Below are 141,325 nucleotides of genomic sequence, written 5' to 3'. Positions count from 1 at the left end.
GTATGAATGGCTGCCAAAATCTTAATTCTGGTTCTGCTTATGTTCTTGCATCTGACAGATGCATCATGGCAAACTAACGCTTGCACTATCAATGAAGTCCTATTATTTTAACTCCATTCATTTCCTTTCATTTATGTTTACCCTGTTTTTTGGTAGCTCCCAGACAATAGTCATGTCCACCCAATAATTCTCTGATGAAGTACAGAAATCTTTACTTAGCATCCACCAGTGGTTTACCATACCAGAGGATGCTCATCCCAGTACTCAGGTTGCCCAAGCCTGGGTACAAAAAAAAAAAAAAAAAAAACTTTTTCAACCATTACCCATACTCATGCACGTATCCCCATTTATAGTGGGTGTGCTATACCTGTAGATGGTAAAAAAAAAATTTAAGAGGTATGTTGTAAAATAACCTGTTTTCTTTTTGTGAAAACCTCAAAGCAAAACTGCTGTAATATGTTAAAACTTGTGCTACACATCAAACTGTATTTCGTTACTCACAGAGACAATATTATTCAGTTGCATTCTTATGTTATAATGTTGACATTCTATTAAGACATGATACCAGGTCTCCTCCAATACACATGTACACTTACTATTAATTTGTAAACCTAACTGGCACAATTTGGCATTTAAAGAACCATGACCAGTTATAATAAACGATGTATACATTGTAGGGAAAAAACATCTACTCCTATTTTCCATAAATGCAAATTTTACACTGGAATAAAATGCCTTGTCACAATCCCTGTATCACTATTTTCCCAACAATTTTGCCAGAGAGTATACAATTCATTAAGTATTCATGTTTTTGCATTTTTCCTCCCATTATTCAACCGAGTACTAATTCCCATAAATTGTATCTCATTACCATTCCTTAAATAGTACATACATCCTCTGTATAAAATATATACATCTCCTGCTATTACTTACAGGGAATTTGTAGATACGGTTGTAAGAGGAAGGGGTATCAAAAATTTCGTACCCTTACCTAGAAATAATAACCCTAGAAACTTTAATCCTTTTCTATGTACTCTCCATGTATAGTAACACATTTCTCCCATCTATGGCTCAGTTGTTTAATGCCTTGATCATAGAAGTCTGAATGTTTCTGTTTCTTTCCAGCAAATAGGGCCTAATCCAGAACCCTGGGGGCAACCTCTAAAAATTCCAGATTCATAGCTAAGATGTTGTGCTTTTACAGCCACCACCTTCCTATCTGAAAAGTAGATGCATAAAACTTTATATAGTTTTTTACTACAATTCATTTTGACAAAACAATTAAGGACACTTCCCCATCATAATGCATCAAACGCTCACTCAAAGTTCATGAATACTACCAACACATATGTTGAAGAAGAGGTATTACAGAATGCTATCAGATTTTCTATTGCATCCTTTGCTGATTTACCAGATCTTTGCTGATTTACCAAATTGATTAGTTTCACCTATATTGCTATTAATTGTTTAATTCTTATAGATAATAATAGCCTAAATAAATTTAAGACTGAGCTGGACAGGCACTTGGAACAAATGGAGGAGTGAAATGGGAGGGTTTTTTTTTTTGGCTGATGCTACATAAACTTGCTTTCTTGCATCATATGCCTCTACTAATGCTAATACTAATTTCTTGTATATTTTTCCAAGATTCACTAATAAAGATATTGGTCTATAAGCCTTAGGATCTCAACAGTTTTCCCCAGGTTTAACAATTAGTTTTAAAATTGCATACTTCCAAATATTAGGAAATGTACATTCAATTAGACATTTATTATACATATTTAATAATATGCGGGTACTTTTCATACATTTTAACTATTTCCTTATTCTCAATTAGGTCCCATCCAGGACACTTCTCATTTAATATACTATTACTGATTTAAATTCTAACATATTAAAAAGGTCAGTTTCTACTAACTGATCATAACTACAATCCTCATTTGTTGTTCAGAGTCCTCATCCAAAAGATCAGCTTTATATATACTCTTAACAATTGCAGCAACTGACGATAACCAGTCTGTTGTTTCTATATTATTGTTCACAATTACACTGTTGTAAACTTCACCAGAATGTATTTTGTTCAAGCTCAGTTTATATATTAATCCCCAAGGTTCACTATTCCCCACATCCCTTACTAACATTTGCCAGAATTTTAACTTTTGCTCTATGATTGTCATGATAAGACAATCATGTAATTAAGTGCTCTGTACACGGCATTTTGGATATATAGCAAATATTCCTTCGCATTCAACCTGTAAAGATCAATTCCTTGCTTCCCTTCAAAATCTAAATTCAAGAATTGCTGATTATCCCATCTCATTGTCTCCATAGAGAATCTAGACAGATCCTGAACCCAAGTACTCTCTACCATCTTTGTTGTAATACAAATCTTAAAGTGTATTGATCCATGGTCACTGTGAGCATATTCAGCCATAACTTTCCAGTATGTTATTTTACAGTTCACATTAGCTGATGATAAGGTTAAATCAATGTTAGATTGGCCAATTGTAGAATAAAAAGTGTACAACATTTCCTGAATGTTGTGTATACACAAATTGCAGGCTAATATCAACTCTTCTAATATTCTATCCCTATTATCCACCACTCCATTGTACCACGTATTAGATTTTGCATTTGCATCTAGTAAAATTATAACTTTAGATTATAACTCCTATTAGCCATACTTTGCAGTATGGCCAATAGGAATAGCCATATGAAGCCATACTTCATATCTTGTGCAATTTTTGCGATATTATCGTGAAAGTCGGAAGGAAACTTTCGGCCTACTAAACTAATAAACTAGAGCATACCTGTGGGTATTAGTTCAAAATGTAGGACACTAATTACAGTACACTGCTGCAACAGGATCTAGAAAAGTTGAGCAGATGGGCTGAGAGGTGGCAAATGAAGTTTAACATTGACAAATGTAAAGTACTACATATGGGAAGCAGTAACCCCAGAGTGACGTATCAACTCTGTGGTACTACACTGACAGTGGTAGAGAACAAAAAGGACCTGGGGGTAATTGTGCAGGCAGATATGAAGTTTTCTGAGCAGTGCAGACGGTCTGCAAGAGTAGCTCATGGTGTCTTGTCAATGATATACAAGAATTTTTCTAGCAGGGATAAGGAGGTGATTATTCCCTTGTATAAGGCAATGGTCAGCCCACACCTTGAGTACTGCATACAGGTCTGGAGGCCTGTATATATTTTAAGAAGGATGTAGAGCTGTTGGAACGAGTACAGAGAAGGGCAACAAGATTAGTGAATGGAACAAAGAGTTGCTCTTACAAAGAAAGGCTAAAATTTTGCAAATTACAGTATCTGGAGACTAGGCACCTGAGAGGTGATCTGATTGAGGTGTATAAAGCCTTGAATGGTTTGAGCATGCTCAATGCTGATGGGATTCTTCCTCTTGCTCAGAATAATCACCTGAGAGGGCATAAATTCAAATTGAGGAAAGACAGATGTAGGATAGATGTACGGAAGTTTGCCTTTAGCCAGTGGGTAGTTGGTTGTTGGAACAGACTTCCATCCTTTCTTGTGGAAGTTGATAGCCTAAATAAATTTAAGGCTGAGCTGGACAGGTATTTGGAATGAATGGAGGGGTGAAATGGGAGCGGTTTTTTTTTTTTTTTTTTTGGCTGATGCTACATAAGCTTGCTTTCTTGCATCATATGCCTTTACTAATGCTAATTATATTAACTCCTATTATATTTATAACTACTCCTATATAATTCACTGCATCTCCTACATCTTCGAAGGGAGAACAATACACTGAAATCAAAAAAAATGAAAGCTGCTTTGCAGAAATCATCACACAAATATTATTTTGTGAACTTAGTTCATTCATCACTGTAACATCCTCATCTGGGTTTAAAATGCTATAGCAGATTTAGACTGATTGTTAGTAATAAGTATTAGTGTAGTCTTAACTGGAAAACCCTGCACTTTGAATAGTGTCCCATTCATCTGCTGTGTATAGTAAGGTTCTTGCATACAAATGATGTCATATTGATGTTCACTTGTTATTAATCTTAACTGATCCATGACTGACCTTGAATGTTGGCAATTTATTTGAAGTACCTTTAATTCACTAATATCCAAACATCTGCATACAATTTGATCATTCCAACTAGAAATACAATCCATTATTAATTTTCAATTTTGAAATTTTCATAGCCCCAAGGTATTCAGGACAGTTATAATCTCACACAGAATGATTGAAATCACTCTTCCTTCTTTTGCAATTAATGCATTTACCAGATTGATCCTTATGTAAGCAATCAGCAAACACGTGGCCACTTTCTGCATAGTAATTGCATGAAACAGTTTTATGCATACAGTTCTGAGCTATATGTCCATAACCTAAACATTTAAAACATTTTGTGACTATAGTGGGTTTTTTTATTTTTTTTATTTTTTAGGCTTCCAGGTATGGGCAGCCTGAGAGTAGGGTTGTTGGCACCCACCGGTATTGCACTACCTCTGGTGAGTTCACAGTTTTAGTGAAAACAGTACAGACAGTAAAGTAGACCCTGGCCCAGCTTCACATGTGTAGGCATGGGCACCAGGTAGCAGATATCCAGGTGGTGCCTGCTCCCTGGTAGCAAAAAGTTTTGTTTTTTTTTATAATATATTACATACACTTTAACACACCTTTTATACTGCGGTCCCATTTGTAGAGGTTCCACTTGAAAACAGAATATACAGGTTGAGATGGACATTAGTCTGGGTGCTACCTTAGACAAGTACAGTCAGTCCTCGTATAACACGTGTTTACACTACATGAATTCGACCATACACGATTTATAAATAGGGGAATGATATCATATATAACACAAACTGAATTCGCTTATGCACGATTCACCTTTGTGTTTACAAGAAATGGCAGTCGAACGCGGAATCACCCCCAACTGAACGCAACACGATAGGAATGAAGAGAAGATTCTGAAAATGTATTTATGTTCTTTTATATCAGTGAAGGGGAAACACATTTCACCATAATAAGGTAAAAACCCACACAATTCCAGCTATCGGTATTAACGCAAATGCCATTAGATTGAGTTTACTACCAGTTTATAACAGATTCCACTAACAGAAATGCAACTGGAAATTGTTTTTATTGTTTTATGGTAGTAACCCCCAGAAATGTGCTTTAGTAAAATGTGAGGTGTTAATAGTGTATCTCTACCTTTACGGTGTTGTTTATTCAGTTGCTACACATGCGCAGCTTTGTTTATGTGTATCAAGCATGCCTCCTCATTTTGTAATTGTGCTTTATTCCCTACAAATGAGTAAAATACTTAAAAGGTATGAAAAAGAAGCATCCTAGTGAAGACACTGCAGATTCAGAGAGAAAAAGAAAAGCAATATCGATAAACAGAGGCGGACTTGGGTCAAAAATTCTTACCCAGGAAAATATGTAGTGGCCTCATATTATGGTTTATGGCCAAAATCACACCGGCCTCTGGCCCACTGGGGTTTCCCCAGTAAGGCTTATGGCCAGTCTGCCTCTGTCGATAGAGAAAACATATGAAATTGTGAAATGCTTCAAGCGAAATGAAAGACCATGTGATATTGCACGTGCTACAGGCCTAAATGAGGCAATGCCGAGAATTAGAAAGAAGGCAGAGAAAATAAAAACAACTTTCATAGTGGGAACAACTCAAAGTGTAATTAAAATCCATTAGATCAAGACACAATAATCGGAAGAGATGGAACGGCTGTCATCTGTTTGGATAGAAAATCAAACAAAAAACAAGTTTGCTTACGATAGAAGCAAAAGCATTAGCAATATTTTATTTCGTAATAGTCGTAATAAAATACTTACGTATTTTATTACGATTATTTATTGTGTTTGGTAATGTTTTGGTTACAAAAATGTGTTCAATCTTGAGTGGTCGGTACCTAACTCTATTTTTCCCATAGGGCCTGTTGTTTATATTGCACGATTTTGCATTGCACGAGGGTTTCTAGGAACACAACTATGGTGCTCTACGAGGACTGACTGTACATACATAATGAAATAATAATGAATGTAACTATAGTGAATTTAAGGAATTTGTGTGCAGAGAAACCTAAATATATTTTGTCAAAGGCAAAATATGTCTGTATTATTGCCTTTGACAGAACAAATCTGAAACCCAATTAGTCAAATTAGCCTTTGTTCCTAAATTAAATCTAAAGGCAATCTCATGTAAAGTTTCTTCCTGTTGAAAACCATACTGCTTAAAGTACTTGTAAAATAAATCCACTACTATCTCTTCAGTACATCATATATCAATATGGTAGGGTTACTCAATTTAGGTTGGTCAACTGCCACACCAGCAGAACTTAAATTCTTATAGTTCTCATATTTCTAATTTTAACATCTTTATAACCTTTCTTAATCATTTTAGCTACTGTTTCTTTTACTTCCTGACTACTCTGCAATTCTGTGTTTTCTCCTGCCCAAAATATAACCACATTTTGTTTCCTCAAAACTGGAACTTTAAATTCATCTTGTTTCTTTGTATCTTTACCCCTCACTCTGTCCATCATACCCATAACTTCACCCATATTTCTTAATATAGCCTTTTCAGCATACATAAAATTCTGATTCAAGGATGATTGATTTTTAACAATGTCATCGATTAAATTTGCCTTCACATGTAAATCTTGTATTCTAGCCTTGTATCTATCCAATTGTCTAAAACAAAATAAGTGCTGTCTTTGTCACTTTATTAATCATGTAATCTACCATTTGTTTTTTCAACTTATTTCAATTCGTAAACAGATGACACGTCATCATAGCAGGCTTGCTATTCATGTATGTTGGAAACCAAATTCTCTCTCTCTCTCTCTCTCCAACATTGATCCCTATTCCACGTTTCTCATCATCATCATCGAGTGAGAAATTAACTACCTGACCAACCCTAAATCATCAACAATATCTATTCCACATCCCACGTCACTTGATGACTCACCAGCAGAAAGCATCCATAAGGATGTGCTTTCTAAACTTAACCCTGAGACCTGGCTAGCCAATGTCTCTACAGTATCCTCTACATCAGCTGTTTGAGTATTTGTCCTCAGTCTGTTCTATATTCATTTGATGTGTGTTATGCTCACCTCTTGTAATTGAATATGTTTTGGACACTTCTTCTCAAGGATTTAGTACCAAATTTCTTAATTGATTCTGGCTGTTTAATTATCTTTGCATTTCTTTGAATTGGTATTGGTATGGTTATTTCTGGAGCAAGGGCTACTTAGGCCATATTAGCATTAGTAGAGCCATATGATGCAAGAAAGCAAACTTATACAGCATCAGGCAAAAAAAAAAAAACCTTCCCATTTCAACAACCATTCACTCTAAATGTTTGTCTAGTTCTGCCCTGAATTTATTTAAGCTATCAAGATGGAAGTTTGTTCCAGCAATCAACCACCCGCTGGCTAGAGGCAACTTCCACACATCTATTCTACAACTGTCTTTCCTCAATTTGAATTTATGTCCCTTCAGGCAATTAATCTGGGCAAGAGGAAGAATCCCATCAGCATTGAGCTCAAACCATTCAAATCCTTATACACCTCAATCAGATCACCTCACATGTGCCTAGTCTCCAGACACTGTAATTTTCAAAACTTAAGCCTTTCTTCATAAGAGCAACCCTTTGTTCCATTCACTAATCTTGCTGCCCTTCTCTGTACTTGTTCCAGCAGCTCTACATCTTTCTTAAAATGAGGCCTCCAGACCTGTATACAGTACTCAAGGTGTGGCCTGACCATTGCCTTATACAAGGGGATAATAACCTCCTTTTCTCTGCTTGAAAAATTCCTGGATATCATTGACAAGACACCATGAGTTACTCTTGCAGACCGTCTGCACTGCTCAGAAAACTTCATATCGACTTCACAATTACCCCAGGTCCTTTTCATTGTCTACCACCCTCAGTGTAGTACCACACAGTTGATATATTACTCTTGGGTTACTACTACCCATATGCAGTACTTTACATTTGTCAATGTTAAACTAGTTGCCACCTCTCAACTTTTCTAGATTCTGTTGCAGTAGCGTATTGCCATTAGTGTCATTAACAACACTGCCAACCTTCGTATCATCTGCAAACTTAGACATTAAACATGATATTCCATCATCAATAAATACAGAAAACAACAATGGTCCTAACACTGAACTCTGGGGTACTCCACTAATAACATTAGCCCACGAAGAGCAGTGTCCATTGATTAATACTCTCTGTCTTCTCTCACTCAACCATCCCTTTATCCATAGCAGCGATTTGCCTCCAATGCCACACTCTGTCAATTTGTGCAGCAGTCTTCCATGTGCGACAGTATCAAAAGCCTTCCTAAAATCTAAGGAAGTGCATCCAGTGCACTTCCTTAGATTTTGTGTGTTTCTTATCTAATAGCATAACCCCTCTTCCCTTCTTGTACACATTGTACTCCCCAAATTCCAATTCTGCATTCCTTATATCTGCGTGACACCATGTCTCTGATTGATATTCCAACAATATCTGCCTTTGATGTTTTGACCAACATCTCAAATTCATCAAATTTATTTACCAAACTCCTATCATTGATGTACACACAAGTATACATGCACCTGTTCCTATTCTTAGCTACCCTAACACAGCCCCGTGTATTTACTTTTTCTGACTAGCAGTCTCTGAATTCCCCCACACCTTGTTTTCCAGGATGCTGCTCATTCCAGTAGAAGCAGTGCAAGAATCACTTTCATCTCTGCCAGCAGCTACTGTTAATCTATTAGTCCATGTATCCAAACCCCCAAGCCAGCAGTTTTCCAACCCACCTAGCACTGCCTCAATAGCATCAGCACATCTATTGCACCTATCAATGAGATGGTTGCACGATGTCTGTAAGAACAGTTAGAAACAATTATAACAATTATAGAGATGTATCTGTTTTAAAAAGCAGAAATTTCCTGGAGATTTGCATCATTACCTATGAGCTGGTGAAGTGTCAAAGGTTCTTGAATATTTTGTAAGAAACTGAATGAACTTTTCGGGCCTGAGTGTATAAGGTACATTCTATGAAAATTTTCTTGATTGTGAGAAGAGAGTTACAGTGCATACACTGTGGAGGATCATTTCCTGTAAGAAGAAAAAGATGAGTGAGCTGACTGTGACTGATTCTTGCTCTGGCTAGGATGGTTTCTTCCTTTCTGTTTACATGGAAGCTGGAAGCCCATAAGTGTGATTCATATTTTAATTGAAGGAGCTTGTTATCTAGTTGAGCTTGCCATAGAAGCACCCACTCTTTCTTACATATACTTCTTATATTGGATCTGTAGTTGACATATGGAACATAGTAATCTGGCAATTCTATGTTGGATGGGTGTCTGGCTGCATAATCTGCTTTTTCATTCCCTGATATCCCAGTGTGGCCTGGGAAATGACTAATTGCTGGTGATTATGCACTTCTTTGTGTGGCAGGAGGCAAGGGGGGGGAGAAACCACTAGATTCCAACCCTTCTTTCGCTCCCCTATTTTTTCCTTCTTTCGCTCCCCTATTTTTTCTTCTTTCGCTCCCCTTTTTATTTTCCATAATATCTATTTGAATACTTATTAACTTCTGTGGCTACTGTTAACAATTATACAACCAAGATTACTTACAGTTACTGCAGACAGTGTTAGTTTACCAATATGTTTCTGCCAAAGACGTTGCCGGCCATCAATCATTACCACACGGCCACCATATTGGACCAGCCACTGTAGTAACTGCGCAGCCAGTAAACTTACAATTTCTCCTTGACTAATTAGTATTCAAACTCAAAATTTAATCACAACACCAATATAGGTTCAGGATAAATCCCACACAATTAGTAGTGATGCAGATTAGTAGGACAATCAAACAAGTCGCCGAGAGTACAGTGGAAGTAAAAGTCCAGCATCCGTTGATTTGGAAAGATCATGCAACCAGCACATATTAAAAATCATATGTTAAGAAACGACAGTTGCACCGCCTACCACACTTGCTTAATTAAATAATTAAGCATTACAAAAATGCATTACATAAAAATGTCTATTTAAAATTTGAGGAATTTACATTTAGTTTACTGTTTTATATGGAATTTGATAAACTTATTAGAAATCATTTGATTCTTTCTAAATTCACATAATATATACAGATTTTATAAGGGAAAAATATTCAAAAAGAAGAAAAAATTTGGCAAATAATTTTTTTTTTTTTTTTTGTTAGCTTCTGTGGCCATGATGCACCTCCCAAAGTTTTTGCACCTACTCTGATGCAAGCCCGCGGCGGGATTCAAACCTGCGACCTTTGGGTTGCCAGGCAGGTACTTTACCCACCTGGCTAGCCCGGTCGGCCATTTTTTTCTTTTTAATCTCAACTTTTTTGAGAATAATTTTTCAGTGATAGTAGTCAAGTGATAAGAAATTATAAAAGAAAAGAATCTTAGAGTTCCATTACAGAGACAGTCTTATCTCTTGAAATTGTGATAAGACCCTTGCTGTGGATGAGTGGATAATGATACTATTCTTGAAAGAATTGTTTTTAAATGCTTTTTTATTTATCATTCACATCTGGCTTGAAACTCCATACAGTGGATTGGGAAAAGCTACGGAGAAATGCATAATACTAATTTAATGCAACTATAGCACAACCTTGCTATAACAGACTGTAGGACTAAGCTGTTAGTCCTACAGTTTGTTATAGCAATTGGATTTAACTAACAGGATATAGTCCTACAGCCTGTTAGCTAAATCCAATTGTCTATTAAAGTCAGAAGTGCCACACTAAGGAATTTAAAATAATGTAATACTGTATTTTACTGCACTTATTGTGGAAAGTATAAAAGCTTGGAATATTACTGTGGCATATAATAGTAGTGGAAACTCTGACTAAGGCATACTTGGATTCTGGAGAGCTCTCAAGTTCCCTTGCTAGAGGCTCAGATGCCTTCCTACTGATTTAGCTGACACACTCAACAGGCTGATAGGTGATGGTGAGGAAAATCCTGGCTTCTTGGCACTCTGCTTTATTGTGAAAATATTTTAAGGGATGTCAAATATCATACGAACTGCAGCAATTATGTCACTGGATCCTATAAAAAGGAAAGCCCTGGTTGTGTATACTGTCATTATTTAAGGAATCCATTAACGGGTTTCTGAAATAACTAGATAGGCCCAGCGTAACATATGCCATCATCATCATACTGATGGCGTATGATGCTGGTACTCAAATCCGGGTCTCAACACAAGTCTATAAGCAAAGAATTGTAACTGCATTAATCTAATACATTTTGCGGTTCTCTCTTCTGTGTGTTGTAGTTCCTTGTGCCAACCACCCTCTCCACATGGGAATAGCAACAGATACACCATAGAGTCTCCATTCTTATTTAGCAGTGATATAATTCTATAGCAGTCACCTGTGGGAGACATGCATGTCTCTATTTGCAGGTGGTTCCCCGTCCTCTCCAACAAATATTGCAGCAACCTCTGTTTTGGATGTAGATGCATTATATTGTGTCTTATCTAAGTCTGTATCTTCTATAAATATCATGCACACATTCATTGTTGAATTGGCCTGGGTTATTTGATGCATTTGTTTATATGACTCAGCAAATGGGTTAACTTGTGGCAGCATCTCGTCCAATTGTCGCATTACTTTGGCCATACACCCTTTGTTTGATTGTTTTTCCAAGCTGTTTTTTGTTGCTTCAGCAGAATTGAAAATATAAAGTTGTCCATATTCCGGCTTATTTGCCTCGTCTGTATATAGCGGTGAGACCAAAAGGTAAATCTGGCTACGTATTCTAAAACAGTGGACCATTTCCAGGCTGTGATTTAATCTCTGCACCCATTGATGCGAATGGCATTGCAGAGTTTTACTCTTGTATATGTTCTCTATAGTTATTTGCTTCATGTCTATCCCCTGTAAGCAGCCCTCGTAATAGCGTAAGTGTCTCAGACAGTGGGTCAAGTGAAACCTTTCCATCATGACAGCATTTAGTGTATTTATTCAATGTGTTTAACTCATGTTCCCAATATCTTGCATTGCAATACTCACAGTGGTAACACATATCACATATTTCCTATATCATACTCTTCCACATTAATTACAACTTGTTGATTATTCACATCCAGTACTTCTATTTGATTAGTCCTATGGCATTTCACCCGTCTTCTCATTTCCAATCTTACTTCTCTTTCTTCAATGTTTTCTGTACGTCTTGTAGTCGTAGAGTCTCGTTTCAGTCTTTTAGATCTCTCCTCTAATGTTTCATTAGCATTTCTTCTGCATTTTCTCAAAGTTCTTACACACCGTTCAGCCATTTTTACACTTCTTAAAACTTAGGACAGTTTATTACAATTGAAGACAGATAAAATAAACAGTTAAAATAAGCATACATCGATAGCTTTCAGGCATAGGTTGCCTTTCTTCAGTTGAAAAACATTAGTACAAAAATTAATAAAGAATGCCCAGTATGGTGGTCATGCAAGGTGAACTGCATGAACGGGTGCTGTCAACAATTGGCAGTTGAAAAATTGGAGCAGCATATCTAAGCTTTTTATATACAGGGTGATTCACTACCAGTGCGACAAACTTGCAGGAGGTGTAGGGGGCACAAACACAAATCGGAATCATATAGCATTGCAGGATCCGAAATGCCTTCGTCATGTGGTAGAGGATGTTGAACGGGAAGGTCGCGTGAACAGCGATCCCGCTGGAAGTCAGCATTTGCGAACCGTTTCCGTCGAAGAAACCAAGTAGCAAAAGTCCTCCGGAGTGGATAATCCGCAGGCTCCAATGATTGGACGTGTTGCAGATGGTATGAACTCATTTGGTTTGTTGACAGTATCCTCCATACAGTGGATTGGGAAATACCCAATCGTTGGCCTATCGCTCGAGTACTCTTACTCGGATTGCCTTCTGCAAGACGTAGGACATTCTCCTCATTGTGTGGCATCCTCGTCATTCGCTCTCGATTCATGGTACCTCTCGTGAAACAACCAGTCTCACGTAACCTTCTGTGCACACGTGCGAAAATGATGAGGAGCACACCTGTGCGGGAAACATTCCTGGTACAAGCGCAGAGTGGCACGCCCGTTACAGTCCGCAGCTCCATAGGCAAGGTGCATGTCAGCCAGTTCAACATTTGAATACTCGTCCATCCTACTGCCTCAGGAACCGGTTCGCAAATGCTGACTTCCAGCGGGATCGCTGTTCATGCGACCTCCCGTTCAACGTCCTCTACCGCATGACAAAGGCATTTCGGACCCTGCGATGCTATGTGATTCCGATTCGTTTTGTGCCCCCTACACCTCCTGCAAGTTTGTCGCACTGGTGGTGAATCACCCTGTATATAGATGTTATGTGTAATGTAATTCAAAATTTTAGGTGAATGACATTGAAGATTGATTGATTTTCTGTTAATAGGCAATCATCATTTTGGATCATTTTTTTACAGCCTACCTATTTGTTAATGCTACTGTACAATGTTATACCACAAGATTTAAATTAATCAACTGATTAAGTGTGAATAAACATTACTGTACCTCACAAAGATACAAATGAAGAGATTCCCTGATTATTGAGTGAACTGAATATTACTAAGACTTTATTTCCAAGTTTTCTTCAAAAGATTTATGAAGTACATGACTGTTAATTATTTTACAGTTATTACGTGATTACAGTTATGTACTTACATAACTGTAATCACGTAAATATCGCACTGCTGTACAGAATACTGTTTACATGCTAAATTTAATCTGTTTCCATGCAAGAATAAACAAATGGTGCCCCTGTAGGATGTAACCTTTCCCTTCCTCTCCCCTTTCCAAACACATACTGTAAGAAGCCTCCCTGTAACTGTATTAATTGTATTAACAAGAATTTGATGTTAGTTTACATCACTTAAAAAAACTGGTGCTACACTAATAGCACATTAGAATGGCCATTATGAAATGTGAGTCATTCTACTACAATGCTATATTGTTATACATCATTGAAACATTACACAGCCATAACAAAAGTAAAAATATTTATTGCAGTAATGTAAATAGAAAATGATTTCTTACATTGTGAAGTTTTCCCAATAAAATTCAACTGATATGCAAAATGCAAACATAAATATGTATAATAACCTAAAAACAGAAAAAAAGATTAAAAAGATGGCAAAAAAATAAATACTCACTAAAGTTAAATACAGTGTAACATTTTATATGTAAGAATTTCAAAGGGGGGGGGCGATAAATAGATCTTGTAGAAACAAAACAATCTGTTAAAAAATAAATATTTCAGTTTTAGTATAAGCAGTAGTAGTAGCAGTGATACAAGAAAGCAAGCTATACAGCATTAGTCAAAAATTAAATAAATAAAAAATAACTATTTCCATATTACCTATCATCCCCTCCAAACAGCTTGTCTAGTTCTGCCTTGAATTTATTCAAACTGCCCACTTACAAAACAAATGGAAGTTTGTTCCAACAATCAACCATCTGCTGGCTGAAGGCAAACTTCCACACATCTGTTCTGCAACCATCCTTAGCAGAGGCCAAAACCAAAAAAAAAAGAAAAAAAAACGCTTCCCATTTCACCCATCCAGTCACTCCAAATGTTTGTCTAGTTCAGCCTTAAATTTATTTAAGCTATCAACTTCCGCAATCAACTACCTGCTGGCTAAAGGTAAATTTCTGCACATCTATTCTACAACTGTCTTTCCTCAATTCGAATCTATGCTCCCTTAGGCCCTTAATCTGAGCAAGCGGAAGTATCCTGTCAGCATTGATCCTGCTCAAACCGTTTAAAGTCTTATACACCTCAACCAGACCACCTCGCAAGTACCTAGTCTCCAGATGCTGCAACTTGCAGAACTTAAACCTTTCTTCGTAAGCACACCCTTATGTTCCTCTCACCAATCTTGTTGCCCTTCTCTGTATTCGTTCTAGCAACTCTACATCCTTCCTAAAATGAGGCCTCCAGATCTGTATACAGTACTCAAGGTGTGGCCTGATCATTGCCTTATACAAAGGGATAATCACGTCCTTGTCTCTGCTAGCAAAATTCCTATATATCATTGACAAAATTCCATGACCTGCTCTGGCAGGCTGTCTGCACTGCTCAAAGAACTTCATATCTGATTGTACAATTAACTCCAGGTCTTTTTAATTCTACATCTCCCTGAGTGTAGTACCACACAGTTGGTACATTTCTCTTGGGTTACTGCTACCCATATAGAGTACTTTGTTTGCATTTATCAATGTTAAACTTCAGTTGCCACTTCTCAGCCCATCTGCCTAACTTTTCTAGATCCTGTTGCAGTATCATACTGTCTTTACTGTCATTAACAACCCTGCCAACCTTTGTCTGCAAACTTGGACATTAAGCCTGATATTCCTTCATCGATATCATCGAAAAATACACAAAACAACATGGGGCCCAGCACCGAACCCTGGGGGACTCCACTAATAACATTAGTCCACGTAGAACAGTATCCATTTATTACCACTCTCTGCCGTCTCCCACTCAACCATCCCTTTATCCATTGCAGTAACTTGCCCTTAATGCCATACTGCTCCAATTGGTGCAGCAGTCTTCCATGTGCAACAGTATCAAATGATTTCCTGAAATCCAAGTATATGATATCAAAATTATTTTTTCATCCACTTCCTTTGTGACCACATCGTAGTATCCAATCAAATTGGTCAGACAAGACTTCCCCTTAGCAAACCCATGCTGTGTCTAAACTATTACTCCTGTCTTGTCCAGCTGATCCTGTATCACCCCTTTAACAAGTTACTCCATTATTTCCCCTGGAACGAACAGAAGTTAAACTGTCTATAATTATTTGAACCCTCTTTGTGAATTGGGGATACATTTGCCCTTTGAACCCTCTGTGAATTGGGGATTTCTGGCATTTCCCTCCTTGAATAACTCCTCATGTGTGAATGGAACCAAGGAATTTGTGTGAATGTAGAACCGAAATTCAAACCGAGGAAGGATTCCTCGGTTTGCAAAATTATACCTCCTCATGTGTATAGTCTGAGAAAAAGGAAGAATGCCATCAGCATTGAGCTTGCTCAACCCATTCAGAGCCTTAAACACCCCAATTAGATCACCTTGCAGGTACCTAGTCTCTAGATGCTACAATTTGCAGCACTTTTATATCCAACTAACTCAATTTTATTTTATATTCAATTGAATTTTATATCCAAATAACTCAAACTGGATTACGATAAAGAAACCAAGAAATATAAGTTGTAGAATTTTAAAAGTAGAAATTTAAAGAAATTTAAAGGTAGAAATTGATTTTATTTTATTATTTCTTTAAATTTATACCTTTAAAATTCTACAACTTGTATTTCTTGGTTTCTTTATCATAATCAAGTTTTGGCTAATGCAGACTATTCTTTAACTTCTTACTGTAATACCAGGATCCTTACTAAACGGTCAGGCAGTTATGCTCCTGGTATATTTGAAGTACCTTTATTAGAAGCTATTTTCTTAGCTTTTCACCTTTTGCTTTCTAACTCTAAATTTTATACCTCAAGATATAGCTATTAGAGTAATTTGAGGGAAATTGAGGTGCTAATGCTTTCCTTACTCTTACTTCCTTTCTCCTTATATCAGCTAAGCCTTCTTTTTCACAGGTACATATCAAATACATCACAACTCACATGAAATTTATTATTGGCTCTCATTTTCTATATTATTTGTTTCAAAGCTATCTGTCGGGCTAGCTGTTATTATAAACAGATAGACTTCACCAAATTTTAAATGGTGCTAGCACTTGTAAACGTACAATTCAATGTATACTAATATCAATAATTTGCCTCATTATCATAATTTTATTTTACTTCCATTTATTTTATTATTAATTTGTTTGTTTGTTTGTTTATAGGGTATAACTAAATAAACTAGTTCAGGCTACCTAAATTTTTTGGCCACATGGCTCACTGGGTATACTTTTATAATGTATATTCTAAAATCTTATCTTTCTTTTTGGCATAAAGGCTAACTCTGTATGCATATTAATTTGGCCTTAGGGCTCTATGCTATAGCTTTTATTATACAATATTGTACTTCAAGCACTGTTCAAATTCTTTATCTTAAATCCGTATCTTACATATTATTGTAATTATATGTACATATATTATGCACAGAGAGAGAGAAATGAGGTATTGGGTTTTATATCTTATATCACAAAAGACAATCAATTCCTCAAATGTATCCTAACACAATACATTAATGATTAAATGCAGTCTTCTTCCAGTTTAAAGTCCTTGCATGATGTTTGCCAAATTTAAAATGAAATTTTTTAAAATCTATTTTAGCAATGTGGTGGGAAACATCATCCATATATTAAGGTTCAATAAAATATGACATAACAGAAGGACAAGAAACAGAGCCTGAAATGCATGAATTTCAAATTAAATCAAGTATTCACTACAAATTAAACATAGTTATTCAGCCTATAATGAAGGGGAGTGTACTTTCTAATTGGAGCAGTATAGTATTAAGGATAAGTTGCTAAAATGGATAAAATGGGGGTTCAGTGGGAGAAGACAGTGGCAATCAATGGATGCTGCTCTTTGTGGACTAATGTTATTAGTGAAGTCTCCCAGGGTTTCGTGCTGGGCCCACTGTTGTTTTGTATATTAATGAATGGTATTGATGGAGGTATATCAGGCTTAATGTCCAAGTTTGCAGATGATACAAAGGTTGGCAGGGTTGTTAATGACAGTAATGGCAGTGTACTACTGCATACTGCCATTATTGTTTGAGAAGTGGCAACTGAAGTTTAACATTGACAAATGCAAAGTACTGCATATGGGTAGAAATAACTTCAGAGAAACGTACCAACTGTGTGGTATACACTTAGGGTGGTAGAAAATGAAAAAGACCTGGGAGTGATTATGCAGTCAGACGTGAAGTTTTCTGAGCAATGAAGACAGGCTCCCAGATCAGGTCATTGGGTATTGTCAATGATATACAGGAATTTTGCTAGAAAAGGAAAATGAGGGAATTATCCCTTTGTATAAGGCAATGGTCAGGCCATGCCTTGAGTACTGTGTACAGGTTCTGAAGCATCATTTCAGGAAAGATGTAGAGTTGCTTGAGTGTGTACAGAGAAGAGCAAAAAGATTGGTGAGGAGAACAAAGGGGTCCTCTTACCAAGAGAGGCTTAAGTTCTTCAAATTGCAGTGGCTGGAGACTAGGCACCTGTGAGGTGATATGATTGAGGTGTATAATGCCTTGAATGGGTTGAGCACACTGAATTCTGATGGGATTCTTCAGCTTGCTCAGATTACAAACCTGAGGGGGCATAAATTCAAATTGAGGAAAGACAGTTGTAGAATGGATGTGTGGAAATTTGCCTTTAGCCAGCGGATGGTTAATTGCTGAAACAAACTTCCATCTGTCATTGTGGAAGTTGATAGCTTAAATAAATTCAAGGAGGAACTGGACAAAACATTTAAAGGAATAGATGTGTGAAATTGGGTTTTTTTTTTGGCTGATGCTACATAAGCTCATACACTTGCTTTCTTGCATCACATGCTTCCATTACTACTACTACTACTTTTTAAGGCATAATTTTAATGCAGGTTTAAATCTGCATTAAAATTATGCCTTTCAATGACTATATAAAAGCAGGATAGTTTTTATATAAAATGGTATTAACATAGGTAAAATATTTCTTTATGTCCAAAATGAATCTATCCATTATCTGGAATTTAAATTTTAACAAAAGCGAGGGAAATCAGAAATTAAAAGCCTATCAATTAAAAATTGAGTACTGTTGATTCTATTCAACTATATACAAACTCAATACTGAGAAAAATAATTATATTACCAGTACTGGACTTCCATAGAGCAAAACACAATTTAATGATAAATGTTAAAATCAAGAAAAGGTTTACACTATTTGCACAGCCCTTCAGATGAATCTGCATATTGTGCTTAAAAAAGAACTATACAAGGGAAAAACATTATAGGCAGGAGGAGCACATTCATAATTTCACTGTATTTAATAACAAAGCAGTATTAACCATAAAAAATTGCTGTATCATGAAAAGATTGAAACAATAAATAACTTGACATATAAAAGAAATAATTCAATGTTGATATTTCACTTTCGGCTCAATTATTCCTAGCCTTCGATAAGCATCTTTAGCCTTGAAATACTGAAAGGATGCACAAAACTATATTATACCATGTTTTAGTTTAAATATTTAAAAACAGACAGATGCACACTTCCCCACTTGAGAAGATAATTAACCCTTTCAACAGTGGGGTTGCTATATGGGTGGTTACCCTGTAGTGAATTTTTAATAGTGGCAGGCTCTGTGGAAATTAGTTTTTTTCATGTAATTTAAAAATTTGTAAAACTGACACATTGTACATAAATGCATTAACATTCTCTAGATCTGTTTACTCATATATATATATATATTAATTGATTTAGCTTATGAAATTTTGGAATTGAATTCCACAGAAAAATTTCAGCTTTTGTAAGATAAAATTAATAACTGTGGTTAATGGGTGCAACATTCTCCCCTAATTTTCAAAGCTATTTCCTTATTGCCATTTGTTATAAACTGTGTTTATAATTAGCTGGAAACAGATAAGATTGGACTGAATAAGAAATTAAGAAAATTTGTACATTTATGGACATATTGTTTTGAAGTTATCTTCAAATTTACAGATATACTCTCCAGAGCCTACATTTGGAAAAGTAGATCACATATACTGCCAAAAGGATTAATTCTGTTTAATTAATTAACAATTTAGGAACTGTTTAATTGTTAATTAAACAGTTCCTAAATTATGTTAGGAACTGTTTAATTAACAATTATGTTAATTTATGTACAGGAATAATATATTTTATTAAAACAATCTTTCCAGGAAAGAAATAAGTGAATAAATTAATTCTAATAAATATAGGCATTAATCTCACCTTAACATATGAATTTTAAAAAATATTCTTTTATTTTTAATATCACCAAATGATATTTAAAAAAGAAAAAAATGTTTAGAGGGGTAATGGCACATGAACAATTTAGGAACTTCCTAAACTGTTAATTTAATAAATTAACAGTTTAGGAAGAAAAACAAAGCATTTAGAGCCTTGAATACTGGAAGACAACTAGGCATTTTAAGCTCTATTTTAAGGTTTTCATCAGCAACTGGAAAAGAAAATAGAAATGCCTAGTCTCTTCCAAGTGTTTCATTTTGCTTTGAAAACTATTATGGAATTAAATATCTCCTCATGTAGAGAAAAATGTGCCTCTCTCTACTTTAAAATAATTTAATTTCAGTCCATGTATGTCCTACGGAGCACATATTTTAAGGCATTATATCTATATTAAACTCAATTCTTTATTTTTTAATTACACTTTTATGTCCAAATTTGGATATAATTTGCCTGATAATTATGAATAATGAAAAAGAAATTCAGCATTATTTTAAAACTTTTCAAAACTATACTTTTCCGATTAGTCAGAACTGCAATGATTGATGAAGCAAAGAAGCAGCCACCTCAAGCACAACTATTAGGTAGGCATATTTTTCACAAGAAAGGTTAGAATTGAAGGAAGGTGCCTCATGCATTGCTTCAATCCTGACTAAAAAAATGTACTAAAAAAATAAATATAAAAGGAAAAAAAAACAATACAAAAATAACATTATTCATAACAAATGTATTAAATGATTTTAATTACATAGAAACAGCTTTTTTTTATATAATCATATATTTATAAACATAAACATATAAAATTACAAACTTTATATATGTATTTACAAAATGCATTACTGCTGTGAGGAATGTGACTAGCATAAGTATTCAGCATGTTTAACATTTATGTACAGGAATAATATATTTTATTAAAACAATCTTTCCAGGAAAGAAATAAGTGAATAAATTAATTCTAATAAATATAGGCATTAATCTCACCTTAACATATGAATTTTAAAAAATATTCTTTTATTTTTAATATCACCAAATGATATTTAAAAAAGAAAAAAATTTTTAGAGGGGTAATGGCACATGATCAAATCAGTACAATATCACAAATTAATTTGGCAACATCTAATTTAATATACTATTATGTTTAAAGAGATATTTCTCTTGCTAACATTTGGAATTTGCAGCAAATGCAAGGGATGAATGGTTGAACAAAAATTCAAAAGATGAATTTTGGTTGAACAAAAGGAAGTTGCTTTTTATGCAGGACATTACTTGTGCATAATTTGCAAATTTACATTTGTCTCTTTATTTGCATGTAAATGTTATAGGATGATATATGGGCAGAAGGCTCTGCAGTTGAGAAAGAGAAAATGTTCAACAAGTCTCAGCTAAATTACATGAAGACGACCTCACTTGTTAATGTTTCACAAAAAGTAAAGTTTTTGACTTGTAATTGTGCTTGTTAAGCAGACAAAAATCTCTTAAATGTATAGCATTATTAATACATTTTTTTATCTTAATGGTATAAGAATATTTATTAATTAATATTAGCAGGAAAAAAATTAAGTTAAAAAACCCGAATTATCTACATTAACCATAGTAATGAGAGAATAATAATCAAAATGTTCTTTGATGCTTTCAAAGCATACTGTTTTGGAAATGTAAAACAAGCAATTTAGCCAAAATAGGATGTAGAATTCTAAAAAAACTTCCTCCTGATCATGAGAATTTTTAAAGAGTATAAATATACATAATGATTTTTTTTCTATTGATCCTTTATAGATATTTAAATAAAAATTGGAACAAACCGTTTTTAAGAAAACTGGCTACCAAGTATGTATAGAAATAAATTTAATATGCTAATTACAGCTCATATTTGGATATATACATGTGCATGAGTATATTTTCCATGATTTATGGCTGATTAACTGCAATTTTAAAAATTTTATTATAGGTAACCAATATCTTAATTTACATAAGGCAGCATGTTTACACCAGTAATTGGTAACCTGTGGCATACAGATATTTGGTGACTCATTGCCACAAGTTGACCACTGACCAGCTGACTGAATAACAAAAAGAGGCTTCAAATTAAATTAAAATACAGAATTCCAGTTATTCAAAATTTTTTTTTGAATTTTATCTTGTTTTGCTTGTTATATATAACAAGCAAAACTTTCCCATGAATATAATAAAATTATATTATATTTATGATTTTATAAGTGGTTACCACCAATAAAAAGCATTATGAATGAAGCAAAGAAAAGAAAATTTTATCTATATCACTTCAGTATATAATACCAACCATTGGTTTCACTTAAAAAGAAGGTTAAAATTCATTCATTACATAAATAACTGGAAATAATATTTTTCTGTAGAATTTTTATGCATCACATCAGCTGGTGTTACATAGATGTGGCATGGAAAATCTATTCAGCCTGCTTGCCTCTTTCACATTTCCTAGATTTCTGATATATTTCCCTTGCTTTAACTTTCCATAAACAATGGAATTAAATCAAGAGTGATTTTGTCTGTTCAGTTGAATAAGCTCTGTAATAAATTCTTTGGACATTTATTAGCAATGCACAAAACTAGAGACACAACATGAACTGCACAATGGCTGTGTTATTTTCATAATGATCTAGTTTAACACTTTGAAAGATGAGGAAATTAGTTTCACTATTAATAAATACTAATCCAAGTCAGGCAGAAATTGAAAATGAAGTGAGATGATTATAATAATTATACGCCATAGAGAAAATAGCCAATGAAGCATTTAATGCCCTTCAAATTGCTACTAGATGTGCCAAAATGCACAAAGAATTGAATGTAAACAAACCAATTATGTGTTTCATCAATCGAATGCAGAATACCGCAGACAGAAAAAAGAATGATGCCTTTCAAGAAGAAAAGCATTAGCAATTTTAAAACCATTTAAGCACATACACTCCATAATCATAAATGCTAATTGCTATAATTTTCACTCAGTTTTTTTCTGCTTCCCTTTTGTACTGTAAATAATGCATTTATAATTGATTATTCAAAAACCTCAACTATCCAAAATACTCTGAGTCTGAACTGTTTTGGCTAACCAGGATTCTATCGTATAGTGGAAAATATAAAAAAAATATATTTGATATTGTATTAGTGGAGTCTATTATTAAAGTGTCCACAATGAAATCTGCTTCACATAAAAGAAGGAATTACTTTACACTTTCTTGATGAGAATGCTAAGATTATTGTCAAGTTTATGACAGTAAATAGATCTATTTATTTATGTACTTAGATATGTGTTTAAATCTCTACTTTAAGAAATAGAGATATTGTACATAGCACATTGTGTGTGTGTGAGTGTGTGTGTACACACACACACACACACACACACACACACTGCATTGCTCAGATATATATATATATATCTGAGCAATGCAGATCGCATGCATATACTGATTTTTCAATTTCATTAAAATATTTTAACTAATCATAATATTAAAGGTTTTAACTAACACACTGCTGAAATAGTATATTGGTCTAAAATTGAAAATAAGGATAGCTACCCACTGATTCACACTATCCCTCAACTGCTTTTAAGCACAAAATTAAGTAGCTTAATGTGTGAAATGTCACAAATAAAAAACACAAATCAAAATAATTAAAATATGGCATACTAAACTGTGCCATTAATATTAACAAGTTACAATATATTTCAAACAAAACTATCAAAAGCACTAATCCATCACAACTACAGTTATACTGACATTATAATGACAAATGCTTAAGGTTGAGTATCCAAAAGTGATATATCTCTAAAACAGCCTTTCAGGACATTGACAATTCAAAAGTAACACTATATTGAAATATAAATTAAATCAAAGAAGAACGTATGTGATATTATTGCAAGATGACAAAATTAAAATTACAGTTTCATGTACTAAAAAGTGTTTAATTTGAATTTAATCAACTTGAAATATAAATTGACAAAGTGCAACTTCTATTAAAACACAGGGAAAACTAGAGGAACATGTGGAAAGTATAATTTTAATAAAAATAAAAATAAAATTTCATTAAAGTAATTATTTCGATTTATATGGGATTGAATTTTTCTCTTATAACTAATTCCTCAATTAAAAATTCAATCTACTTGTGAATATAAATTGGCCTGCCGACAGTATTTGGAAAGCACTGTTTACACTTTCACTGTTTTGAAGACTAAATGCTCAAGGCATAATACGTTATGGGTTGAAATTAACTATATAATATCAGCGTAAATACAGCACTGTTTACCCATAAGTTTAACTACATATGTAGTGTAACAGCATCATTTAAATTTTATCTCATATTGTGGCTACCTTCACAACAAGTTACCAGGTATTGCACTACTTCAAATAAATAATGCTTCTCTAGTAGAGGAGGCTACTGTTATTTATTCTCGGTGGGCACCACTGCCCAGACGCATTTCAGAGCTTGTTAACTCACTCATCAGTGGGCGGGCAGGTACCCTGGTAATGCAGACATGCCATCACGGTTGCGAAATTAATTCCACAATATGAGAAATGCCAAATGGAAAAAACTTTCACTGTGTAGAATAGCTTTTCCAACAATAAGATCTTTCATATAGTAAGGCACACTTTGTTAAAATGTCAAGAGCTTAATTAAGCTATACTATTTCTTAACTGTTATAATATTCAGTTGATAATTCATCTTTAATTTATTGCAAGTTGATTAATCTCCAACATCAACACTGATGTTGGAGAGTTATATTTTTAAACATCTAAACAAAATTTACCTTGGTTGCTAGAAGTTGTTTTCCAATTGTTTACTGATAAATATTAGAAGTTAATACCCAGAGAAAGTAATCCCAACTGTATAAATGACTTTCTACATGAGTGAGAAGCTAAATTGGCCTCTATCACTCCCGCTTGTTCTTTTCAGTTTGGTAAACAAAATGTATAGACATAGTTCCCCTTGCAGTATGCATCAGCAATGATTCTCGGCTAAACCACCACCCCTATCCTCTCCTGGATGGTCCAGGAGAGGATAGGGGTGGTGAACCTTTTATTGCAGCATGTCATCTAAGGACAGATCCAGCTGTCATGATCAATACTCCTCCCAACTGGAATCATGTCTAGCACTACTAAATGTTTTTGTAACTTTGTAATTGTAATAAAAAATTAAAACAATTTTAAATTTAATATAGTTTAATGAATAAGCTAATGAATAAGCATTTGTCTTTGCAAAATTGATGTGAAGGGCTCACTAACACCCCACTTGTACTAAATTAAAGCTAAAAAGTTGTGAATACAAACCCTAAGTTCTCATCATGTTGAAACCTGGGTCATAATTTTTTGACAATAAAAATGGAATTTAAACTGTATGTATTTAGCTTCATTTCTGAAATTTCAATCAGTTAAATATTTTTTCCCACTGGGAGTCCTTCCACTAACAAGGGTTGCAGTTACTAGTGGCATGTAGGCTGGACATCTCTGGTCCAGAGATACCAACGTTTTTGCTGCATTTGGCTGAGAAATTTCTAGACCCTTTTTATCCTACAATTCAGATGAAGGCATGTTTCCTTTTTTTTTTTTTCATAAAGCAGAGTTTAGATATGGTCTTCATTCTAATCTTTAATGATATTTGCATAATGCTTCAACTTTATATTTGTTTATCACTTTATGGAAAAATTTATAACCAGAAAAAGTACTAATTTCTTGTAACTTTTTTCAAAACTTTTACAGTAAAACCTCACTAATTTAGGTTTCACTAAGTCAGATACTCTATGATTCAGTTCTGCCTTTTTTTTTTATTATTATATATGTATCATATTTTTACAGAATGAATATTTTTATAAAATTATCATTGTCGAAAAATCTTTACATCTTGATTTTGTTAATAGGATTTTAGCAGTCAAATTAATGCTTCACTATTCCTCCCATTTTAACTTTCTTGTGCAGATGCTATACTCTCACCAGATCTTTATTAAAATTTTTTTTTAGTAATTTAGGTGAATTTATCAGACACACACATTGACCTACATCTACCAGTACCTGGATTTACAAAATTCCACAGGCATTATTATTTACCATCTGTGTGTAGGAAAGGCTTCTCTTTTTGTATTTATGGTACTTCTGATTATGTCCTCAATGACTTTATATTAGTTTTGCCACTTGGCACTAATTTGGAGAAGTCTGGATTCAAGTCCTATTGGAGACTGGAGGAATTCTTAAAGGCTTTTTAAGTGAGGCTGTAATCAGCCTAACAAAACTGGAGGGACCAGGGCTCCCCGTGAGTTATTTTGGATTTTTCTGCCAGCACAACATCCAAATTGCCTATTAACACACATTTGTGCAGACAAATGACCACTTAAATGCTCATTGACCACTATGACTAAAAGTAGTCAATGAGCCCAAACATCTCCAAACAGCTTCTGTTGGCTGTGTACAATAATAAAATTGATGTACATCAATACTTATATATATATTGAAACTTGATTAGCTTCAATTAAACAAACTGTATAAATCAGAGATTACCAAAATGGGGAGTGCACCCTTCCCCCTGGGGAAGAGAGGTACATGCTGTTTTATTCCAGCTTTATTTTTTCCATCATTTCATAAATTTTATTTCATCATTTTATTCCATTAATTTCACAAATATTATTTCAATTTTCAAGATTTAATGTATTGAAGTATACATTAACTTATAAAATGTATACTCATAGCTACATTTTATGTAAAATATGTTTATTTCACTTCTTTTGGAAGGGAATGTAAAATTTATTAAAGGGGTGCAAGGTATAAAAGTTTGGAACTTATGGAATAAATACAATTTGCTTTTAAATTTAAATTTTTAAATTTTTCTGTTTATACTCCGGCACGACCACATTTTTTTCATAACTGTAAAGTATACTAGCTATTGTGATTGCATTCCTGTGAATATTAGCTCAATTGTTCTTCTTTATTTACATTCTACTACTGTATTATTACATGGTGCAATATGCCTTGAGATCTAGACATTATTACATGCCTTGAAAGTTTCACCTACTATTGAATTATTGTAATTTGTTTGGTGCAGAAACACACACACACACACACAAAATGTATCATATTTACAATACCTGTGTACAAGTTTGCACTAAAATTAGAAGTGTGTGGGTATATATATTTCAGGTAAATATTGTAGTATTTTAAGCTGATGCATATCCATTGGGCATTGGGTTCCAATCCCAGTCTGCTACAAGTACCAAACAAAGTAAATTTAACTTTCAGTCCCATATTATCAAAATTAAATGGGATATACCAGAATTGAAAACAGGTAATTAATAATAGTAAAACTATTATTGGGACTACAGAAATGGGTATGCATGAGACATTCATTTTGTATGGCTATCTGTCCATTCAGTCTCCTGACGTAGTAGCAGAGAGATGGCCAAGTGGATCGATGTAATTTTTCCATTTCCTCCCTACGTGGTTCTGTAGCTATAAGATCATACAAATTCAAATTCAGTATTTAGCTAGTGAAATTATGATTTAACATTAATAATGAAAAGTAGGCAAACCAGCTACTGCTAGCACACCAAATTGCTAGTTAGCACCATTAGGCCTTAATGACATCCAAGTTATAAATACACTAGCAAAAATGGATCCAAATATAAACAGGGTAATGCCCCAAGTAGAACAATGTAATATAATGTTTAATTGATAATTATTACAATAGCATTAATGCCACTCACTAAAGCACCAATCTGACAATTGAAAACTCCAATTTGAAAATTAATAGTTTATTCCTTTATAGCACATGAAACATAAAATAAAGTGCATATATATAAATAATAATTTATATATATACATGCATACACTTCTAATTTTAGTGCAAACTGGTAGAAATTTGTGTGAATTGGTAGCTGCTGAATGCTGAATCAATTATATACACCAATTAATTCGGCAGCTACCAGTTCACACAAGAACAGAATTTTTGTTATACCGATCTCTAGTAAATATTTGGACAGCAATGTAGGCATCCACTCACTGATTTGCCATCATGTGACTACTTCTTGTAGAACTATTTGAAGAACAAGGTATTTTCAAGGATGTTGCTCTCACTTATAGATCACGACTAGGCTGTTATTTAAAAGAATAATGGTATACCACAAAAAATATTAGAAAAAGGAAAAGATCACTGAAAACACTGATCTCCATTTTAGGAAACTTAAGAAAACAAATATTGAAAACATTTTAAACACATCTGTCTTTAAAAAAAGATTGAAGCTGTACCACTAAATGGTTTCTCTTTCCTTTGTATACCTTCAATTGTAATAAGGACAATGAATTCCGAAATGTAATCCATTTCTATGACCTACTCTGCATGGTGCCAATAATAATAAATATAAATAAAATAATAAATATATAATAAACACTACAATATATATATATATATATATATATATATATATATATATATATATATATATTAAGTACTCTTCTGGAATCTGGGAAAAAACATTGATAAAAATAAGTAATTTCCTTAAGAAGGATTAAAAAGAAACAAATACCAATAAAACATGCATTCTCTTCACGCACTTTTTGAATTTATAGCAATTAAAAAATCTGAGAAAAGAAACATAGGTAATTTAACTATTGTGAAGTATTCATTTAACAATGCTAAAACTGTCAATTTTGTTAAAACAAAGCAATGGAATTAAAAGTAACTATATAACTTGGTTTTAAAAAATAATTACTATTTATCCATAGCTTCATTCTGACAACAAAATAGGATTTTAAGACAAAAAATAAATTAGAAGGATAACAAAATCCCAGGGTCAAAGCTCATCATGAAGCTTCAAACCCATCCACCATTCATCTATTTGATTAACAGCATGCCAATCAACCAGGAACCACCAATCATGAACATATTTTGGTCTGTGATTACGATGCTTAAGATAATAAGCATGTTCCCATATGTCAATTCCAAGGACTGGCCACAAGCCATCACTGAGTGGCAAATCCTGATTTGCTGTTGAAACAATAACTAGATCTTGTGGATTATCTGGATCTGTACGATTTCTACAAAGCCACACATAGCCTGAAATAAGAAAGCACCAATATATATTTATAAATTAGCATCATAAAACAGAAAGAAAAATGCAGAGATATTTCAACAGAATAAGAAATAGTATCAGTAGTGGCAAATGATGTGAGGAGGCAAATCTATGCAATATCAGCCAAAAAAAAAAAAAAAAAACTACTTACCTCATCCATCCATCCATCCCTTTAATAATTTGCCCAATTCTTCCTTAAATTTATAATTTATTCAAACTACTCACCTCCACAACACCAGATGGTAGTTTGTTCCAACAATAAATTACTCTCTGGTTGAAAGCTTTTCAATTTAAGTTTATGTCCCCCTGTGTGTGTTGTCTGATAAAGAGTAATAATGCCATCAACATTTGGTTTAATCAATCCATTAAAGCCTCAAACACTTCAATCAAGTCCCCTTGCAGGTGCTTAGTTTCCAAACATTGCAATTTACAGAACTGAATAATCTTTCATGGAGAGAGTAGTAAGGCCTTTCATGGTAAAAGTATCCTTTTGTCCTTGACTTCCAGACCTCTATGAAGTACTCAAGATGTGGCTGAACTCTTGTCTTATACAATGGAATAAATACCTCCTAATCCCTGCTGAGAAAATTCCTCTATATCATTGACAGAAAATGGTAATGATCCCACAAATTTATAAATTTTACAGGATTAATCAGATAACTGTATACTGTTAAATAAATTGGCATTCAATGAATCCCTTTCATTCTTTCCACCGTGTGTATATATACACACACACACACAGCAGTGGCCACATAGGTTGCATCACCCTCTTAAAGATTATTATTTACTTAACTCCCTATATAGGTAAAATTATATCATCTCAAGACACTATTACATCATTCTGTAAAACTAGTGTTATATCATGTCATCGTTCTGTAATATTAGAGTGGGATTACATCATCTTGTTTATAAAAGCATCCACCTGCTGCAGTCTGTCTTTGTCTTCACTTTGTATTCAACAGCAGTATGACATGCACTGAGTTAACTCCAAGGAAGAAAAGCATAATTATGTTCTTGATAGGGAGGCTTTTCTAGTTGACATGACTGCAAAAGTTGGCTGTAACCAGTCTACTGAGTCAAGGTTACTTAAAAAGGAATGTGAGACAAGAGATGTCAAAAGAAAATCTATAACCAGGCTGAAAGAAAAATGTACTGCAGCACAGGATAGAGTTTGAAACATCTATGTCTCTGTGATCATCATGCAAGTTCCACAGACCTAAAATCCATGTAGGAAGGAGAACATACTGGAGTAAATGCAAATGATAAAACTGTCGAACAAAGTGGTTTGAAAGCATAAGTCATGTAAGGAGCACTCATTGACAAAATCCACGAGGGAAAAAATGACTAACTTGAACTAAAAAACATGCTAATTGGACAATTACAACTGGAATCTGTAATATTCTCAATATTCTCTGATGAATCCAAATTTAACCTCCATGGGTCAGATGCTAAATGCTATATTTGGCATAGAACTAACAAAGCTCCTCACCCTGACTATAACCAATGAACAGTAAAGTTTCCATTGTGCCAGATGGTTTGGGAATGCATAGCAAAGGAGTGGGCAGAATACATTTTGCAAATGGTACTGTTAAATATCAACTACTACACAAAACTTTTGAGAGACTCTTCTGCCTGTCATCAGAGACCTCTTTCAAGAAAGAGAAAATTGTGTTTTACGACATGACTCTGCCACCTTGCCACACTACACATAAGGTTAGTACAACATTAAATGGCGCCTCTGTAGCCAGGTGGGAAGGAGCAGTGCATAGCACACGCTTCTTGATTAGACTGGGGTTTGAGCCTGTCACCACCAAATACGGAGGATGCGGAAAGGTCAGGGAATGACCACCGTATTTCCCGGAGCAATATGGTCTTAGTTGCTAATGCTCCTAAAAAAAAAAAACCAAACAACAAATAACAACATTAAATAATTAATTAATACTATTTATAGTATGCCAATTTTAACTTGTTTGAAACACTGATATTTGATCATTTTTTTTTTTTTTTTTTTTTTTTTTGTGAAGAAATTCATGCACAGCTATAATATCCGATCCTTATCACGGCCAGGAAACAGTCTAATCTGAACCCAAATGAAAACTGCTGGAGGGCAGAACATTGCTGCTAAAGAGTCATCAAGCAAGATAACACTGCAAGAAATCATTATTTATATGTGGTATCATAAACTAAGCAGTGATTATATGAAGAATCTGATGCACTCTATGAAAGACAAGTGAAGGGTAATTAAAGCTTGCAGTGGGCCAACAAAATACTAATATCTGCTACAGAAGACCTAATGGTATCACAACTGTATTTGTTTGCTGTTGGTACATCTTAGTACATAATTTCAAACACTGGTCACAATGAAAAGGCATTCATATGGCCTGCAATGTATTTCTGTTATTATTTCTAAATAAATGTGTCTAAATAATGTTTTGTTTATTTTCTTATCAATAAAATGCATAATCACTTTACATCAGGTATAATAAATTTGAGGGTATGGGCCAATTATTTCAATTGTAATGCTTGTTTTAAGAGAAAATTTATAGTGATACAATTTATGTGGCTGCCAATGTATATATTTATATGACAGATAAATGATACATCAATAATATATACATAAATCCTATCAAAATGGTTAAAAAAAAAAAAAAAAGGAATATAAAAAGACGAACTGCTCCAAATTTTTTAAAAATGTATATATAAATAACACTGGAATAGGTTAACAGTAATGCAGAAGAATGCCTGTTGCTGTAGTCACTGGTGATAGTAACCACTATCGCAGATAAAATACATTGTAATGCCTTGGTTATGCAAATTAATTTCTGATTTTAATAATTTTTTTAAACATCAAAAATTTTCCTTTTGATATTCTCTTTAGGAAAAGATGATTGCTTGTACCATAACTGTAATTAGTAGTAGTGGTGTATAAAATTGTTTGTTTAATTCTCATTAAATGCATTTTAGTGGTAATAAATCAAAACTTCATAAACAGCAACCAACTTTAAAATTCCTCCTTTAAGAAATCATCAAAATGAACAGTTTTACCTTAATGCTGTTACTAACATCATGTCATGTAAACAAAAACAAAAAAAATCATCAAGAGGGCCCTCAAGTTTTATTAATTTATGTATATCAAAGCATTGCTTGCTTTCTTGCATCATATGCCTCTACTAATACTAATGCTAACTTTTTTAACTTCAAACTCACTCAACTCAACTCAAACTCACATTAAACTTTTATCTCTGGTATATATGATTTTTGAGCAAATGTAAAATTTGGCATTTTTTATATTTTCTGAGAAAACTACAGACAATACTCTGATATTGCCTATAGTTTTATTTCCTTTTCAATTTTATTTTTTGTGTGGCAATAAAGAAACATATATCTTACATGCCCAACCAACCATTACTTCATGCATTGCATCTCCTGCCATATAGTACACTGTCTCTATATAAGAGCACAGCCTGGTATTACAGAATTCAATATACTGGTGGGGGGGGACAGAAGGCAAGTATCTCAGACACAGCTACTCTCTAGTGTTCTTGTACTACAGCCATGTCTTGTGTGTATCAAGGGTGAACCAACTGTGGAAGAACCACAAGCCAGAGGCCCCATAAAGGTTATCCATGTATTGCTAACCAGAGATGAGTGCAAGATATAACATACTGCCCAGAATAGATGTGCCATACATGTTGCTAATACAACATGGGGAGCATGACACATTTTAGCATGGATTATGCATTGGACACTAGTACAATTAGGCTATAATAGTTGACAGGTCACAAAATATACCTGCTGATGGTCTGTCACAAGCAGATGTGCCTATTATTAGTAGTAGATGCAATTAAACAAGCTTATAAAGCCTCAGCAAAAAAAAAAAAAAAAACTGAACAAATTTGATTGGTTATTATGATGTGGTTACAAAGGAACTGGATGCAAAAAATAATTTTGATATCATATACTTGGATTTCAGGAAAGCTTTTGACACTGTTCCACATGGAAGACTACTATACAAATTGGAGCAGAATGGTATTAAGGGTAAGTTGTTACAACGGATAAAAGGATGGTTGAGGGGGAGAAGACAGAGGGTGGTAATCAATGGGTGCTGCTCTTTGTGGACTAATGTTATTAGTGGAGTCCCACAGGGTTCGGTGTTGGGTCCACTGTTGTTTTGTATATTTATCAATGATATTGATGAAGGTATATCAGGCTTAGTATCGAAGACTGCAGATGATACAAAGGTTGGCAGGGTTGTTAATGACAGTAATGGCAGTGTGTTACTGCAACAGGATCTAGAAAATTTGGGCAGATGGGCTGAGAAATGACAACTGAAGTTTAACATTGAAAAATGCAAAGTACTGCATATGGGTAGAAGTAATCCCAGAGAAATGTACAACTGTGTGGTACTACACTTAAGGTGGTAGAAAATGAAAAAGACCTGGGAGTAATTGTGCAGTCAGATATGAAGTTTTCTGAGCAATGCAGACAGGCTGCCAGGGCAGGTCATGGGGTGTTGTCAATGATATACAGGAATTCTGCTAGCAGGGAAAAGGAGGTGATTGTCCTTCTGTATAGGGCAATGGTCAGGCCACACCTTGAGTACTGCTTGCAGATCTGGAGGCCTCATTTTAGGAAGGATGTAGATTTGCTTGAATGTGTATAGAGAAGGGCAACAAGATTAGTGAGGGGAACGAAGGGATCCTCTTATCAGGAGAGGCTTAAGTTCTGCAAATTGCAGCAGCTGGAGACTAGGCACCTGCGAAGTGATCTGATTGAGGTGTATAAGGCTTTGAATGGGTTGCGCACACTGAATTCTGATGGGATTCTTCCACTTGTTCAGATTACGAACCTAAGGGGGCATAAAATGAAATTGAGGAAGGACAGATGTAGAATAGATGTGCGGAAATTTGCCTTTAGCCAGCGGGTAATTAATTGCTGTAACAAACTTCCATCTGTCGTTGTGGAAGTTGATAGGTTAAATAAATTTAAGGAGGAACTGGACAACCATTTAGAGGGGATTGTTTTGTAATTTTTTTTTTTTTTTTTTTGGCTGATGCTGCATAAGCTCATACACTTGCTTTCTTGCATCACATGCCACTACTACTACTAAAGGTGGTACAAGGATTTTTGCCAGTATCATTGAGGATACCTTAAGGTTTAGGGAAACTGCTAGTAGAGAGGAGAAGGGTAATTTAGGTCTGCATTTATCTGATGACATGGGTCAATATAATGCTTGCACTCACCTCAAGAATTCTTGTTTTTGTCACAACAGCCAATGTTGATAAGATGTTCTGAGAGTAGCAGCATTTCAAAGAGGAGGGAAGATAAAGCTTGGGATACAAACCTAAATAACTTCAAGGGGTGTGTCAGAATAGTAAACTAAAGAAGATTACTTAGTCTTAACTAAGTTTACAGTAATGTCAAGAGTGTTTTCAATAAAATGGCTAAATCTGAACTCCTGGTTAGGACAACTAATGCTGATATACTAGGGCTAAAAGAAACATGGAGCCACCCAGAAATTGGGGGATGACGAGTTTCACTACAGTAAATATAATGTATTTAGGAAAAGATAGAGAAGATAGAAGGGGTGAAGGGGTCGTGCTTCATATAAAAAGCAGCCTGAGGCAAAAAGAGCTTTTGCCAAGTCTGAAGTTACATCTGCCAGCATAGAATCTATGTGGTATGAGTTAGTGGGAGTAATCTGCAGATTGAAAGGTTGTGAAGAGTATGACAAGAGTCTCTACATACAGATGGAATGGGCAAGTAAGCAAGAATGCCTTATTATGGGTGACTTTAATCTGCCCCAGATTGATTGGAATAAGTGGGAGGGAAACTCAGGCCCACACTTGTAGGTAGAAGGAATTTGTTTTGTAGAGACGGGATACACTTAAACAAAGGTGGTGCAAAAGTTTTTGCCAGTATTATTGAGGATACCTTAAAGGTTCAGGAAAACTGCTAGTTAGGTGGGATGTGGGTAATACTGACACACATTTATCTGATAATATTGGTCAAAGTAACTCTTACACATACCTCAAGAGTTCTTATCTGTTACCCCAACTGGACATATTATCTAAATGTTCTGGGGGCAGAAATGTTTCAAGTGAGTAGATAGCTAATGCCAGGGAAGCGAGCCTAAAAAACTTCAAGGGTTCTGTTAGGGTTGTTAAATATACAAGAACAGTAATTCTTAATTGTTTATATAGTAATGTTAGAAGTGTCGTCATTAAAATGAGCGAATTCGAACTGCTGGTTAAAACAAGTAATGCGGACATAATAAGGCTTACGGAGACGTGGTGCCACCTAGAAATTGGGGATGATGAGTTTCAGTATGGCTTGTATAATGTATTTAGGAAGGATAGGATAGATAGAAAGGGTGGTGGGGTATGACGAAAGCCTCTATATGCAAATGAAATGGGCAAGTAAGCATCAATGTCTTATTATGGGCGATTTCAATTTGCCTCTAATTGATTGGAGTAAATGGGAAGGAAACTCGACATGGGGAACAAAATTTTTAAATCAACTAGATGACTGTTATTTGTATCAACATGTCAGGGAAAGTACTAGAGAAAAGAATATCCTAGACCTCATCATCACCCATGAATCAGATGACATAACAGGGCTGACAATAGAGGAACCAGTAGCAGGAAGTGATCACAGAGTTCTACGGTGGATGATGATGACAGAGGTAGCAGTAGTAAAAGGCAAAGGAATGGGTTTTAATTTCAGAAAAGGAAATTACGATGCCTTAAGGTGCTACATGGCTCTATTAACTGGGTAGATATCACACAGAGAATGAATACAACTGAACTGTGGTATGCCTTTAAAACATTAATCACAAACACCTTGAATGCGTATTTACCATTAAAAAAAAATACTCCACGAGAAGGGTTCCAAGTTGGATGAATAATGAAGTTGCCACATTACTTGAGCAGAAAAAGGTGACATGGAAAGGTTACAGAGCAATAAAAAGTACTGAAGCCTATAACAGCTACAAGATGATCTGTAATAGAGCCACAGAAAAAGTTCGATAGGCAAAGGCAATTTATGAGAAATCACTAGCAAACAGAGCAAAGAGGGGGGATAAGGAATTCTTCACATATATAAATGCCAAGAAGAGCAGGACAAACCAGATTGGATCTTTAACGTAAGGGAAAGGGGATAGTATTAAATACACCAGCTGCCGTTGCAGATGAACTCAACAGTTATTTTGCATCGATATTTACAAATGAAAAACCTTTTGTGGCAATGGGAAATTGTGGGAGCAAAGGTGAAAAATATGTAATTAATGATATTGAAATTTCGCAAGATTATTTAATGAAAAAACTTTCGAGCCTACAGGCCAGTAAGGCTCCTGGAGTTGATGGAATATACCCTATAATCTTAAGAGTGGTGGCAAGTGAGTGCATTGAACCATTGAGGCTAATTATGCGAGCATCATTAGACTCTGGGGAGATTCCGTTGGATTGGAAAAGTGCCAATGTATCTCCTATGCATAAGGGTGGCTCTAAGAGTGAAGTTGGAAATTATCGACCTGTCAGTCTGACTTCAGTGGTAGGGAAAATCATGGAGGCAATAATCAAGGGTGGAATTCAGGATCATTTGGATAGAACTGAAATTCTCGAGGATACTCAGCATGGTTTTGTAAAGGGAAAATCATGTTTAACAAATATGGTTCGCTATTTTGAAAGGGTCACTCATGAGCTGGATTTAGGGAATAATTTCGACATTTTTTATTTAGATTTCAGCAAAGCTTTTGACTCAGTCCCACATGAGCAGTTGCTTTATAGGCTGAAACAGGCTGGAATCACTGGGAAAATCCTTAGATGGATAGCAGGATGGCTTCAGGGCAGGAGGCAGAGGGTTGTGATAAATGGCTATTCCTCAGATTGGGTTGATGTAAGAAGTGGAGTTGCCCAACGATCAGTATTAGGACCACTGTTGTTTTTAATTTTCATAAACAACATCGATGAAGGGATAGAGGACGTGATGTCTAAATTTGCAGATGATGTTAAAATTGGTAGAGTAGTTAATGATCACTGTCAAGCTGAGCTTCTTCAGAGAGACCTAGATAGACTTCAGGAATGGTCAGAAAAATGGCAGCTATGCTTTAATCCAACAAAGTGTAAGGTATTACACCTGGGAAACAGTAATCCCAAAATAACTTATTCACTTGGTAGAGTTCAACTAAACCCAGTACTGGAGGAAAGGGACTTGGGTGTTACGAAACGGTCAGACATGAAATTCTCTAAGCATTGTAAACAGGTTGCAAGGAAGGCCCATGGTGTCCTATCGATGATCTATCGAACTTTTGCAAGTAGAGATAGAGACGTGATAATCCCATTATATAAGGCTTTTGTTAGACCACACTTGGAATACTGTGTTCAAGTATGGAGACCACACTTAAAGAAAGACATCGAGCTCCTTGAAATGGTGCAAAAACGGGTAACTCGCCTGGCAAGATCGGCAAAAGGGCGTCCTTATGAAGAAAGACTTCGAATATGTAGGTTGCAGAGTTTGGAAACTAGACACATTAGAGGAGATTTGATTGAGGTGTTTAAGGCTCCGAGAGGCATCAATAAAATGAATGAGGACGAAATCTTCAAGATTATAAATGATGCTAGAACTAGGGGACATAAATTTAAGTTACAGGGGAAATGTTTAGATTGGACTGCAGGAAGTTTTATTTTAGCCAGCAAGTTATAAATTACTGGAATAAGTTGCCTACATTGGTGGTAGAGGCTGACAGTTTGAGGAAATTCAAAGGTCATCTGGATAGACCTTCGGGTGAGGGAAGTGCATAGGATAATAGGTTTAATTTCCTTTTCTTTTATTAATTATTATTATTATTTATTATATATTTTTTTTTATCATTGTTTTAATCGGGGTTTTTTTTTTTTTTTTTTTGGCTGGTGCAGCATAAGCCATAGGCTTTCTTGCACCATGCGGCCATTACTAATACTAATACTCACCACTGGGGAAAAAAACTAGATGATTATTATTTGTACCAGCATGTTAGAGAAAGTACTAGGTAGAATATTCTTGACTCATCATTACTAACAAATCAGATGACATCACAGGGATTAAATACAGGAACCCATGTCAGGAAGTGATCACGCAATTGTCAGTTGGAAGATGAAGAAAGATGTTGCAGCAGTTAAAGGTAAAAGCATGGGTTTTAACTTCAGAAGAGGAGACTTTGACAGCTTAAGGTGCGATGAATACATCTGAATTATGGAATACTTTAAAATCAAAAATCACAGAAGCTATGAAAGCATACATACCATTAAGAAAATATTGCAGGAGGAGGATGCGGAAATGGATAACTGTGGAGCTGGGCAGTCAAACAGAGCAAAAAAAGATAGAGTGGAATAGTTACAGAGCAATGAAAAGCACTGAAGCCTGCAACAGGCACAAGTTGATCTTTAATAGTACAACAAATAAGGTTAGGGAGGCCAAGGCTGTGCATGAGAAAGCATTGGCTAAGAGAGCAAAGAATGGGAATAAAGAATTTCTCATATATGTGAATACAATGAAGAAGAAGGCTAATCAGATCGGACCCTTGGAGTGTGGGAAATTCTTAGATAACCCAGCTGATACTGCAGATTAATTGAATAAGTACTTGCATTGGTCTTTACTGAAAAAATACCCTTCATATAAGAAGAGGCTGAGCCATATGAAATTAGTGATGTTGTAATTAGAGATGATTGTTTATCACAAAAACTTTTGAGCATACAGGCAAGTAAGGTTCCTGGACTTGATAGCACATACCCGGTAGTTTTGAGAGAGACCATGAAGGAGTGTATGGAACCACTGAAGTTAATTATGAGGGTATCCCTGGACTCGGAGAATATTCCTTTGGATTGGAGGAGTGCCAATGTATAAAGGCAGTTCTAAGAGTGATGTTGGTAACTACAGACCAATTAAGCTAACTTCAGTGGCAGGAAAAATCTTAGAGGCAATGATTAAGAGTGCAATCAGGGACATTTAGATAGACATGGCATTCTGAAGGACACCAAAACATGGTTTTGTTAAGGGAAAATTGTATTAAACTAACTTAGTAGGCTATTTTGACATAGTTACTCATGATCTGGATGTAGGGAACAATTTTCACAAAGTATTTGGATTTTAGCAAAGCATTTGATTTGGTCTCTCATGAGAAGTTACTGTATAAGATTGAACAGGTTTGAATTAATGATAAGATTCTATGATGGACTGCTGGGTGATTGCAGGGCAGAAGGCAGAGGGTGTGATTAATGCATATTCTTCAGATTGGTGTAATGTCAGCAGTGGGGTCCCTCAAGGATCAGTTCTTGAACCACTGTTGTTTCTCTAGGGAGTTCTCTAGGGAGGTGGAGGCCATAACTGACAAAACTGTGATAACTGAGAAGGGGTAGAGGAGACATTGTTGGAGTTAAACATAAGAAAGGCATGGTGGATGGAATCTATCCAACTGTATTAAGGGAGGCAGTGTGCGCATGCACGCACACACACACATATATATATATAACTATAATTTTATGTTTCAATAAAAAGAAATGAAAGTATGAAAGTAACCGTTTTCGAGATAATGCACATTTTCTGTTAAGATCCGCCACTGACTATGGGAGCACTAGTTTAGCAAGAAGCTGTGAATCCTTTGCTCAGGGAGATTTTATTAAACATAACATAATACATTTTTAATTTTTGGTTTCAACACAACAGGATTTTACAGATGTTACATGCTACAGGATGTTCTTTCTAACACCCTATCCTCAACATCAGGTGTTATGCTTCTGGGTCTACCTGCTCGTACTCCACGTTCTCTAAGGCGTTGATGTACCCTGATGAATGTATGCCTGTTGGGCTGCCTTCGGCGGGGAAATGCTTCTTGGTAAAAACGTGCAGTCTTGAGTGCACTGCCGTTGGCTTTACCATACATGAAGTGCATGTCCGCATACTCTTTATTGCAGTAACCGCTTTCCATGTTGGCTATCCTTTGACAAGTACTAGTATGCCTGCTACATCTCAAAGCATTGAGAGAGGGGAAAGGGAGAGAATGAGCATAACCTAACCTAAACAAACAAGTCAGTGGTGGATCCCAACTAGAAATATGCAATATCTCGAAAACGATTCACTTAAGGACCCATGTTTACTAGGCTATTTCTGCATATTGTAATCTGTACAGTTCACCTTTAAATTATTGACCATCACTTTTGAAACACCCTGTATAATTGTTTCTCCAATAAAAATTTCTTACATTTGCTGAATGTTAACTTAATTTCACAGTACATTGTTTATGTGCTATACGGAGTGCCTCAAAAATCCTGTGACCCAGATACTGTCAAGAGAGAATTTCTTGTTCACTCACAATAATGGCCTTAAGAGTAAGAGAACTGCAGATTTAATTAACAAGTACAGGTCAATGCTGAAAAAAAAAGTCAAGAGTTAGGGTTCAATTTGAAAGTGTCTGCAATTCTGCCCAGACATGATAGGAGAGAGTATATGATGAGAGCCTTGTCAATCAATTTGGTCCTGGAGAGATTTTGCAAGGCTCACGGAGTAGAATTTTTGAAGCATGGTCTGTGCTTGCTAACAGGAGAGACTGCTTCTACAGGGATGGGATACACTTAAATAGAAAGTGTGCAAGAATAATTGCTGATGCTATCAAGGCAGTGTTAGGTGGGTCAGAAAAACTGCTAGCTTTGGGGGTGGATTCACAGACCAAAGGATTACAGTAGCCACAGACAGAAGCGAAAGTGATTCTTGCACTGCTTCTATTGTAATGAGCAGCAACTTAGAGAGCAAGTTGCTGGGGATTTCAAGAGCTGCTGGATGTCATCATGGAACAAGTAAATACATGGACTGTGTTAGAGTAACTAAGAGTAAGAACAGGTGCATGTATACTTGCAAGTACACCAATGCTAGACGTATAGTAAATAAATTTGATGAAATTGAAGTGCTGATCAAGGCATCAAAGACAGATATTGTTGGGATATCAGAGACATAGTGTCACACAGATATAAGCAATGCAGAATTGGAATTTGGGGAGTACAATGTGTACAGAAAGGATAGACAGGGTAGGAAGGGAGGAGAGGTTATGCTGTTAGTTAAGAAACACACAAAATCTAAGGAAGTGCATCCAGTTAACATGGGTGGACAGAATAACGTTGAGTCTGTTTGGTGTGACATAAACACTGGGAAAGGGAAAATGAGAGTAGGAGTGTGTTATAGGCCTAATGACTGATGAGTACAATGAACAGTTGTGCACAGAAACAGAGTGGGCCGGTAAATCAGAATGTCTTATAATGGGGGATTTTAACTTTCCAGATATTGACTGGAACTTGTGGTCGGTCACTCACATGCTAGCAAGACTTATGGGGATTTATTGGATGTTTTTCTACAGTAACATGTTCGAGGGACAACCAGAGAGAGAGAGTAACACTCTTGACCTTACCAATGGTGAATTCTAAATAGGAAGCCTTCAGGGACTTAATATTGGAGGCTATTAGTCTTTTCATACCAACTAAGAAATACCGTTTAAGATTTGGGCCTAAATGGATGTAAGATGAATTAATGAAGCTTGTGGCAGAGAATAAAAATGTATGGGATGCATATAGAGTATCAGGTGACACAGAAGCCTGTGGCAGGTATAAGCTAGTCTGTAATTCAGTCACAAAGGAGATTAGGCAGGCAAAGGAAGATTACGAGAAATCTTTGGCAAAGGATGCAAAGAAAAACAGCAAAGAGTTCTTTATTTATGTAAACTCTAGAAGGAAGGGTGAATCAGATTGATCCACTTAACATAGATGGTTCAACTATTGATGATCCTACTCAAGTAGCCGATAAACTGAATAAGTATTTTGCATCTACATTCACACATGAGAAGTTATTGAAGGAGGGAAATGCCAGAATTTTATCAAATTAACAGGGAGCTAAGTGATTTTGTAATAATTGAGAGCAAAGTGGAGGAGAAATTGTTGAAATTAAACATAAAACAGGCACCTGGGTGGATGGAATCTATCCAGTTATACTGAAGAAGGCAGCAAGGGAAGTTAGCAAATCCTTAGCCATAATTATTAAAGCATCCTTAGATTTAGGGGAGGTTCCCATGGAGATGTGCAAATGTGATCCCAATCCACAAAGGAGGATTGAAAGGAGACACAGAAAATTACAGACCTGTTAGTTTAACTTCTGTTCCAGGGAAAATAATGGAGCACTGGTTAAAGAGGTGATCCAGGATCACCTAGACAAGACTGCAGTAATAGTTCAGACACAGCATGGGTTTGTTAAGGAGAAGTCTTTTCTGACCAATTTGATTGGACTACGATGTGGTCACAAAGGAAAGGAAAGGTCACAATGCAAAAAATAATTTTGATATCATATACTTGGATTTCGGGAAAGCTTTTGATACTGTTGCACAAGGAAGATTGCTGTACAAATTGGAGCAGTACTGCATTAAGGGCAAGTTGCTGCAATGGATAAAGGGATGGTTGAGTGAGAGATGGCAGAGAGTGGTAATAAATGGACACTGCTCTACATGGACTAATGTTATTAGTGGAGTTTCCCAGGGTTCGGTGCTGGGCCGACTGGTGTTTTGTGTATATATCAATGAACGTATATCAGGCTTAATGTCCAAGTTTGCATATGATACAAAGGTTGGCAGGGTTGTTGGCAGGAGGTGATTATCCCTTTGCATAAGGAAATGGTCAGGTCACACCTTGAGTACTGCATACAGGTCTGGAGGCTTCATTTTAGGAAGGATGTAGAGTTGCTAGAATGAGTACAGAGAAGGGCAACAAGATTGGTGAGAGGAACAAAGGGGTGTGCTTATGAAGAAAGGCTTAAATTCTGTAAGTTGCAGCATCTGGAGACTAGGCACCTGCGAGGTGATCTGATTGAGGTGTATAAGGCCTTGAATGATTTGAGCAGGTTCAATGCTGACGGGATACTTCCACTTGCTCAGATTGAGAACCTGAGAGGGGCATAAATTCAAATTGAGGAAAGACAGTTGTAGAATAGATGTGTAGAATTTTGTCTTTAGCCAGCAGATAGTTGATTGCTGGAACAGACTTCCATCTGTTGTTGTGGAAGTTGATAGCTTAACGAAATTTAAGGCTGGACTAGACAAACATTTGAAGTGACCAGATGGGTGAAATGGGAAGGTTTTTTTTTTCTTTTTTTTTTCTTTGACTAATGCTGTATAAGCTTGCTTTCTTGCATCATACGCCTCAACTAATGCTAATGCTAATAAAAACAAAAATTAATAAGTCTCATTTTCATATAATTTAATTTTTTTTTCCTATTGCAGAACAGAAGAAATAAGGGAAAAAATGACCAGGCTCTCTTTTAAGAATAAATTATTAGGTTAAATCCACATGCATCATGGCATGTTCTGGGTGATGCAATAAAAGCCATACACAGGATTTATAATGATACTTTGAATACCCAAGAGTGTCTTCAAAGTTTTAATTTGTTTAGTTCATACCATTCTGTCAACTGAGTGAAAATCAACACCGAAGACCTGCAAGTTTTGTTGTGGACAGATAGATCTATAACAACTTGGGAAATTGTCCAGAGATTCTATATAGTATATGTACAGAACCTCTGAACAGTTTTTTTTGTACTCACTTTGGCAAGCACATAATTAGTTGTTTCACATAACATCTAATTACAACCTATGAGTATCAATGAATCTCTGTTTGTTCATCTTTCAGATTCAGGCCCATTAGCTACTTCTGGAATGAACTGCAAATGGGGATGAGCACTGATACAAATATTCATTGCAAAAGCAGTGACTAAATCCCAAGAAAGATTTATTAATAGTCAAAAGGTTACTCATATACATAAAAAGGTTATATTTTATACACTGTCCAGTTAAAGCAATATGACCATTTACCTAATAGTGGGTGTGTTCTCCTCTTGCTGCCAGTACCCCAGTGGTACTAATAGAGGTATTAATGGGTATCTTGACCAAATGCCTACTCCAGTGTCCCATACAGAGAAATCATGGGTTCATAGAATCAATCACGGCAAAGCATGGATTCTATAAGGCCTCTTGAGCATTGCAGGAAGTATGTTGTACCAGGTTGCCAGGATTGTCTTCCATAAACCTGCAATACAGCCACTCCCCAGCTCACGTAATACTTGGCTTACAGAAATTTGACTTTACATAAGTTTTTGCCAGCCGGTACAAATTGAAAAAAATCATGGAAAAGTATTTTGCATCCCGTAAGAATATATGGAGGTATTGTGAAAATATTGTAATGTGAACCCAATAGAACATTGTTTTTTTTTTTGATAATTCTTTCCAAGACCTCGGAAGTTGAAACATTCGCTATATAACTAAGCTATTTATCTCTCTAAAATGTCATTTTTGTAATGGAAATTGCACTACACTTTCATCGTTATCATAGTTCCATTATAAGAATCAATTTTGAATGCCTGTGTGATATTTTTCTAAAACACATTTCTGGAGGTCACTACCATAAAACAAAAACAATTTGCACTTTCCAGCTTTTCTGTTAGCGCAATCAATATTATTGCATTTGCAATAATCCCAATAACTGAAATTCTGTAGGTTTTTACATTATTATAATGAAATGTGTTCCCCTTCACTGAAATCTTCAATCATATAAAAAACTATAAATAAATTTTCAGAATCTTCTCTTCATTCCTATTTACTTATTACAATGGTGAAGGGAAAGGGACCAATGGAAAGTGCAAGTGCCAGCAGTGCTAGGAAATGAAACAAAATTGATTTAGAAATGAAGATGATTAATTAAGAAGAACGAAGCAGGACAAAGTTTGTCATCTATTGCACGGAATTAGGTCTCGCTGCTTCAACAGTTAATACTATTTTAAGGACAGTGCGCATATAAAAGAACATGTTAAAGGATCAATGCATTTAAGATCAACAGTGATCACAGAATAATATTCAGGTGCTATATCGAAGATGGAAAAGCTATTAATAATATAGATGGAAAACAAAATTCAGAAGCAAGTACCTCTGAGTCCAATGACCATTCAAGCAAAAGCAAGAAGTATTTATGACAATATTAAGGATAAGTACGGTGAACCCCTAGCCAAGTTCGTGGAAAGCAACGGGTGGTTTAATAGGTTCAAGCATCACGCTGGTTTTCAAAACGTCAAAGTATGCAGTGAAGTCGCCAGTGCCAATTCTGCAGCTGCAGAGAAATTTTGTGATGGGTTGGGAAAAAACCCCTTCTAAATTTCCACAGCCCTCAACCTCCGCAGCGGCGTACTTATCAGTTGGAGACGTTGATTCTGGCAACGATGCTTGAAAGGTAAAACTTGCTGACGTTATGCTTGTCTCCTCTCCCTTTTCTAATTTAATAATTTTGATGAAATTTTGTAATTTTTCCTGTGCACAAGATAAAAAAAATTAATAAATAATTCTGTTTACATGTTTGTCGAACATTTCTTTTTTGCTTCAATCAAATTTGCGAGTGCTGCATAAGCATTTAGGGAAATTCCAACTTAGCATTAGCATTAGTAGAGGCATTTGATGCAAGAAAGCAAGCTTATGCAGCATCAGCCAAAAAAAAAAAAAAAAACCACTTCCACTTCACCCCTCCGTTCGTTCAAAATACCTGTCCAGCTGAGCCTTAAACTTATTTAGGCTATCAACCTCCACCACAAGGGATGGAAGTCTGTTCCACCAACCAACCACCCGCTGGCTAAAGGCAAATTTCCGCACGTCTATCCTACATCTGTCTTTCCTCAATTTGAATTTATGCCCTCTCAGGTGATTATTCTGAGCTAGAGGAAGAATCCCATCAGCACTGAGCATGCTTAAACCATTCAAGGCTTTATACACCTCTATCAGATCACCTCGCTGGTGCCTAGTCTCCAGACACTGTAATTTGCAAAACTTAAGCCGTTCTTCGTAAGAGCACCCCTTTGTTCCATTCACTAATCTTGTTGCCCTTCTCTGTACTCATTCCAGCAGCTCTACATCCTTCTTGAAATGAGGCCTCCAGACCTGTATACAGTACTCTAGGTGTGGCCTGACCATCGCCTTATACAATGGAATAATCACCTCCTTATCCCTGCTGGAAAAATTCCTGTATATCATTGACAATACTCCATGAGCTACTCTTGCAGCCCGTCTGCACTGCTCAGAGAACTTCATATCTGCCTGCACAACCACCCCCAAGTCCCTTTCATTCTCTACCACTGTCAGTGTTGTACCACAGAGTTGATACGTTGCTCTGGGGTTGCTGTTTCCCATGTGTAGTACTTTACATTTGTCAATGTTAAACTTCATTTGCCACCTCTCAGCCCATCTGCTCAACCTTTCCAGATCCTGTTGCAGCAGCATAGTGTCAGTAGTGTCCTTGACAACCCTGCCAACCTTTGTATCGTCTGCAAACTTGGACATTAATCCCGATATACCATCATCAATATCATTTATAAATACAGAAAACAATAATGGACCCAACACTGAGCCCTGAGGGACTCCACTAATAACATCAGTCCATGATGAGCAGTGTCCATTGATTACCACTCTCTGTCTTCTCCCCCTCAACCACCCCTTTATCCATAGCAGCAATTTGCCTCCAATGTCACACTGCTCCAATTTGTGTAGCAGTCTTCCATGTGCAACAGTATCAAAAGCCTTTCTAAGATCCAAGTATATAATATCAAAGTTATTCCCTGCATCCAGTTCTTTTGTGACTGCATCATAGTATCCAATCAAGTTGGTCAGGCAAGACTTCCCCTTAACAAAACCATGCTGTGTCTGGGCTATAACTGAAGTCTTGTCTAAATGATCCTGCAGTGCTTCTTTAACCAGTGCCTCCATTAATTTTCCTGGAACAGAAGTTAAGCTCACAGGTCTATAATTACTTGTGTCAGCCTTTGATCCTCCTTTGTGAATTGGGGTCACATTTGCACATTTCCAGTCTATGGGTACCTCCCCTGAGTCCAAGGAAGCTCTCATAATTATGGCTAAGGGTTTGCTTACTTCCTTTGCTGCCTCCTTTAATATAACTGGATAGATCCCATCCACCCCGGGTGCCTTTCTTGTGTTTATCTTCAACAGTTTCTCCTCCACTTTACTCCCAGTTATTTCAAGATTCTGTAACTTACTGCTAGAGTTGAATACACCTCTGGCATACAACTTACATAGAGTTCCACGGAATGCAACCCTTACGTAAGTCGGGGAGTGGATGTAGTCTGTAGTGGAGAACCGTGCAATTCCAGAAATGTTTTATGGGATTCGTATCCAGTGAATTTAGCAGCCAAGGTAGTACTGGAAAGTAATTTTCTTGTTTGGCAGACCACTCTCAAACATTACAAGCAACATATGAAGGGACATTATCCTGCTGGAACACATCTGTGCCATTTGGGAAGACAAGTCACCATGAAGAGGTGTACCTGATCAGATAAAATGGAAAGATAGTTTATAGCATTCAGAATGTGATCTTAGGGAATGTGGGGGTCCAGAGATTACCAGGAAAACATGCCTCATACACTGCCACCACCAACCCATTTTTGTTGGACCAGGACATCAGAATGATTCCTCTGATACAGTTTGTTGCTGTATCCTCCACTACCATTCAGGCAACATAATAGGAAACATGATTCATTGGAAAAAGCAATGGTCCATTGATATGATTCAGATGCATACTTTAGGCATTATTGGTGAAGGGCGGCCATAAGCATGGGTGCTTTGATTGAATGCCTACTTCAGCAGCCCATATAGAGGTGGGTTCAATAGATTGCAGTCTTGGAAACACCACTGACTGGTTGTTCCCTAGTTAAAGTCAATAGTCAGTCATTCCATATTTTGAAATTGCAACCAAATTAGACTGTCAGTCAAACAATACTGTCAAGTTGAATTACTTAAGTCAATCTTTAATTGCAAACAACCCTATGTTGGTGAATCAAAAAGATAAGAATTCTCCTACATGATAAAGGCAAACTCTATTGCACAGATGCAAAGGGAAAAATTTACCCTGCAGCAGGAAGTTCTGTCTCGTCTGCCATACTCTCCTTGCCCTCCTTTATCTATCACTTAGATTCCCAAAATACATATTGTGTGGTAAAAAGAGATACAGCAACCCCAATGCAATGAGAACTGACAGAATTATTTTTTCTTTAAAATTTGCTGAATGTTTACCATTGTGTTATCTAAAATTTTGTGGAAAGATGAAATTTGGCAATGAAGAATGAGGAAAACTAAATTACTGAATGAAAATACTAACTTTTTTTACAGCCTTATATTAAGTGGTTAGTACGAAACTATAAATTAATAAATACTCATTGCCTTCATATAAGATATTTAGGGTGGAAATGAAAAGAAATCTAAGAGGTTATACAAAATAAGTAATGCATATTGCACTTGTGAAGGAGACCGACAGATACAAAACTATTCTCTGGAAAATATGCTGGAAGTTGGATCTCTAGTGAAAAGGTTCTTAGAAGTTTGTTTTGGCTTTGACTGAAATTGAAGTTGAAACTATCGAAAATCAACAAAGGAGTGAGTGCATATTGCACACTTTTTGTACAAACATGAAACTATAAAGAATCTTTTTTACAGCTATACTTCAATTGAAAATTAAATGTCACGTTATTCATATTATTTTAATTCCATTTTTTATAAGCTATGTTTGTTATACCTGAGCCAACTAATCTATTTGCCATATCAGTAAATATCTCCCTGAATTCCTGGAAAGAACGAAATTTTGATGCAATATCTTCGGCTAACTGTCCACGGGGCATACGATCATCTCCTTGTGGATTAGGTGACATCACAGCCCAATAGAGACCATGATTCACAAATCTATAATACAAAAGGTACTGTCAAAATTCCAAGCATTTTAAACTCTAACAGTGAAATTTATTCTTTTCAATATGCATACACAAATGTAGTTAAAGTAAATTAATCACATTGACTCTGTATTAAGATTAATATTTAGTTCTATTTAATTTTGCTAACATAAGTCAATATTTCTACACTTTTTAATATATAATTGTGTAAATTAAAGTAATCACACTTAATAAACATTCTATACAAATAAGTACATACAGAATTCTTAATAAAGATGAATATACATTAATGAGCATGAATAAATTTGATTATTGAAACCTGGCTTTGCATAGGTTGCAATTAGCTACAAGGCAATTAAATATAAGCCCATAATCATCATTGTGTGTAAGCTTATAGTAATTATCTTATCTGTGAGATACAGCTAAACACATTTAAGCATATTAAAAAAGCAAACTGCAAATTAAGTATTTATCATGCAAAATTTTATTAGTGTTGGACATTTTATTAATATACAGGCTTCAGTGTAAGCAATTTTGCACATTTTGTCATTTAGAGAAAAGGTTTTTGCCATTACCAATACAATACTAGCAGTCATCATAGAGTTGGCCATGGAAAAAAAAAAAAAAAACACAGAATTTGCAGGATGAGGCCAACACATTTGAATGGTTGTCCTTGTTGTATGACAATACTTACATGGAGAGAGAGCTGAAGTTCATTAACTTTAAATGGCAAAAAAAAAACAAAAAAAAACAGTTAATTAGAATGAATAGAATGACTGCATACTAGCCTGCTGTACAGCCAGTCATAATGGTGGTTTCGAAAACATGTGGCATGAGTTTGCAGATGGTCAGTCATGAAATTCACTTTATGAGGAGGCAAGTCTAGTAACTACAAGTTGAGAATTCTGTTGGGTTCAACTTCCTCACTGATGTTTGGTACAGTATCCATAGACAGAATTTTGCACATAGCCAGGAAATTAAGAAAGAATTTTATTTTTTAATGGCATTGAATGCATCTTTTTTAGTGGCAAGATGCCTCTTTGGCCCACTTGTAGCCATGGAAGTAATATGCAATATTTGATTGGCTGTTGTTAGGTTTTAGATGTCAGCAACTTAGACAATATTGCACCATTGTATATGTCTGTACAAACATGTATGTTCATGGGCCGATCTGCATATTTTTCAGGTTTAAAAACTCATGGGTTGAGGATCTCTACTCTCTCCACCTGAAATTGGCTAACTACAGCTTCAACTGAAGAGGACAATGTTTAGAAATACTGCTCATATAAGTTTGTAAAGTGTTGCAACTATTTTTTGAATATTTTCCATTGAAAAAGCTCATCCTGATTATCATAATGCAATGATTACATTTCTCAAGTTTGAGCAGGCTTCAGCAAATGCATTGTCTGTTAAGTGCACTCGCACATTTTCCATCAGGCTGAGTTGCTGAATGTCCTTCCAAATGTATGTTTGTTGATTGTCTTTTCACCAAAGCAACTAAAACTATGAAGCATCAATGTATCATGTCTGTAAATTGCATATTCTAAGTCATCTTTATATGAATATGCAGCAGAATCATCAGTATGTAACAGAAGTATGGATAGGCAGAAGTTGTGGCCAATGGCTTTGACAAGAAACCAAAATGCTCAACTATCACTGACTACGAGAGGCAAGTTTCCCACTCTTACACTTTTTCAAAATCAAGTTGGGATTCATTAATAACTTGTTTACAACTTTGGCTTAAGCAAAAAAATGAAGCTGGAGATTTGAATATAAGCAAATTTCAATATGTATTATCCTGAAACAGCCCTGGTGAAGCTGTACCATACCACAGGATGATATGTCATTGGTGGTGGTTGTTTTTTTTTTAGTTTTTGGCGCATCGGCTTCTGTGGCCATATTATACCTCCCAAGGTTTTTTTGCATTTTTCTACTCTGATCCAAGCCCGAGTTGGGATTCGAACCCGCAACCTTTGGGGTTGCCAGGCAGCCACTTTACCCACCCAGCTAGCCCGGTTGGCATGTCACTGGTAATATAGAACCAACATAAGATTCCGATACTATTAGGGTCTTATATTTTGTAATTCTGCCATCAGAGTTATGATTTCTAAAAAGATTAAAAACCTATTCAATACACAGGTGATAAATGTTAAAGGTCAATACAAAAGAGCTTGGCAGTATACAAATGTAAATGGAAGTGGTAAAAGTTCTATATAAGTACAGACAAATATTCCATATAAACTCTATTTGAAGTTACGGAAAATAATACTATTTCAGCAAAACATTATTTACATTCTCTCAACACAACCAAAAGAAATCCATACCTACCCACCACCATTATTTTGAAGAAGTGACCTATATTTTTGTGGTACAAGGGTTGAATTGCGCAGAATATCAATAATAGAAATACGTGAAGCATGTTTTCCCTAAAAAGAAAAATATATATTCTAATCATCCAAACAAGAAGAGATTAAAAAAACAGATAAAGAAAGCAAAATGAATTTAAAAAATCCTGTCATTATATTTAATATAAGCTTATATAAAGTTAGAGATAAAAAAATTATCTTTTCAAAGTAATGTTTTTTCTATCTTAACAACAGTCATGTCATAGCAATGCTTATTAAAATGGGCATAATGCACTGCAAAGTATGTGCCTGCCATAACAACAAATCTACAGTATAAATCAAAATATATATTCATAAACTTTTTCTTGAAGGAAGAGGTGTGAATACTGCTGTCACTAAAGTTTTAGAGAAGTGCTTCCTAACACAAATTGCAGGAAAGCCCCGGAAAAGCTCTAATCTATACATATTTGTAATTATCTGTTTGAATGTGTGTGTGTGTGTGTGTGTGTGTGTGTGTGTGTGTGTGTGTGTGTGTGTGTGTGTGTGTGTGTGTGTGTGTGTGTGTGTGTATTTATCTATTTGTGAGGAGGAGGTGGGTGAATACCAGGACAATCCAAGAGAGCCTTGACCACATGATTGTGGTCACTGTACTCACCAGATCTGAATCCACATGATTATTTCTTATAGTGTACCAGAAATACTTCTACTAAACAACTGAAAGGTAAAATCACAGCTACAATGGAGAGCAACAATAAATAAACTAGCTGCAGTTATGGAAATGTTCACAGATCTCTGTAATTGCTATTAAATCCCATATATTGAAAATGTTTTTGCATGAATAAAATCGCCTGTGCTTCATGAGTGTTGTGATAAAAAAAATACAATGCTGTAAGTGATATACATCATACCTTGAAGGATTATTTGTGGAACTTCCTCAGATAATCCAATAATGCATGGGGAAGTTTAATCTTTATATAAAACCGACCCTCTGAGAGGATCGGTTTTATACAAACAATTATATTTAGTCGGTTTTATATAAAAAGTTCAAATAAGTGCCTTTTTTATGATTACTGTACTAGTCAATGTTTCCTGTTAAACATGCTCTGAAGGTTGGCTTGATTGTAGTGACAATGGTATGACTCTACTAGACACCCACACTAATGAGACCTCATGCTTTCTAAAACAACATATATTTGCATTTTTAATTTCTCACAAAGTTAACTTAAAAATTTTGACTCGTAAGAGGATCGGCACATACTCTACACCAGGCCTTGAAATTTTCCATGTTGACTCTGCATATTATAGTCATTTACTATTTGTAACAACTGCAGATTTTGACTTGGGCACAAAATTGAAAGGGGTACAAGAGTTAAGAAACGAAATTTAATGTTTAAATTTATATGATAACAAATAGTTATGGAGAAGAATATTATGCAACTCTGAGTAGCTGACTTGTGGATAGAAATACCTCATCCCAGCTTTGCATTTACTATTATCAATAGTTTGCCACTACTTGCCAATTTGGCGCCTCCGTAGCCAGGTGGGCAGGAGCAGTAGTGCATAGCACACACTTCTTGATTAGACCGGAGTTCGAGCCCGTGAGCCACCAAATATGGAGGATGCGGGAAGGTCAGGGAATGACCACTGCATATCCCCAGAGCAATATGGCCTTAGTTGCTAATGCTCCTAAAAACCAAATAACAACAACAACAATTTATAAAGAGAATCAGAACTTATTCTCGACTTTAACAGAGATAATCAATTTATTAGCAGCAACTGCAATTAAAGAAAGTTGAATATTCTGCAGCAATAATTATAGGAGTAATAAAATAGAGGGTGCAGAAAAAGTTAGGTTTTCTCTTAATCTCTACTTAATCTACACTATATAGTTATGCACATGTAATATTGCTGGAATAATAGTTCTTTTAAGGATGTTCGCAGAGTTAATATCTGTCAGTTTTCCATTTTAAAATTCTAATCATCTTGACAAAGCTACCTTAAACAAAAACACATATTTAAGAAAAAAATGACTGTTGTAAAATGTTGATATGTGATACTTTGTCACATAAACATTGCTCTCACTTAATAAAATAAATTTCACAAAACAAACTGTGCAGTATCCTAAAGCAGTGCTTCTCAAACTATCTGTGGTAAAGGACCAGTTCCTTTTATTTCCAATCTGTCGCAGACCAGTACTTTTGTAAAATACAATCATCTTGGACTGGTAACAAAAGAACTGTTGCAAGCCAGTAACATGGCGAATTTCCAATTCATTGCAGACTGGCACCACACTTTGGGTAGTACTGTCCTAAAGCAATACTTAAATTTTTAATTAAAGTTTTACATTTTGTACTATACTGATAAATTGTTCTAATTTTTCTGGATATCTGCAATATGCTGCAACATATTTGAAAAATATGCTATATCTATTTGCAATATACAGTAAACCCTCAATTTAACGGACCCCGATATAACGGATTTAACGGACCGGACAAATAATACAGTAATATACATATTAATCTCGACCACATTATTTTTTTTTAGGTTATACAAAACTTCAGTGTTATTATTAATTAAAAATGAATAATAATTACCTATTTCCATTATTGTTTTGATAATTACCTACTTTTATTTTTATAATCAAATTCAGGAAATTGTTTTTTATTCTTTCAGCTATTAGTAAGGAGTACAAATAGCTGTTTTCCCAGCTTATAGATAACAGATAAGCGCAGGTGGTGACTTGCGAGCTGAGTATAACTCGGGACACTAAACTACAGGTCTATCGACTCGCTTTGGTCTCAGTCTGCCTCAAGCTACCATGCGGTCAGGTTGTATACAGTGTTTCTGTGATTTCTGAATTGGGACTTTATTTTTAAATAATTTTTCTTAAGTTCTGCAAATTGCAGTACCTGGAAAGTAGGTACCTGCAAGGTGATCTGATTGAGGTGTAAAAGGCCTTGAATAGGTTGAGCAAGCTGAATGCTGATGGGATTCTTCCTCTCGCTCAGATTAAGAACCTGAGGAGGCAGTTTCAAATTGAGGAAAGACAGTTGTAGAATAGGTGCTTGGAAATTTACCTTTAACCAGCAAGTAGTTGATTGGTAGAACAGACTTCCATCTTTTGTTGTGGAAGTTGATAGCCTAAATAAATTTAAGGCTGAGTTGGACAGGCAATTGGAACGAATGGAGGGGGTGAAATGGGAGGTGTTTTTTTTTTTTTTTGCTGATGCTGCATGAGCTTGCTTTCTTGCATCGTATGCCTCTACTAATGCTAAATCTTGAACAAAATCTCTTAGTGGTATAAAATGCTTAGTGACCTCTTCTAGTGATTACCTATCTAATCATCTCCCATTTGGCATTTACATTTTTTAACAGCATCAGTTGATCCCACTGAAAAGAATTTAAAAACTGTCCGAGCCCATTATAATTATCCTTGCAAAAACAAAATCCCTTCCCTTACAGTAGTTATTTCTTTAACTAAATCCCATATCAATATGTTATGATCACTGCCATGTAAGGGTTCAATACTTGAAGATTCTTAATACATGATGATAACCAGCTAGAATCATTCATGCTGATCTAGAATATTGCTTTCTTTTGATACCTCTCTAACACACTGGTACAGAAAGCAGTCATGCAGAAAATTAAGAAGTATTTTGCTACTGAATGAGCTGCCAATCCACATTAGCATTAGTTGAGGCATATAATGCAAGAAAGCAAGCTTATATAGCATCAGCCAAAAAAAAAAAAAAAAAAAAAAAAAACACCCTTATTTCACCCATTCACTCACTCCAAATGTTTGTAAAGTTCTGCCTTGAATCTATTTAAGCTATCAACTTCCACAACAACAGATGGAAGTCTGTTCCAGCAATCAAATTTTTTTGGCTGATGCTGCATAAGCTCATACACTTGCTTTCTTGCATCACATGCCACTACTACTACTATTACTACTATCAACTACCCATTGGCTAAAGGCAAACTTCCACACATCTATTCTACAACTGTCTTTCCTTAATTTGAATCTATGCCCCTTCAGGTTCTTAGTCTGAGCAAGCAGAAGTATCCCATCAGCACTGAGCCTGCTCAAACCATTCAAAGCCTTATAGACCTCAATGAAATCACCTTGCAGGTGCCTAGTCTCCAGATGCTGCGACTTACAGAACTTAAGCCTTTCTTCATAAGCACACCCCTTTGTTCCTCTCACCAATCTTGTTGCCCTTTTCTGTACTCGTTCCAACAGCTCTACATCCTTCCTAAAATGAGGCCTCCAGACCTGTATACAGTACTCAAGGTGTGTTCTGACCACTGCCTTATACAAAGGGATAATCACCTCCTTGTCTCTGTTAGAAAAATTCCTATATATCATTGACAAAACTCCATGACCTGCTCTGGCAGCCCATCTGCACTGCTCAGAGAACTTCATATCTGACATCACAATTACCTCCAGGTCTTTTTCATGTTCCAATTGACATCTGAAAAGTTAAAATTCCCCATGATTCTGATTTGCTGGCCTCTCAACCTATCTGTATAGTTATTACACTCATCTCCACTGAGCCTATGACAGACTCCAACTGTTATTTTGCTTTATGTTACACCAGACTAACTCATTATTAACTAGACACTGACTCAATATTACACTGACATATACATCATCATCAACATTTTGTGACAATGTTGTATATGTTTCCCTTAAAATATGATAATTGTTTTGTAATACCACTTTTTCTACTGAAAAACATATCCTTGTTCTATTCTGCCTCTCTTTACTGCATAAAATAATCCTCAATTCCCTAATAATAATCACCAAAAGAATAAGTATCTCCTGTGGGACAAGGTCATTCTGCAATGCAACCAGATGCATGAGGGTAGGCTCTAATGTTACAATAGGTACCTGAGTGCTTGATGATTTCCCCCAATTTAATTCCTCTGAAGACACCTCTCATCAAGTGCTGAAATTCATCCAGCAAAAAACTAAACTACAATTTCAATCCCCCCCCTCTCTCTCTCTCTCTCTCTCTCTCTGCATCTAGCACACACAAAAGCATCTGTTTCCTGTGGCATTATGCCATGCTAGTCAAGTCTGCATACACACAAACAGTGGATGCAAATAAGACCTTGTTCATAGGAGAACTGGCTTCAGCAATTTCCCTCTACACTGGCATCCTCAATGTGCTGCTCTAGTCCTAAACATAATTTCAATTAAAAAAAAAAGAAAAGAAAAAAAATTAGTCCAATCAAACCAAATGCAGATACTAAAGCACTAACACAGTAATGATATGTGATAAGCAAGTATAATATCAATAACATTAAATTATTTACTGCTACTATACCAGTATATCTATTACATAAAATATATAACACACAGGTTGATCTCCAGATTATGGGTACACCTTGTCACCGCGTTACGGGCATAGCCAAATTCAAAACAGATTCAAACAAAAGAAGTGTGGGTTTTTTAATAGACTTTCATTTTTGGCTAGTGAAAAAGGGTTAAGTTAGTTTATGCCAGTAATTCGGGATGGATTCAAGCAAAGGAAGCCACTTCCTCTGGAGGTTGTTGTTGTTTTTTGGTTTTTAGGAGCATTAGCAACTAAGGCCATATTGCTCCGGGATATGCGGTGATCATTCCCTGACCTTTCCGCATCCTCCATATTTGGTGGTGACGGGCTCGAACCCCGGTCTAATCGAGAAGCATGTGCTACGCACTGCTGCTCCTTCCCACCTGGCTACGGAGGCGCCTCCTCTGGAGGTATACCCATAAACTGCAATATAACCAAAACACAATTTGAGTTACAGTGTAAGAAGTTAGAGAAGCAGAAAGATACTCACAATGAAACAGCTGTCTAATTGTAATTAACATTCATCTATTAATATGGTGTCTGACAGATGCCACTTTTTTCTAATTTTTTTTTTTTTTTTTTTATCTGAATAAAATCAATTCCTCTCATCTACCTTTCCCTACCAATATTCTCTATTCTCTTAACTAGTTATACTATATATTCTGTTTTCGTTTCGATATATGTACTATGAATTAAGAGGAATTAAATTTTTGTTTGATGTTAAGAGATGACTGGTGAGCAAAAATCTCTTTTCTTCTAGGCAACTCCCATTCCTACGTGGTATCTGTGAGACACCAGCTATAGGCAGGGGCATTCGTAGGGTATGTGGCACCCAGGTGCCAACTGCAATTTGGCACCCCCTTTAAAATTTTCTTCATATGTGTATATAAGTTTCAGGTTTTCAGGCATCCCTTGAACGTTGACACCCAGGTGCAGTGCACCCTTTGCACCCCCCCCCCCCGCTATAGGTTTTAATTGTGCCGCAATGGTTTGATTTCACCGGCTAAACGCGAACTGGCAAAAGCAAAGACGTTCACGTTGCGTCTGCCAGACACCACGCGAGCATCCGAGTTTCAATCTTGGAGGTAAGTAACCTTAAAAATTCTATTAAAAAATACGATAAAAACTTTATTAGTAGTAGTATTATTGGTTTCTCTCATTTATTTTCATTCGATATTTTAAATCATAATAGATCACCATTTTAGCTAAAAAAAAATTATAATACAAAATGGGCAACAAAATCAGGAATGATGTGATCAGGGAGAGAATTTAGGTTGAAAAACTCCAGGATAGGATTAAAAGGTCCCGTTTAAAATGGTTTGGACATGTAAAGGGGATGAACGAGAGGCGTTTGCCAATAAGAATGTTTTATTTACAATTAAGAGGCAAAAGACCAAGGGGGAGACCAAGAATGAGATGTCAAGACATGATAAGGACAGATGTCGTTAAGAGAGGAGGAAATTGGAGTGAAATCAACGACAGAGAGAAGTACACTGACAGGGCATGGTGGCGAGGCTTCATACGTCGATCCGTGGAATAGCGGAACGATGACAGATGATGATGGCAAAATGGGATTAAATAGACGCCACACGAGTGCCCACAGTGCGTAGCACACGCTTCTTGATTAGACCGGGATTCGAGCCCGTCACCACCAAATACGGAAGATACGGAAAGGTCAGGGAATGACCACCGCATATCCCGGAGCAATATGGCCTTAGTTGCTAATGCTCCTAAAACACCAAATAACAACAACAACGAGTGCCCTTGTTACTCACTTGGCGGTGCCAGTGAGTGAAGGTTAACATGCACTGAGAGCAATGTCCCTAATACTTTATTTTTATATATTCGCTTAAATGTAGAGGGAAAGTCACCTTTGGTACATTCTTTCTCCATTGCTTCAAGACCATATTCATTTGCTCTGCATATTTCGAATGATGGCCAAGATAATGAACTCGGACTGTTTCCTCATCGATGTATGGTTCTAAACCATCAAATCCATACGGTAACGGAGGTAATTCATATTCCAATGCTGGTCTGTCTAAGCCGTAATATGGGGGTGCAATTCCATTATTTAGAGATATAACACTATTTAACAGCAAAAATTGCACTGTGTGAACAATCCAACAAAACTGAAAATCGGTTTCGTGCATTACGCAAACGTACTGATCATCTATTTCAAAACCTACCGAGTTTAAACATACTTCACGCGTAAAAAGGTTTCCATTTTAATGGATTAATTGTCAAAAAAACATTAATGGAAAGCTGATACATATCCGACAGCACACAAAATTTTAAAATTTCGTGAAAACTGTTTCCCCACACAACGCAAACCTAGTATCCATATAAAACAGCGACATCTGTAAGATATTTATTGTATCAAGTATTATTCATGTATTTTACTATGCGACGCAGAGCGTAACGGAAATAAATAAATAACAAGATGCAGTTAAAATAGGTTTAATGCCAAATACATACAGTAAACAGTAACACAAAAGAGCTTTCGGGCAGTATGTTGCCCTTCACCAGTTTTAGCGGTTAATCTAAAAGTCTAAAAATACAGAATCTATGTGCGTGCGGTGGTATGTATGTATGGTGAACTGCGTGCAGTAACAATTAGCTGTTAGAAGGCAAAGCTTGTGGCTGTGACGTATGGGAACTTTGTGATTGCCAACGTTTGTCAGCCATAAGGATGGTTGCTTCAGTAATAGGATGGACACGACATCCGCTGTTTCTGTTAAAGGCGACGTGGGTCAATGTCGTGTTGGGTTGACCAGAAGTGCTCAGCAATGGCCGAGTGTTCTACGTCCACTAAACGAATGTCTCTTTCGTGTTCTGAAACACGATTGCTGAATCTTCTGCCAGTTTGGTCGACGTAGCAACTAGTGCAGTCACGGCAAGAAATGCGGTAGACTAGTCCATTCTGCAGCAAAATGGGAATTGGTGTTTTTACTTTGGAGACGAGGGGTCGCAACTTCCTGCTCGGCAGTTGTAAGCACTTCATTCCATGAGATTTTAATACCCTAGAAACCTGCTGTGAAGGTTTGGGTAGTATGGGATAAAGGCGGTCGCGGCAGAGTCAATACCGTGAACGGTCCTGTGGTCACTACATGGTCACGGGCCTGTAGGTTGCACCTGTCTAGGGTACTGGTGGGGTAGCCACACATCGCAAGGTCTGTCTTGACCCAGACAATCTCAGTGCGCCTCTCATTCGCAGAACTAGAGTGGGTCTAGGCGCGGGATAACAGGGCTCGTCAGTGCTGACAAGATGGCTGTGTGTGTGTGTGTGTGTGTGTGTGTGTGTGTGTGTGTGTGTGTGTGTGTGTGTGTGTGTGTGTGTGTGTGTGTGTGTGTGTGTGTGTGTGTGTGTGTGTGTGTGTGTGTGTGTGTGTGTGTGTGTGTGTGTGTGTGTGTGTGTGTGTGTGTGTGTGTGTGTGTGTGTGTGTGTGTGTGTGTGTGTGTGTGTGTGTGTGTGTGTGTGTGTGTGTGTGTGTGTGTGTGTGTGTGCGCGCGCGCGCGCTGACCGGTAGCTTGTAAATTGGCCAGCACACATCGGCTTGCGATAAACTGTTGTCCTCAAACGCGTGCCCTCACGTCGGACAAGTGTATCCTAGTACGGGAGGGTATTGTAAGGCTTTTGTTCGATAGTGATTTTTATGAAAGGCGACAAACAGTTAAATTGGTCCAAGAGTTAGCTTCCCGAATCCTGGGGAATAACCACAAATACATCATCCACGTAGTGACACCAAAAGGTAATAGGTACTGATATACCCGTAAATGCGCGACCCTCCAATTCCTCCATTGAGAGGTTTACCGTGACTGAACTAACCGGGGAACCATTGGTGTATCTGCTGGTAAATGGAGTCCCCGAACATGATGGTCCCAACTGTCAAGCACAGTCCAAGGGTGGTAGAAATGTCCTCTGAAGTTAGTAAGGTCCTGTTGTTCAGGGTCTGGTCGCTATCCAAAAGTGCGACAAAAGTTCCTTGGCACACGCGATGGCTAGTTTGACACGGGTGGAAGTAAAAAGAGACACCACATCAAAAGATATCCATGAAATCTGAGAAAATGTAACTAGCCGAGAATCAGCAATTTTAGTTCTTATTTGGGTATTTGCTTTAATGACCGAGTCAGATTAATATCATCCGAGATGGATAGGGCGTGGATCCGATCTATAAATTCACCACTGTTTGAAATAGTGTTGCGGTCTTGCCCACTAGGGGAGAGAATAGGCCCGAGACGAACTGAGGCAACTCATAACTCGGTGAGCCACAACAGGAGACGATGGGTCTTAACGGTACTCCTTCTTTGTGGACTTTTGGTAGTCCGTAAAATTCGTTTAGCGAACGTAGAACACTCGGCCATTGCTGAGCACTTCTGGCCAACAAGACATTGACTCACGCCGTGATGTCATGGTTATCGATCGGTCCCGCCATTACCGGCACCGTCCTGGTTGGAGTCACTGCACATCTTGTGCTCTAATACTTCCTTTAACAGAAACATAGGATGTCGTGTCCATCATATTACTGGATCAACCATCCTGTCTGCGAGCGTAGCACAGTGGTATCGTCACCGTTCTCCCAACACTGGGTGGAAAAGGCCCGGGTTCTAATCCCGGCAATGACGCGAGGGACTTTATTGGGCTGATTTTTTCACTCCGTGGCAGTTAGTCGGTCTCCAGCGTATATAGCAAGGTTTTTACCCCCAGAAACTGGGATTTTTTCGTGCAGCAAAACAGGCAAATCGACCAGAGAACACACGCAATTTACAGACACATTACAAATATGGTTATATGTAAGAAATTGCGGGTGGCCCTAATAAGTATAAGTATTTAAGTGTGGTTGTTGTGGACCCCAGGGTTTCCCCCATTAGCCGCGTTTATTATACTTCTTGTGGTGAGGCTTGCGCCATAACCGGTCATGTGTGCGTAGTGTTTTGTGTGCAAATTTTGTGCTTTGTTCTGCTGTCATCGTGACGGGCGCGTGGCATCTTACCAAAAGTCCCATCCTGGTATCAAAATCAGCAAACAGAGAAAGCTCCTCAAGACATTCTTTTCTTCGTTGAGGAAAGAGTCTAAATATCATGGACCAAATTTCACTCCATCAAGCTATTAATAGGGAAAGATTCGTCATTAACAAATATATGTACTATATACAATTAATATGAAGTCTTAGTTAGCTTCAACAGTTCACCAAACAATGCAAGTCCAAAAGGATAATCCACTGGAGTAGCATTATCAAGGAACAAAAAGTAGAATCTTCAGAGGCAGAAGAAATCCAGTAGTTCTAATACATAACAATAAAATAACATTGTTACCATCTAATACAAGTAATCATTGTGAAAACTCGTAGTTAAAGTCACTTTTCTGTACACCAACCCTTAGGTACAAAGAGTCACAAGAACTCGTACTTAAAGTCACTTTTCTGTACACCAACCCTTAGGTACAAAGAGTCTATCTTGGGTTAACTGATCGAAGTTCATCTCTCCTTTTGAAGATACGTGTAACAAATGTATTAAGAGCATTAAATACAACAACCTGAAATCGAACAAATAAAGGTTTATTTTCATTAGTGAAGTGTCCTGCAGTGAGTTGAAGTTCTTGTGTATAGTCCAAATAGTAGTGACAATCAAATAAGATATGATCCACGTTCTCTTCAGCCCACACAGACAAAGTGCAGTAGGAGACAGTAATAGTTTAAACAATTTACTATCAATGCTGCCATGACCTGACAGCAGAAATGTGCCGTGCAATCCTGGAGAAATTCTTTCTAACTAAAGGTAAAAATTCTTTCGTTACACTACCTAGATCTGAGGTATTCCAATATCTTTCCCACTTTTAAATGTAGATGGAACGCAGTATTTCAGAAACCAAAGAGGCACTCAGATCAAGCTGCACATCTTCCAAGGAAACAGGGCGTGCTTTCTTCAGATGATAATTGGTGTATTATAATGTACTGGTAGTTTTCCCGACAGAACACGTAAAGCCACAGTAGATGTAGTCCTACATGCCCTAGACATAATCAGAAGAGCAGCACGCTGGGCCTGTAACAATTGTTTAATGACAGCACACTTAGTAGCTCTATAGCCCCAAGACCAGCACTATAGGTAATAATACACAAAAAGACACAATTGTAAGTTAGTCTGAGAGAGTGACCTCTCGAACCCCACTCTTTTCTGGTTACTAATCGTAATCTTGCTAGAATTGGTTTACATTTTTCCTTTACATGAGGCAGAAAACTTAAGGTGTCATCAAGATAGATGCCTAAATACTTAGTTGTGGAATTATACTTAATGGACTGCCCTCGATACCTGATCAGTGGAGGTGCCCCTTATCTAGCTTACCCTTCAGCAACATCTGAGAAGTTTTAGATGTTGAGACGTGGAGTTTATGTATTTCAAACCAAGTGGAAAGTTCCTGCAGTACGTGACTGGCCGAAACTTCCAAAGATGTCCTTGAGTTTCCCCTGCACAAAAATGGTAAGGTCATCAGCATATGCAATCATGGTGATGGCTTCAAATTTTCTGTTAGGCCAAGAGTCAAATACAACATTCCAACACAGGGACCCCAATATTGGCCCCTGTGGACATCCTCGTGAAACATTCCTGGTGACCTGCACAGAGCCACTCGACGTTTATGGAACGATGTGAGAAATAGCTTGACAAAAGATTGTATATTGCTCTTGGCACTTCAGCCCCCCGCAATCTCTCCAGGAGACACTTTGCCACTAAAGGTAGGCCCTAATATAATTATTTGAATTTTTTTTTTTTTTTTGAAGCAACCATCCTTATTGCTGACAAACGTTGGCAATCACAACGTTCCCATACGTCACAACCACAAGCTTTGCCTTCTAATAGCTAATTGTTACTACACGCAGTTCACCATACACGACTACCACTGCAAACACATAGGTTCTGTATTTCTAGACTTTTAACCGGTTAAAACTGATGAAAGGAAACATACTGCCAGAAATCTCTTTTGTATTACTGTTTACTGTACGTATTTTGGCATTAAACCTATTTTAACTGCATCTTGTTATTTTTTTTTATTTCCGTTCCGCTCTGCGTCGCATAGTAAAATACATGAATAATATTAATTTTGTATCAAGTATATTTTGGGCAAGTTTCAGGTACATAAGAACTATGCAGATTGGCCTTGAAGATCAGGAAATTCATTTTCGCATCATCCATCTTTTAATTATTTTTTGAAATCTGAGAAAATCAGATTTCAGAAATTTTAGTTCTTATTTGGGTATTTGCCTTAATGACCAAGTAAGAGTAAGTTGTAGTGGGTGAAATCGCCATTTTACCCGAAAAGCAGACAGTCAGGGAAAACTGACCCTGTAGGTTGATTTGCACCGATACTGTTTTTATTAGTATTGCAACATGATGGAAGGAAACAACATTTGTACATCAGCTAAAAAATAAATAAACAAATAAATAAAATTCATTTTCTAATTATTTCCTATAATTTCCCAAAACTTGTGTTACTTTCTTCAAACTAACGACTTCCAAAACACTAGACGCAATTTATTCTAACAATTGTAGTAGTAGTAGTAGTAGTAGGGACAAACGTCAGCCAAAAAATAAACAAAAATATAAATAAATAAAAATTACACATTTAACCTCATTCATACCATCCAAGAATTTTTCTAGTAATTCCTTGAATTTATTCAAACACAACAACAGATGGAAGCCTGTTCAATCAATCAACTCTGCACCAACCTGTTCCAACAATCACTCTCTGGCTGAAGGCACATCCGCACATCTATTCTGCAACCATGCTTACTTAACTTAAATTTATGCCCCTCATATGGCCATTCAAGGCCTTAAATACTTCAATCAGATCACCCCCTTTTCCTAAGACGCTGCAGTTTGCATCGTCTTCGAAATAGGCACCTTAACTTAACGTCTGTTCCAAGGAAAATAATAGAGCTTCTAGTTAATGAAGTAATGCAGAACCAATTTGACAGGAATTCAATTATTCTGCAGACACAGCATGAGTTTGTTAAGGGGAAATCTCAACTAACCAATTTGATTGGATACTACAATGTTGTGACAAAGGAACTGGATGTCAAAAATAATTTTGATATATACTTGGATTTCCAGAAAGCTTTTGATACTGTTGCCAATAAAAGGCTACTGCAGCAATATGGTATTAAAGGCAAGTTACTGCTACAGATAAAGGAATGGTTGAATTTTAGAATACAGAAGGTGGTCATGGACGGACACTGCCCTTCGTGAATATTATTTGGGAATTTCACAGGGTTCGGTGCTGGACCCATTGTTGTTTTGTGTGTTTATTAATGATATTGATGAAAGTATATCATGCTTAATGTCTAAGTTCGCTGATGCTACAAAAGTTAGCATGCTGGTTAATGACAGTAATGAAGGTTACTGACAGTAATATAACAGGCTGCTGGTTAATGACAGTAACATAACAACTGCGTGGTAATACTCAAATTCAAACTATTATATTAGGGCCACCCATAATTTCTTATATATACCCATATATGTATTATGTCTGTAAATTGCGCGTGTTCTTTGGTCGATTTGCCTGGTTTGCTGACGAAAAAAGCCCAGTTTCTGGGGGGAGGGGAGGGAAACCTTGCTATCTACGTCTGAGACCAACTAACTCAGCCACGGAGTGAATGCGTGGTAGTACTACTTTCATGGTAATGGAAAATGAAAAATACCTCGAAGAAATTGTGCAGTCAGATATGAAGTTCTCTGCGCAGAGCAGATAGGTTGTCAGGGCAGCTCATGGGGTTTTGTCAATTATATATGAATTTTGCTAGCGGAGATAAAGAGGTGATTGCCCCTTTTACAAGGCAATGGTCAGGATACATCCTGAGTAACGCATACTGGTCTGAAGGCCTCATTTTAGGAAGGATGTAGAGCAGCAGGAACGGATACAAAGAACAACGAGGCTGGTGAGAGGAAAAAGCGATGATTTTACGACTAAGTACATGAAGAGACATAAATTCAAACTGAGGAAGAATGGTTGCCGAATAGATGTTTGGAAGTTTTCCTTCAGCCAACGGTTGAGTGCTGAAAGAAGCATCCATCCGTTGTTATGCAAGTGGATAGTTTGAAGAAATTCAAGGAAAAGCTAGACAAACTACTGGGGGATTGATAAATAGGTGAAATGAGAAGGTGTTTTTGGCTGATGTTGAATAAGCTTGCTTTTTTGCATTTTTTTCGCACCACTACTAATACTAATACATAGACTTGAACTACAGTTCGCTCAAATCCGTGTGCATTAACACTCACTGTCTTGACCACTTAACTGAATTGTCATCCTAATCACCGTTTTTATGCCATATAAATTAAAAATAAAGTTTATTGTGTTTTGTGATATATTTTTATTGACGTATTTATTATTTTATTTTTCCACTGACCCTCTATTTTCTATGATTTATTAGGATGCTAACTGCGAGTTTGATAAACGCGAGACTGTCCAGCAACGTATGTCTGCTCGATATCGTCACCGTCCTCCCCACACCGGGTGGAAAAGGCCGGGTTCGAATCCCGTCGATGACGAGAGGGACTTTATTGGGCTTTTTTCACTCCATGGCTGAGCTATTCGGTCTCAGCTGTAGATAGCAAAGTTTTTTCCCCAGAAACTGGGATTTTTTTCGTCCAGCAAAACAGGCAAATCGACTAGAAAACACACGCAATTTACAGGCAAAAATACTGGTTTATGTAATCAATTACGGGTAACCCTAATAATAATAATAATAATAATAATAATAATAATAATAATAATAATAATAATAATAATAATAATAATAAACGATCCAACACATCACCGCAGGATGCAAGGTAATCACCCAGACTAAGTACTCTCATAGACACGACCAGGTAGCCAGGATAATAGCATTAGCATTAGCATTAGTAGAGGCATTTGATGCAAGAAAGCAAGCTTATGCAGCATCAGCCAAAAAAAAAAAAAAAACCCACTTCCACTTCACCCCTCTGTTCGTTCAAAATACCTGTCCAGCTCAGCCTTAAACTTATTTAGGCTATCAACCTCCACCACAAGGGATGGGAGTCTGTTCCACCAACCAACCACCCGCTGGCTAAAGGCAAATTTCCGCACGTCTATCCTACATCTGTCTTTTCTCAATTTGAATTTATGCCCTCTCAGGTGATTTTTCTGAGCTAGAAGAAGAATCCCATCAGCATTGAGCATGCTTAAACCATTCAAGGCCTTATACACCTCTATCAGATCACCTCGCTGGTGCCTAGTCTCCAGACACTGTAATTTGCAAAACTCAAGCCTTTCTTCGTAAGAGCACCCCTTTGTTCCATTCACTAATCTTGTTGCCCTTCTCTGTACTCGTTCCAGCAGCTCTACATCCTTCTTGAAATGAGGCCTCCAGACCTGTATACAGTACTCTAGGTGTGGCCTGACCATCGCCTTATACAATGGAATAATCACCTCCTTATCCCTGCTGGAAAAATTCCTGTATATCATTGACAATACTCCATGAGCTACTCTTGCAGCCCGTCTGCACTGCTCAGAGAACTTCATATCTGCCTGCACAACCACCCCCAAGTCCCTTTCATTCTCTACCACTGTCAGTGTAGTACCATAGAGTTGATACGTTGCTCTGGGGTTGCTGTTTCCCATGTGTAGTACTTTACATTTGTCAATGTTAAACTTCATTTGCCACCTCTCAGCCCACCTGCTCAACCTTTCCAGATCCTGTTGCAGTAGCATAGTGTCAGTAGTGTCCTTGACAACCCTGCCAAGCTTTGTATCGTCTGCAAACTTGGACATTAAGCCCGATATACCATCATCAATATTATTTATAAATACAGAAAACAATAATGGACCCAACACTGAGCCCTGAGGGACTCCACTAATAACATTAGTCCACGATGAGCAGTGTCCATTGATTACCACTCTCTGTCTTCTCCCCCTCAACCACCCCTTTATCCATAGCAGCAATTTGCCTCCAATGTCACACTGCTCCAATTTGTGTAGCAGTCTTCCATGTGCAACAGTATCAAAAGCCTTTCTAAGATCCAAGTATATAATATCAAAGTTATTCCCTGCATCCAGTTCTTTTGTGACTGCATCATAGTATCCAATCAAGTTGGTCAGGCAAGACTTCCCCTTAACAAAACCATGCTGTGTCTGAGCTATAACTGAAGTCTTGTCTAAATGATCCTGCAGTGCTTCTTTAACCAGTGCCTCCATTAATTTTCCTGGAACAGAAGTTAAGCTCACAGGTCTACCATAAGATAGCGAGGATACACCAGAAGCTAGCGAGGAAATACCAGTTGACCAAAGAAACTGTACCATACTACAAGTGCGAACCCCAGGCAGTACTAGAGACCAGAACCCACAAGTTGTACTGGAACCGCGCCATAATAACGGATAAGACCATCACGCACAACAGACCGGACATAACCCTTGTGGACAAGATGGAAAATCCTACTACCTGATTGGCATAGCGGTGCCAAAAACTAGCAAGGTCCAGAAAAACCATGAAGAAAAAATTAAGAAGTACACGAACCTGAGAAATGAAGTCAAGGAGATGTGGCATATTCAAGAAGTATTGACCATCCCGATCAACACCTACACGGAACTCCAGAAAATCGCAATCCTGAACACCTGTAGGATAGTCAGAGATTTCCTCGACTAACAGTAACACCAGACATTACAACCACCCTATGTACTTGGTAGCAGTATCCATCACGGAGTTGAATCCCCAAATCAAGGAGAAATAATATAAGAGCAATAATAATAATAATAATAATAATAAATGCAGCTTGACTGTTTCCTTATACAGCACGAAAATCATCTTTTTCTACCTGATGGAAAAATTCGTGTTTGTCATTTGCAGAAAACCATTATTTATAAAGGATAATTGTAAATTTAATATTTTTATATCTGCTTTTTAATAAGTAGTTACTATTTTAGTAAAATAACTACTCAAGGGTTCACATCTGGTGAGTATGGGCTTGGCACACCCAGGGTCCTGAGCTGGATATCATAATTCTTCTCTTATTATTATTATTATTATTATTATTATTATTATTATTATTATTATTATTAGCCATATGGTGCAAGGAAGCCCAAGGCTTATGCTGCACCAGCCAAAAAAAAAAAAAATTTCCAAGTTACCCTGAGAGAGAGAGAGAGAGAGAGAGAGAGAGAGTCAGAAGTAGAAAGGAATCACCAAGAATGGAAAGAATTATGATATCCAGCTGAGGACCCTGGGTGTGCCAAGCTTATGCTCTTTCTTGGTGATTCCCTTCACTTCCGACTCTCACTCTCTCAGGGTAACTCGGAAATTTTTTTTTAGCCGGTGCGAGGAATATAGTGCAAGGAAGCCTGAGCATAAGCCTCAGGCTTCCTTGCACTATATGGCTAATAATAATAATAAGTCACTAGCTGCTAAAATATTATGCAAAAACATACCACCTAGATTTTTAATAATTTTCAATTTTCAATTTTTGAGAAGTGGGGTCGCTGTGGACAGTAATGCACGTGTACCAATGTCATTAGATTCAGTATTGGTAATGTGTGTTTGCAAAGTTTTATAAACATATGTTTGTAGTAGATTTTTTTTTTCTAATTAAACGTAATAATGGAATCGATTAAGGAACTTCAGAGTAGAATTGCCGAATTAGAGGAAGAGTTAAAAATAGAAAAACTGAAACAGGAAGGAATCGTTCGCCAAAAGATAGCTGAAATGAGTTCTGAGGTTGTTGACTCTAACCCATATAGGTGAATAACTTCTTAAACTGAATGCAGAATTTATTTTTACGTGAAGCTTACATACGCAACTGTTGAAATCTTTAATATGTCAGTAAGGCAGTTATCATAGATATCTACCCCAGGGGCTCACATCTGGTATGGGCTTGGCACACCCAGGGTCCTAAGCTGTATTTCATCATTCTTCTCTTTCTTGGTGATTCACTTCTACTTCTCTCTTTCGGGTGGGGGGGGGTGTAACTCGGAATTTTTTTTTTTTTTTTTTTTTCTTTTTCTTTTGGCTGGTGCAGAATAAGCCTCAGGCTTCCTTGCACTGTATGGCTAATAATGATATATCGGTTAGTAAGAAATTCCATGAGAGCAGGGGGCGGCCTGGCCTGGGAAAACGAATGGTGAGTGCCACTGGGATCAACAGAAAATTTGGCTCTTCTACCAATAGCCCTGGCATGACAAGTGATGATTTTGGGGGGCTGAAACTTTACAGTCTGGCCCTGCAAGATAATATACACGAAGGCCGAATCCAGCCTTCATGGTGTTTTTTGTTGCTGGTGGGGATGTAACAGTTCAGCATTCGTGTTTGGGAAACATCAGTAGTTTTTTTTTTTTCTGATGCTATATAAACTTGCTTTCTTGCATAATGTGGCGCCAGTACTATCATCAGAATATGAAAGAATGCTGGTCTCGGATTTAGCTATTGTGGGAATCCCTTGCGCTAATATACAGGTTATTTCATAACAAGCATCCATTTTCCGGATTAAAATCAGTGAAAAAAGTTCACATGAACATGTGTGCGATTCTGATCGGTTATCAAACCATGTCTCAATTTGAAAAAAAATGGATATGGAGCTTTCAGTGGTAAAAATGAATGAGTAAACATATACTCAGTATGAATAAAAATTTTACTGGGTGTGTCACCTTGTTTATTGTTTTTATTTAGCCATCTTTAATGGACATTAGTAATTGCGCTTTCGTAATATGTCTCTACTAATGCTATATTTTTTTTTTTCTTTGACAAAATTTATATTTTATTTGGTCATCATTACCCTAAACCCTAAGAATGTGAATTTTGTAGTGCTGTGAGGCGTTTTGCTCATTTAAAAAAAACAAAAAAAAACGCCTTTTTTGAGCTAGTAGTTCAAAAAATAGGTTGAGATAGGAGAATTGTCCTTAATTAGCCTGAAATTGTATTTTATAAAATCATCAGATAGCAATATCTGAAATGCACTAGTGTGGATTTTATGATCATTACACTCTTTCATGCCACGGCCATCCATATTTTAGGGAATAAATATTATTGTTTTGAATTCTATTAAAATATAGAATTAAAATATTGTAATTCATATGAAATAATGTGACTTGACTAGAAAAAACATATTTAGTAAAATTCAAATTTTTCGCCTTCTAGGATGGGATCAACAGAAAATTTGGTCATTGACTAATATTTTTCTATTAATAAGTGTTAAAATCATTATTTATTGATTAAAGCAGTCATTGGCTGTGCATATAATATGCTCAGTGGACAATGAAATGTCTCATCAGTGCCACAGCATATTTAAGTTGTTATCAACTGGGCAGTTGATAACTTAAATATACTGTGGCATGGATGAGATTACACAACACATCCAGAAATATGACTGACCATGCTGCCTACAAAGCCCCAACATCTGCACCACAGTGCATGGTGGTATATGTTGTATTACCCATTTGATTTCACCCCACAGATGCTTGATGGGGTGAAATCTGAGTGTGGTGATGGGGTGAAATCTGAGTAAGGGAGGTGAAATCTGAGTGGGCTGCAGATTGTATCTCAGTTTGTGGCTCGGTGTGTTAGCCTATTGAAAGATGCCACCAATCTTGGAGGATAAAAACACTGATGAGTTTACTTTATCTATGTCATTATGGCACAAACTGGAAATAACTGTTGCTACCAGCCTGTATTATCATTGTGCATGTTGGAGCCATTACTGTGTGTTGGTTTTGCTATCCATAGGATTTACTGTGAGCATGGCAATGAGGAAAATGCGATTTGTCAGATGCAAGACAACTAGCCATCATAAGCAGTGATGGAAAATGTCGACAGCAGTGTGGTGGAAAACTGGCAGTGGTGACTCAGCTTTTCTTTTATATAATGAAGTGACTATTCTCTTGTCCCTATTTATCTGTCTTTTAGTTTCTTACAGATCAATGTGTTTTCCTATGCTTAGTATAATCACCAATCCACAGCTGCTGCAGAATAGCATTCAGCAAATCAACTTGTCTTTTATTATTCTAAAATAGTTCATATTATTGTCTGACCATCCTAGGAGGGTCATATTTCAGTGGCCATAGTGTACAGATTAGTATATGTTAATAGCATAAATAGTAAAATGTCATGTGCAATATATGAGATGTGATAAAAATGTTTGGAGAGTGACTTGGTATCTTGAAATTGCAATGTTGTAGTATGCAACATGTTTGCTGACTCGTTTAAACACTTAATTTATCTGCAGTTAGTCTGAATAGAACATGAATAGAAAGAAGAAGTTGGTACATGAATAGAAGGAATTTTATGCATTTCCCTGCAATTGGAATTAGTACATGTGAATAGAAGGCATTTTGTGTTTCCTCACACTTTAAATTAATGATTTTACTGACCAGGGAATTCACTTTAAATTTTAGCATTAGCATTAGTAGAGGTATTTGATGCAAGAAAGCAAGCTTATGCAGCATCAGCCAAAAAAAAAAATAAATAAATAAAATAAAAAAATAAATAAATAAAATAAATATATAAATAAATAAAATAAATATATAAATAAATAAAATAAATATATAAATAAATAAATAAAAAATAACCACTTCCACTTCACCCCTCTGTTCGTTCGAAATACCTGTCCAGCTGAGCCTTAAACTTATTTAGGCTATCAATTCCACGACAAGGGATGGAAGTCTGTTCCACCAACCAACCACCCGCTGGCTAAAGGCAAATTTCCGCACGTCATTTGTTTCAAATTAGGGAAAATTGTAACAGAGACCTTCAAAATGTTGAAGACAGCTTTTGGAAAAGATGCTGTGTGTCATTCAATGACTTTTCAGTGGTTCACAAAGTTTAAAGAGGGTTACTTGTCTGTTAAAAATGGTTCTTGCTTTGGTCACCCTGCAACTTCAGAAACCAGAGATTCAATCACCCACATTCATGGTGTGATCAATGTTTAACTATCTGTAAAGTTGCTAGTGAAATTGTTATTTATTATGGGACATGGTAATCAATTTTAACACAATATTTGGGATTGTAATGTATTTCTGTCAAGTTTATGCCTCACATCCTCGCCAATGATCACAAAGAGTGATGGGCTCAAACATGACAGGATCTTTGTCAATGTGCAGCTGCTAACCCACACTTTGTTTCCCTCATTATCACTGGTGACAAATTGTGGGGGTATGACATGGAAATAAAGGTCTACTCTAAATGGAAGACTTAATCTTCTCCTAGACCCAAAAAAGCAAGCCAGTCTTCGATCAGATATTTTTTGATTGAAATTGGCAGGGCAGTTTGAGTAAGATTCACAGGGCAGTTTTCATTTTGAATTTGTTCCACATGATTAAACAGTGAACCAGGAATACTACAAAAACAGTTTTACTGTGATTATTGTGTGATGCAGTTCTGAGAAAATTCCCAGAAAAGTGGACTTCTGAAATTGGTGCTTGTAACATGACAATGTTCCTGCACTTGACACTTTCCATTCAATAATTTATTGTGAAGCACTTCATTATGGGGTTGTCCATCTGCCATACTTACTGAATGTAGCTCAGTGGTTCACAAATCCCTCTCCCAAGAGGCCCTCTTGAAAGATCACAGATTTGCAACAACTCTGGATATTATTCATAATGCAACACAAACTATTAGCAATTCAAAATTAACCCTATCAGGAATTCTTCCAGATGTGTTGGAATATATAATGTCAAGGAAGGAGACTACCTCAAAGGAGAGCCATCCAAATATATTGCTGGTAATCTTTATCATTTCCCAAATTAGTTCAATCTCCAAACTTTTTGACCATCCCTCATATATGTACTAATTTAAATAACAAGATTTCCATCCTTGTTTTATAATGGCTTAACAAAACTGAGAGAGACATTTATAGAAATTACTCCTGATGCATAATAAATAAGACTCATGTGAAGGGAGGAGATATATTCCTTTCTTTGTAGTGAGTTGTTGCCATGCTTACAGCTATTACAGTGGTGTTGTCATCTTGTTAGAGATTGGGTAGATGTTCATCAGTGTACTATGGCAATTATTTTCATGAAGCAATGGGACTATGCTCAAGATTCACTATTGAACAGGTCAGTGCCTTTGCAGCACATTTTGTTCATAGTGAACTGTCCAAGTTGATAATTGGCATCATTTTAATTGTATCTCATATTATGAGTTACATATATATACTGATATACTGAGTTGCCGAGGCTTTGCACTGCTTTGAATAGGTAATGCTGATATTGATGAGCAATGAGATACAATTAAAACAATGCCAATTATTGACTTGGACAGTTCACTATGAACAAAACATGGTGCAAAGGCACTGACTTGTTCAATCAGTGTACTATAAACAAAACAGTGATTAAGTCTACATCAGGGGTCAGCAACCATTTTTGATCTAATTTTTAAAAAAAAGAGATCAGCTCAAGCTGGGAGGAGGGGGAGAGTTTTTTAAGAAATGGAATAGAGTGGGAAGGTGTTTTATTAAAAAATATATATTTTTTGAAATATTATTTAATACTGAAAAAATGTAACAAACATCCAGTTAGATACAAATTAATGTAACTTTTGATGCCGAATTTCTTGAGCAAGTCTCAACATCAGGCAAGTATGCTGTAATTTTCATCTTTAAACATGCTGAGAGACTCTCATTGTTCAGACGGTTTCTCGATTTATTTTTAGTATAATTCATGTTTGAAAATATTTGCCTGCACAAATACATCCTCTAACTCCATTTCGAATTGTGCTTCATGTCAGCTAAAAGTTAAAGAACCGCAGTTACATGTTCAAAGAGCTGCAGGTTGCCGACCCTTGGTCTACATTATGAGATGTTGCTATTGACTAAATGCAGATTAAAACAAAATTGCATCTAGAAAGCTTCATATCTATAAAAGTTAATGCTAATTAAAATAATAGGACTTCTATGTTTAAAAAGTCTTAAAAAAGAAACCAAGAAATTTTAAGAAATTTTTAGTTTAAGAAATTTTTTCCTTGATGATCTTTTTTATGTAGGGCAGTTGCTACGAAGAGAAGATGGAGGCTTTTGTACTCTTTGCAGTTTTACTAAAGAACCATCAGTCTCCCATTTGAACCAAAGAAGGGTTCTGTTGTGAACTCAAAATATAGCTTATAAAGTTAACTGGGCTGTGGGCTTTGTATCTTCAGTGTATTTCAGCAAAACTAAAATTTGTTACCAACATGTGTGTTAACTGTTGCCTTGTTAAAAATACTTAAGAGCCTCCTGTGTAATGTATTTTAGTAATTATATTAAAATATAAATAGTATTAATACTTTCCAGAGCAAGTTCTGTGAACATATCTGGGCACCTAAGCACTGAGTTTTCTGCTAGTGAATGGGCTCTGTGGAGTGAGTGTTTCATTAAATTTTGAAAATTTATACAAATGGAAACTTTGTACATAAATGCTTTTAACTATTACTTTGTTCTTATTTTCACTCTAATATTGGTTGCCCAATATTATAGTTTTAAGGCCATTTAAGTTGAAGCATTTTTTTTTTCTCTCAAAAATTAATTTTACTCTTTTTGTATTTTTCAGTCGTCTTATGGCTCTCAAGAGAATGGGAATTGTTGAAAATTATGAAGTAAGTTTGTCATTGACAAATGCCTTATTCACTTATAAAATAAATTTAGGTTTAGTAATTATTATCAATAATTCTTACTTTTGTTTATTTGAAACAGAAAATTACAGTATAAATATGATTTCAAGCATATATGCAGATATTTTGTATTAGTGGCATTTTTATTATATTTCTCATATTAAGCAAAAACCCTTGTAGTTTTCTTGATTTATTAAAATACACTAATAATTATTGAAAATTACAAATGAATCAGTGAAAACTATTAGGTAATTACCAGTCACTTAGTAATAACTGCTATTCTAGGTTTTAAGGAGATCCCAGATTTGGTGCACTGTATGAAGCTACCGCATTGTCATAGAGCTGTATTACACCATCGAAGTAGACTCAGTTATTTCTGGAAAATTACTGTTTTAAACTTCAAACCTAGCAGTTTGTTTTGTTCAATGCAATAAGAACATTTAACAAATAATGAAAATATGGCTTAGGCAATGGAATGTAAGTTTCTGTAGCACTGGTATGAATTTTATTCTGTGCTGACAGATCCATAAATAAGTTGGGTGACAGTAAAGCAGTTTGTTAGTAAAAGGTAGGTTTTGATACATCCTTGTACAAATATAGATTCTGTTTTATTCTTCAGTAAGTGATATATGTTTAAGAATTTAATTTATTAATAGCAACCTGATATTCTTCTGACGAAACATTAGAATCAGTTTAAATTTGCTTTCTCTTCAAAAACAAAATATAATATTTCTGATATCAAATGTTTGATTTTCTTTCCAGAAAATAAGAGACTTTTCCGTGGCAATTGTAGGTGTTGGGGGAGTTGGTAGTGTTGCAGCTGAGATGCTTACAAGGTGTGGAATTGGTAAAGTAAGTAAAACTGGAATTTATTGTAAAAATTAAAACCTTCCTGACTGTTTTTGGATGGTTATATCCTGTAATAATTACAGCTGTCATTATGGTCCATTTCAACAAAAAAAGTGTATTGAAAAAATTTAATAAAATAATATAAATGATAACAAAGTAATAAAATTTTCCTTTACCTGACTAATATGCTTTTTGTGAATTAACGATGAACAGACACAATTTGGCCTTAGTAGCCCTTGTGTCGTTAAACCGAATAACAACAGCAATTTACCTGACTAAAGTAGTAGATTCAAACACATGTGCCTCCCAATTTAAAGTGAAGACAGATGTAGGCAAAGAGAAACATATGTAAAACACTGTTGACAAATGCATGAAAATAAATCAGCACATGGCCACTCATAAATATTTTATATTATAATAAAAAAAAAAGTATTTTTTATTGAATTGTTTTATAGTCTATTAGTTACATCAAATGGAGAAAGCCATAAGTGTGTAATTATACATAAAATTATACAAAAAACAAAATTCCCATTGGAAACTTTCAAGTATTGTTATCATTTTATAATGTCTATAAAAACTGCTTACTAAGTTTAGTAATTTTTTTTCTTATGTGGTACATGAAAATTGTTATATTTTTGTTTCAGTTTGTTTTTTGCCTATGAGTCAAAAAGAGGTTCACTGTTGCTGCTTTACTGCTCCTGCCTGAGATTGGTTAACGTTCCCTACTGAAGGGTTTTAAAGAATTCCTCTAGTTTCTATGGAAATTTGATTCCTGACATCTCCAAATGGGTGACCCCAGTATGCTCTTATTGTTATATATATATACTGTTACGGAGGATTTATTGTGGTGTACTTGAACAGCCTAGTAATTATAGAACGGTTTCTCCTATACATTGTGTCCTCGGGGGTAACACATTTGTTAGAATTGCCATCCTCCCCACACCAGGTAGAAAAGACCTGAGTTCTAGGCCCATCGATAATGTGCAGAATATAGCTGAGTTAGTCTCGGGAGAGGGCAAAATGGTTTTTTCTCCCGGAAACTCGGGTTTTTCATCCATCAAACAGAAAACTGACCACAGAACACGTGCAATTTACGGACAGTATACATAGAGAAATATGGCCTTAGTCGCTGATGCTCTTAAAACCCTACTACAACAACTACCTATACATTGAAATTTCCTTTGATAATTCTTTTGACAAAGAATCGTTCCCAACATTAAAACCAAACATTTATAAACTTTGTTAGTGACTTAAGGATTCTAGTTCTTGTGTTTAGTGTGTTCTCTGATATGGACATTCAAAAACTCAATTCACTTCCATGCCAAATGCTAACACTAGAACTTTATTGTATTGGTAATTTGATTTTTTTTGTCCCTCCTCCATTTTGGAGTTATATCTATTTAAGAGTATCAAGTAGCTTTTTTTTTTAGGTATGCTGTATGTTGCCATAAGTTTATTATTTGTGTTTAAGACAGTTCTTAAATTTTTGTACTAGTTAACTTTAAGTGGAAATTTTGTCTTTCATTTTTTGTCTTTCATTGCAAATAATTAAGTTATTTATGATGGAGTCCTCATGTGCATATAACAACATGGCATGTAATTTGAATATTACTTTCCATAATATGATTTCCCCTCTACATAAAGATTTTTGAAACACCTTGTGTATGTGAAATACTACAAAATTTTTGCCTGAACATGTGACTCAAGTTGGGCATCAGGCAGATATTGGGTTACTTCTGGTTAAAATAAGCTGATGCTATTGTGCCAGTTGTGAGATTGAGCTAACGTGTTACCAAAAAAATTTACAGCCCATTGTTGCCAAATCAGCTGCAGTAAAACAATTCCAATGAAGTTGTAAACTATTCTAGTCTCTTCTGTCCAGATCATAAACAAATTTATTTACCAGTTAGTATGCTGAAATTTTTCATTTTTATTGCACATTAAAATGAGTGAATGTTATAATAATTAACAGAATTGGACTTGGATTTCTGCTTATAGTTTTCACACGTGGAGGAAATGCTTCTTCCACGTTAGCTGTTTGACAAAAATAGTCCTGTCACCTGACTTGAAACTTCCTAGGATTATTAAAACAAACATCATTTCATGTGAACAAACAAACATTTAAAGCAAACATCATTTCAAAAACTGGAGACAAAATTTTAGTTCTGCATGATGATTTCAAGACAAAAAATTGATATAATGGAAAAACAAGGATTTAACTTGTGAAAAAATTGTGGTTACTATTTTTTATGACAGCAAAAAGGTTTTTCTTGTGGAGTTCAGTATTTCGCAGAACAACTACAGTGGTACCTTGGATTATGAGTAACTTGGTATACGAGTGTTTTGCAAGACGAGCAAAAATTTTTAATAAATTTTAACTTGATAAACGAGCGGGGTCTTGCAATACAAGTACAGTCAGTCCTCGTATAACACGTGTTTACACTACACGAATTCGATCATACACGATTTATAAATACGGGAACGATATCTTATATAACACGAACCGAATTCGCCTATGCACGATTCCCTTTGTATTTACAAGAAATGGCAGTCGAACGCAGAATCACCGCAACCCGATAGCAATGAAGAGAAGGTTTTGAAAATGTATTTATGGTTTTTTATATCCATGAAGGGGAAACACATTTCACCATAATAACGTGAAAACCAACAATTCCAGCTAGTATAATCGCAAATGCAATTAGATCGAGTTTACTACCAGTTTATAACAGATTCCACTAGCAGGAACGCAACTGGAAATTGTTTTTATTGTTTTATGGTAGGAACCCCTAGAAATGTGCTTTAGTAAAATGTGAGGTGTTAATTAATAGTGTATCTCTACCTTTACGGTGTTTATTCAGTTGCTACACGCGTGCAGCTTTGTTTATGTGTATCAAGCGTGCCTCCTCATTTTGTAATAGTGCGAGCGATGAATCTGATTTCTGAAATCCTCAAAAGGAGGCAAAAGCAAGTGTCATTGGAAAGATTCCTTGTTAAAGTCGCACAAAAAGAAAAAGTCAACAGATTGCAGTGATTCCGTTAGAGACAGTGAAAGTCGTCCTACCCAATAATTAATAAATTCGATTGCTTTATGTATATTAAATTTAAATATCAAAAATATAAAAAGGTATGTATTTTGTATTAATCATTTTTACAGTATATGAATATTTTTGAGTTTTGGAACAAATCATCTGGGTTTCCATTATTTCATATGGTGAAATTTGCTTTGATATACGAGTGCTTTGGATTACGAGCACGTTTCCGGAACGAATTATGCTCGCAAACCAAGGTACCACTGTATTTTGAATAATGTGTACATGACATTTAGATTTTTGTGTAACACCATCAAATAAAAAAAATTGAAGCATGTTTACTAGTGGGCTTTATCTACCTTCATAAGGTTCATGTGAGCGTTGAGCAGCTGCTTGAGAATATAACTTTGAATAATTCATCCAGTGACCCTGTAGTATAATCCTTATCAGACTCCTTGTAAATGTTTTCTTGAATTGAGCTCATTTAAATTCAGAATGACCTCTGTGCTCCATCCTTATTTCTTTGATTCATATATTTCTTAAGAGGACAATTTAAATTTTCTTACGAAATACTTTTACTAAAAATTATAAAAGTGTATTCATTGAAATAGACATTAACTCACTTGGATCTAATTATACTGTGTGGCCACTTTATTTGGTACGTCTACATAATAGTAATTGGGCCTCAATTGCTTCCCACAGATGCTCAGTTGAATTGAGATGTCATGACTGGGGTGATGACTACACTAAGCTAAATTCACCTTCATGTTCTTGGAACCAATTCTGTGCAAATTCTATCCTTTTGAAGTAGCACATTATCCTGTTGGAAGAACCTATTCACCTGAAGATTCTACTGCAGCCATGATTTGCATCCAGATGTTGCTACAGTAGTATCAAGAGGCTCAATATGTGCCTAAAAATATTCCTCACACCATTACAGTGCCATCACCAACCTATACTGTTGTCACTTGGCAGGATGGGTCTTTGTACTTGTGCTGTTTTCCCCATATTCTGGTCCTCCCATCGGTGTGAAACAGCAAGAATGGGGATTTGTCAGACTCAGCATTTACCCAATCCTTCAGTGTTAGTGTTATCAATGATAATGTTCCTGGGCCCATTGTAATAATTATAGTTTTCTTGTTTTTTGCTGACTCAAGTGACAGCCAACAACTGAAGATTCAGTTGTTGGCTGTGATACCCTATCTAGGACAAGGTATGACCAGTTGCATATTCTGAAATGCCTTTTTGGTTACCACTGTTGTACTGGGCTCTTATTTGCAGCCTTTCTATTAATCTGCACAATTTGTCCACCTCTTTTGGCCTCTCACATTAATGAGCTGTTTCTGATCATAGGATTGCTGTTGGCTGGATATTATTTGGCTATTGGCCAATCTCAGTACATCTGGGATATAATTACTTGTGTAAACCCCAGTGGGGTTGCAGTTTCTGAGATACTCATACTGATGTATCTGGTGCTAACTGCTATGCTACAAGCAAAGTCACTTAAATCTTTTGTCTTACCCATTCTCACATTGAATGACACACATACAACACTCTGTACATTTGCTTACCTGCTTTGTATTTATGGTAGGAACAGGTAATGCACTTACTGAAGAGCAAGAGCATCACGTCATCAAGAGGCACTCCATTTAGTGAAAATATATTTATATGTAATAAAGTGGCCACTCAATGTTGAAAAGAAAGTGTGTGTTCTTTGATACACATGTAGATGTATTATTTTTTATATTTAGTTAATTCTCTTCGATTATGATAAAGTTGAAATGGCAAACATGAACAGACTCTTTTTCCAACCGCATCAGGCTGGAATGAGCAAAGTTGAAGCAGCTGCAAAGACTCTGAGGTATTTTAATTTTACTTTGGTTTTTATTCTTTTGTCCATTATATTCATGTGGGAATGAATGATTAAAGCAAAAATGAATTGAGGATTTGGTTGTAAAATATGAGGTCATGCTGGAGAAATGCTGCTAGTTAAGCCAAAACATTACTGTCTGTAATTCTGTCCAGACATGATAGAACCTTGTCAACTAACTCTAAACTTGAGTTCTGCAAGGCAGGCTTTGGGTGATAAATTTTTTTCAGCATGGCCTACCCTAGCGTGTAAAAGGAATTTGTTTAGTAAAGAATTCATTGAGCAGAGGAGGTGTGGGAGTCTTTGTTAATGCCATAGAGGTTAATAGTTTCCCATTTAGGGAAACTGTTCATTTTGTGGGAGGGGGAATTAGGGAAATCACCAAAAAGATTCAGGTTGGTGGCATAGACCAAAGTTTATACTTGCACCTTCCCTGAGAATACCTATGTATAATCATGAATTGCCATATTCATGGAAATAGATGCTCATATCATTTGAGCATCTATTTCCATGATTCATAAGTAGACAAAAGCCACAGGGGAAAGGGATGTCAGTTTAGTAAACAGTAACTGAATACAAAATGTAACTGTCCATGTAGTAATTGAATTTAACCATTTAAAAAAATGATTTTTAACTGTTATACAAAATTTAATCCATTTGTAAAGTAATGCCAAGAGTGTTGTAAAAAAAAATGAATGAATTTGGACTTCTCGTCATGTCACCTAACACTGATATTGGTAGGCTGACAGAATCTGAGTGTCACCCAGAGATAATGGGTGAAGAATTACATTGTAGTGATTAGAGCATGTACAGGAGAGATATTTACCAGTGGTGGGGGGTGATTTACCAGTGGAGTGATATGCTTATCAAAATCAGCTTGAAGCCAACCAGATCATTTCCCTATTCTGATGAAACCCAGCTGAAGTTTGGTTTGTGTGGTGAAAGATAACCAGCGATGGAAAAGAAAGTCCGTGATTTTTCATATGTATACGCAAATACAAAAAAATAAGAAAGTAAATTAGATAGGTCCCTTACAAGATGGAAGTAGTGGATTCATATACAACCCTGACAAAATGAATTGAATTGGTACTTTGCAACAATTGTTGATCCAGGAGAAAATAGTGAAAGGGAGTAAGCTTGCTGTAATGAGACAGGTAATGATCTCTGAGAAGTGCCCATTGGAAAAGCTGATGAAGGAGGTAGAACCTAGTGGTGATATATCCAGTTATGCATGGTTTTATGGAAAATTACCTGAACTGCTTGACACAGGATACAATGATATTCATTTATGCTAAACAGGATCTCCTTTGATATATTGAGGAGGTCCTGCTTTGCAATTACCTCTCTTGAGATATTTAAGGTAACATGGGAGGAGGGAATGACTTATTAAGGATTCCATCAGAATTTTTTGATGTGAGCAGTTGTTATGATTGACATTCGTTCATGGAGAAGTACTGATATTTCTCAAACCATAAAAGAAGACCTAATGCAATGCAAGAAATATTGACTGGCGAGTTTCACTTCTGTGGTGGACAAGGTCACAGATTCTGTAGTTAAGGACATTTTACAGGACAGTCTCGACAAGAATGGATCCCAAAGGGATCACAGCAAGCATTCGTGAAGTGGTAGTCTGACCAGTCTGGTTAATTACTATGAGACGGTCATAAAACAGTCAGATGCAAAGGAAAAAAATTTCAACGTTTTAACTTCACGATATGGCTCTTCACGGAGAGCTTATATAAATTTGTGCAAATTTGGGTTTCTAATAAGATCCTGAGGTGAATTAGTGATTGGCTGAAGAACAGGAGATAGAGAATAGTCATAGATGGACATATTTCAGAGGGGGCATGCATACAATTGGGATCCCACGAAGATTTGTTTCTAATTATCCTTAATGATAGTGATGAGGACATACAGGAGAAATGCAAATTTAATTTTGTTATGATATACTTGGATTTTAGGAAAGCTTTTGATCCTGTCAAATTGTAGCAGTGTGACATTAAGGACAAATTGCTGCTATGGATAAAGGGATGGTTGAGTGGGAGAAGACAGAGAGTGGTAATCAATAGATACTGCTCTTTGTGGACTAATTTTATTAGTGGAGTCCCCAAGGTTTAGTGTTTTGCTCATTGTTCTTTTTTCTATTTATTAATGATATTGATGAAGATATATCAGGCTTAATGTCCAAGTTTGCAGATGATAAGAAGGTTTGTAGGGTTGTTAATGACGGTAATGTCAGCACGCTACTGCAACAGGATCAAGAAAAGTTGGGCAGATGGGCTAAGAGGTGGCAACTAAAGTTTAACATTGACAAATGTAAAGTACTGCATATGTGTAGCAGTAACCCCAGAGTAATGTATCAATTGTGTGGTACTACACTAGGATAGTGGAGAATGAAAAAGACCTGGAGGTAATTGTGCAGTCAGATATGAAGTTTTCTGAGCAGTGCAGACAGTCTTCAAGAGTAGCTCGTGGTGTCTTGTCAGTGATGTACAGGAATTTTTCTAGAAGGGATTAAGAGGTGATTATCTCCTTGTATAAGGCAATGGTCAGGCCACACCTTGAGTACTATATACAGGTCTGGAGGCCTCATTTTAGGAAGGATGTAGAGCTGCTGGAATGAGTACAGAAAAGGGCAACGAGATTGGTGAATGGAACAAAGGGATTGCTCTTATGAAGAGAGGCTTAAGTTCTGCAAATTGCAGTATCTAGAGTCCAGGCACTTGCGAGGCGATCTGATTGAGGTATCATCATCATCAGCCATTTTCAATCCACTGCAAGATGAAGGCCTCTCCAGCAACTTTCCAGTTTCTTCTGTTTTGTGCAGTGGCCATCCATTTACCCATGAGCTTGTGAATTTCATCTGTCCATCTCCATTGCTGTCTTCCAGGTTTTCTTTTAGCTCCTCTTGGGTACCATTCTGTTATTTGTTTAGTCCATCTGTCATCATGTCTTTGAGCTGTGTCCTGCCCAAGTCTGTTTCAGTTATTTAGTTTTGATAAAAATGTCCTTTATTTGTGTTTGCTGCCTAATCCCTTTGTTTCTCTTCTTATCTAACAGTCTGATTCCTAATATAATTCATCCCATTCTTCGCTGAGTAGTTTTCAACTTCTCTTCCATTCTTTTGGTGAGTGCCAAAGTTTCACTTCCATAAATCATGGTGGAGAGTATACATTGGTTCATTATTTTACATCTCAGACAAATTAGGATATTACCCCTCAATATATGACTATATTTCCTGAATACTATCCATCTTTCAGCCATTTATCAGTATTACAGCTAATCACTTGTCCCAGATAAGTATGTGAATCCACATTTTCAATTACTGCTCCTTCAATGATTATATCCCTTTCAGTGGTATACTTGTTCATCATTACTTTTGTTTTAGCCATATTCATCTTTAGTCTGAAATCCTTACTAACTCTGCATAACTGATTAAGATTTTCCTCTAATTCTTTGGGATCACAGCTTATGATCATAATGTCATCTGCAAACTGTAAATGGTTTACATACTCTCCACTCATATTGACTCCTTTTTGGGACCAGTCTAATCTTCTGAAAGCTTCCTCAAGGGCAGCAGTAAACAACTTCAGAGATGTGTCTCCTTGTTGAACTCCTTTCTCAATTTTAAATTTGATACTGTCTTTGTCTAGTCTAATAAAGGAGGTAGCATTCTCATATATTTTCTTCAAAATCATAATGTATGGGGTATCTGTGCCTTATCTTTCCAGTGCCTGAAACATTGCCTTATGCTGTATGGAATCGAATGCCTTTTCATAATCCACAAATGCCAGGCATATTGGTGTTTTATATTCATTTGTTTTCTCCATTAGTTGCAATATTATGTGAAGGTGATCCATAGTTGAGAATCCTGTGCTAAAGCCAGCTTGCTCTTTTGGTTGATTCTCATCAAGTATTCTTTTTAATCTTCTAGTAATGACCCTTGTGAACAACTTGTAGATGTGGGACAACAAGCTAATTGGTATACAGGTAACCCTCTTATAAAACGGTAGTTTGGTTCCTACAAATCTCGTGTATTGTGAAACTGTGTTATACGGGACTAAGAACCAGTAAAAAAAGGGGGGGTTACATTCCACAACCTAACAAAAATACAACATTTTTTTTATAACTATCGGAAACTTAATTTTTATAGTAGTAATAACTTAATATTTTAACTTTATTTTTATAATAGTTGTAACTTAAATAGTAATAACTGAACAAACATCTTGCCTTACAAACTGTGATACTTATGTGTCAGATAATGTACTTTTATTTAATTTTCTTCCTCTTCATTGCTGCTAAACACAATTTCTTCTGCAGCATCTAGATTTTGTGTACCTTATGCTCTCTTTAAAAGTCACAATCTGCACGCTTTGAAGTCACAATTTTTTATGATCTCAAACAAGCACAAGTTCAATAGCACAGAACCTAACCCAGGGATCTCTCAACAAAATACACTGAAGTCACACCTTAGATATAAAGCACAAATTTAACTTTATTACCTTACCAATTAACAAAGTTAAATGATACGTGAAAATGGAAGAATATTTTCCAGTCAGCAAAATAAAAATAAGTTTATGCTTATGTACATAGCTTAATTAATACATACTGTAATATGTACATAGTAACTAATTGATATTCATTGACTTTTTTTTTTGTTATAAAATTTAAAACAGTAAAAATAATAAGCAATTAATAACAAAGAATTCGGCACACACAAGTTGCAACAAACGTGATACATGGAAGTGAGATATGGAGTAATGAGTTTCTGAAAATTTATTTATGTTTTTTATATGATTGAATATTTCACAGAAGGGGAAACACATTTCACGAGAATAACATGAAAACCCACAGAATTCCAGCTATATTTCTTGCATTTCTTGCATAAGGCCCTATAGCAAATGCAAGATTGAGTTTGCTACCCATTTATAATAGATTACACTAACAGAAAAGACCAATAAGCCAGAAGCTGCAAATTGTTTTTATTGTTTTATGGTAGTAACCTCCAGAAATGTGCTTTAGAAAAATAGCATGAAAATGATAACGACTAGAGAGTCAACAGCAGGGATTCACAGAAAAGAATGGAAACATTGAAAATTACATCTAACATAATAGCAGGGTTTCCCCAGCACAAAAGCTCAAAAATACTGTGTTATGCAAGATTTCCTGCAATTCTCAAACCTTGTTAGAGCAACATCATGTTATATAAGTACCGTGTTGTGCATGGATTGCTGCAATTTATCAGTCATGTTAGAGTGAAACTATGTTATATGGGGGTTGCCTGTATTTGATTGAGGTGTATAAGATCCATTCAGTTGAGGTGTGTAAGGCCCTAAATGGTTTGAGCAAGCTCAATGCTGATGGGATTCCCTTTGCCCAGATTAATCGCCTGAGGGGACATAAATTCAAATTGAGGAAGGACAGTTGTAGAATAGATTTGCATAAATTTGCCTTTAGCCAGTGGGTGGTTGATTGCTGGAACAAACTTCCATCTGTTGTTGTGGAAGTTGACAGCTTAAATAAATTCAAGGCAGAAGTAAACAAACATTTGGAGTGAATGGATGGGTGAAATAGAGAGGGTAGTTTTTTTTTTTTTTTGTTTTGTTTTTTTTGAGTGATGCTGTATAAGCTTGCTTTCTTGCATAATATGCCTTTACTAATGCTAATGCTAACTTGTGAAAGTTTGCTAATGATCTGTGAGGTTTTCTGCTTAGAGAACAAACACACAAAGACTTAGTGGGATGGAGTTAAAGGTGGTTGAGGGCAAGAAACACTTAAGGGTTTTTACACTACATGAAATCGTTCATGCAGAATTTGCAATTCATAACTGTTATGCAGCATATTTTTATTAGATATTACTTATCAGGATAACACTAATATTTATATGGATATAAATGTATAAATTATTATACATTTATACATGCAAATATTATAATTATTATTATACCTTTAGTAATGATACAGTAAGAATGATCTCATCAAACAGAAGTACTAAATTGTGTTATCTGTTGAAATGATAGTTTTTAGTAAAATTCTGCAAGATATATGTACTGTATTTGACGGCATATGAGACACACTTTTTTTCCGAAAAAGTGCCTTGAAAAATCACCCTGCCTCCTATATGTGGAAGTGAGCCCTCCCTCATTGGCATCAGGTGAGTGGGCAGGTTGTATTTTGCAGTTCGGTCAGAATATTTTCATTTCTGAAGGATAACAGGACACCTAGGGTACTTTTGGACTTGCAGAGTTGTTTGCAAGAAGTTTCAAAAGCCAGGGAACACAGGAAAAGTCTTAGAAGGCAATGGAAGCTTCAAAATCCTTCTCCAGGTTTCTGAATGGTTTGCTGATCCTTTAAAAGGTGGCACAACCGATGGGCCAGTTATTTCTGTGCCGGCTTTCATGATGTTGAGCGTGTCTCCGTGTAAGGTAGTGTACTTTAATTGTGTGTGAAGTGACTATAATCACGACAGTGAATTGTAATCATTGTGGGTGACTGAAATACAATAAAGAACAGTGTTAACTGTATACCACTGTTTTTAATCAGAACTCCATTTCATAACAATATTGTTTAATCCTGGCATTTGACATTATTTTAAAGTATTTTACCCTCAGACAATGGCTGTAGGAGAAAAGAGGTTGAGTTACACTATTGGATATAAAATATTTTCTAATTAGCTAAATTTCTTTTATTTCTCTTTTAAATTGCTGTATTGGTAAATTAACAATAATAATTAAATAATGTATTATTATACAGTATTAGTATTTTTTTTGCTGTTCTGATCACATGTTTTGGGTGAGCTTTTTTCTACTATACACATTAAAATAAATATTAAATGCCTAAATACACTAAAACTTTTTTTCCTTAATTTTCCTTTCTAAAATGGGGGTACATCCTATATGCCCATGCCATCAAATACGGTAATAGTTTTATTGATGATTCCTGAATATTTTTTTGATATATAATTTGTTATTCTATGCTACTTTATTAAATTATGAGTTTCTTTTTTAGCTTTATATTGTTAATTTTAATTTTTAAATTTCAGCTTCATCAATCCAGATGTCCATTTTGAAACTTACAACTATAATATTACTATCTTGAATAATTTTCAAGATTTTATGCTCAGAATTAGGTAAATATTATATAGTGAAATATCATTATTCCAACTGAACTTTTTTGAAAATATGAATTTTTAGAGATTTTATATAATGTGAATGTAAAATTATTATATTATTAAAATTGTATGATACAAATCAGAAATTAAACTGTGGCACATGGAGACAGGCTGAAATAGGAGCATAAGTTATTTTTGAAATTTATTATTTTGCATTTCGTCATCTGCTTATGATCTGTGCTCTAGTATTAATTATTGGTGGTTTTGCAAATCATTTTATGTCAGTTGTGCAAAATTTCAAGTGGCTACACACACATGAAACTCATTGCATTTTGAAAGCTTGTTTTACTATTATCAGTTTACTAAATACATAAATAATGCATTTTTGCTATTTGTTTATTGTATTAATCACAGCAGAAGCATTAAATACATATTATATTTCAATTGTTATTAAAACAAAAATTTATTTATTTTTTATTTATTTTTTAAATTTTTTTTTTTTGTTTACATCTGGCTCATTTTTGCCTGTTCTCAGTTCAAGTGGTTTCAGTGGGGTGCATTGGTGTACATACTTCAATCAATAAGTGACAAGAAATAGTTGAATATGGGGAAACTTTAAAAATGTATTCTTAATTCTGATACTATATTACATAATAAGCTGAAACACATAATTAAAAACAAGTCTCATTGCCCAAAAAAAAAAAAAAAAAAATATATATATATATATATATATATATATACAAATTTGTATTATTTCCCTAACTGACTGCCTTAAAGTCAAATTTCTTAGTTGTAAAGTGGATGTAAGGGCACCAAAAACTATGGAAAATTAACAGTGTAGTAGGTGAAACTCCTTTTTCTTGAAAAATAGAGCCTTAAAGAATATTTTATGGTTATATTTCTTCAATTAAGAAATAATTAATGATGCAGTTTTACAGGGGTTAGATACTTGAGGAATTTAAATTCATGCTTTTTTTTTTTTTTTTTTTTTTCCAAGTTATAGAAATTGGTCTGGTTTTTTTCACCAGTGTGCCTGCTTGAAGGCGTGCAAGATTTTAGGGACTGGCATTGTTTTGCTTTAGATTGTTGACTATTGTTTTCTAGCACGAAAAAAAGAGAGAGAATGGTATTGTTTGTTGAAAAAATATATAGTGTCGTCCATGATCCATTGCCTAATGTGAATTCCCGCAAGTTAAGGAATGTTCAGGTTCACGTCATAAAAAATGCATAACCTGTTGTAATCTGTGGTGCCAGATATCTGGCTGCCCTTAATTAAATATGTATGCAGTCACAATAACTATGCAAACTCATCTGGCCTCTACTGGGGATAGATGTTTAAATTGGACTGCAGGAAGTTTTATTTTAGCCAGCGAGTTATAAATTACTGGAATAAGTTGCCTACATGGGTGGTAGAGGCTGACAGTTTGGGGAAATTCAAAGGTCATCTGGACAGTACCTTCGGGTGAGGGAAATGCATAGGATGATAGGTTTAATTTCCTTTTCTTTTATTCATTATTATTATTTATTTATTTTTTTTTTTCAGCCATGGAAGTTTAGATGGCCAAGAGCCTGTAGATCTTGTGCTTAGTTGTGTGGACAATTTTGAAGCAAGAATGGCTATTAATACTGTAAGTTGTTATATCTCTTTCATGTTTGTGAGTAACTAGTTATGAGGGTGTGTATTTAATTTCAGCACTTAAGCATATTCTTTTCTTTTTAGGCTTGCAATGAACTAAACCAGATGTGGATTGAATCAGGTGTCAGTGAAAATGCTGTATCAGGCCATATCCAGGTTATCATACCAGGGAAATCAGCATGTTTTGCCGTAAGCTATTTTAATATAAAAGTTTTTAATAAAAAATTCAAAACTATATTATTATGTTTCATACAAAAGGGTATATAACAAATTTCTATCATTTAGTTCCTGCTCGTGATTTGAACTATTTTGATATATTTTTTAATGCTTTTGCATATTTTCAAATATCATAAATGTTTCTCTGTCTATATTAAAATTAACATATTGCGGCTTTATACACAGTGCAGCAATTTGAAAAAAAGACTAATGTTATGAGACAATTGCTAGTGCTGCCATCTACTAGAAGTAAACATGAAATGAAAGAGTGATTGTTCCTTGAGCATCACAGTAAAGGTCAATGGAAATTGCCATTATTTCAGAATGTAGTGTAAGCTGACCTGCATGTCTCGTCTGTGTTGTGGAACAAAGAGCAAATATCAAGTTTTATGTTCAACTGTGCAAAAGTGCTTCGGAAACATTTCAAATGATGAAGCAGATGTATGGAGAGAATTGTCTGTCTCGTGCACGTGTTTGAGTGGCATAAATGTTTTGACTATAGAAGAGAATAACTGGAAGATGATGAAATCCAGGCCTAGCAAAGACAGTTTGTACGCCAGAGTTGATTGAAAAGGTGTGGGAGATCGTTAACAATGACCGATGTGCAACACTCCACTCCGAATGAGTTCCGAAGATCTGTGCATTAATAAGGAAACAATTTGATAAATAATAACCCAGGATTTGAGAAAAATGACAGTCTATGCATGGTTTGTTCCGCATTCACTAACAGGTGGTCAACAACAGGCATGAGTTGAACACTGCAGAGAACTCATTGACTGCTGAAAGCAAACCCAACTTCTTGAATTTGATCATTACAGGTGACAAGATGCGACATTTTCAGTATGACCCACAGATGAAGTACAGAGCAGAAGTCGGCAGACTCTTTCAAAGCCAAAAAAATTCATCAAGAAAGGTCACAAATCAAAACCATGCTCATCACTTTCTACAATAGCAAGGGAATTGTACGCAAAGAGTTTGTGCCTAATGGCCAAAGTGTTACTGCTACCTACTATCTGAATATTTTGAAACATTTGTTGCAGAGAATCCATTGTGTGCAGCCTCGGTATGGGGATGGCAGTTGGTTCCTCTCTTGCACGACAACACACCAAGCCACAGGGGCTCTCATTTGGGAGTTTTTGGCTAGTAAAAAAGTCTACATACTTTCATATCCACCACATTCACTAGACAGCCCTGTGCAACTCTTCTTTGTTCCCAAAGCACCACTGAAATGCTATTATTTTCATGATGTCGACACCATTCAAAGAGCTGTGACGAGAACATTGAACATTATACCAGTCATGGCCTTCCAGCAGTCGTTTCAGTTGCTTCATAATTGTTGCATTCAGTGTGTGGATGCAGGAGGAAATTACTTTGAATAAACCAAGGTTAGTTTACTCCTACATGGAATCATTATTTTTTTCTGGTATCAGTCTCTTTGTTCAATGGCTGAACTGTGTATATAGTTGGAAAACTGCATATACTTATTTATGAAATGAAACTTGAGGGGTTCGTTTTTTTGTTATCAGTTTACTATATATATCAGTGACCACTGAATTATGACCACTTACCTAATACTGTGTTGGGTCACCTTTTGCTTAGGCATTGACTCACTAGATGTCTGAAAATGTCTATAGAGATGTGCAGCCAAGTTGCCTGCAAGGCTTTCCACAGTGTTGGAATAGATGATGGTTGCATACCCAAACACATCACTTTCCATTCCAAAACATCCCACCCATATTCAATTGAACTGAAGTCAGGTGAATTTGGAAGCCAATCAAGATGGGTGATATCTTCACTGTGTTCCTCGAACCACTCATGCACAGTGTAGGTATGATGACACGGCACATTATTATTGCAGCATGGCAGGGTGCATGTGGTCTCCTTACAGCTGCCGGTAGACCTCACCAGTGAAACGGTCCGTGCACACCTGAGGGTCCTAGTTATTACCAGAAAAAAATGCACTATACTAAGCAAGCGCCATCACCTGCCTAGATAGTGGGCACCGTGCTGCAGAATCGGCACTGGCGACTTCACTGCATACTTTAATGTTGTGTAAACCATTGCAATGTTTGAATCTATTAAATCGTCCATTGCTTGCCACGAACTTGGCTTGGGGTTCACTGTACTTATCCTTAATATCTTCGTAAATACTTCTTGCTTCTGCTTGAATGGCCATTAGACTCAGGGGCACTTGCTTCTGACTCTGATTTTCCATCCATATTATTAATAGATAGCTTTTCCATCTTTGATATAACACCTGAACGCTGTTTTGTGATCACTGTTGATCTTAACATGTGCTTTTATACACGCACTGTCCCTTAAAATAGTATCAACTGTTGAAGCAGCGAGACCTAATTCCGTGCAATAGATGACAAACTTTGTCCTGCTTCGTACTTCTTAATTAATCATCTTCGTTTCTAAATCAATTTTGTTTCGTTTCCTAGCACTACCAGCACTTGCACTTTCCATTGGTCCCTTTCCCATCACCATTTTAATAAGTAAATAGGAATGAAGAGAAGATTCTGAAAATTTATTTATGTTTTTTATATTATTAAAAATTTCAGTGAAGGGGAACTCATTTCACCATAATACCGTAACATAAAATCCACAGAATTCCGGTTATCGGTATTATTGTAAATGCAATAAGATCAAGTTTACTACCTGTTTATAAATAGATTGCACTAACTGAAAAGCCCAATAAACTTGAAAGTGCAAATTGTTTTCATGGTTTTATGGTAGTGGCCTCTAGAAATGTGCTTTAGAAAGATATCACAAAAGTGTTCAAAATTGATTCTTATAACGGAACACATGATAACGATGAAAGTGTGGTGCAATTTCCATTATAAAAATTACCTTTTAGGGAGATAAATAGCTTAGTTATATAGTGAAAATTTCAACTTCCAAGGTCTTGGAACGAATTACCAAAAAAAAAAAAACCAATGTGTTATTGGGTTCACATTATGATATTTTCACGATACCTCCATTTATTCCTATGTGATGTACAATATGTTTCCATGATTTTTTAAGTTTGCACTAGCCGGCAAAAACTTACGTAAATTTGAATTTCTGTAAGTTGAGTATTACATAAGCCAGGGAGTGTTTGTATCTCTGAATCTGTCATGCACATGCATAAATTTTTCTTTGACCTATTACATCTGATCAGGTTTTGTTCAGGATTCCAAAACGGCATCCTGCACACAGAAACCTTTCCCATCTTGACATTCTCTGTCACAGTTTGATGAAATGTTGATTTTGATATGTATCCACAGTCGCAGCAATCTGCTAGATCATCATTTGGCAGCCACTCATTATGAGTTCACAGACATTGTGATGGTTTTTACATTCTTGACATCGGTCATCTTTAACTGACTCTTCTGCACTAATTCAATTATCTGCTTCTTAACATTGGCATATGAATAGGTAAGGTCTCCCAAGGTGTCTGCTATTATATCAGCATGAACAGCTTGTGGATTGAAGCCTCTCTTCTGCAGGTATTTGATTACTACTCTCACCTCCACTTTATCCATTTTTCAGTTTTCAGCATAGTACACTATGCTGCCACTTTATTAGGTACACCCCTGCTGTGTACACAAATCGTATATCCCACAACATTGCAAGTCACACGACCACAGTTGTGGATATAAATGCAGCAAAACAACCTTTCTAGTATCAGTTAAGTGTACAAACCGTAACAAGAATGGGGGAAAGGAGTGATCTAACGGACTTGGAACATGGCATGGTAGTAGGTGCAAGATGTGCTTGACAAAGCATCTCTGAAACGGCAGCTCTTCTGAACTTTTCACGCCCCACAGTCAACGGCACTCCTGTGGAAAAAAATCGCTTGTTGATGAGAGAGATCAGAGGAAGATGGCTAGAATTGTGCAAGCAAACAGGCGGGCCACAGTGTCACACATCATGTCAGAATACAACCTTGGTGCGCAGAAAAAAATATCACAACGGACCACTAGCCGCACTTTGTTGCAAATGGGCTACAACAGCCGACGGCCACATCGTGTACCTTTGTTATCAATGAAGAACAAGAGAGCACGCCTCCTGTGGGCACAGCAACACCAGCACTGGACTATCGAGGATTGGAAAACAATTGCTTGGTCTGATGAGTCAAAGTTCCTGGTGCATCATGTTGATGGAAGGCTCAGAATTTGGCAAAAACAACATGAATCCATGGACCCATCATGTCTGACGACTACTGTGCAACATGGTGGGAGCAGTGTTATGGTGTGGGGAATGTTTTCTTGGCACACGTTGGATCCGTTGATACCCATAGATTCACGTCTGAATTCCACATCATGCTTAAACATCGTTGCTGACCAAGTGCATCTGTTCGTATTGACAGTTTATCCTCAGTCAGATGGTTACTTCCAGCAGGATAATGCACCAGTGCACAAAGCCCGAATCACTATAGAATGGTTCCAGGAACATGATAATAAATTTTCTTTGCTGCAGTGCCCTCTCAGTCCACGGATCTCAATCCTATTGAACATCTTTGGGATGAGTGGGAAAGGGCTGTTCGCTGCAGGCCTACACCTCCATCGAATCTCAAGGAACTGTAAAGTGTGTTAGTTGTCTGACGGCACCATCGGGTTACCCCCATCTCCACATTGTATTCTTTGTGAGTGACACAAAACTCTGTGGAGACCAGAGATTTAAAAAGTGTGTGGGTAGTGGTCTGTTGTGTAGCATTATGTTCTGTTGTTTCTCTGACCATTTAGCAGTTGGGCCCCTATTGGGACTCACCATTGCCCACACTTTGCCACAAGCAGGCAGGTCAGGCACCCAGTAGATTATTTAAGTAATCTGGCAGGCTCCACCACCTCATTTCCAAAGATTTCAGTGCAAGCCAGAAAAAAAATCTCAAGGAACTGTGTGATACACTCGTGTCTGCATGGTACTCCATTCCTGCACAACGTTTTCAGCATCATGTTCAATCCATGCCTAGACAAATTCAGGCTGTTTTTGAAGGCTAAAGGAGGCTCAACACTCTACTAGGTAGGTGTACCTAATAAAGTGGCAGCACAGTGTATGTTACCTTTCAGTCTTATGAAAAATGAATTAATCAGAATTTGCAATGTAAACATATAAAGAATGTATTGTTATGTGATGTGTATATACATATATGCTCCACTCCTGGTAGTTGCTGCCAATATTGATGAGAAGGCATTAAAATGGGATGGAATGTGTACAGCCAGTCTTCCCGCAATGATAGGGATCATTGCAGGCTTTCTTGTTCAGAATACTTTAAAGTAATTATTTTCTTTGCTATATGATCAGGCTTTTTAAAAGCTATTTGAAATGAAATGTGAATATTTATAGAATTATTTTACAGCTAGAAAATACTTTGTGTTAAAGTTAATAATTTCAATTTTTCAGTGTGCTCCACCCTTGATAGTTGCTGCCAATATTGATGAGAAGACATTAAAACGGGAAGGAGTATGTGCAGCCAGTCTTCCCACAACAATGGGGATTGTTGCAGGCTTTCTTGTTCAAAATACATTAAAGTAATCATTTTCTGTTTGCTGTATGTTTAAATCATGTGTTTTACTGAACTCCTTTCCTGTTAGTGGTATAGTGTTATTATGTTTATTTATTTGTTTGTTTACTTTTCTCTTTTAGTATTTGTTTAATGTATAATAAAGATTAATCAGAGTACCTTATCTTTTTTCCCCCCTTTTGAAGAAGAAACGTTTTTTATTTTTCAATAAGAAATCAAAATTACAATGCAAACAAAAAATGAATGTACAGCAATACCCCGCATAGCACTGATAATTGGTACCGAAACTGTTCTGTGTTATGTGAAACCATGCTGATTGAGGTATAATTATAATAGGTTTTAAATGAATGCATACCAGAGAAACAAGTCTATAAACAATTTGCACTTCATAGCCAATTAAAAGGACTTGAAATAAAAAAATATTGCAAAAATTTTATTAATGAAAACATAACATCATGAGAGATGAGAAAAAAGCTTTATTGTTTATTTGGGTATTTCAAAAATAAAGTTTGGTGAAGTCACCTTTTCCTTTTCTTGGCATACAAGTCTTTGTAGCATTGAATCCCATCTTATAAAATTTGCTATAAAGGTAAACTGCAGCCATTATCAACCCACTGCAGGATGGAAGCCTCCTCAGCAATTCATGTTGAGGGAAATGGACCTTAATCTACCATACTGATCCAGTGCGGGTTGGCAGATCGACCGTATTTAGCAGTCAGGGGCTTGAACCCCGGTCTACTCAAGGAGCATGTGCTACTGCACTCCCGCTCCTAACCACTCGGCTACGGAGGCCTTCCATTGCCATATCTTGATGCTACATCCAACATTTGGATCTCCATTCATAATTGCCTCACAGGCCATGTCAAGCCCCGAAAAACTTTCTTCAATTCTTCTGTTGAAAATTCTTTTGGTGCACTTCAGTGTTATCCACTTCAGAATTGTTTTCCTCTTCTTCATATGCAATTTTCTCATCAATTTCTAGGAGAGTTGCATCATCTAAGTTATTTGCATGTGAGTCAATGCAGCCATGTACATTGGCAGTGTCCAAAGTTTCAAATCCCAAGTCTATTCCAATCTGCACAATGTCTTCAACAATTGTCTGAATTTGCGATTCAAAACCAATGAAATCATTTGCCAAATGGGGCAAAACATACTGCCAAACATAACACACGTTGTTGGCAATGATTTCTAACCAAGATGCAGATATATTTTCGATCGTATTTAAAGTGGTAAAAAGTAAATTGTGAAATGAAATGTTTGAAAAGCTATCACGTTGTCTCGTCAGGATGAAATTAAGAATACTGAACACTGTTGCCACTTACTGCCTGAGGGGACTACTGGAATATGTGCAGTATATATGAGACAATAGAGTTGGCACTGCAGCATATATGTGCCCATACCTAGGCTACGACAATGCAGCACATGTGTAGAGTACGTGTCTAGGCTATTGAAGGAGTTTTAATATGTACAGTAAATTTTCAACTTAAATTTAATTGAAAACCATGTTATAGTGAAACCCATGCTGTTTGAAGCCATGCTAAGTGAGGTATTGCTGTATTCTTTTGAAAGACCAAAAGTAAAGTTTTCTTATTTATCATTCAGTAGCACATAGAGATTAGCTTGGATGTACTGGATGTGTGTATGCTGATAGAGGTGCAAGCAATAATTTGGTTTCCGTGGTAAAACACACTTACTATCAAAAACCGACCAGAAACTCAATTAATTAATTAGATAATTGGTTAGGAAACAGTGTGACAGGTGGCCTTACTGGTTTGCTGATGATCAGACGAGCATAGTGGACTATACGAGTGAACGTTTGTCTACATCGTCTGAACCTGTCAAAGACATTAAAGCAGCAATACAGATAGAGATATGTCTTATGAAGTTGGAGTAGAGATTTCACATGGAACCATATGGAACATTGCATCTGAGCTTCTGGAAAGTCTGCAGCAGATGGATGTCTCGCCAATTGACCGACAGCCACAAGAAAGCACTTGTGGCAACATTGCTCACCAGTCTGCAGTGATATGTGAAATTTGGCCAGAAATTTTTTAGTTTCCTGGCCAAATTTCTTTTTAATTTGTGGGGATGGAACATGGCATTTACTATTGACATGAAGGAATAAATTTATATTTCTCGCCTAGTATTATACAGAAAATAAATCTTCAATGTGAAGACAGTGTCTGCAGAGAGAGGCAAAAAGAGTTCTGGGTATGCCAAATTATGAAATTTTCCATATATTATGTATGTGTTTGTAGGTATGCAAATCTATTTGGGAAATTATATATTGAAATCCCATCACTGGTTGGAAGAATTTCTTAAAAGTTGGACTTGGGTGTCACTTGGTGGGATGCGGGTCTTTGGTCGGGTACATGCCAGAATCCATATTATGTTAATGTTCTTCCCCTCCTAGCAAAAAAGTTCAAGACCATGCAAAGTGCAGGAAACATGATAACAACTATCTTTTTAGAATGCACAGGAATGCTATTTTGGTGGATTTCATCCCATGTGATTTAGTGATTAATGTAGCATCATAGCTTGTGGCAAATGAAGAATATCATTTGCCACAAGAGGTCTGACTTGCTGTTGAAACGCATTAAAATGTATGCCCACAGGGCCTCTGTTTTAATGCAAATAGCAGCACTTATTTATTTTGAAGACTTGGTATTGAGAGACTCTTCCCCTTCCTTCCCTTGGTCCTAAATTGGTGTGTCTGATTTCCATTTAAAGGGGCATCTGTGAGGGAAATGTTTCCCATAGTATGGCATCAGAGCACGTCTTTCGACTGTCGTGGTTTCAACAATTTGAACTCTCGTGACAATTACCTGAACGAATATGGCAGTTGTCAGAAAATTGTTTAAGAATATGTCTTTAGCAGTGACATGGACTTCAAGTAAAATCACTTGAAATAAAAAAAAAAATAAAAAAAAAATCTGTGTGTGTGTGTGTGTGTGTGTGTTATTTTAGGCAAGCTTAACTATTCTTAATTTAATTAGTCATTGAACTTTAACTAAAGAAGGGTATTATCCTAGAAGCCCTAGATGCAGTTTAGATAAGAAAGTAAGTCAGTTGGCATTAATTAACACCAAAAGTCATTACTGTCTTCTCTTAAACTCTTTCATCTTTTTTTTTTTAGGTATCTTCTGAACTTTGGTTGTGTAACATATTACTTGGGCTATAATGCTCTTCAAGATTTCTTTCCTAGCATGATGTTGAAACCAAATCCTAACTGTGATGATAGTTTCTGCAGACAAAGGCAAAAAGAGTTCCAGGTAAATCATGAAATTTTCTGTATTGTGTGCTGAAATCCATTTTCTGATTGGGAAAATTTCTTAAAAAGTGGGTGTCATGCGGGGATGCAGATCATACATAGGTGGAGTTGTGCACGATTCTTACCTCCGTGATCTATTATGGATTTTCTCTCTTGCAAACCAGCCATATAATATAGCTTTGGGATATACAATAAATCTGAATGATTCAAAATTTTAAAAATAATAATAATAAATAAATAATTACTGGATGATTACTTTAATTGAATATGGTAGTAACCACAAACTTAGATTTCTGGTTATGAAAAATTGTGATGTGATGTTTGAAGGTCATCTTGAACGCTCAGAATTGATTACTACTATCTTACCAGGGGCAGCTCGTCTATAAGCACTGCAGCACTCCCAGCTATTTAAATCTAGATATACAGTAAACGGAGTTATATGAAATTTTGTGAAGAATAATGCAACGTAATGAATATTTTGATTAACAGGACCCGCATATAGTATGCTCATCCTCTATTTCTAGAATCATTTCAATAATAAACTTTCCAACTTTGAAGTTTAATTAACTGTAGGCCTCACTGTGTGCCAGGCAGTGACACATTTTGTATTCCAGTGAATATCTGGTAGTTGGTTGCCATTGCCAACCAGCATATTGGCAACTTGCCAATATACATTTTTTATAGGTGAAATGAATCAGTCACTAAAGCAGCAGTGCAGATTTCATCGTTGTCCATGATAGGTGTGTAGCCACACTGTCGGTATCTTTTTGTTCTCCCAAATTCCCATTAAGTAACTAAATAATACCAGTGTTAAGTCAATACTCGACATTCAACAGTGTAATTATGTGATTACAGCTTAATTGAGTTTGAACTTGGTAAGTTGAAGTTATATTATGAGGTGATGTGTAAGTAAAACATTATTTCTACGACACACAATTTTGTGAGGCGCCTCTGTAGCCAGGTGGGCAGGAGCAGCAGTGTGTAGCACACGTTTCCTGATTAGACCGGCGTTCGAGCCCATGACCACCAAATATGAAGGATGCGGAAAGGTCAGGGAATGACCACCGCATATCCCCGCAGCAATATGGCATTAGTTGCTAATGCTCCTAAAAAAAACAATTTTGTGAAATTTGATTTGATCATGGCCTCCATGCTTTCCCATGAAGTACATCGCGTGACAGTGAATAAACTTCAGCAACTTAGTTTTTCATGATTATCGCTCCAAGAAAAAAATGTGATTAAAAATGAAGGCTGCCCCACACCAAAGATTCAAATTTCTCAGCATATGAATTAAACTTATTGCTGTATATAGTACATCTTAATGAAAATATGTTTTTTTATCTTGTTAAGCATACTTGAAATGTATAAACAGATACACATTTTTAATGGAATTATCTTAATTTGTTTCTGATAGAAAAGAGAAGCTGAAAAGCCTAAAGAAGCAGTGGTGGAGATAAAAGATGAAGTTTTGCATGAAGACAATGAATGGGGTAAGTTTATATAAACTATTAGTTGTCATTTTGGCTGCTGTATTTTATAGAAATGATTTGATAGAACTTAATAGCAAATGAAGAAATAAATACAAACTCTGCATTCACTTTCAAAAACACATTTATTTAAATGATATTGCTGAGATAACAAAGAAGAATAAAACATTGAATAATTAAATTGATGACAGTGTAAGGTTTCCAGTGTATAGAATAGCAAGGCATCCAATAGATAAGCCCATCTGTTTGCTTGTTGGTTGAAGTCAAATACTTTATATAAATAAAAAAATCACTTGGACTTGGCAAAGTTTTTATCCTATTAAATTTGTCTTTTGGTTGCTCTGTATTGCAAATTCCAAGTGTCGTATGCTATATATGCCTTTCATATACAGAGAAAACAAGTTTATAGTCATTTTGCTGCAATTTAAAAAAAAAAAAAAAAAAAGGCTTTTTTTAACATTGAATTTGGTTGAAACAGTTCCAAAATTCATGGTAGTGAGTGATTTTTAAAAATTGCGTTTGATTTTAATAAAGTAGAAAGGTAAGCTTTCAAATCATTTCAAAGTAATTCAAGCTCAAGGCATTAGATAGGATAAGGGTATGGAAGACTTCGGATTTTTTTTTTTTTTTTTTTTTGGAAGTCCTAATTTAATTGTTTATTTGAATTTTTCTGCACATCAGCAACTATGACTTTAGTATACAGTTCCTTGCACAAAATGTCCAAAAAATGTGTATGTTGATTTTATTTTTGTGATAAACAAGAGGAAGTGGTAAAAAACAAAGAATCAACTGTACATTCAAATGCTTTGAAGATATTTGAAGGCATTAACATGATGAGGACATTTTCATGTTACCTACTCATAACACAACCCCTACATTCTTGCACATTCCTCTTTAAGTATGTGTCCTGTATTTTGTAAAATAGTACATAAATGACTATTTTTTTAACCCTGCAGAGGTGGTGCTGGACAAGTGAGGTTGCTCTCGAAAATAATGAGCCCATGTTAAGTGTTGGTTGAAGATAAAAATTAGTGATTTTCTGTACCATCCTAAATACAAATAAATTCTTACATAGTATGGTTTTTTGTGTTTTTTTTTTATTATTTTCTGAGAGTTATTGCATCAGAGAACCTATCTGTTTGTGCACCACCATGTTTGCTCTATTTTTAATTTATAGTAACATTAGCATGGGACCATTATTGGTACTGACACCACAGCGTATGTATGTGTTTGTTTCTAGTTCAGGTTATTATTATCATTAGCCATATGGTGCAAGGAAGCCTGGGGCTTTTGCTGCACCAGCCAAAAAAAAAATTTCTGAGTTACCCTGAGAGAGAGAGAGAGAGAGAGAGAGAGAGAGAGAGAAAGAACAAGAGTCAGAAGTAGAAGGGAATCACCAAGGAATAGAAGAATTATGATAGCCAGCTCAGAACCCTGGGTGTGTGCCAAGCCCATACTCACCAGATGCGAGCTGGTTGTTTGTTTGTTTGTTTATTATTTGGTTTTTAGGAGCATTAGCAACTAAGACCATATTGCTTCACAGATGCGAGCCCCTAGGGTTGAATATATATAGAACTCTCCTGCATGATTTAATCTAATCTATCCAAATGATATGTCAGTGGCGCTAATGGCCTTACATGAGATAATTTTGAACAATCCATTTGAAAAATTCATTATTATTGAATAATAACAAATGAGTTATTATTCATACACAGAAGGAAATATTCACTTGTGCTACAGAGTTACCAACATGCATGATATTCACATTTTACATACTTCACAAAATGCCAAATTTGAAATAAATTTTGAAAAAAATTGAAAATTGAAATAGTATCTTTTATATATTTTTATTTTATTTTTTATTTATATATATATATATAAGAAATAGAAATAATTGATAAAGGACATAGTAAGATGGGAAAGTTATTAACAACAACGTGCCAGGCCTAATGGAAGAAGATATGAGAAGAAAAGAATGTTAAGAACCTTCCTTTCTAGCTTTTTGTAAATATGATTTGGCTTATTAATTCAGCCATTATTTCCACTTAATTCCACTTAATTTATTAGGTTCTTAACATTCTTTTCTTCTCATATCTTCTTCCATTAGGCCTGGCACGTTAATAAATTTCCCATCTTACTGTGTCCTTTATCAATTATTTCTATTTCTTATTTTATAGTTGTATCCTGTTCTGTAGCCTTGCGCGCGTCCAGGTACATCTATTTTCTTTTCTTTTCCTTTTTTTTTTTTTTTTACCTGTTTTATATACTCTATATATATAAAAAATTATATTTTAACACAAAATTAAAACATGATGATTTATAATTTAAATACTATATGTTAAGTTATAAAATAAATAAAATAAAATAATGTCAAGATATATTATAGGAGACGTGATAATGGCATCTGGTTACTTATGGGCCCACCACAGTGTGATATTATTTATGTTTAATTCCATGTAGGATTATTGCCATATTCGAACATTTTCATCATCATGAAAGAGTGTAATTCAAATTATGCCATATATTTTATCTGCATGTTTTATTGTTTTTAATCATATATTTTACTTTCTTAATTGTTTAATTGTACAGTATCTTGAGATAATGGTTAGTGCAATAGCATCATTGTTATATGTAAGTGAATCACCAAAATGGTGAAAATGGCATAGTTTTTATCATATCTAATATTGTTAATACCTTCACAATGAGTTCCCTGATATTGCACTACCTTGAATAAGCTATGTTTCACCGGTGAAAACGACTATTGTTACTTATTCTCAGTAACAATATAATACTGTAGTATTTCTGGGGTAATTTCAACACAGCAGTTGAAATTAAGATTTGTATACTTTACTGCATTCATTTCTAGTCATGGGGAGATACTTGCCCACCACATAATGTTGAGTAATCGGCCCTTGGTCTTTAGTACATGCAAAGCTCTTTCTCTCTATGTGAACAAAATTGAATGCAATAAAGCATGTGAAGTATAACTTTGCAATACGAGAGATGCCAGATAGTATACAACAACTGTGCCGACCGGGCTAGCCGGGGTGGGTAAAGTACCTGCCTGGCAACCCAAAGGTCGCGGGTTCGAATCCCGCCTCGGGCTTGGATCAAAGTACTGCAAAAACTTTGGGAGGTGCATTATGGCCACAGAAGCCGATGAGCCAACAACTACCAAAAAAAAAAAAAAAAAAACAACTGTATAGACTGAAAGAATTTGGAAGGGTTATGGCCTCAACCTATGGGGAATTCACTTGACATAATGGTTAGTGAAATAGCATCTGGTGCACTAACCATTATTTCAAGTGAATTCCCCTAGCAAATATTTTCAGTCTATATTATTGTATACCATCTGGGATGTCACTTACTGCAACACCAGGGTACTTACCCATCCACCAATGAGAGGCCCAGCCTTGAAACAATGGCCTTCTGGGTGTTGGTATCCACTGAGAATAAATAACAATAGTGTTCTCCACTGGTGAAGCGTTGCTTATTCGAGGTATTGCAGTATCAGGCAACTCATTGTGAAGGTATTCACAATATGAGATATAATAGAAACGACGCCATTTTCACTGTTTCAGTGATTCGCTTATGTATAACAATGATGCTGTTGCGCTAAACATTGCATCAAGTGAATTCTCCATAGGTTGAGACCATAGCCCTTGTACAGTATCTACATTGTGTTTTGATTTTATGTGATAAGATAAATTGCATTATTTTAGCTAGAGTTTTAGCAAGATTTATTATGGGCTTTTTATCTAGATTATCAGGCCTTTTTAAATTATTAGGTGTAATACAGTAACCATATATGTAGTGGCACATAGTAACTGAGTGCTGACTTCTCATCCACAGATGAGAGGGCAGCAGTCAGTTTATTAAGTGAATTTCATTCTAGTAGAGTTTGCCAGTTTTTGTTATTTTATTTTATTTTTATTATTATTATTTTTTTTAGGAATTTGTCTGGTATCTGAAACTACTGAAGAAGAATTAAATGCTGAAGAAGAAACAATTCCAGGGCTTGTTGAAGGAGTGAAATTGGCATACACAAAGCCTCTTGCAACACAAGTAAGTGTTGAAATTTGTGGAATAACTTTTTTTTACTTAATATTTTCAAATTTTTCCAAATTAAAGGAATACTAGACTAGTTTTTGTGTTCTCAGATATTAAAAGCAAGATATGTATCAGATTTTTTTTTTTTTACAGTTACTATAGTCCAATTGCATTTCTTTCTTCTCTCTTTTCCATCTCCTCAACTCTCAAAAAATATTTATTTTTGATTTTTGAAAGACAAATAATTTCTGTTTTAGCTAAAAGAAGAAGAAACAGTTGAAGAAACTAGCCAGACTTTAGAAGAGTTGATGGCTAAAATGAAGTCCTTGTGATTACTATTTAAAAAATATAATTTATCGATCGATTTGTGCATTTTTTTAATATAGCAATTTTGTGAAATTTAATTTGTATTTAATATCTTCTTTATGATCAGTTTATTTTTATAATGTATATGTAGAAAGATCATACATGAAATATTTTTCACAGATGTATATATTTTTCAAATTCTGTACTCTGTCTGAATATCAGAGTATAAAAGTGATGTAAAAATTACTTGCTAGGTCGTTCAAAATGCTTTTAAAAATATTAATAGTTTTTAAATTATAATATATAAAAAAAATTCTCTTTACAGCATTTAAAGTGGTATGTTTTTTCAAAATGCAATGCCCATAGGACAAAAGGACGACATCATCCTTTTTTGTTATGGGCATTGCATAATGGAAGGAAAAGAGTAAGCACATTTTTATTATTAAAAAAAAATTGTTTATTATAATAATCTTTTAATAAATTGCTGCTCTTGGTGTAGGTTGCAATCATGCATTTCAATTCTTCAGCATAGTAGAATGTATTTGTTAGTATACTATTCCCACTTTAACTTTTTTTTCCCCCTCTTGTTGTTGGTCTGGATTGTCTTCAACCTTTATATAGTTATTTTTATTTATTGCTTACAGCTGTTAAAATGTTATTGCATATGAAATGACAGAGCATGATTAGCAAATCATTAATTGTCTACCATTAGCATACTTTTGAATATGTAGCATGATTGTACTTTTTATATGAAATCTTATTTGTTTTGTCATAATCTCTAACCGGAATATTCCGACTTTTAAGTTTTACAAATGTGAAGTCCATATTTGTAAAACTTAAATATGACAAGCAGCTATCCTTCATAACCCATTCTACAAAAAAAAAAAAAAAAAAAAAAAAAGTGACAGTCCCTCTCCTGCATTTAAATAAAATAAAATTCATATGCTTTACCTGTATAGCAGCATCATTAAAGAAGATGAATCCACTATACATTAAAATTCTGAGACACCATTAGGATAGCTGTTTTGATGCTTATTGGTTTCTGATCAGCTGGTAGGTGGTCTCTATCACTGAATTATAAATAGTGCATTTTGTCTGAATGAATAGCTAAAAAGTTTAGAAAAGCAAAACTTCCATTTAAACGCAACCACCTTTAACCTTTATATGTACCTTTAACCCCTAGAATATGGCCATGTTTGCCCCACTTAGTATAATACTGTAGTATTGCACGAGTAATTTCAACACAGCAGCTGAAATTAAGATTTGTATACTTTACTGCATTCATTTCTAGTCGTGGGGAGATACTTGCCCAACCACATAACGTTGAATAATCGGCCCTTGGTCTTCAGTACATGCAAAGCTCTCTCTATGTGAACAAAATTGAATGCAGTAAAGCATGTTAATTTTATTTTATTTCAACTACTGCATTGAAGTATAACTTTTGCAGTCCTATAATTAAGCTAAGCTATATCTACAATCTAGTCCTATAATATTAAATACCATTTAGTCACCTGCCTGATTATTAATCACTTATTATTGGAGTTAACTAGTTCCAGTTACATTTCTTATTCTCACATATCATACAAGTGGAATCCTCTCAGGAACTGGCCTCCTTCGAATAATAAATCAGCATATAGTTAACTTATGGTTAACTACATGCTGGTTCTTTGTCTTTTCTGATTTTACTTCTGGAGGATAAATTTTCTTATGTACTGATCAAGGGGGAAATCATCTGTGTATTTGGAATTACTGAAAAGTATATTATTTATATGTATATTAATGTGTGAAATTTCAAGATATTTTATCTAAATTGGTTTAGTAAATTATACTCAGCATTTTTTTTTTATTTTTTTTTATATAAAGTACCAAATACTTTCCTGAATAGTACCATTTATGTTTTTATTTTTTTATTTATTATCATAACTTCCCGACTACAGCATATAATTTTTGTATAGTACCCAAGTTATTAAAAATGATTCATATTAATTTAACCTGTTAGCAAGTCCATCTGGTGAATTTCTAATAAAGAAATGGAAGCAAAACCTTTTTTTAGAAATCTATTATGAATTACCATTGGTTGGAGAAAGTGATGCAAAAGAGCTAAAAAAAAAAAGTGGAGTGAATTGTGAATATAAACGTGGTGCACTGTAATGTTGTACACCTTAGACTTTCTTTAGTCTAGCATTCCTTGGTTTGTCAGAAATCTGGAAACAGCTGAGAAAACTCGTGCAATTCACTACAATTTCCAAAATGCCCACTTTGACTTTATATCACTCTGAACTGTAATTAGAGACACAAAAGTACTAACACCACCTGTCATTTTCTCTAATTGTTATTTGTATGGTAATTTTAAATCAGCCAAGAGTGAAGGAAATTGTTACTCTTTCAGAATTTTCTTTAACTGAGCACCCTGGATTGTGACAAAGGTAGCAGAACCTCCTCTGTTAAACCCAAATTTCCCCTTTTGTGTCTGAAAAAAAGTTTTTGGTTTCTTTGACTTCTGCTTGCTGTATACCAATGCTAGAACTCTTAATGAATGTAATTTTTATTTGGTATTTCCAAAGAAATAAAACTTTTATTATTTAATATTATTATTTTTTTTTTTTTTTGAAAAAAGAGGAAAAAAGCATTATAAATATGAAACTATTAGTCACTTCCATTTTCATGTTTATAAAACCATTAAATATGTCTTATTTATACATAAATAAATAATAATGATTGAGATAAGAAACCTTTTTATATAATAACTAGTACCTGGTGTAATATATGGCATCTTTCTGATTATGGCTTAAATTAATCTTGATCCTTCAGTTCTTCACCATTCTTGTTTAGCAGTGATGTAATTCTACAGAAGTCACCTGTGGGATATGTACAGATGTCTCCATTTGCAGGTGGTTTCCCGTCTTCTCGTGTAGGTGCATTATATCATCTCTTATCTAAGTCCGGGTCTTCTTTAAATGCCATGCGCATATTCATTGTTGGATTGGCCTGGGTTATTTGATGCATTTGTTTATATGAGTCAGCAAATGGGTTAACTTATCGCATTACTTCGGCCATATGCTCTTGGTTTGATTGTTTTGAACTAGTGATTAACTCATAAGAAAGATTTCACTGAGCGTATTGGAGGTGTCGTGTCACCACTATCTGGTGAACATTTGCATTTTTGTTACATATTTAAATGTATGAAGGGAGTTTTATTGATGGCATGAAGTGGTGAAAACCATTTTAGCCTCCAGAGCAAAGTTCTAGTATTTCCTCCCCTTCCCTCCATTTCTACTGTCATGTAATGTAATGTGAGTGATTTCTTTTGATATGATAGGCATCACGATGGGATCCAATAATCATTACATTTTGAGGCTGCAGCTTGAAAATAATTTTCACAAATTTGGAGGCATCCAGATAAACTAGTTTATAATCTCTGCCAGCTAGTGATCAGAAAGAGTTGAGTAGTGTGTATGTGGGAAGTTGAAGCCACGTTATGTCGAGACACTGGGTATATTCTTGCTGTGTGTGTATGCCATATCAAAAATTGTATCATACATGGCCCCCCTCTAACTTTTACCTTATCTATGCAATGCATCGTGAATAGTTAAAGTAATAGAATAAACTTATCTGCAAAAGATCAAACTGTCCAAAAACTTCCTCATTCATTTCACAAATATATGGGGCCTCATTGGTGCCCATTTCCATCTACAATCTGCCCAGCCTCGCTTACTTTTTCTGACAAAAATTATCAGTTCTCTCAACCACCATTCATCTTAGGTTGTTCAATTATTCATTATGAATCCTTTCACTTCAAAGGTTGTACAGGGGGCCCCCTGGTATCCAAGTATTCATTATCCAAGTCCCAGCAGTTACGAGGATTTTAAAATTAAAGAATTAAGCTTTTTCCCTTGAGAAAATTGACCAGGCACTTTTTTTTTCTTCTTTTTTTTTTTTTTTTTGTGAGAACGATCTTCCTCATGATCGTGCAACAAATGTTAAGTGAGAAGTTAAAGACATAACTAAATGCTACGACACAATTTTATCTGAAAAAATACGACAAAAAAATATGAACGACTTTGAATTCATTCTTTATTAGCACAACTGAAAAATAGTGTAACTTCAATAAACTTTACTTAACCTTACATTGTGTAGCATATTATAATAAAAAATGTCTAATAAAATAATTTTCTCATTTTTCAGTTCCTTCATCCATTTTTTACTATGTAAAAGTACCTAATAAACATTACTATATAATATCGGTTTAGATACACTATATCTATTCATCATTCACAACGAGTTGCCCATGTATTGCTCTATCTCGAATAAGTAACGCTTCACTTGAAATACCAGGGTACCTGCCCACCCTCCAATGAAAAGCAAACTAGCTTTGAAAGGTGCCGTCTGGGTGGTGGCATCCACCGAGAATAAGTAACAATAGTCTTCTCTATTAGTGAAGCATTACTTATTCGAGGTAGTGCAATACATGGGCAACTTGTGAAGGATGAGCACAATATGAGATACAAATGAAATTATGCTTTTCACACTACTATCATAGTTTTTCTTTAAGAGTTGTCTATGGTGTATCTACACCGATATTATATAGATATAGAATCTTAAAATATTATGCTAGTTGCATTTAGTTTTATTTAAATAATAAACATTATGAAAATTGGTCCCCATTTTAAGTGGAATTTTCTGGAACCAATTATCCTCGGATAAGAAGGATCCCCTGTACTTGTACATATGTCCATGCTGATGTTCCTTTCCAGAGACATCCTAATCTGTAATTTCCTCTTTTTGATCTCCCCAGCTTAAAATATCTTTAATCCATTCTGTAAAATGAATTCATTTCCTCTTTTGTTCTCCTAATACTCTACAAATCAGTCAACTTTTTTGACTACCTTTCTTCACAACTTGACTTTCTCCCATCTAAATTTGCTGAAGGTGAGGTAATTTTTCTTGATGACTTTAGTGTCCACATCCCCAATTGGCTTCAATTTTATAGTTACATGGACCCAGCTAGTCAAGGTGCTGAGGTTTTTATAATTACTAATGACCTTACACAGCTTGTTCATTTACCTACCAGAATACCAGATAATCCTGACTACACTTCGTTTCTTATCCTCACTAACAACCCTACAAGGTACACAGTTAACGACAGTCATCCTGTAGGTACCTTATATCACAATTTAATGGTAGTCTCTTCTTCAGTGGGCCGTCTCTCTGGCCATTGTCAGTCTTATATTGTTTGGCATTACAAAAATATAAAATGAGATGATCTGTAATTTCCATTACTCATGTTTCCTCAATTGGACTATTGTTTTTAAATTCCCAATCCTAATGTTTACTCAAATTATGTCAGTGAAATTATTCTTGTAGGGATGAAATCCTTTATTCCTATTCCACCCTAAAATCTTGACCTATCCTTGGTTTTCCAATAAATGTGCTAAGATTGTTCAAGATAAGATTGCATATTGCAATTAATTATAACCAAATCTCCACCCTCATATTCTGCCTACACTAAATCTTGCAACAGTTGTAAGATAACAACAGTTGTCTTATCAGTCCAAATAGATGTAGATCTTTCTTGTTTCTAGCCAAAGCTATTGGCTGCAACTTCTGTTCATCTGTACTTTTGCTCTGGTTCAACCTGATGGTTCTGTTTCATGCTCCACTAAAAATAAATGTAACTTATTAGTATTCTACTTTTCTTCCAACTCTTACATGGATGATCTTTTTAAATCACCTCCTACTATACCAAACACACTCCACACAATGCCTCACATAGTCTTATGGAAGCATAGAAGAATTCTGAGCAATCTTTGATACTAAGAAAGCTTCTGGTCCTGATAAAATTTCTTAACTTGTTCTCAAAAACTGTTTCTGAATTAGCCCCTGCTTTTTGTCACCTCTTTACATTTTCTTATTCCATTGGTGTTTTTTCCTTCTGCATGGGAATTTGCTTGTATCTAGTCAGTTCATAAAAAGGGTGACAAATCCCACCCTTTCAATTATCATTCTGTTGAATTTACCTCCTCTTTCCAGAAGAATGGATAAATCCTTCAGCCACCAACTCAAACTATCTTGAAACTTCTGATTAATGATCACCGATATGGATTCCATCAGTGCCAATTCACTAGTGATATGTTATTCATCTTTTGAAAAAATCTGATGGTAAAGTTTTATGAAGCTTCAGCAGCCACTCATGACATGTTTCATCATGTTTGAGATGATGATCTAAGCAAGCTGTCATCCTCTGGATTGACATCTGTTTTTTTGTATTTTGGCAGCCAGTTTTCTCTCTGACCATCTACTGTCACCTTTTCACTGCAGGTGATGGCAAATGGCTCTTTCTCTTTCAACTAATGCAGTTCTCCAAGTGTTCAGTTCTCCCATTCTTTTCCTCTTATGTATCATTGCACTTCCTCCACTCACTAGAAATCCTATCCATACTTTTTCAAATGAACAGTATATTGCACCTTTCAATTTGAGAAACCTTGCCCAACAGAAAGAGCTTCATCTCAAATATCCACCACCAATTCTTCAGTAGGATGAAGAATACTTAGTTAACTTCACTTCTAAAGTTCAGCGGTGTCTTATTAACAGAGACATATGATGCAAAAAAGCAAGCTTATACAGCATCAGCCAAAAAAAAAAAAAAAGTTTCCATTTCACCCGTCCATTTAAAAAGAGGGTGGTCAGGTTAATTAATGACCCATCTATTACAAAGTCGCTCCACTCAGCCTACTAGACATTGTTTTTGCTGCATGCCTTTTCTGTAGATACTTCCATGGACATTATTCTTCAGAATTAGTGTGTATTTCCACTTCTTTCTTCCAAACCAGCCCATCCACAAACACTGGCCAGTCTACAGCAATTCACTGTTCAACTCAAAATTCACAGAACTAACTTTTCCTTATTTATCCGTTCTACTTCTGTTCTTCATCCTTCATGTGTAAATGCCAAAATTACAAACTTCAGAAATTCATGTCTTATATCAACATGTATCTTCCGTCTTTCTTCTTGGCCTCCTGCCCATGCATGGTACTAAGTATTATAAGTTCTAATACCTGTCATTCTGGGGGGGTTTCATTAAAAAAAAAATTTAACTGAAAATACTGAGGAAGATGGTACTTATCTACACACAAAAAATAAACACTTTAAATACAGTACATTATTACATTACACTTTAAATACAGTAGTAGATAAAAGTAATAGAATAATGATAGATAGTGAAAATATGTAATTGCAAAACCTTATTTAGCTTTGGTAATGGGCCATTTTACCCCTTATGGTTCAAGGTACTCCCTATAAAAAATTCTACAACCCAGTATAGTCCATATTCCAAGATTATCGGACAAATGGAGTGAAAGTGTATTTGTAATCAAAACAATAATTTTAATTAAATCTTATTTTTAATTTAATCTTAATTAAATGTATATGGTTCTAGAAATAGGAAATGTTAATGGTTGATTACCTGAACATAATAAATACAAAAGCTATCTATAACAGCATAGGTGATAATTTTAAGATGTCTTGTTTTTTAAAGGAATCTTTACCAACTGAACTTTAATCAAAAAGTGTTATAATAAATTCAAATATATATTTCAGGCTTGCATTCTTTTTAATGCTTCTGAATTTTGAAAATATTTTGATGCATACTGAAATTTACAGATCACAGATTTTTGTATGTGAACTATGTTGTATTTTTTTTTATTCCTTTTAAATTGTTATTTAAATCTTATCCAAGATTCAAAACCCAGATAATACATTTTGGGATTTTAAATTTAGTGAATATTTTTGTAAACTTTTATATTTGTTTGTTTCTGTTTTGAGAAAATTAAAGATGTGTTGATTATTATTTCAAATTATACTTTACTTTTGCACGAGTTTCTTTATCATTAACCTGCATACATGCTCATAAAACACCTCTTTTCAAAGCTGGATGTAGTGTATATATATATATATATATGCACTGTTCTACAATGTTTATTGGATACATTAACCCTCCATTGGATGCACCAGAAAAACAAACATAGTTGGTTGCAATGTATATCTCAGATACATACTAGGTTTCATATCAAAAAATTAAAGATTAAAAAAAAATTAAAATTAATTTCATATCGAAAAATTAAATCTTTAAAAATCACTCTAGTTTATTCATAAATAACATATACAAGAGTTTCAAATGTTTATTTATTAATAAATTTTTATTTTTACATAAATTGTTTTATAAAAAATTATTTTTCATCTTGTTCATTGAATGTTGCTTTTTTAGATCATAATGTACAAATCATTTCTGCATGCTCTAAGTAGAGGTATTGTTTACAATTTATACATGAATACCTTGTCAGTCTGGTTCTCATTGTTGCTTGCCAGCAATTAGTGCACTGCTTGCAACTGCTCTCCCATTCTGCACTTGTAGAAGGCTCAGTACTCTGCTCTGCAACCTTAGTTGAAGGGAAGTTTGAGGGACCTGGCTTCTCTGAGGAAGAGTCTGGCTCTTTACTTCTTTTTCATTTCCCATGTAGATCACTTGTGCATCGATTCCGTTAATGTTTAGCATGCCGTAGAATATTACAATATTACCATTGGCCAATGACGACAAGCTCGTGCCACATTGTAAGTCTCACATCTGATCCACAGTATCTGTTCCAGACCTAGTTGCATTATAAAATGTTACAATTTCTGGTTTCAGCTGATCACCTGGTGTCATGGTCAATGGCATCATCAAAATGTGAGAAGGAAATCAAGATGACATTCTTTGATTTCTTCGGTACATAAGAAATATTTGTTGCTTCTTCCCTCAAGCCAAACAAACTCTATTTTTCAGGTTGCCTCTTGGCTGACACAAATTCAACTGGGAGTTACAGGTTGTTCTTTTTTATCATTCCAACATAAGAGAGTTTCCTTTTTCTGAGTTCCAAAACCAGACTGACATCTGAAAACCAGTTATCTATCGTAATGTTCCGTCCAGTCCCATGGATAGGTTATGCCAGTCTTTTGACATCAGCTGGTCTGTTGCTGATTTGGTATGGACCTTCGGGTTGCTTCCCTGCATGTATTTCAAGATTGTAAAAGTACAGCACCCTAGAATCTATTAAGGCATACACCAATGAGCCAAAACATTATGACCGACGAGTCGTTATGCAAATCGAAGCAACTGCAGATGAACTAAGGCACGTGGCAGGTTGGGACACGGTATAAAAAACACCTGATACCGAGCTCCGTTAATCTGTGTTACTCTTATTCTTCAGATGGGAAAGGCCAAATTGTAAGGGTCATTAAATCCGAAACGGCACGGCTGGTGGGGTCTCACGGTCAGCCATGGTTAGTACCTACCGAAAGTGGTCTGAGGAGGGGGAACCCACAAACTGCAGCGAGGTGTTGGATGACCACGGCTCATCGATGCTCGAGGTGAACGAAGGCTCTCTTGGAGGGCACATAGCAACAGAAGGATGACTGTGTGAGCAACTCGCCAGTAATTGGAATGCTGGTAATGGGAGTAATGTGTCACAACACAGTACACTGAACCCTGCTGAAAGTGGGGCTGCATGGCTGCAGGCCACTCCGAGTGCCCATGCTAACAGTTCACCGGAACAGTGCCTACAATGGGCAGGCGAGCATCGAAACTGGACCTTGAGTGATTGGAAGAAGGTCGGCTGGTCTGATGAATCACGTTTCCTGTTGCACCATGTGGATGGCTGGGTACGTGTGTGTCACTTACCTGGGGAAGTGATGGCGCCTGCGTTCACTGTGGGATGAAAACAATCCAGTGGCGGTGGTCTCGTGCTTTGGGCAATGTTTTGCTCGAATACCCTGGGTCCAGTCATCCATGTGCCAGGCACTCTTGACATTTACCACCTACCTAAACATCATTGCTAACCAGGTACACCCTTTCATGGCAACAGTCTTCTCCTCTGGCAGTGCCATCTTTCAGCAGGATAATGCACCGTGCCACACTGCCCGGATTTTTCGAGACTGGTTTGCGGAACATGAGGAAGACTCCCAGGTATTGCCCGCCCTTCAAATTCCTCAGACATCAATCCCATCGAGCATCTGTGGTTTGTGTTGGAACAGCAACTCCGATCTGCAGCGTCTCAACCACAGACCTTACAGGAGTTAAAGGCTCTGCTGGTTACGTGTTGGTACCAGATACCACAAAACGCATTGAGAAATCTTGTAGCACCTATGCCTCCCCAGGTACAAGCTGTTTTGGCTGCACATGGAGGACCAACATCATATTAGGTAGGTGATCATAATGTTTTGGCTCATCGATGTATATTTCGAGTCCATATTTGTTGGGCTTTGAAGGTATATACTGTTTGAAACTGCATTTTCCTCTGAAGGCCTCTAATTTCTCTAACTCTTCCAATCTCTGCTTGTTACTCCGAATTGCTTCAGCTAAATAAAGAAGGCCAATGAAAGCATTTATCTCAATTTTGTCTGTAAATTTGGCATCTCTTTCCCAGCTGTAGTTTGAATATATTGATTTGTGTGCAGGTAACCCTCGTATAACACAGTAGTTAGGTTCCTGTAAGGTCTAATGTAGTGCAAAACCGTGTTATACGAGACTAAGAACCAGTACAAAAAGGGGGTTACATTCCAAGAGCTAACAAAAATACGCCATTTCTTTAACAAAACTGGCAAAAATACACCATTCTAGATTTTGTGTATCTTCTGCTCTCTTTAAAAAATTAATCTAGATTTGTTTGATTTTCTTGATAGTTCTTTGTAATTTCACCGTATGGAATTTTTGAAGCTCCCTTTTGAACTTTGGGCTTCTTTCAGTTGAAGAAACTGAATTCAAAGAATAAGATTCTAATTGCTCGGCTAACTTTATGCCTTTCCATATACTTTTTAGTCTAAAATTTGGAATTCAGAATTTTCATCTGCGCTATTATTCTCTGAATTTAGTTGATTTGCCTCCAATGCCCTTTCCACCAAATCCGCTTCGCCAGCCTCTTTTCTACCAGTAATTCTTGAACGTCTTCGGTAATCATATCTTTTTTTTTTTTTTAGGAGCATCGGTGACTAAGGCTATGTTTCTCTGTGTGTTCAAATTTCGTGTGTTCTGAGGTCGATTTTCTATTTTTTTTCTGGCCGAAAAACCCGAGTTTCTAGGAGAAAAAACCATGCTACCCTCGTCTGAGACCGACTAACTCAGCCACGTTGTGAAAATGACCCATAAAAATTCCTCCCGTCATTGACAGAAATTGGAACTTGTCTTCCACCCGGTGTGGGGATGACGGCGATTCTACCAACTGTACCACTAGGGCCTCAGTAGTCATATCATCAAAACCTTCCCCTTCTAGTGACTTAGCAGTTCTACTATCACACGGATTCCGTTTTCTGTCGGTTCGATCATATTTCCTAAATTAACTGACTCTGGCCATACATTTTTCCAACACACATTTAATGTTGACGGTTTTACTTCTTTAAGCGATAACGCTACGATTCCGATACAGTCCACAATTGAAAAATGTTTCCATGCCTCCATCACTTCAATTCGGAATCAATTTTTTACAAAATCCATTGTAACGATTTTCTGATGTAATGAGTTTCAAAGGTAGATTAGCATTAGCAAGGGCACATGATGCAAGAAAGCAAGCTTATAGAGCATCAGCCAAAAAAGAAAACAAACCGCCTTCTCATTTCACCCATCCACTCGCTCCAAATGTTTGTCTAGTTCTGCCTTGAATCTGTTTAAGCTATCAACTTCTACAACGACAGATGGAAGTTTGTTCCAGCATTCAACCACCAGCTGGCTAAAGGCAAATTTCCGCACATCTATCCTACAAGTGTCTTTTCTCAATTTGAATTTATACCCTCTCAGGCGATTATTCTGAGCAAGAGGAAGAATTCCATCAGCACTGAGCATGCTCAAACCATTTAAGTCTTTATACACCTCAATCAGATGACCTCACAGGTGCCTAGTCTCCAGACACTGTAATTTGCAAATTTTAAGCCTTTCTTCGTAAGAGTAACTGTTTGTTCCATTCACGGATCTTGTTGCCCTTCTCTGTACTCGTTCCAACAGCTCTACATCCTTCTTAAAATGAGGCCTCCTGACCTGTACACAGTACCCAAGGTGTGGCCTGATCGTTGCCTTATACAAGGAGATAATCACCTCCTTATCCCTGCTAGAAAAATTCCTGTATATCATTGACAAGACACCATGAGCTACTCTTGCAGACCGTCTGCACTGCTCAGAAAACTTCATATCTGCCCTGCACAATTACCCCCTAGGTCCTTTTCACTCTACAACTGTCAGTGTAGTTATCCCCCATACTTCGCCTGGTGGGGCTTGTCTTCACTGACCTTTTTGAGGATGCCTACTCTATCGTCCCTATTCTTCTATCTATTTCCCCCTCTCACTAAATCGACCGAGTACACCCTTAACAATGCAGCCAAATTCTAACCAACATCTAAATTCTACCGGTTTCGTGTAAATATCTAGACAACTAACACTATTAGCTTTTATCTAGCGTATAGCCTCACATGTCTAAATTTAATAACATCAAAATTTTGCCCGACCTATTAGGCCTTTAACACATCTCTAGCGTTCAACCCCAACCAGCGATTTCCTAACAGCAATCCCATTAATGTCAAACACACAATTTTTAAAAATTTTTTTTTTTTTTGGTCCTAGCCACTGAAATCCCAGGAAACTAGGTGGCAGGACATGCCAGAGCAATTTGTTGTGATACTGGATACACCCGGCTAGCCTCCACGTGGCAAGGTATGGGCAACGTCGGGCCCCACTAGGGGCTTGGCGGCCAATAAGGGGTTCGAGCCCGTCACCACCAAATACGGAGGATGCGGAAAGGTCAAGGGAATGACCACCGCATATTCCCGGAGCAATATGGCCTTAGTTGCTAATGTTAGCTCCTAAAAACCAAAAAACAAACAGTGGCCAATAAGCCGAACAAACAATGGGCACAACATATCACACCGCACAGACACGGCCCACACACTTTCAAGTCTCTGACTTGACAGTGTACTGTCCTCGATACAGCGAAACACACGCGGAAATGGGAGAAATCCCAGGTGCCATCTGACAAGAACATACCTTATACCTTGTCAGTGTAGTTAGCCCAAAGCCACCTAAGTGGTATGCCCCTGGACTTTTTACGACATTTATATTGACAGGTCACGGCTCCCTAAAGGCGAAACTAACCTCCTTAGGGCTGATTGATGACCCAAACTGCACCTGTGGCGAAAGTGAAGACTGGGCACACATTCTATATGAATGTATAATATATGACATCCCCAGAACAGAGCTAATAGCACAGATTAGCCCTCTTCCCAGAGGAGAAGAACATCTGTTCATCATAGAAGAGGAAAATTATATAGCTTTTTCATCTTTCACACAGAAAGTATTCGAAATGTACAGAACAATCCAAAGAATGGCAATTCAGCCCTCCAGCAATTAAACAATAATCAATAGTTAAAATTGCCCAAGTTTCCTACCACGCCCAGACGATGACTTAAAAAACTGTCAGGGTAGCAGTATTCTGCACCCTGACATGACAAAACTCCCCAGGACTACTCTGCCATGTGTAGGAACCTGGGGCCCCACACCAAATAAGTACCCATGTAGGGGAGGGAGATGTACAGGCAGCCAGGGAAGCAGATTAGCTGAAAAATATCAGTAAGCTAGTAGCAAAAGGGATGCAATAAAGAATGAAAGAAGAATGGATGAATGAGAATGAAAGATAGAATGAATAGGCTGGGCACTGAGTCAACTAGGAATTATGGTAAAAGGGAATAAATGCCAGTTTTGATGAAAGAAAGAGTGACCTACCATGAGGGAAAGAGAGCGTGAATGGGAATGAGTGGAAGAGCAAATGTAATTGGCCGAAAGAATACAAAGTTAAAAAAAACTTACATTACTTTATATATACTGTACTAACAAACATTTACTAACCACATAAACACTATCACTGCATTCTCCCCTGGCCTGCAGAAACAAAACATGCAGCTAGGCCTGCACCACAACTGAAGAATAACAGTAAGTTAAGGTGCCCAGAGAGTACAGAGCAGAAAGAAAGAGTCGAATAAATGAGATGAGAACTAGAAGAATGAATAAAAGTGTAAGCATGTGAGAAAAAGAACACAAACCATAAATGCTACAGTTAAGTACATTAACCCTAGTTTTAATTAATATGTAAATTTACACTACTCATCATTGCATCCCCTCCTGGTGTGTGAGAAAAAGATGAATGAGTTGAGTGGAAAAAATATATATACAGTATATATATAAAACTTGGGGGGGAAAAAAGAATGCAAGTAGAGTGAGAATGCAGATTATGAATGAAGTAAATGTGTGTTTCTCCCACGCCTTCGCCTGGTGGGTTCCTCACTGTCAACTAACATATCCCATCCCTGGAGCTGGATGGGCATCTTGAACTTCCTACCGAAATTCACATTACTTGGCCATGACACCCACGAAGATATTCTGAAGCTTTGCTGCCAATTTGCCATTGTTTATCTGAACTGGGTACTCTAACCCGGTTCCCTTTAAAAACCCATCCCCGGGCAGGGGAGAGAGGAGATAGTTTGTCTCCTCTCCCCCCTGCGTAACCCCATACTTTGCCTGGTGGGGCTCGTCTCCACTGACCTCTTTGGGGAAGCCTACTCTATCGTCCCTATTCTTCTATCTGTTTTTCCCCACAGTCTTCAGTCTCCCCCCCCCCTCTCTCTCTCACTAAACCGACCGAGTACACCCCTTAACAATGCCGCCAAATTCTACCAGTTTCATATAAATCGCTAAGACAACTAACAGTACTACCTTTCATCTAGCGTATAGCCTCACACGTCTAAATTTAATAACATCAAAATTTTGCCTGACCTATTAGGCCTTTAACACATCTCTTTAGCGTTCAACCCCAACCAGCAATTGTTAAGAAACAGCAATCCCATTAAATATTAATGTCAAACACATAAACATTTACTTCATTTATAATCTCCACGTGGCGAGGTATGGGCAACGTCGGTCCCACTAGGGGCCTGGCGGCCAATAAGCCAGACAAACAATGGGCACAACATATCACACTGCACAGACACGGCCCACACACTTTCAAGTCTCTGGCTTGACAGTGTACTGTCCTCGATACAGCTAAACACACGCGGAGATGGGAGAAATCCCAGGTGTCGACTGACGCGAACATACCTTATACCTTGTCAGTGTAGTACCACACAGTTGATACGTTACTCTGGGGTTACTGCTTCCCATGTGCAGTACTTGTGGAAACTGTTAAGTGGGCCACGAAAAGTTCACTTCTAAAATAAAATTATTACTAATATAAAAAAGAAATTAGTGAGATTCCCAAGGATTTCACTAAACTAAGGGACAATAATATTATTGTAATATTGTCTGTTAGGAACATAATTGTATATTGTGAATAAACAAAATATTATATGAGTAAAAATTCTATCATAGGTAGAATTTATTTATTTAGGCTATTGAAGTTGATAGCCTAAATAAATTTAAGGCTCAGCTGGACAGGTATTTCGAACTAACGGAGGTGTGAAATGGAAGTGGTTTTTTTTTTTTTTTTTTTTGGTTTATTTTAGCTGATGCTGCATAAGCTTGCTTTCATGCATCATATGCTTCTACTAATGCTAATCATAAATAAAGATTGTAGTTAATAATGCCCTTTTTGTTATTAATATTCCTTATATTATAAACAAATAATACAAGTTATAAATAAAAAGCGCAATTGATAAAGTACATATTTATTATAAATATTACATTTATCATAATTAAACAATAACAGGGGTGGGCCACAGAGGTGAATGAAACTCAGAAGTGGGCCACGAGCTAAAAAAGGTTGAGAACCATTGATTTATATGATTTTTTTACGGCTTTATACACCTCAATCAGATCACCTCATAAGTGCCTAGTCTCAATTTGACAGGCCTATGGACGATTTGAAGCCAGGCAGTTGCAGGCAGAGGTTGGCTTAATGTATCATGTGTTGTCGTCTCGGCACTATGGAAGCAGGTTCAGGAGACAGGAACCATTACAAGAAGAGCAGGCCAAGTTCGCCTGAGGGCTACGTCAACCAGAAAAAATCGTAATCGGGTTCTAACAGCCAGAAGGAACCCTACGATGTTCTGTCATCAACTTCTTGAGGTTGCTGCTGCCACAGGTGAAAACATTCCCAACTGGGCTGTGTTAGGAAGACTCAATTGAAATGGACTGAGGGGTTAATGGGATACAACCCACTGGCTATGCAAGGATGACTGGTTTCTATCCAGTTAACCCCAAACCACTGCAAAGCTCGTCGAAACTGGTGCCATGAACATGTGACTTGGAGTACTGTTCTGTTCGCTGATGACTCCCGTTTTGACCTAAAAACATTCCAAATGTTATTTAATCTAGAGACAAGAAGGAAAGCAATATCATCCCTCCAACATCAAAGAAAGGGACACTTATGGTGTTCTAATTTTGGGCATAATAGTGATCAATGGTCACATCTACTTGTTTTTAATAGGAGTACCGTAACTGCCCGGAGGTACCGATAACAGATTCTATGTGCGAATTTTTATGGGTACGGTCGGTCCAGATTTTCTTTTCATGCACGTAGAACTGCACATAGAAATTGAAGGGGGGGGGAATATCTTGAAACTGATGATATATAACGACAGCCATGGCCAGCACAATCACTAGACTTAAATCCGATCAAACATATGTGGCATGCCCTTGGGCTTCGCATTGCACGCTGACAGCCAACATATGGATCACTTGGTGAGCTACAGCCTGTGCTGGTGGAAAAATGAGATTTGTTGCCACAGAACCTTATAGATAACATTCTGTCGAGCGTGGTTCGCCGCTGTTAGGTCTGTTTAGCCGCGAGGGGAATCAAACGCTGTACTGATGTTACCATATATTCAGCATAGCACCTTGTATCGACTTCTGTAATACGACATTTTTGGCAATTCTTATAAGACTTCAATAAATGTTCCTTATACCTGTCCAAAGTTTTTCTGTCTCCTCATTTCATTGTTATTCTATGGTACACGAGTATACCAAATTTTGTTCAGTTTCATTACAAACTATACGAGTTACACCACGTTTTCTACGTTGATTGGTTGTCGTTGGGTTTTTAGAAGCATCGGCGACTAGGGCCATGTTGCTCCTTTTATGTTGTCTATAAATTTCGTTTGTTCTGAGATCAATTTTCTGTTTGCTGGAAGAAAAACATCCGAGTTTGCAGGAATGAAAACCATGCTACCCTCGTAGGATACCGACTAACTGAGCCACATTGTGATAAAGGCCCACAAAAAAAATAAGGTCTTTTCCATCTGGTGTGGAGAGGACAGCGATCCTATCAACTGTGCTACCCATGAGGACATTTTTCTAAGTGTTCTGTTAATTTTATCCAGCAGCACGGTTGTGATGCAGTGGAATGCAAATGGAAACCTTTATTACAATTACCCTAACTTAAATTAAGAATGACGTTTCTACATATCACGTAACTTTTTGCAATCTTGTCATCAGTGTGAGAATAAAAAACAAGGCTGAAATTGCTTGGTAAATTTATCTAATACTATATTACACATTGAAACTAAATGAACTGAATGAGATCACATTAACATTAACATTAGCAGTGACATATGATGCAAGAAAGCAAGCTTAAAAAATAATAAAATCTTAAATAAAAAGCAAGCTTAAAACAACCAAAAAAATAAAAAAAAACTCTTTCCATTTACTTCTCCATCCACTCCAAGAATTTGTCCAGTTCTTCCTTTAATTTAATTAAGCCATAATTTCCACACCAACAAATGGAAGTTTGTTCCAGCAATCAACCACCTCCTGGCTAAAGGCAAATTTCCGCACATCTATTCTACAAGTGTCTCTCCTCAATTTGAATTTATGCTCCCTCAGGTGCGTAATATGAGCAAGCGGAAGGATGAGCTTGCTCAAGCCATTCAAGGCCTTATACACCTCAATGAGATCACCTCGGAGGTGACTAGTATCTAGAAGCTACAATTTGCAGAATTTAATCCTTTCGTGGTAACAGCAATCCTTTGTTCCCTTCACCAATGTCATTGCCCTTCTCTGTACTCGTTCCAGCACCTCTACATCCTTCCTAAAATGAGGTTTCCACACCTGTATGCAGTACTCAAAGTGCGGCTTGGCCGTTGCCCTCGTGGGTAGCACAGTTGGTAGAATCACCATCCCACCACACCAGCCAGAAAAGACCTGAGTTCAAGTCATGTTGATAACGTGAAGAATTTTTATGGGTCCTTTTCACAACGTCGCTGAGTTAATCGGTCTCAACCAAGGTCAGCATGGTTTTTTCTCCCGGAAATTCGAGTTTTTTGTCCAGCAAACAGAAAATCGACCACAGAACACTCGCAATTTACAGACAATATATACAAAGCAATATGGCCTTTGTCGCTGATGCTCCTAAAACCCACTACGACGACAACAACGCAGCTCTGATACCTAATTATTACATGCAAATAATCGTTAGAGTAGGGTAAAATTTTACGAGGCCGAGCTCTCATCCGATGAAGTCAACTTCCTCTGATCAGGAATGGTGGTCCTATTTCAATGTCCTTTCCATGTATTTTCTTTCAATATATAAGGGTCGCTTTGAAAAATAAATAAGTTTAAATTTCACTGCCAAAATCATGCAAATTTACACAGTGTACACCATTTGGCAGGGATTTAATAGTCTGTAAAAGTGAGGATGACCGTTGTGCAAAGGAAGCAGTGGCATATTACTGAGTTCCTAAATATAGAGAATATTACTCCCAACTGATTTTCAATGTCGTTACAAGAGCGTTTACGGGACCAGGACTGTCGATGTGAGCACAATTAGGTGGTACATTGATTTCCTCAAGCTGATTCGTGAAGATCCAGGGGAAATAGGCAAGAATGGAGATTTATGCTTTAGCCATTAAAAACAGTTCTTAACAGGAAATTGTGGGTTCCACGAATGCTAAGGCCACATCATAAGGAGCAGAGATTGCAGCTTGAGCTGATCTTCTGGAACGAAAAAGATCATAGGTGATCAAAGATGCCACCTGAGTCAAAGCGGCAGTCTACAGGGTGGTTATAAAATGATTTACCTATAAAGAAGAAATTCAAGTCTCAGCCAACCACTAGAAAAAAATGTGGTCCATTTTATGTAGGACAGAGGATAATCCTTGTGGATTTCCTGGAAGGACACATCGTTAATTCAACTCATTATGCAAAGACACTAAAGAAGCTCAAGGACAAAGAAGAAATTTTTCATTCGGCATGACAATGCCAGTTTACAAATAAGCATTCTGACAGAGAGAACATTCTAGATTTCGGGTAGCCTGTTCTGCCACAGTCCCGACCCTGCACTATCAGATACTTGTTTGGCCCATGACAGTGTCCTTAGTGAAGAACACTTCGCTGATGATGCAGTCATTGTGACCATCAAGAAGGTGCTCTTAGAGTAGGCAGCAACTCTTACGAGAGGGAGATGCAATCTTCAGTTGGTGAAGAAAATTTAAATTAATGAAAATATAAATAGTGCCTGTTACTTTTCGCTGGCAATACAAAGCTAGTCGGTGTTTTATAACTCTGATCACTGGCCAAAATGGTTTCCTCAACATCTGACTTTCTTCAATGGTGAATTCTACCCAAGACTCCTAGAACCACTCCATCTCTTCAGTCTGAACTTTCCAGAATAAACAGATTTGATTCTTCATTCATCAATTCCGTCAAGCTAGCCACCTACTACCATCTTGACCCTGATATCCGGATTCACGAAAAGGTGCACAAAAAAGTATAGATTCACTCATATCAAACTTTTAACTTTTGCAGACTTCTTATGTCCAATTTCAATGAGATTATTAAATTTTTATTTTATTTTATTTCTTTGTTAAAGTCACACTTTACCTATATCGCAAAATTTATGTAAACCTCTCTAGCTTAGCCATACCGGGATACATCATTATTATTATTATTGCTCTTATATTATTTCTTCCTGATTGGGGCTTCCATCTCGTGACGGGTATTGCTGCCAAGTATACAGGGTGGATGTTGTTATGTCTGATGTTAGTGTTCGTCGAGGAACTCTCTGACAATCCTCCAGGTGTTCAAGATTGCAACTTTCTGGAGGTCCTTGTAGGTGTTGGCTGGGAGACCTATTGCTGCTAGGCTGTTATGTAGGGTCTTTGGCACCATATCCGTGGTTGACACGATGATCGGGATGGTCCTTACTTGTTGCATATGCCACATCTCTTTGATTTCCTGTCTTAGGTTCGTGTACTTGCTGATTTTTTGCCCATGGGTTTTCTGCAGGTTTCCAGTGTTAGGTACCGCTATATCAATCAGATAGGTAGTCTTTTCCTTCTTGTACACAAGGGTTATGTCCGGTCTGTTGTGCGGGATTGTCATATCCGTTATTATGGCGCGGTCCCAGTACAGCTTGTGGGTTGGGGTCTCTAATATTGTCTGGGGTTGGTACTTGTAGTACGGTACACTTTCTTCGACTAACTGGTATTTCCTTGCTAGCTTCTGTTGTATTATCCTGGCTACCTAGTTGTGTCTACGAGTGTATTCAGTCTGGGTGATCAACTTGCATCCCGCGATGATGTGTTGGATCGTTTCGGAGGCCAGGTGGCATCATCGACATATATCATTTAACACTTCGGGCTCCTTGGCAATGTATTTTCTATTGTTCCTGGTGTTGATTACCTGGTCTTGGATGGCGAGCATGAATACTTCAGTCTCTGGTAAGAACGTCCCGCTCGTGAGCCATGCACTGGGAGCAATTTTATCTATGTGATCCTGATGGAGATCATTGTAGTGTCTGCCATTGAGTGTCTTCTCTGCTCTTCTTTCTAGCTTCGTTTGTACCTCTTGGTTGTGGGGCAACTCCTCGCTTAGGTTGAGTGGGGTATACCGCTTGTCTATCTTCCTTATGGCCTGGTGGAATGCTGCTGTGTGTTTCTGGAAATAATCCTTCAGGTTAGCAATCGCTGCTTCTGTTACTCAATGAGGTCTATCAGGTCTCTTCCTCCTTCCCGAGCAATTGTCAATCTCTCGGCAGAAAATCTCGGGTGGTATTGGCGGCTCTTGGTCATCATTGTCCTTGTCTTTCTCATGATATCCTCCAGCTCGGTGTTAGTCCAGTCTATGACCCTGAGGGAGTATGTTAGCACTGGGACCGCATGGGTGTTTATGGCTTTAACTGTGTTCCCTCCATTAAGCTTTGCTTTCAGCAGGCTTCTGAGTCCCTGATGGTATTTTTCGGTCAGGCAGGCCTTAATTTCCTTGTGCTGTAACTCTTGAACCTGCATCATCTCTAAGTACAGTATTTGTAGGCCTCTCCCTCTGCCATGGCTTCGATCTCTTTACCACTCTGCAGCTGATAGTTTCGGTTGACTAATTTTCCCTGACGCAAGCCGTGGGTCTTGCATTTGTCTAGACCAAATTCCATCCTAATGCTAAATTCTTTGGTGATTGGGAGTAGTTGCTGGAGTTGCTTCTCGATTGCCGCATAGAGCTTCATGTCATCCATGTACATCAGGTGGGTGAGGGTGTACAGGTTCTTTTTTCCTTCTTTGAGATTATATCCATACTTGCTGCCATTAAGCATGGTGGATAGCGGGTTGAGTGCTAGACAGAACCACAGTGGGCTAAGAGCATCTCCCTGAAAGATTCCTCTTCTAATGGGGATTGGCCTGGTTGTGATGTTCTCGACCTTAATCGTGGTGCTCCATTTTCCATTGTTGCTCCTAGGAAGTTTGTCACTATCGGATTGACCTTGTAGATCTTCAGAGTCTCTATTAGCCAGCTATGAGGGACAGAGTCAAAGGCCTTGCGGTAATCGATGTAGGCCGTCTATAGGTTCCGGTGCTTCTTGTAGGATTGCTCCATAACTGCGGCTTCTATGGTTAATTGTTCCTTGCATCCTTTCTGCTCTTCGGCTATTACGTTCTGACTCTCTAAGTGGTCTGATTTATTCTTGGTTATGCAGCTGGTCAGGTTCTTGTACACCTTTGGGAGTTAGGTGATTATTATTATTATTATTATTATTAATTTATTGTAAACGAATTCTCTTAATAAATAAAATTGTATTGTATTGTATTATTATTATTATTATTATTAGCCCCCTATGGTGCAAGGAAGCTTGAGGCTTATGCTGCACCCGCAAAAAAAAAAAAAAAAAATTTGAATTACCCCGAGAGAGAGAGAGAGAGAGAGAGAGAGAGAGAGAGAGAGAGAGAGAGAGAGAGAGAGAGAGAGAGAGAGAGAGAGTCAAAAGCAGAAGAGAATCACCAAAAAAATGAAGAATAATGATATTCAGCTCAGGACCCCTGGGTGTGCCAAGCCCATACTCACCAGATGTGAGCCCCTGGGATGACAATAAATGATTTTATATATACTGGTGTGCAAAACATAAGGACCAACATTATTTCTAAAGGTTACAACCACAAAATCTTTACTTAAGGTACTCTTTACTGATGAGAATAGATTCAGTCTCAGCAGCGATTTTGGACGTCAGCTAATTTGGCGAGATGTTGGCACATGGTATCACCCCTCAAACATCACTGAAAGGGATCGATATGGCGGTTGAAGTGTTCTCGTCTGGTGAGGCGTTATCTTGGATGGATATACACAACTCCAGATACTAGAAAGTGGTACTGTAACCAGTGCATGCTACTGTACTGAGGTAATCCTTCCCCATGTACGTCTGTTCCGAGGTGTCATTGGCCTCGAGTTCGTGTTTATGGATGATAACGCCACCCCATCGCTCTTCAGCTGTTGATATGCTTTTGGAAAAGGGTAAAGGGTAAAGTGTGTTAGTTGTCTGATGGCACCAAGGGTTTCCCCCATCTCCGCGTTGTATGCATTGTGAGCGACATAGAACTCTGTGAAGGCCGGAGATTTAAAAAGTGTGTGGGGAGCGGTCTCTTGTGTAGCGTTATGTTGTGTTGTTTCTCTGACCATTTAGCCGTTGGGCCCCTGTCAACAGGGGTCTCAACTACAAGACCCACTACTGCATACACTTTGCCATGGTGAGGCAGGTCAGGCATCCAGTAGATTATTTAATTACTCAGGCAGACTCCACCACCTAATTTCCAACGATTTCAGTGGCAAAGCCTAAAAAAAAATAAAAATAAAAAAGGGGGGGGGGAGTACACTAGAAATTGGCCAAAAGAGATTTACAATAAAACGGTAGAATTTAGACGTTGATTAGAATTTGGCCAAAAGAGATTAACAATAAAACGGTAGAATTTAGATGTTGATTAAAATTTGGTGGCATTGTTAAGGGGGTGCACTCGGTCGGTTTAGTGAGAGAGAAAGGGGGAGACTGAAGATTATGGGGAAAAACAGATAGAAGAATAGGGACGATAGAGTAGGCTTCCCCAAAGAGGTCAGTGGAGACGAGTCCCACCAGGCAAGGTATGGGGTTACGCAGGGAGGAGAGGAGACAAACTGTCTCCTCTCTCCCCTGCCCGGAGATGGGTTTTTAAAGGGAACTGGGTTAGAATACCCGGTTCAGATCAACAATGGCAAATTGGCAGCAAAGCCGCAGAATGTCTTCGTGTAATGTGAAATCCGGTAGGAAGGTCAGGCAGCCAATCCCGCTCCAGGGATGGGATATGTTAGTTGGCAGTGAGGAACCCACCAGGCAAAGGGGTGGGAGACACACACACACATTTACTTCATTCATAATCTGCATTCTCACTCTACTTGCATTCTATTTTTATACTTTTTTCTTGTATTTTATATATATATGTATTTTTTTTTTCTTTCAAGTTTCATATATATATATATATATATATATATGAAATATTTTTATTTTTATTTTTTTCACACACACTCATTCATCTTTTTCTCGTGCATTTGGAAAGTGAGGACATTGTTCGTATGGATTGGCCTGCCCGTTTCCGCCGATGTAAGCCCATCGAACACATATGGGACGCTCTGTAGAGACGCCTAGCGGCACGTCCACACCCACCAGAAAATGTTCACCAGCTGAAGATGGCGCTGACAGAGGAATGGATGATGTTACCACAAGAACTTATCAACAACATTGTTCTAAGTATGGACAGGCGGTGCAAAGCCTGCATTGACATTATGGGTGGGTGGCCATATCTCCTACTGAGAACCACCTCTTCCAATTGTTCCATCTTTGACAGTGATGCATCTGTATCAGGGCAGCTAGTGTTATGTTGCCATTTTTGAATAAAGTCCATCTGTACCGTTTTGTTTCTGTTGTTGTGTCGGTGTTGTTTCCTTCATCATTTCTGTACCTCACGAGGTTCCTTTGGTATGCTTTTCCCATATCCAGGCCACTCTTATGAGAAGTGAAAACCTGACTGGTTCGTAAATTTTGCGTGTGTGTGTGTGTGTATACACACACACAAAGCATTAGCATTAGTAGAGGCATATGATGCAAGAAAGCAAGCTTATACAGCATGAGCAAAAAAAAAAACATTTCACGCATCCATTCACACTAAAAGTTTGTTCAGTTTTTCCTGGAATTTATTTAAGATATCAAATTCCACTACGACAGATGGAAGTTTGGTCCAGCAATCAACTACCCGCTGGCTAAAGGCAAATTTCCGCACATCTATTCTACAACTGTCTTTCCCCAATTTGAATTTATACCCCCTCAGGTTCGTAATCTGAACAAGAAGAAGAGTCCCATCAGAATTGAGCCTGCTCAACCCATTCAAAGCCTTATACACCTCAGTCAGATCATCTCACGGGTGCCTAGTCTCTAGATGCTACACCTTGCAGAACTTAAGCCTTTCTTGGTAACAGGAATCCTTCATTTCCCTCACCAATCTTGTTTCCCCTTCTCTGTACTCGTTTTAGCAACTATTCATCCTTTTTAAAATGAGGCCTCCAGACATGTACGCACTATTCAAGGCGTGGCCTGACCATTGCCGTATACAAAGGGATAATTACCTCCTTATCTCTACTAGCAAAATTCCTGTATATCATTGACAAAACCTCATGACTTGCTCTGGCAGCCTGTCTGCACCGTTCAGAAAACTTCATATCTGACTGCCCAATTACCCGCAGGTCTGTCAAGCGTTGTGAATATGTGGAAAAACAGATATAGGTAGAGTAGATATAGTATCCGCGAAAGTAATGGGAGACATTAGTTTCAGAGGACTCCTCGTTCCATACCACCTATCGCTTTTTTTTTTTTTTTTTGTTTTGTTTCTAAAGCAATAGTTATCTAATTATTCCTTCGACTAAAAATATTATATATATTAAACGTGAACAATGAAATGAAAGTTTAATAAAAAATCATTGAACAACATCAGTTCAATTCATACAAATATTACAGAATAAGCGATTTATCGAATTATGAAATAATCAAAACTGTACACAAGATCTTCAATATTTGGAATCTTCCAATAATTATTATAGTGCTATAGTAATCGCGTTTTTATTATTTCAGTGGAAGTGGGGAAGGGAGAGGGGGAAAGATAAGATGTTTCCTGTTTGCTTCGCTTCGAAAAACCACCGAGTACAAAGAAACGCTCTTCTAACCTTTTATAAACATCTTATCGATTGCTACTTAAATACTTATAAAGAGTATCCCGGTACACTATTTTCAACAATTTATTTACATTTTTTTTTTTTAAATTAACTGTTTAAAAGAGAGAGAAAGAGAGAATAAGTGCTCCAAAACAGTTCGGAATGCTTTTATATTTACGTGCGATATAATCTGTGCATGTTAACAAACGAAACTGACGTATTCGGAAATCACCAGTGACGTCATACGAATTTTACCGGAACTTGCGTCATCTAGGCATGGTAATGTATAACCGGAAGTCGTTGCACGTCATTTGAATTTTCCATCCCCACAACGGTTCCGTGATGTTTCGGCGCTAGCGGAGAACTGATAGCGGTTTCATTGAGCGGTTGGGGACCGTACCGCGAAGTGAGTAAAGATGGCGCAAACATGCACTGCTGCAAGAGATATTGTGAATGATATCAATGAAAAATCTTCTCACAGTGTGGAAATTTATAAAGAACTGATCTCTTCATTTTCTAAACTTAATCAGCTGCAAGAGTAGGTATTTTTTTTTTCTTTGTAATAATAGAGGATAATTTGATTTTTATAAAGATCTATTTGTTTGACCACATGCTGCTCAGACGCAACTTTTAACCCGCTTAACGTAAGCAGATAGCAAATCAGCTGTAATCATTGATACCACTGATTATTATTACTGCTATGCAGTTAATGTGACTGTTAAAAATATGACTACATTAAAACAACTTTTTTTTTTTAATCATTTATGTCTGTGAGCTTCTTTGATTTTATTTTTAAATAAGTAACTATCTACGTGTTTAGAATAATCACAATAATTTAAAAACAAATAGTCGTTATAGATTTGAAATTATTTCAAATCTTGATTTGTTTTCTTGATGTGGTTAGATAAATGTGTTTTGTACCGACATGAATCACTGGTATCAAAAATAGAAATGCAATAAGATGTCTGATGACTGAAAGAGTAGTAGATGCCATGAGTAAATATATATCTTTGATAGCAATTATTATTTTATATTAAAGTTTCTTCTAAAGGAAAGAAAAGACAATGATTCATTCGTAGGGCAGAGATCATAATTCATTTTGCGTGTATAAGGACTGTTCATTTATTTAATGAGAATTCATAGTTAAAAAGTAATAAGTTAAGATTAACGGTTTCTTGGAGCGATGAACATTGAAAAGAAATCTTTTTTTTTTTTTTTTTTCGGATATTAACGAATGGGCTGTCACTTTGTTATGCTTGAATGCATTTATTATTATTATTATAAGCCATTACGTAGGCACAAAAAAGTAAATGCTACTTTATATTAACTGAAATCACATAATTAAATATAGGATCTCCAAAATACCACTTAGTGGTCCAGAAGGTGAATTATGGGGGATTAAAGTAAGTTCTCAACTCTTAATAAAATCCAATTTTCAAGCATATTTTATTCCCAAATTAAAGATTTAAGTAAAATAATGGTTAGAAATAAGGTTCCAGTTTTAACTTTCGACAGTTTTTTTTTTATTTTTTTAATGAAAGCTGAAAAATACGAAAAATATTAGAACCTACAGTACTTAGTACCGCGTATGGGTTGAAAGTTGAAAAAAAACAGAAGATACTTGAATTTCTGTAGCCTGTAATTTTCGAGAAATACATAAATAATGAATGTATACAGTACTTTGTTCAATTTTTCTGTCAGATGAATCAAAGATGGTAAGTAAATAAAACGCAGATATATTCAAGAACTGTTTTGATAAAGTATAATACATTGTATTTATCTAATATGGGGTGTTTGCTGATAACGATGACCAACATCCTGTAACTATTGCGTAATGTTTCAAACCGGGAACTGGGGAAAGAGGGGCTGTGAGTAGGTCCACCCCAAAGATGAACAGCACAGTAGGAAAGGGTGAATGTATCCAGGCCTCGGCACGGAAAGGATTTCCAAAATACCACTAAGTGGTCCAGAAAGTGAATTGGGGATAGGGTTAAGGCATGTTAGTTGCCAAAGCAACTAAGGCTATGCGATATCAGTCAAGTGTCCGGGATTGCTTGTATTTTTCAGTAGGGTTGCTGTTTTGCTGAACGAAACGCACGAGATTCCAGGAGACAGAGAATGCAATTCTCGCCTCAGATCAACTCAGCAACGCTGTGAAAAAGGTCTTGCGATATTAGCGGGGTTCGAACTGAAGCCTCTACAACCCGGTGTGGGAGGGCTGTGCTAAACGCGAGGGCAAGTGGCCAGGGATTCTATTATTTTGCACGAGTGTTGATCGGAATGATGCCGTGCTTTTTATCCTTGAAAGCTACGCTGTTGTTCTGATTCATAGACGTCGTTGCTTACATTAAAAATATGATGTAGTTCTTTAATACATATGCCAAAGAACAAGAAAAACATTTTCACGCATGGAATACTTGAAGCGACGAAGGTTACTATTACATCTATGGGCCTGCACTTCTAACTTGTAGCCAAAGCAAGCATTTTGCTCCTACAATGAACACGTTCCATGTAGCACTATAAATACCATTTTGATATACTGCACGCAATATCAAATTATTTTAAGATACCATGAGATTAAATTTCTTTGTAACTGGAAAAAAAGAAGAAAAAAGTTATTGTTAAAAGCTTAATGTGTGCTGACATGCAACACATCATTTCTGGATTCAGCGACTTTAAAAAAGAAACTCTATGAAAATTTTGCTTGAAGGAATGACGTCAAACTATTCCTTAATGTCAAAAGTTAATTCATAGTTCTTATCTTTATGGCTATTGTTGAGTAAAACTTGACTGAATAGAAATTTTAATTCAGTCATTCTTCAATTTGACATCTTGCGCCAAAGCTACCAAGGTGTAGTGACATAATTTCTCCAGGGCCTCAAGGCAGCGAGGGTTCCGGAACAACACAATTGCATATTTCAGGATCTCCGCGAGCATATCAACCATCGAGTGGCAAATCCGCGAGCACATCGAGTGGCAAAATAAGTGCTACCCAATTATACACGATAGATATAGGATATATATGATTGCAGTTGTGGCGCGACTCCTCACGCTGCAACCGTTGTATTAAATATAATTTTGTTTTCTTTAGATTAAATAGGGCATTCGGGTGCACAGAACATGGGTGCACCCGAATCACCGTGTTGCGGGCGTAGCCGAATTCGGGACCGATTCAAGCAAAAGAAGTGTTGATTTTTTAATACGCTTTCATTTTCGCCAGTGGAAAAAAGGTTAGGTTAGTTTACGTCACTAATTCGGGAGGGATTCAAGCAAAAGCAGGCCACAAAACGGTACCCACGTTCAGGAATATAATCTAAAAAAAAAAAGAAGCAGTTGATTATATTATATATATCATTATTAGCCATATGGTGCAAGGAAGCCTGAGGCTTATGCTGCACCAGTCAAAAAAAAAAAAAAAAAAAATCTGAATTACCCTGAGAGAGAGAGAGAGAACAAGAGTCAGAAGTAGAATGGAATCACCAAGAAAGAAAAGAATGATGATATCCAGCTCAGGACTCTGGGTGTGCCAAGCCCATACTCACCAGATGTGAGCCCCTGGGGTTAATTAGATAAAGAAATTGTACAATCTAAAGTTCTAAACGGTAAAATTTGGTCAAATTTCAACTCAAATTCAAAAATTTTTGCTCAAATATGACAAAAAAAAAAAAGGTCCGGACGGCAAAATAAGTGAATACAGTATTTACATATATATATATATATATATATATATATATATATATATATATATATATATATATATACAGTATATATATATATATATACAGTATATATATATATATATATATATATATATATATACAGTATATATATATATATATATATATATATATACTTTAGACAAAAAAAGAGCTTTTATTATGTCATTTAACATTTTGAGCTGAAACCTTTGCTTTTATGACGGTCCTCAATCTTCGTGGCATACTCTCAACCAGCTTTTTATAAATGTCAGGTGATATGTTCGGCCTTTTTCTTTGGGCGATCTCGACGTGCACGTACCCTACGATCCAATACATCCCAAAGATGCTCGATAGGGTTCAGATCAGCACTCTGGCCAATCCAACTTTTCCACACCCATGTCCCCAAACCACACTGTTACGACCCGAGCAGTATGGCATGGCGCGTTGTCTTGCTGATACAGGTATGGGCCTTCCTCGAAGTACTGCCTTAAATTACCCAGGGGCTCACATCTGGTGAGTATGGGCTTGGCACACCCAGGGTCCTGAGCTGGATATCATCATTCTTCTCTTTCTTAGTGATTCCTCTCTCTCAGGGTAAGTCGGACATTTTTTTTGGCTGGTGCAGCATAAGCCTCAAGCTTCCTTGCACTATATGGCTAATAACATTAATAATGTTGGAAGTGCATAATTGTACAGGTTGTCTTGGTATTGCACGGCATTCGTGGTTTTGTCGATAACGACTATTGGACCTAAGCCAAACCATGAAAGGAGCCCCATGACACTGCCTCCACCAAACTTCATTGTTGGGAGGATAATCAGGAAGGGACTGTTCCCCTGGCATTCGCTACACCCAATGAACGGCCATCAGACTGGTAGAGTACGAACCTCGACTCGTCTGTACATAGGATTGCTTTCCACTACTCTACGGACCAGGATTCACACTCCTTACACCATGTTAATTGGCGTCTAGCATTTGTTGAGGTGATCAATGGCTTGAACAGCTGCACGACCATTGTAACCCATATCATGGAGTGTCCTCCGTATTTTACTAGTACTAACATTAGTCCCAATACTCTCACAGAGGGTTTTTGTGACTTGAGACAATAGTAAATTACGATTTGGGCGCACAGTTCTTCGCAGAATTCTCTTGTCCCGTTCTGTTAGTTTTCGGGGTTTACCAGGTCGGTTTTTTTGGCAGATTCAGTCCAATTATCCTGCCATTTGCATACGAAGTCACTAACCATTGACTTTGGTATCCCCAGAGTGACTGCGACGTCTCGTACAGAACGCTTGCTTATGTGGCATCCTACTATCATTCCATGTTGTAAGTCTGTTGAACGTGTCATCTTGCAATTGTCTGTTCGAAGCTCAGTTGCATATTTATAACAGGTTCTGTGACGTGTTGTATGCATAGGACCTGCTTCCCCATCCATGGGGGTGTCCGGATATTAAAGGCAGGGCAGTGTATATAATTTATATATATATATATATATATATATAAACAGTAGAACCCGGATAAAAAGTTTTCCAAGGGACTGGCAGTTTAGAACTTCTTACGCGGGAAAACTTCTTAGAAGGGAAAGTGACCTAAGGGTATGAAATATTAACTGCACAAATAAAAATGGAAAGATACACATATATAAGTTAAAGATGATTTTTAAGTACTATTTTAGAATTTATAAATATTTTACTCTGCCTATGGGAAACATTTTTAAACTGAAGATTTTTACTTGCTTAACGTTCTGCTATTGGTAAACTCATTATCAAGTTGGAAGAATGAGCTCCTTTGGAGTTTCAACATACCTTAAAAGGTTACAATTACAATAAGACAGAGCAACAATCCACTAAGTAATTCAGAACTCTTCACACCCATCAGAACTTAACGCTTAACGTGGTCTACGTATCCAATTATGGATAGCGATGAGAACAATTGCAATATGTCACTTCTTGTATCAAAATGTTTATACTAAAAAGGCTTTAGCGCCGAAAGCCTCAGACTACGGAAAATTCACTAATCGAACAAGTTAGTGTCTACCATCATTTTAGTTCGTAGTAAACCACCGAAGTAGATGAAATGGCTGTTATATCTTATATTGTGAATGCCTTGCAACGAGTTATTATTATTATTATTAACCATATGGTACATGTTGGTACCATTAACCATATGGTACAAGGAAGCCTGAGGTTTATGCTGCACCAGCCAAAAAAATTCCGGAGTTACCCTGAGAGAGAGAGAGAGAGAGAGAGAGAGAGAGAGAGAGAGAGAGAGAGAGAGAGAGAGGAATCACCAAGAAAAAGAAGAATGATGATATCCAGCTCAGAACCCTGGGTGTCTTGAACTACCTCAAATAAGCAAAGCTTCGACAATGGATTCTCGAATAGGCAACACTTCGCCAATAGATTCTCAGCAGTTATTCTACCACCACGCCGAGAATAAGTAACATTGGCGAAGTGTTGCCTATGCGCGAATCCATTGGCGAAGCTTTGCTTATTGGAAGTAGTGCAATATCAGGGCAACTCGTGAAGGCATTCGCAATATGAGATATAACAAAAACGATGCTATTTCACCTAATTCGGTGGTTTACTATGAACTAAAATGATGCTTGGCACTAACTTGTTCGATTATCAAACGTGTAGAAAGGAATCACCAAGAAAAAGAAGAATGATAATATCCAGCTCAGGACCCAGGGTGTCTTGAACTACCTCAAATAAGCAACGCTTCGACAATGGATTCGCGAATAGGCAACACTTCGCCAATGGATTCTCGGCAGATACTACCACCTCGCCGAGAATAAGTAACATGAGTCTTCTCCATTGGCGAAGCGTTGCTTATTGGAGGTAGTGCAATATCAGGGCAACTCGTTGTAAAGGCATTCACAATATGAGCTATAACAAAAACGATGCCATTTCACCTACTTCGGTGGTTTACTACGAACTAAAATGATGCTTGGCACTAACTTGTCAGATTACCAAACGTTTATATTGTTTAATATTTTTTAATATTAAAAATAAAGATTTTCTATATTTAAAAAACGTATTAAGTAGGAAAACATCATTATAATAATACAATATGTATTCTTTATCACGAACATTTTATGCGGGAAAACTTTTTACCCGAGAAACTTCTTAGGCGGGAAAATAATACATTACAACATATAGAGTTGAAATTGGGACTTAAGAAACCAAAACTAGTACAGGAGAAAACTTCTTATGCGGGAATTTCTTATCCGGGTTCTACCGTATATATACAGGCAGTTCTCGCTTTACGAGTTTTTTCCCCCAAGTATCAAGTAACAACAAAATCGAAATATGAACATTAATTGCAAAAAATGAATGTTAAACATTCATAAATACCGCATTCCAAACCACGTGCATAGCTATACAATAGTGTGCCCCGCTTTGCGATATTAATCAGGCCGACCGGGCTAGCCGGGTGGGTAAAGTGCCTCCCTGGCAACCCAAAGGTCGCGGGTTCGATTCCCGCCTCGGGCTTGGAGCAAAGTACTGCAAAAACCTTGGGAGGTGCATTATGGCCACAGAAGCCTATGCGCCAACTACCAAAAAAAAAAAAGATATTAATCAGTTCCAGAGACACCATCGTATCGTTAAAATATCGTAATGTGAACCCAATAACACATGGCTTTTTGGTAATTCGTTTCAAGACGTTGAAATTTTCGCTGTACAACTAAGCTATTTATCTCTCTAAAATATTATTTTTAAGGCCACGAGCATGACATTAAGGCCATATAAAAGGTCGTGAGCGTGGTTTGAAAATTGTATTAGTTACCAATTCAAATCATTAAAATGCACTACACTTTCATCGTTATCATATGTTCCGTTATTGCAAGCAATTATAAACGGGTAGTAAACTCCATGTTATTGCAATTGTGAAAATACCGATAGCTGGAATTGTGTGGGTTTTTACGCTATTATGGTGAAATGTGTTCCCCTTCACTGCAATCTTCAATCATATAAAACAAAATAAATAAATTTTCAGAATATTCTCTTTCTTCCTTTTTGTTTTTAAGCTTCGTAAACTTGTTACTCCGCGCGAATCGTGTTAGTTGCAATTTGTGTGTGCCGTTAAAAAATGCTTATGCATGCAATCGTGAAATTTATAATTAAAAGAAAAGATTATCTTGGAAACAAACGCCTCTTGAAACATTTCTGAAGAAGACGACTCCTTGTGCAAGAAACCAACGAGTACCGAACCTATAATGAGTGATCAACGAGTGTGTATTTAGTCGATGATGATAATTAAGAATAAACAATCTTTAACATTTGTAATATTAAAGATTTTATCTGTATTCTAGTAATATCTTTATTATTATAAATGCTTGATTTTACAGGCTACATTTTCATTTCTTTGGATAAATCAATCATTGTTTAAACATAAACTAATTAGCCAACTAATTTCATTGTTAGAACGTAATCCTTATTTTTAACATTATGCCTATGGGAAATAAATTCCCGCTTTACGAGCGCGCTAGGAATGAATTAACTCGTAAAGTCGAGAACTACCTGGGTATATATATTTGTTGAATCGTTGAAACGAATTCCCCATATCTATGAGGTTAAAACAATTCGTTGAAAAATCGCAAATTGACAAGTTTTGCCTGAATTAAAAAGAAAAATGTAAACTTACAACTGGCAGCAGTTCTAAACAAATTGAAAGTTTAAGGCCTCTTTTCACTAATGAACTGCATTGGTTACATGACCAAGGAGTCGTGTGACCTCAAGGAGTGAACCAAGTTATTAAACTGGTGCAGTTGCACTACTAGCAAACATACCTATTAACAGAGAACATCCCTTATAAGAACACTGCCATCTTTCAGATGCAGTGTTCATACATATTATGGCAGTGCTTAAACTGGGCAGGAATGCCATCCCACTGGTTGATGATGAAACTTATTGCACTGGCAAGTTTTACATCATGTATCATCACATGTTCGCTGCAGCACAGCAGATCCCTGACAGCCAGAACTCAATGAGCTCTGTCTCTAGCCCTCTCTTTCAACTCATAAGCAGCCTCTGTCAAATCATCCAATGTCCCAATTCTCCTTCTCAATCTCTTTCCCACCTGCCCTTCAATTACATCCCTTGACCCTTTTGTGAGTATGTCATGTTTTTGATGTACAAACTCTATGGAACACATGTATATTATATATTTTAAGCATTTCTGATAATATATTCATTTATGCATAAATTATCGAAAAATATTTATCTGTATCTGTATCCATATCTTATCTGTATTTACAAGTAATCGTAAGCAATTTATAATAGATGGGGAAGGAAATTAACTTTGAAAATCTGAATAAAAACTTATACTTTTGGCATCAGTTGTCTAATGTGGGCATATAAGAGCCAAAATTGAATAAATTCTTTGCAATTCTGATCAACAAGTTGATGAAACTGAATCATGTGATAAAATAATAGATGTAGAGGATATAAAATAAAATAAAGTAATGAGCTTATTTAATTATATTTTTTTCTTATTTATATTTTTTCATGATTTTTCTTTCAATTTCTTGATTCCATTTTTTTTTTTTTTAATTCCAATTTGATTTTTGACAATAATTTCATTCTACTGTTGAACAACCAAGTCAAAATAAGAACTAATTAATATTTAAAAAGTTTTATGTTCAAAGTGTTCATTTTTACAAAATATTCAAAATTCCACAAACTTGCACAGAGCACACTGGCATAGAAACATTACCTGTAGCTCACCAGTATTAAAAAATTCAATGCCTTACTTATATACATTTCAAGAACTCACAGCATGAATCCATGTGCATCCAGAAACTTGCACATGGAAGGGTTAACAATCTTCCCCACACCCTAGTACAAGTCTAATTCAATTCTTCTTTCTTTTCTTTATAGCTTTTATCGTGCTACTATTTTCTTCTACCCTCTCCAATACCTTCCCCTTCATTTTTAATATCTTCCTTCCTTAGTGCACCTGTCTCATGCTCAAAATATGACACTACATAAAAACAATTAACTAACCACCTCCTTAATTTGGTTTCCATTCTCACTGCTCCTTGAGTACTATCTTGTCCATTGCAGTTCTAGTAATAATTTCCTAATTACTTCTCACTTGTTAGCAAATTACCAGATACCTGTATATATACACTTTTAATATCCTCTTATTCAAAATTAGGTTTATTGAAGTGCAATGGCACAGCTGCTCCAGGGCCCCAGTTTCATGGTAGGTCTCAGAACAATGCAGTTACTGTTGGTCCAGAGACTCCTGACAGCCTTGTTTTTAGGGGGCCCTAGATCACCTAATCTGTGCCTAAATCTCTTATCATTCATTTTAATAATTACAGTATTTTCTTTTCATTCCTTCCACCACTGTAATATGAATATTTATTCTTCTTCCATATTTTTCATAGCTTTTAAGTCTTCCCAACAAAATTTGCAACACCATTTTTGTATCAGATATTGGTACCATATCATCTGTAGTTAGTGGTAAAATTACCATACTGCCAGGTCCATCACCACCATAGAGGGAACTGTTTGAGTATCTTCTGGGGGTGGTGGTCATAAGGTGTAGTTTTGCCTGTTGGTGAATCTCATTATATGTACAGCTTTATCCCTTATCTTTACACCTTCCTTCTCCTTGATAAGTTTATTTTTTTAAAATTAAGTACTGGTTGACCATTAATAATTCTTTGTTCAAGTACATTTGGAATTAAACCCATGTATCATAAAAAACTGCCTAATCTATGTAACACATGGATTAGGCAGCAAACTCAAGTAAAGGACATTCTTATCAAAACTAAAGAACTAAAATGGTCTTGGGCAGGACACATAGCTGGAAGACATGATGACAGATGGACTAACAAAATAACAGAATGGTACCCAAGAGGAGCTAAGAGAAAACCTGGAAGACAACAAACGAGATGGATAATGAAATTCATGAGTTTTTGAGTAGTAAGTGGATGGCCAGTGCTCAAAACAGAAGGAACTGGAAAGTTGCTGGAGAGGCCTTCATCCTGCAGTGGATTGAAAATGGCTGATGATGATGATCATCATCATCATAAAAAGTGAACAAGCAGGTGGGGCTAGAATGGCAGGTTTTAGCTCCAGTAGCTCCCAACAACTTTGGGCTTATAAAACTGTTTTTAGAGTTTTAAGATGCACATTTTGGGGCTTCTCTTTGGGCAGCAGTGCCCCTACTGGTACTGTCTAGCATTTGAGAATTTCATGGTATGGTAGTTATACCATTATTGTGAATCTGAAATTCATATTATGATTAAACATTAAGTACTATAGCTATTGTGAGATAAACTGGAATATTTGGCCCACTTAACAAAAATTACTGTCAGATCTTCTTTGATATTAGAAATTAAAGTTTCTAATGTCAGTGTTGTACAGTTATTGCAGAAAGTGCAGCAGCATCTCTCTATTCTCAACAGATGTGAGTAGTCTTCTTTTTCTTTGACATCAGAAATTTGTTTTTGCTTTTTAAACTTCTATATCTATGACATCTGGCTTTCATAAGCATATTCATTGATTTGGATTGCCCCCCTCCCCCCTCCCCACCTTGAAAGTCGATTTGGCCATTGAAGCAACTTCTAGAAGCAAATCTCTCATAAACTTCAGTAGTTCATTTTAAAATGGTTCAATATTACAGATGTTCTATATCATGGTTAGTTGGAATTTTATTATCAAAATTTTTGCAAATAATAAATATACAAAATTAAAAAGTAATCACATAAGAAA

General features: G+C 36.4%; 3 protein-coding genes across 3 annotated transcripts in view; 2 read left to right on the top strand and 1 right to left on the bottom strand.

Annotated features, from left to right (window-relative positions):
• Nucleotides 1-28,762: 28,762 nt before the first annotated feature.
• LOC150075938 (uncharacterized) lies at nucleotides 28,763-58,648 on the bottom strand. Its single transcript, XM_090387216.1, has 4 exons — nucleotides 58,370-58,648; nucleotides 51,143-51,240; nucleotides 48,664-48,827; nucleotides 28,763-29,025 (listed from the first exon to the last, which is right to left on the bottom strand). Exons 1-4 carry the CDS (start codon nucleotides 58,646-58,648, stop codon nucleotides 28,763-28,765), a joined length of 804 nt encoding a protein of 267 aa, XP_090243342.1.
• Nucleotides 58,649-69,097: 10,449 nt separating this feature from the next.
• Uba5 (Ubiquitin-like activating enzyme 5) lies at nucleotides 69,098-104,476 on the top strand. The gene is made up of 12 exons (XM_090388053.1): nucleotides 69,098-69,237; nucleotides 75,016-75,061; nucleotides 75,839-75,928; nucleotides 80,706-80,815; nucleotides 87,867-87,953; nucleotides 89,479-89,563; nucleotides 89,656-89,760; nucleotides 95,176-95,303; nucleotides 98,433-98,568; nucleotides 99,982-100,057; nucleotides 104,007-104,119; nucleotides 104,362-104,476. The coding sequence occupies exons 1-12, from the start codon at nucleotides 69,098-69,100 to the stop codon at nucleotides 104,434-104,436; spliced, it is 1,191 nt and encodes a 396-aa protein (XP_090244179.1). The 3' UTR covers nucleotides 104,437-104,476.
• Nucleotides 104,477-130,296: 25,820 nt separating this feature from the next.
• LOC150075936 (dnaJ homolog subfamily C member 7-like) overlaps nucleotides 130,297-141,325 on the top strand; it is a 201,506-nt gene continuing 190,477 nt past the window's right edge. Inside the window, exon 1 of the mRNA XM_090387984.1 lies at nucleotides 130,297-130,437. Within this exon, the coding sequence (XP_090244110.1) occupies nucleotides 130,316-130,437 (122 nt within the window). The 5' untranslated portion in view covers nucleotides 130,297-130,315. The remainder of the gene's footprint in view (nucleotides 130,438-141,325) is intronic.

This window comes from Mastigoproctus giganteus, chromosome 13 (assembly GCF_048544385.1).
Source record: "Mastigoproctus giganteus isolate SK-2022 chromosome 13, ASM4854438v1, whole genome shotgun sequence".
NCBI classification, from domain to species: Eukaryota; Metazoa; Arthropoda; class Arachnida; order Uropygi; family Thelyphonidae; genus Mastigoproctus; species Mastigoproctus giganteus.
This window is presented reverse-complemented; position numbering and strand designations above follow the sequence as displayed.

Bases quoted from the DNA above. Each gene is read 5' to 3' on its own strand.
- LOC150075938 (XM_090387216.1), bottom strand. From the start codon at position 58,648: ATGCACGAAACCGATTTTCAGTTTTGTTGGATTGTTCACACAGTGCAA. The intron at 48,828-51,142 runs GTAGGTATGGAT...TTTGTATTATAG, and splicing joins CTTCAAAATAATGGTGGTGG to ATTTGTGAATCATGGTCTCT. The intron at 29,026-48,663 runs GTATAACAAACA...TTCTTATTTCAG, and splicing joins AAATAGATTAGTTGGCTCAG to GCTATGTGTGGCTTTGTAGA.
- Uba5 (XM_090388053.1), top strand. From the start codon at position 69,098: ATGGAATCGATTAAGGAACTTCAGAGTAGAATTGCCGAATTAGAGGAA. The intron at 87,954-89,478 runs GTAAATATTATA...TTTTTTTTTCAG, and splicing joins GATTTTATGCTCAGAATTAG to CCATGGAAGTTTAGATGGCC. The intron at 100,058-104,006 runs GTAAGTTTATAT...TATTTTTTTTAG, and splicing joins GCATGAAGACAATGAATGGG to GAATTTGTCTGGTATCTGAA.